Here is a 144,179-nt window from a genome sequence, read left to right as displayed (position 1 = left end):
GCTGCCACAAAACCTCAATTTGTAAAAAATGCAGTATCTGTGAAGCACAGTAAAGTACAGTAAAAAGAGGTCTGCCTGTATGTGAATTGCTGAAGATGACACGGAGCAGCAGCAAAGCAGAAAAAAAAAAAAAAACCCACAGGCAGCATCGTGACCTTGGTGGATTTTGCAAGTCCTATAAGTCCTGCTAAGTTATTTGAACTTCACCCGATGTTAGAGGCAGTAGTATGATAGCTAAGTTTTATGGGTTCTTTTTGAAACATTACATTTATATTGTTGACAGACGTTTTCAGGGAAATATATTTATTTAAAAATATAAGCTATGGACACTGAAGCTGACACATTCTAACCAAGCGGTATGAAATTTATACCCAGCTGGATTAGCAGCCCATCCAAACCAATTCTGCTCCTCAGTGTGTATTGACACAGGTGTTTTATGTATAGTGTCTAATTTTATGTACACAACAGCACTGAAATGTAAGTGTGTTATGTCAGCTTTTACCGCATAACAAAACTACCCCAAAACTAGTGGCTTAAAAAAAAAAAAACCACTTACTTAGCTCACTGTTCTGCAGGTAGATAATTTGGGCTGGGCTCATCTGGGAGATTCTTCTAGCCTCAACTGGGTTTGAGGCAGGAAAGACAGGGCCAGGTCCAAGGACAGCTTCCTCATGCATAGGCATCAGGCAGAAGGCAAAGCCACCTCCTTGGTTTGTACTTAATGAGGCCGTGATGCATGGAGGATGCATGGAGGAATAGCATCAAAAACAGAAACGATGTAGCACTGAGCAAGAAGCTCTGACCTTGAAAACCCTGGAACGTGAACAAGTAAAAATGCACAGGCTGCTGACACATTTAAGTTCCCTAAATATGAACCTTCAAGTTGCGAACTTTCAAAGATGTGAACGTGCATCTGGTTCCAGCAAGGAACCAGAACCTGTGTCATCAATGTCAGGCGTGAGTGAAATTGCAGCTGGCCCTCTGTCTCCTTTCACTGATGATCCTTTAGCTCTACCATCTTCCACCTCCTCTCCCTCCTCCAGTCAGTAACCCTTCTTGCCTGTTCACTCGATGCCAGCCCGTGTGCCAGCTGTTGTACTGGACTACTGTAAGATTAAAAATGTTCTCTTCAATTTTTGTGTTTGTTTTTTATGTATTATTTGTGTGAAAAGTATTATAAACCTATTACAGTACCGTCCTATATGGCCACCTGTGTTAGTTGGGTACCTAGGCTAACCATGTTGGACTTACGAACAAACTGGTACAAATGCACTCCCAGAATGGAACTTGCTTTGTATGTAGGCGACTTACTGTAATTGGCTGAAAGACAAAGCAGCTCACCTCAGCCTCCTTATTCTTGTGGTCAAGGAGACTTCCCAGCCTGACACCCATGCAGAGGAGGTCTCAAGCTGTCTTCTAGTAACCTTGGCCACATTGTCATATCATTATAATATCATCAGCATTGAGGTTTTGACACCCCCCCCACCCATGGGTTTCACTTAGGGGCTCACAGGAAAGATTCAAAATGCTGCCCGCCCCCGTTGCACACTCCTCACTAGCAAGGATGCCCACGCTCTTCTTCTCCAAGTGTGTAACTCTTGCTTCTTCCCTCAGTAAACTGCTTCTCTGTGTGCTCTCCCACATGTACTGTGCTTCTAATAAATGCTGTGCCTGCTTTATAATCTCTGTCTCTTTGTGGAATTCTTTCTTCAAAGAAGTCAAGGACCAAGGTCCTCTCGCTGCAGAAATCAGGCTCACTTATGCCTCTGTACTCAGTGGCTGGGTAGACCGAAGGCTGGCTCATCTAGAACGGCCTCCACCTGAGTGGCTTATTTCTACTCCATATATCTCTCATCCTCCAGTAGGATATCTTCTATTTTCTCAAGTGGCAGCTGAGCTGACTTCCATGAAGGAGCAGAAGCGTACAAGCCTTCGCGAACCTAGACTTGGAACTGGCACCCACCATTCTCTTGGCCACAGCAAATTAAAAGGCCCAACCGGAGTCAGAGGGATGGGAAATAGATACCAGTTCTTGATCCGAGGACACGCAAAGCATACTGCAAGGGGTGAGATTCGGGGAGAGGAGGACTGTGATCACTTGTTAATCTACCACAGTTATTATCTCCTTTTTATATAACGAAATCAAGCTTCAGAACAGTTAAGTAACTTTTCTGTAGTCGCATAGCCAGGAAATGACAGAGCTGCCAGGCTCCAGTTCCAAACTTTTCCACAACAAGATGTGGGTCGTCATTTTAAGGAGCTTAACAGTATTTCCTGCTGTCGAAACCATTATTCCCTCCTTCTGTAATGTTATGGAATCAACAACTGGAAGAGAAAAGAGCAGGAAGTTTACGTGCAGTAAATATTTCTGAAATGATTTCAAATGTGACAGATTATTTCCTGAGACCTAAACAGAAAAGAATTTCACTTCCTTTGGCAACATCGGGAGCTAAGAATTGTCCCCAAAAATATTCCACTTAGCCCCACATTTCCTCATCCTTTAGAAAAAGAGGAACATAAAAACCCAAGCAAAAAAAAAAAAAAAAAACCCAAGCAGTCTATTTACCAAGAGCTGTTTGGGATACAGGAGCACGTGTCCACGGGCGCGGCTACAATGTTTGTGAGTGGCTACAGCGTCAGGAGAGAAGGAGGGGGAAAGAAGCCTTCTCTCTGTAACTATGCTACCCATTCCTGAGGAGCAATCTAAAGATTCAGCCAAGAGAACACATGGAAAATCTCCCCATGTTTAGGAATGATGGATCGTTGCCAAAACAAGACAATCTGGGATTGAGCTCAACAAATAGACATTTGGAGTTGAATGCCAGCAGGGGAGCCCACTGTTTCTGAGACCCCAACAATGGGACAGGGAAAGGCAGAGCAATTAGAGACTGAATTATTGAATTCAATTGAATTCCACCTAATGCCCTGTAGCCACCCAGGCCAGTGCAGGAAGTGGGCGGGACCGGAAGTCTGGAAAGGTACAACATATATATGGACAAAGGGAGGAAGCGCCTGTGGAGAAGTGGAAATCGTTAGAGCCAGGAGCTTTTGTCTATAAAGTTGTTTACGTGTGAGAATTAGAGTTATTTACTGTTGCACCCCCAAATCTGAATGAGCCAGTCCTTCTTAACCAAAATCAGTGGAATGGCATAGTGATCCCCAAACTTGCCCGATCATGGGACTTGCCTGAGAGTTTGTGCAGGATACACGGTCGGTCCTGGGCCGCTGCCTGGAGCTTCTGATTCTGTAGTAGGTCAGGGTGGGTCCAAGAGTCTGTGTTCTTACAAAGAGCTCCAGATGATTTTGATGTTCAGGCAAGTGACGACTAAACTAGGGTGCGCTGTGCAGTTTCCCAACCCTTCTCGAGAGGGGAGCATTTTTCCTGGCAGAAAACGATATGCTCAGGGGCTCTGGGCCCCTGGCTTGGGTAATTAGGATCTTAGCACTTCTCTAAGAGGCGGGATTAGCCAAATCTGAAGTTACCATAGGGCACAGTCTCTGTCCTCTAGGACTGGAGCAGGACGCTAGAGGACCCCTGCTCCAGCCAAAGTCTGCCCTTTGGTTGCTGCACTGTCACAGTCTGAAGGCTTCCAGGGGAGGAGCTGGGGCAGCAGGATAAGGCAGGAGGCCTTGGGACATATAGGGTCTTTGTTAATTGTCACCTTATGAGGAAGAAGTTCTGCATTCAACACAGCTGTACCGGGGCATCTGGCTGGGTAACAGCACTACCTGACATGCATTCCCTTGGGAGTTTTTGAGGCTATGGAAAGAGTTTGGCATTTGGATTCCCATGTAGGCACCAACATGTACTAACTACGAGACGCTGGCCTCAGCTTTCTCATCTGCTAAGGGAGGATGATGATGGGTCGCCCTCATCAGGTTGTCTTGAGTATCAAACACACAGTGGAGGCCCTGCCTGGCACTTTTGTCAGGTCTAAACCTTTGGACAGGTGCTGGTTTCTCTCTCCCAGTCATGAAATTTCAGAATGTCTCAGGTGCCTCTGTTTAAATGTTGTTTGGCATTTTGAAATATTCTGAGAGCACACACATCCACAGTCCCGTACCTGCAACGCCCAAGTCCCAAAGCCCTGAATTCCCAAAGACGTCCCATATTTTGTGGGACAATCTGACCTGCTCGAGCTCCTTTCCCAAATCCTGACATGAGTCTCTTCATGGTTTATTTATCATCATCATACGGCTGGCTCCAGAAATACAATCGTTTCATTTTAGGGGGTTTCTCAAGCTCCCCTAAAGGTGTTACACAATGTATGTTTTACGTACAGTGTTTTCTTTCGAAAAATCTGGAAAGTCCTGAGTTCTGGAATCATCTGATCCCTGGGTAAGCTGTACTGATTTACAACACTTATGACACCAAATGTGTGGGTTTTCTTCCCCACACCAACCAATTCTCCACCTCTCTAGATACCAACTGGGTGTCCTACGATTCAGTTCCATTCTGACGCCAGTGACTCAGAATCAGCCTCAGATCCACAGTTTAAGAGCACGGTCCCACAGGACTGCCCCCACTTCAGATACCAGTCACAAGTTACCTACACTTTTGTCCATCTTGGCTACAAAATCGAGGGGTTCCAATAACTTCCCCTCCCTTCGAGGTTTGACAGTTCGTTAAAACAGCTCACAAAACTTCAGAAAATACTTTACTTACTATTACTTGTTTATTATAAACGATATTATAAAGGGTACAAATGAACACCCACATGAAGATGTATGTAGGGCAAGGTCTAAAAGGACCCTGGGCACAGGAGTTTCTGTCCCCATGGAGTTTGGGGTACACCACCCTCCCAGCATGCAGATGAGCTCCCCAACTCAGAAGCTCCCCTCCTCGGTCCATCATTTAAAGGTTTTATGGGGATTCCATTTTGTTGGCATGATTCATAAAATCATTGGCCATGGGTGACTGAATTCAGTTCCCAGACACTGTCCTACCAGGAGGTCCAGGAGGCTGAAAGATCCAACCCTCTAATCACATGGTTAGTTTCTCTGGCAACCAGCCCCATGCTGCAGCTACAAAGTGTCCACCAAGGGTCACCTCCTTAGCATAAAGTCTGGTAAGGTTATGGATAACAAAAGACACTCCTATCACTCAGGAAATTACAAAGGTTTTAGAAGCTTAGTGTCAGGAACCAGAGTTAAAGACCAACTGTCTGTTTCCTATTCTGTCACACAGAAGTTTCAGAGAAGGAACCGTTGAGTCTGTCCTCTCCCAACTAAAGTCCTAAAGGTCACAGAATTGTTAGCCTTAAAGAAGGTGTCTGAGATCACTTGCACTCCTGTCAGAAATCTCTTCTACTACATTCCCTATAGATATCTTCTAATTTCTGCTTGGAATCTTCCAGAACCAGAGACCTTGTGTACGGCCCCGGGCGTCCCCGGGAGTCCCGACCAGCAGGACAAATCCTTGTGAGTCCGAGGAGGAACCTGTGGGGGTTGAAAAAAGGGGGAAGGGCAGGAGACGCGAAAGAATGGAGGCAAGACAAAATCCTGATCAAGCCTCAAACTTTTATTGCTGCGGTAGCTGTATTTATACACTGCAGAGAAAGGGGGGCGGGATTCAGAATGAGGGAAGTACTTGGCTAATCATCATTGGTGCTGCGTGCGCGGGCTTTCATTTTAGGCGCGAACTTCTATCTCATAAATCAGGAAGAGAAGCAGGGTGTCGGCCATCTTCTAATGGCGAAAACTTCTTGGCTCCCAACAAGACCTCACTATTTAAGTCCTGGAAACTCATTCCAGTGTGAATCACTTCTTCTCTTCAAAGGACTTCTGGAATCTCCACCAAATCTGTCTCCTTTGTCCCCGCTCAATGGTCCTTATTCTGTCATCTGGAGCCCAAAGGATCCAGCAACCTCTCTTCAGTCACGGCCAACTCTCAGGACTGGCTACATAATTTATAGTATCTAGTGCAAAATGAAAATGTGAGAACTTATTCCAACCCCCATCCCCCCCCCAAAAAAAAACAGCAGAAAAGTGCCTTTGTAACATACTGAAATACAAAGCTTTTCCTTTCAGTCTCGGTTTGTTATGGTGGTTTTTACTTGCTGTTTAAAGTTTTTCTAAGTAAAGAAAAATTAAAATGTTAGATTATTGACATGAGTTTTGTTCAGTGTGTTTTTGTGAGAGGAGGTGAGCTCGAGTCTTTCTACTCTGCCATCTTGTCTCCTCCACCTACACTGTGCATTTCCAGTCTTAAATGCAAGAACATTGAACTCATACGTGGAATCATTGAAAAGCCACAATTCATATTTTATAGCTTGTAGGTACATATGTACTTCTCTCTTTACCAGAACAGGTGAAACACTACACAAAATTAACTCAACTGTTTTCACTTCATTTCTTTTTTTTTTTTCCTCTGGAGATTCCCTTTATTTATTTATTTTATTAATAGATTAATTATTTAGAACAGCTTTTAGGTTTACAAAATATTGAGCAGAAAGTACAGAGAGTTCCCATAAAACTCCTCTCCCTTCCCCAGTGTTTCCTATCATTAACATCTTACATTATGTGGTATATCTGTTACTCAGTCCAAGCTCATACTGCTTGCCAATTAATAGGCAACAGTCCAATAGATTGAGAGACGAGTTGTTGGGCAAGGAATAGCGAATTTATTCAGAAAGGCAGCAGACCAAAAAGAAGGTGGACTCGTGTCCCAGAGAACCATCTTGCCTGAGTTAGAATTCAGGCTTCTTACTAAAAGGGAAGGGAGTAAAGTCAAACACTTCCTGGTTCTGGTCAGCCTCTGGAAGGGACGTGTTAATTTCTTCCTTCCTGCAGTCATTCACAGGTGGGCCTGGTTGGGACGTTTCCCATGAGCTAAACAAAGGTATTTTTTTTTTAACATCTTTATTGGAGTATAATTGCTTTACAGTGGTGTGTTAAACAAAGGTATTTTAGCTTTACTCATTACCTGGGAGATAGGGTGCTCAGAGAGGGCCATTATGCATAACTTAAGTTTATAGGCAAAATCCCTTTAGTGATTAACTTGTAATATAGTACAAAGGTTCTTCCCTATCTCATATCTGTTAGAACTGATTAGCCAATATTGATACATTGCTATTAACTAAAGTTCATAGTTTACATTAGGGATCGATTCACTTTATTTCTCGACATGCACACGTTCTACCTACACTCTTGACTTTGAGCTCACTGATGGGTAAGGAAGGACTGAAAGGAAAAGGAACTATGAGGTACCCTATCTTTCCCTTTTCTTATATCATTGTTTTCACCTTAACTGACTGTCTAGTACAGGGGAATAACATGAATACGAGAGGATACAATAGGGTTCCCTGGGTCCTCTTTCTTACAACACCATCACCCTACATTCTGCTTCTGAAGCAAGTTCTGATTAGAAAGGAACGTGTGACCTCTTGGGGGTGTCAGAGCACCCTCTTGTCCAGTTGTAGCTGTAACACGCTCACCTTGTACTCACTTTGAGTCTCTCTGAACTCGTGCTTATCATGGTTCGTGAGTGTAAGAACACTATGTGTGAACAGGGTGCAAGGAACAGGGAGCTGGTACCTGACAACTGGGTTTGCCTCTTGGTGGGTGTTGAGTCAAAAGACACAGTGAAGACAAAGCATGGGAGGAAGAAGGATTTATTACTTGCAGCAAGTAAAGAGAGCACTGGGGATCTTTCCCAAAGCAGTGCCCCCTGAGCAACAAAACTGGGGAAGTTTGTTTTTGTTTTTATAAATTTATTTATTCATTTATTTAGTTTTGGCTGTGTTGGGTCTTCATTGCCGCATGTAGGCTTTTTCTAGTTGTAACGAGCGGGGCCTACTCTTTGTCGTGGTGTGCGGGCTCTAGGGGCGCACTTTTCAGTAGTTGTGGCACGCGGGCTCAGTAGTTGTGGCTCGCGGGCTCTAGAGCGCAGGCTCAGTAGTTGTGGTGCACGGGCTTAGTTACTCCGTGGCATGTGGGATCTTCCTGGACCAGGGCTCGAACCCGTGTCCCCCGCATTGGCAGGTGGATTCTTAACCACTGCGCCACCAGGGAAGTCCCGGGAAGTTTTAAGCTCAGGGAACATGCATGTTCAGGAAGGGGTTTGGGTGGTCGACAGAGTCCAAGCTGTAGTTGATTGAAGTGAGGTTCAGAAAAGGTCAACCTTATCCTCCTTTAGGTTCCATTTGATCTGGTGGTTGAGGTTTCAGGCTAATCTTTACCATTGAAACAGAATGCGGAGTCTTTACAACTGATATAGTATCTTTCTATAGTTACACCTCTTGCCTGATAACAGTTGTTTCTTTCTGCATTCTTTTGTTCCCTTAAGATCATTAATTACTGAGATCTGTTCAAGGGTAAGCACTGTGGCCAGGCTCAGATCACGAAATGGCTTAGGTGAAAAATGGCTTCTCTTCTGTCAGGAAAGCCATGCCTGGTTCTCTTTCTCCCGGGACCCCCATCCTATCTGACTACAGACACACTTACTGTGTGTATCTCCTTTACTCACGCACTCCAGGGTCCCATCAGACTTCACTTACAGAGCACAAGTTCAAATATAAAACTATTAAGAAGTTCAAGACAGCCACCACAAAGCATTAAACCAGCGTGAGGTCATTTCTAGTGCAGGGCCCTATGGGACTGCACAGGTCACTCCCCGCAATGAGGCTGTCAATTATATCTTGATTTTTTTTTTGATTTTTTTTTTTAATGGAGTACTGACACATGCTGCAACATGGATGAACCTTGAAAACATAATGCTAGGTAAAGTCAAACACAAAAGGTCAAATATTATAGAATTCCATTTACAGAAAATAGCTGGAAAATTTACATAGACACAGAACGCATACTAAAGGTTGCCAAGGGCTGGGGGGGCGGGGAGGAATGCGGAAGAGCTCCTCAATGGGTACAGGATTTTCTTCTGAGGTGGTGAAAATGTTTTGGAGCTAGGTAGGGATAATGGTTGCACAACAGGGTGACGGTACTAAATGCCACCATATTGTACACTTTCAAATGGGTGATTTTATATTACTGTGAATTTCACCTTAATTTCAAAAAAGAAGAAATATTGCAGGATCTCTTCATGACAGAACAAAACCTCTGCAGCTAATTCAAGCCACTCTGCTGGAACTAGTCACGGCCCTCCGGGCCCCTCCTCTCCCCTCCCCCAAATCTGATTCACGGACTCCCGAGTCCACAGCACCTCCCTTAATGACCAGCTCCAGAGGTCTAATTGTCCCTCTGCCTTCCCTTTCCCCAGTTCCATCCCGGGATGTCATCCTCCTTCCTGGAAGACGCCCTTCCCTCAGTGAGTAAAACACCTATTTTGGGAACGAGCCCGGAGCGCAGGAAAACAACCACCAAATAGGGAGACATTCTCCCACGGAGGCATTCAATTCGCCAGAGGTGGAAGTTGGAACCACTGCCCTGGAGCCCCAGCTTTGAGGAAACGACACGTCAAAGGTTGGCAGGGCTGCTGTCCAGGTTTCCTGGGGCCTGCGGAGGGCCTCAGAAGTCCGTGTCCCTGTCTTTGTCTCCCAGAAAAGACCTGGATGAGCGGAATTAATCACACTCTGGCTCGGTTTCTAAAGGAGGAAACTCATCAACAAACTGATTCTCAACCAGTTTTTCTGGAGAACTGTGGGTGGAGAAAAGGTTAATTTCAACCCCTCCTTGGAATGCAGATGGTAGGCTGGATGGCGGGGAAGGACGGGTGGAGGGACAGGGAATTTATGGGGGGAGGGGCTGAGCCGGAATTGAACAGCTAACTCACTGGGTGACCTTGAGCAAAACCCTTCACGTCAAATTTAATTTGAGGGCTTTGCCTTAAACAGAGAAAATGAAGGAAATTAGTAGGTCCCAGAGCAGATGAGTGTGCAGTCAATAGATGCAGTCACGCATCAGTGCTGATGCTGAAACTGATGTGGTCCTTGGGAAGGGTAACATGCTGTGACCTGGGTGTCCCTGAAAGGCGTCAGGGGTCAATGTAGTTGCAAAATATAACACCAATGAGCAATTAAAGTTGATTTCAAGACGAGGTAGTGAAAAGAACGCTGGAATCCAGTAGATCTGGGTTTGAATTACTGGTTGATCACTTACCAGTTATGTGGCCTTTCTTTTTCTTTCTTTTTTTTTTTAATTTCTAATTTTTAAAATATCTTTAAAATTTTTATTTTATATTGGAGTATAGTTGATTTACAGTGCTGTGTTAGTTTCAGGTGTACAGCAAAGTGATTCAGTTATACATATACATGTATCTATTCTTTGTCGAATTCTTTAACCATTTAGGTTATTACAGAATATTGAGCAGAGTTCCCTGTGCTATACAGTAGGTCCTTGTTGGTTGGCCTTACTTTCTCTATCTATAAAATAGGATATATGTATCACACGTGTATCACATATATATCACATATATATGTATCACACACACACAATACTTACAAGAGTTGTTGTAGGGCTTCCCTGGTGCCGCAGTGGTTGAGAGTCCGCCCGCCGATGCAGGGGACACAGGTTCGTGCCCCGGTCCGGGAAGATCCCACATGCCGCGGAGTGGCTGGGCCTGTGAGCCATGGCCGCTGAGCCTGCGCGTCTGGAGCCTGTGCTCCGCAACGGGAGAGGCCACAACAGTGAGAGGCCTGCGTACTGCAAAAAAAAAAAGAGTTGTTGTAGGGATAAGAAATCATGACTGTAACATGCCTAGAACACAGTAGGTTGTCAATAAATAGTGGCTGTTATTTCTCTGGCTCAGCCCTCCACCCACTGTCAACGTGAGTTTTTCCTAGAGGCCAATCATGTGTCAGACATCTGGAGGGGGCACCCCTCTCTGAACCTCCAGTATGTCAGAGTGTAGGATGGACAAAATTAAGGCACCTCCTCTGGCACTCCCTTCTCCATATATCAGGAGCCAGAAAACATATCATTAATTCTTTCCCAAGACTGTATACAAAGGAAACGACTGGGGGGAAATGGAAAGATCATGTATATCAGTGTTTCTCATAATGTTATTTATAATACACAACAAAAATGTTTACTATAAGACCCGAGAAACATGACTCGTTGTTACCATGGAATACTAACATTTTAAATGACCAATGTGGTATCTATGTAGAAAGATGAAAATGTGTAAATGAAACCATGTCAACTTTTAAGAAATTGGCCACAAATTGCATACAGACCAGGATAATAAATAAGATAGTAATTATTCAGCTTAGAGCCAGCATGGAAGGGACTGTAGAAATGCAAACAGTTGACATGATGGGGGAATGGCCTTATGGGTGCAATGTTTTTTGATGCTGTAAGCCTAGTTAATAACAAATATTCTTTTTACTTCTCTTTTTAAATGATACAGTTGAACTGACGATTTCTGAGACTTCTCTCTCTAGCATCTATGGTTGTATATCTATATTTCAACTTATGTTTTCCCCATCCATAAAATTACATAGACGTTTTCTAGTGAGAAATCTTTAGACTTATCTGTGTTAGTTATCTATTGCTAGATAACAAATTACCCCCAAGTTTAACAGCTTAAAATAACAAATATTTATTGTCTCACATAGTTTCGGAGAGTCAGAAGCTACAGGAGGCTTAGCTGGGTGGTTCTGACTCAAGGTCTCTCATGAGGCTGCAATCAGGTCATTAGCCGGGGCCTTAGTCATCGGAAGCCTCGACTGGGCTGGAGAAGCCATTTCCAAGCTCCCGTGTTGTTGGAGAAATGCATCAGCACCCCACTACATGGGCCTCGACACAGGGCTGCTCACAGCATGGCAGCTGGCTGCCCTCGAGGTGAAAGACTCAAGAGAGAGAGAGGGCCCCAGGCCAAGACCACGGGCTTCTACAACCTAATCTCGGAAGTGACCTACCATCACTTCTGCCACTTTACAACCTAATCCCGGAGGTGACCTACCATCACTTCTGCCACTTTACAACCTAATCCCGGAAGTGACCTACCATCACTTCTGCCACTTTACAACCTAATCCCGGAAGTGACCTACCATCACTTCTGCCACTTTACAACCTAATCCCGGAAGTGACCTAGCATCACTTCTGCCACTTTACAACCTAATCCCGGAAGTGACCTACCATCACTTCTGTCACTTGCTATTGGTCACACAGGATAACTGACTCAGTGTGGGAGAGAACCACACAAAGGTATGAACCCCAGTGGGGGGGCTCACTGAGGGCCATGTTGAGGGCTGGGTCTCACATCATACAACAAAGTCATGCTCTGTCTTGCACACTCTGGCAGTCTGTCTACACCTCCTGTGCACTGCTGGCCTATCGGACATCACATTACCAGCACACTGGACCTTGCAGGTACCCAAGAAATTCTTACCAACTAAGTGAATAAATGCTTTTCTGCATTCATTAAAGGCAAGCAAGAATTATAGAGAGTGTGTACAAAGTACCTGGCTCACCAGATGTGTTACCAAACTCAGGTTCGGCTGCTCACTGCTGAAGAGCCCATAATTCGAGAGGCAGGTGTCAGTAGAAAGGAAAGGTGCTTTAATCAGGAAAGTTGGCAATCTGGGGAGAAGGTGGACTCGTGTCCAGAGACCAAATCTGAAGATTCTCTTCAGCCATGACAGTTTTTTTTTTTTTTTTTTTATGCAGTACGCAGGCCTCTCACTGTTGTGGCCTCTCCCGCTGTGGAGCACAGGCTCCGGACGCGCAGGCTCAGCGGCCATGGCTCACGGGCCCAGCCGCTCCACGGCATGTGGGATCTTCCCGGACCGGGGCACGAACCCGTGTCCCCTGCATGGGCAGGCGGACTCTCAACCACTGCGCCACCAGAGAAGCCCCAGCCATGACAGTTTTTTTTTTTTTTTTTGCGGTACGCGGGCCTTTCACTGCCGTGGCCTCTCCCGTTGCGGAGCACAGGCTCCGGACGCGCAGGCTCAGCGGCCATGGCCCACGGGCCCAGCCGCTCCGCGGCATGTGGGATCCTCCCGGACCGGGGCACGAACCCGCGTCCCCCGCATCGGCAGGCGGACCCCCAACCACTGCGCCACCAGGGAAGCCCTTCTCCGTGACAGTTTTTAAAGGTGAAAAAGGGGGAAGAATCCCAGTGAATCATCAAGGAAGGAGGTTAGACTTTATATCTTTCTCCATTGTGTGCAGACTGTCTGACTCTTTCTTCAGATGTTATCTTGCCTGTGTGATCTGCCTTCAGGATTGCTAAGGGGGCTCTTGGAGATAGAAACCTAGTCATTTTTTTTTAACTGCTTAATTCTTCATTCTTACTTCTTTTTATGTAGGAAAAGAATCAACAGGTTAAAACAAGGCATGGTGTGTATTCAGGAGAGCATAAATCAGGAGTTAGGGTAAATTGCCTAGTGATCTCATTCCTATAATTAGGTTCTTTCAAGGTTAGACGGGAATAGAAAGGGGCAAAAGAGCTGCCTTCAGATGCACCCCCTGAAGAGACAGATACCACTGCCATCTCCTCTTCATACAAATGAAATTGAAGCTCAAAGTACCTAAGGATACAAGCTGATAGGTAGCAGAGCTTGGGTCCAAACCCGGGCAGACCTGTCTGACTCATAAGCCCATACTCTTCCCACGATTTGATACTGCATTTACAAACAACAGTAATCTCTCTTTCAGGCCAGGGTTACAATTCGTTTTTAGTTGGCTCAGGGGTCTCCCTCTTTCCTACATGCCTTCCCACTACCCTTACCTGTTGCCAGTGATGTGCTGATAAATGCTTAACAGCCATCTCTGTGGGAAAAAAAAGAGGTCCTGCTTTGTAGCAATTGCTGATTGCCATGGTGTAAATATTCCCACCATGGCCACTTTCAAGCCGCCCACCTGACATTATCAAACGCGGAGTTGGGAAGAGAGGCATAACCAGCGTTGTGAGCCAGGGCAAGCCATCTCCAGCACACTGCTCCCCCTCTCCAAGTATATGAAGCTTCCAGAAAGAACATAGAATGGTCCCCAACCCCATTTTGGACCTCTTAAATGTTTCCGCCTTTCTAGTTTTTCCTACTGTGCCTCTCCCTATGTGAGCCACCTGGTCTACAGGTGCGCACAAGGCTTTTGGAGCCTGTTGAAACTCAACTCGAGGACCGTCTGGTTTTTTCCTTGAGGAAAAACCCTGAATCTTTTTGCATCTTGAGTTTTCATTTTTTTCCTGGCACTTTTTTTCCCCCCTCTAGATTTCACAAAAAGAATTTCTCTCAAGAAATTCTCAAAAGGCTACGGAGGCTATTGATTTCAAAATAAAGCCTCATGGAAGCCCTTTGACATTCTAATTTAGGAAACCATGCACTGTCTGGTGTTCTCAACGTCTGAAATCTCTGTTGGAAGGAAGTCCTCTATGGAACCTTGCAATAAGTCAGCTTCCTGAAAGATACTTCCCTCGCAACTGAACTTGGTTTTTCTGCTCCTTCCAGACAGCGCAGTCCACTCAGGCTCCCTACTGCCTTAAAGAGGAACGCCATTGTTCCCCTTCTCTGAGTTTTTGTGTAAAACTCTCAGAGATGGGAAGTGAGTACCAACAGAGTAAGCATCCCAGGGCACCCAGAAGCAGTGTTTTGGAAACTGAACAAATGTAGCCCAAAGCATCATAGTCTAGACTTTGACAGACTTGGGGGAATTGGCCAGGCCAACAGGGAGGAGACTGGACAGTCCAGCAGAGAAAGGCAGATGTCTGGGAATGGGTGGAACAGACAGAAGGCCCAGAAGGAAAAGCTAGGGTGGGCGGCCCATGTCCTTAACCAGAGCCCAGTTGGCCTCCTTGTTGTTTTAAAATGTACCCAGGATTTTGTTTTAATCAGGTATGGTAAGACAACAGCCTTGAAAGAAGAGTTTATTACTTACAAGAGGAAGGGGCATGTCCTGCCATGTAGGGTCACGGGGGGAAGCCCCAGGGGCAGTCAGGAGGCAGAAGGAGTGAGGGGAAAGCACTGGAAGCCACCTTGATGCCCATCAATAGGGATTTATTACATAAATTGTGGACCATGCAAACAATGGAACGTTATGCAGCATGAATAGATGAGGGAATGTGATCAAACGAAATGATATTTGTACTTCGTTATTGAGTGCAAAGAGCAGGTGACAGGATCTAAAATTTCATACAATCCCATTTAAAATTTTTTAATTATTTAATAACATTCTGTAGGGATCAGAGTTTTATAATTATTCTTGATATGAATTTCATTGTCAAAGTAATCTTGCTGGTTAGAGCATCTCATCATCATGATTAAGGCATTAGACCTTTTCTACTTCTTAAACCCTAACCAGTCCTGAGACCACACGCTGAATGTTCTTCTTTCTCAGCTACTACTGGATCCTTCTCGGGTCTTCTGTAACCAGGACAATGGTCTAAAAGTAAACCTGGAAAGTGAGGGCTGGGAAGGGAAATTCTGTGGGTTGTCAACTTGTTTCCACTTAATCACTGGTCAAAAATGAACACACACACACACACACACACACACACACACACACCCCTCGATCCCTGGCTGGAAAGGGAGATTTCTGCCACACGTGCCATCAGGGGCTCTGGTTGCCCCTGGTCCCCAGGGCTGATGGGCCCCCCTAGTGGCAGCAGTGGCTACGGGTGGGCTAGGGAGCCCTCACTGCTCAGTAGCTCAGTCCTCCCTGCCAGGCCAGGCAGCCACCTGTTATGTTGGAGACTAGGGGATTCTGGATTGGGGTGGACCTCATAGAGGGGGTCCTCACCTCCTCCTAGGTAATTTGATGCACCTAAAGGCTCAGCCCCTAGGAATTGGACTCAAAGGGGCTCTGGAGCCAGCGAGCCAACCTCAGGGGCCACTGCGTCACTGGTCTGGTCTGAGGAATAGAGTTTGCAGGACTGTAGGTGGACTAATCCCACAGCTAGAATCAGAGGAGCTCAGAGAAGGGCAAGTTCACACAGCCTGGGGCCTGGCAGGCTGGGGGGATGGTAGGGTGGAGGGGGAGGGACATGAGTTTGGCATTAAAAATTCACCTGTTTTCAGCCAAAAGTAAATAAAGGACCCCAAGACCTTAAAAGTTTAGTTTTCACATCCCCCTCACACTATCCATCCTTTACTTCTCACCATCTGGGACAGCTTGGTCAAGCACCATTGCCTCTGCAAGCCTCCATTTCTTCAACTGTAGAATGGGGATGATAATGTCTATTTCCAAGATTATCAAGAGAATTAAACAAGATCCAAAGAAATTATATATATAAATGATCTATATATATAACCAGTCCTGAGCACTAAGTGTAACCGTCAAGAAGTTTAAAACGTGATTCTCATGTAGAATGAAAAAATATATAGAATGAACACGTGAAATGTTCAACTCATTAATGAGGTAACCACTAAAGTAATAGAACAGATTCAAGGAGCATTTGAGGGACTGTATAATTTAAATCTATAAATATATATAAGTTTATATAGATAAATATTTAAGTTAGAATAAGAATAAAATTGCTGGACTAGATACAAAACTGATCCATGTCAATAAAGGCATAATCTTTGGAGTTATCTTTTCTACTGAACCAAAAAATTGGCATTTCTGCCAGACAGAAATCTACAAACCTGTGTGTAACTTCACAAACGGTACATGCGCTAGTCAAGTCGAAGACAGGTATGCTCTTCTTGGGCGAGCCTATTAATCGAGGCCCCAGGAGGATGTTGAAAAGACCTGCCGAACCCCACAACTTACCTTACTTTCAAGTGTGGGGTAATTTTTCTGAAGAGTGCAGAGCAAGTTCCTACAACTGTGGAGTCTCTTCCCCCACTGACCCTGGATTCTCACTGCTCCTGGGCTCTGTCCAGGCGAGAACCGCTTCCCTAAGCTGTTTCATGCCTGATGCTTCCAAAGCATTAGTTATTCTTTGCCTCATTTCATCCCACGACAACTCTGGGAAGCTGGTGTTGCAAATTCCATTTTCAAATTGGAAAACTGAGGCGCAGGGACCTGATGGCTCCGGCTCCTGCTAGAAGCAGAGTTTTCTTGCCTTCCATGGAAAATGGTCCAGGAAGCCACGGTCACTGGGGCAGAGCTGGAGCTCTAATGTCCTCCCAGAAGATGCTGCAACGTCAGCCAGCCCACCCCCTCCCCAGCTGCAGGTACCACTGGATCCTTGGCACCACAGGGCGCAGCTGTGGCTGGGTTTGGGGAGCTCCAGGGGGCCTCCCCTGGTTTCTCTAGGAGAGTCTAGAGCAATGGTCTTCAAACAGGGCCACACATGCCCGTCGGGGCACAGGAAGACTCACCAAAAGGATATTGAGACGCGCGTCATTTATGGGAATGAACCTCCAGCTCCTCCATTTCCAGCTGACTCTTACTTAAAGCCCATCTGCCCCAGAGCCCAGCCTGCAGTCCAAGAGGCAGGCAGCTTCCTCCTCTCTCCTCCAGCCTTCTCCCACCTCACCGAGGGCAGGCAGACCTCTCACCCCTTTCCTGTGGTGAATTCCTTGTGTCAATGAAAAATTGTCGCCTGCCGTATCCGTGAACAAAGATGTCGCCATCAAGCCATCTCTTTACAGCCACCCCCCACGGCGAGCCCTGAGGAAACTCAGGATGGAAACAGGATGCCCACCACCTAGCAGTCAGCCACTGCAGCCACTCTCCAACGGTGCACCCTGACTAGAGACTTGGGATGAGAAAGCACAGGACGCTGGCCCCAGAGAGCTGGGGTACATTTCAAAGGAATGCTTTCAATGAGCCCAGACTCTTGCAACTTCCCATACAAAGAAAAGCGCTAAATTCCTTAACTTGAGATGTCTGGTTTTCTTTAATTAACAGTCATCTTTTGATGTTCTGACTGCCTGGTCTTTGCGGCAGAAACTCCTACATATCCTGGCTCCCCGCTGACCTCTTCAGAGCAGTCCCTCAGAGCTATCTGAGAGGCTGTGTCCCGGGCTCATGTCCTCAATTTTGTCTGCCAAGTGAAGCATAATGCTCAACTTTTAGGTTGTGCTTTTTTTTTTTCAGTCAACACTTGGGGTGTGAAAGACCTCAGAATGCGAAACAAAGGGACAGTTAGAAATACCCACGTCTAAATACCCTTTGTGTTAGTCAGAGGGTTTCCATTCTTCCAACTAAATTGAAGATGGACCTAACTGTTCTGATAGAGTATTAAAAATCATTTTTGATGAGAGATAATTATGGGAATTTTGGCACACAACTTGGAAAACAATCTGTTAAAAACCAAAAATTCAACCAAGTAAATTGGCTCTATTTGGCTTTATTCAGTGATTCACAGATCAGGGAACATCCTACCTAGCAACCGGAGAGGTGTTTCAGGAGCTGTACAAAATGGAGGGTTTGCATAGAAGATGGACGGGGCAAAGAAGTTATTAACAAAAGAAAAGATTGTCTCAGACCTGGTCACTTTCTTTTGGGGGAAGGGTGAGGGTCTACCATGCAGATTACCTCTTCTTCCGTTGGGAGATAGAGAGGGCTCCTGTGACAGATAACTTCATCAGAGCTGACCAGAAAATTCTGGACTGGCCAATTAAGACTACCTTCTAGAAGAAGGTTGAAACTGCAATTAGGTCAGGTATTAAATCCAGGTTTGGTATTGAAACTGAGCAGACCCTATGGGGCTCCTGGGCACAAAAGCCTTGCTGTGTCCCCCATCTCTTGACCTTCCCTGAGTTCCAAAGGGCAGGTTCATACAGTTGCTAGTCAGGGAAGGGAGGTTATGCGGAGACAACGCAGGAGCAGTCAGGAAACAATAATGCAGCCTTGGGGCAGGCCCTGGTCCTGCCTCAGGGGATACATATAACAGTATCTTTGAGCTCATCTACAGAACTAAAACCCCCAGCAAATGGAAGATTTTAACTACTTGATAAAGCATTCTTCATTTCTGGAGAACCAGAGAAGCTCATCAGGAGACCATGTGAGGCCAGATTAAAGGAGTGCAGGCCCTGCACACACCCTGATCCTTATCAGCAACTCCACCCTTGAACCATTGCTATAAAACTCCTCACCAAATCCCCCTGGGTTGGGACATACCGTTTTGAGGGATATGAGCCCACTGTGTCTCCCTTTGCCTGCAAAGCAATAAAGCTATTCTTTTCTACTTCACCCACAACTTTGTCTCCAAGATTTGCTTTGGCACTGGTGCATAGAGGTTGAGTTTTCAGCATCAGTATCATGGGCTTTAGAACAAGTGGCCATTTGGGGCCTGTGGCTTTTCTCTTTAACAAATCGAAGAATTGGGTAAAGTCTGAAGCAAACCCTCTCCTATTCCCACCTACTTGTTTATGTGAGAAAGCCTTCTCAGAACTTACATCTATAAAAGTGGAAGATAGAAATAGAACTGATGCTGGCCCCTGCTGCATTCTTGTAGTAATAAACACTCGTGAGCATGAACTAACAGAGAGAGAAATCTCTATACATCTCTATACATGGAGATGCATTTCCAATAACATTTTACTTTTTTGTTTAATAACTAACGTAATTTGCCAAAATGTTCTGTTCCTGAATCAATTGTGAACTGGTGATAGTCATAATGGTAACTCAGAAGGCTTTCTCTAGCACTTAATGCCCATGCTCAGAGAGAATTACGGTCACCTGCACCCTTATCACCAGAGACAGGAAACTTGGAGCTGAGAAGCCGGTATAAACAAACCTTGTTACCTCTTTCATTGACTCCCCCAAGACTAAACTCTGTTTAGATTTATCACTAATTAAGCAGGCAAAGCCTAAGATTCTTTGTCTTGTCAGTTCCTCACACATTTATTGTTTCTTTGTCTAAAAAAGTATAAAAGCTTTGGCCACTTCTTAGGTACCATTTCTGTGAGACCTCCATGTGCACAAATTAAAATGTATTTCTTTTTCTCCTGTTAATCTGTCTGTGGTCAGTTTTATTATTAGTCCAGCCACAAGAACTCAAGGGAGGTAATGGGGAAAATTTCCCCTTCCCAACAACCAGCAAAAAAGTTTGAAGACATCTGCCCTGGGTAGTGGTTCTCAACCATGGCTAGATATCAAAATCACTTGGGAAGCTTAGGAAAAATCCCTCTGCCTGGGCTTCCACCCAGTGGTACTTGATGACTAGCTTTTACTGGCCTATGACAGCTGGTTATTAAATTTTCACAAGTGTTGCAGGACATAATCAAACATTAAGCTATATAAGCTTATAATTAAGTAAATTACATTTTTTAATGGTAGAAAATACTCAAAAGCCATGATTTCCTAATTACTTTACTACATTTTACTATTACCTATGTTTCTGAGGCCCTTCGGTCTATTTTATCATTGCCATGGAAATTCTATACAATGAGGCATTGCTGGACGGACACCTCCTTCCAGCTCTGCACGTAGTGATATCACATCAGTGGTTCGAAATTGGCCACAGGAGAATCTACACCATAGGAATCAGCAAGTACTACAAATCAGTGCTTGATTTGTTTTTACACTGAACTCCTACACTCAAGATATTGATGGAGAAAATGTAAATAGTGCAGATTAAACTACAAAAAGTACCATTTTTTGTAGCTGTCATATTATGAATTGTACCCAAAAAAGGGGAGAAAATATTCTTCCAGTATTCAAAAACCATCATCCAATCCAGCAGAAGTTGCTTGTGTCACACTTTTTGGTTGGTTCACTTTCATCGTACTTATTATTTTTTAAAATTTAATTAATTTATTTATTTAATTTTGGCTGTGTTGGGTCTTCGTCTCTGTGCGAGGGCTTTCTCTAGTTGCGGCGAGCGGGAGCCACTCTTCATCGCCGTGCGCGGGCCTCTCACTATCGCGGCCTCTCCTGTTGTGGAGCACAGCCTCCAGACGTGCAGGCTCAGTAGTTGTGGCTCACGGGCCCAGTTGCTCCGCGGCATGTGGGATCTTCCCAGACCAGGGCTCGAACCCATGTCCCCTGCATTGGCAGGCGGACTCTCAACCACTGCGCCACCAGGGAAGCCCCTCATCGTACTTATTAATGTTATTGAATGAATTGGGTGTTGCTGCTCACCACCTACAAAATCAGTACTCACAAATGTTGGTAGCAAAGGAAAGGTGCCTTTAATCAGAATGCTGGCAATCTGGGGAGATGATGGATCAACCACCTCTGAAGAATCTGCTCGGCCATGAAAGTTTTTAAGGGGAAAAAGGGAAGCAATCTCAGTTAATCATTGAGATGAGGGGTCAGAGTAGTTGCCACCCCCCACTGCGTGCAGGCGTACGTGCGGGCTTGTTGACTTGTGATCTCTCTTTAGATGCTGTCTTGTTCACACAGTCCGTTCGTGAGATTACTGAAGGGGAAGCTAGGAAAGATATCTGGTCCTCAGTTAATTACTTATTCTTCATTTCTACTTCTTTGATCTATGGAAAGAACTGAAAAGTTAGGCAAAGTATTGTGTGGGTAAAAGAATGGAAAGGTGTGCTTGGGCTGGAGACGAGTAGAGCATGGGGTTGCCTGGTTTAAGGTTAAGACAGAAGCGTGCCTCCTGCAGAGAACTCTTTCCTGCCAGAAGCTGTTTTACATTAACATAAATGAAAATATAAACCAACGTTCATGGGAAAACTATACTCCTTTGTCATTCGCAAACCAGAGGTTGACTCTGGTTTGGCAAGATCTTTCTGTAAGAATCAACTGTTAGTATGGAATTTACAAGAAGGAGTGTTGCATATTTTAAATTATTTGTAAGTTGTGTCCTAAACAACTTGCATATTTTAAATTATTTGTAAATTGTGTCCTAAACACCTTTTTACCTTTTATTATACATAAAGTATGCTTATTATTACTTATAATAAGCATACTTTATGTATAAATATGCATACTTTTTTGAGAGATGATGGTTCAATATTTATCAGCACACCACCACTCAAGCCCCATTCCTCGTTATTATTGCTCAGCCTGGGCATTGGCTTTTTCAAAAATCTACCAGCTGAGACTAGCATGCAGAAGGGTTGATACCCATTCTCCTAGCAGAAGGTGGAAAGGAGAGGAGACTGCTGGCACCTGGCCCAAGGTAAGCCTCCCACCTCTGAGAGGTGGAGCTCAGGGCCCGAGCACTTTGGAGTGAGAGAGGATAGCAGGCTTTAGGGACAGTCCCCACCCATTAGAGAAGTCTGGCCTGTGGCCTGTGCCACGTCCATTATTCTGTGAGTAGAATTCTTCCTCTAGCACAGTTTATCATAAGATCTTTCCCCCAGAATGGGAGCTTCTTAAGGACGAGGACTGTGTCTTATTTATCCCTAGAAGGCCTGGCGTGTGTTTGATGCCTGCTGGATATTTGACAAATGAATTAATAAATTATCTTAAGATACAATTATTCCAAGCATCCAACAATAATATTTTAGGGAAATAAACTATGGGACAATCATTCAATGAAATACTCTGCAACCATTAAAAATGATGGTGGAGGAAACTCTTTGATAACGTAAGAAAATACTCATAATATCTTGTAAGTGCAAGGAAAACACTACGAAATAACATACAAATTACAAGCAATTTTGTTTAAAAAAAAAACCATACAAAATATATTTCATAGCTTGACAGGGCGTCTACCAACTCCTGGCCTGTGTCCGATTCATTCTGGGGAAACAAGTATTTCATGACTCTGTTTGGATTTCTACTGAAGACTCATTCTCCAAGGGAAGAACTTGTTTAGTTCATGTTTATTTTTAGAGCCATGATGCAGACAAAAAGGGGGCATATTACGCAGGGATTTGGAGCAATGTTTTGCTACTGTGGTGTAACAGAGTTCTCCCCAAAGATTAACCCACACCCTGCAGTACATTTAGGTAGGACATCTTGCCAGTTTAGACATGACATCGACACGGTGGATCAGAACAAAAAGAACTATGATTCTATTACAGAATGAATTAAGACTCATTTGTGATTAATCTTTAAATATTTTAATCTATGGATTTTTAAAATTTAATTCTTAAGATATTCATAACATTGACCACTCATGGCTAGAAGGTTGAGAGGCACAGTGATCATTTTCCACAGGCTAGGGAGATTGAAGGAAGAGGTAAAACACACCTTGAAAAAATCACGGAAACTAAGTGAAATTCCTCCTGGATAAATGTGGAACCACTGGTTGGGTTTGAAAAGGGAGGACAGCTACTTAATATGCTTAGCAACCCTTTGGAACTCAAATAGACTTTACCAAATATATCATTCACCATTGTTTAAGGCCTGCAGCTGTCCTGGACATCGCAGAACAAACACTTCTGTGTGCCAAGAATGGGAAAACACATGCCAGCCCGTTCCCCCTGGACCAATACATTAATGGGTGGTGTGTGAGATTGGCCTTGGACCATCCCTCGGTCCCTTCCCTGCCCATCACCTAGTGTGTGGAGGAGGGAAGTGTTTAACAAGCAGGGCAGTGCCAGCTTCCAAAACAGGGTTAACAACTCCCAGGTGACCCCACCCTGCATCCTGTAGCTACAACCACAGGAACTCAACAAGGGCAAAATGCCAACAAGAATTCCAAAATACAAGTCAGAAGTACGTCTGACCTCACGTTTCCCCTGGCATGCTGCAGCTCAGGCAAACACATTCAACAAATCTGCAAAAATGTTTCTCTGATAGAATGCTTACCCTTCTGGCTGAGTCCAGAAATTGTGTGTCCTTTCCAAATATTGAGATAGAAATGTGTTTTCATGTTTCAGTTTTAGGGTCTGCTTCATCTCATTTTGCATTTTAGAAAGACATTTGCTGAGTGCTTACTAGGGTCTAGGGGTACAATAGATGTTTGAGATACAGAAAACAAAACAACATTTCCTTCTTCTAGGAGGTTATAGTTCAGTAGAGGAGACAGGTGAAAAGAACCTGTAATTCGCGACAGAATCAACCAAGTAATCAACATCATCGTCACCCTATCATCAACATACCTCACATAAGTTGAGCGCCTGTTACATGTTAGTGCTGCAGTACTTTACAGGTATAACCTCATTTAATCCTACAACAACTTATGAGGAAGTTCCAATTATTCACTTTACAGATGAGAAAAACAGAGGCTTAGAAATGTTAGGTGATTGGGCCAGCATCTTAAAGCAAACATGTGGCAGACCCAGGACAAAAACTTGAGTCTGTATCCAAGCCTCTGTTTACTTCCATTACTTTACACTAAAATAGGATATGAGCAAACTCCCCTGGGGCAGGGGAAGCAACTCTGAGAAGAAAATCAAGGAAGGCTTTATGGAGGAGGAGGCATTGAAGCAGGGCTTTGACTGATGAGCTCAATTCCAAAAGGTGAGGAAGAAGGGACAGGGCATCCTCCACTGAAGGAGCTGCCGGAACAAGTGCCCAAGGGCTGGAGTCTGGAGGCCCTACAGGAGAAACTCCAAAGTTTGGCCAGAAGAAATCAACTCTACTTAACTGCTGACGGCCACTTTACTGGTCTTCAAAGAGGCCTCTCCTGTATCCACTCACCTGTTCTGCAACCTGTATCACTTGTATAAAGAAAATCTCAAATTCCTCTTCAGAAACTGGAGAGTAGCCCATGTTCTATGGGATATCATGGTGTTACATTGCTTCCTTTTCACTGCCTATTTCAGCTTGGCAAATAACCAGAAACCAAAGGTTGACACACACCATGAGCATGTTTTTACCTGTTGAAAACTACCAGTTGCTAAGTGATGCTCTTAAGCTGCTCTTATAGTGAGGTGCTTTCAAAGGGCCAACACAACTGAAGCTCCCGGGTTGGCTGAGGTGCGGCTTGTCACGCCCCAGGGAAGCCTGAGAGCGTAAGTTCTGCTCTCTGACACTCGCCATGCTCCTCCGCATGTTCATTCATGCACAGGACCCTTCATGAACACCCTGATCACGCTGCAAGGTGAAAGGTGAGGCTGGAGAAGCAAGCAGGGATGGAGCCTGGAGGGCCTGGAAAGCCATGCTATTGGGTGTGGCCTAGCTGCACACTCTGGGCACCCTTTGCCAGTTTTTGAATAGAAGGATATTGTGACGTAAAGCATGTTTTGGGAAGGGAACTCTGGCTGTAATCTAAAAACGGCGAAAAATCTGTTACCAAACTTAGGTCTTTTGCTCGCCACTCGAAAATCAATACTCGAGAGGCAGGTTTTGGTAGAAAAGAAAACACTGCTTTTAATCAGAAAGCCGGGAGAAGCTGGACTCCGTTTCCCTGAAAACCGACTCCCAAGATTCTGTTCGGCCATGAAAGTTTTAAAAGGAAAAGGGGAAGTAATTTCGTTGAGATGGAGATGAGACTCATAGCCATCCCTCCACTGTGTGCAGACTCATCGACTTCTTTGGATGCTATCTTGTTTACACAGATAGTTCACACTGTTTGTTCATGAGATTACTGAAGAGGAAGCTAGGGAAGAGATCTGGTCATCTGTTAATTACTCGCTCTTCATTTCTACTTCTTTGATCTATGGAAAAAACCAACAGGTTAGGCAAGGTACTGTGTGATCAAAAGATTTGAAAAGGGGCTTCCCAGGTGGCGCAGTGGTTGAGAATCCGCCTGCCGATGCAGGCGACACTGGTTCGTGCCCCGGTCCGGGAAGATCCCACATGCCGCGGAGCAGCTGGGCCCGTGAGCCATGGCCGCTGAGCCTGCACGTCCGGAGCCTGTGCTCCGCAAGGGGAGAGGTCACAACAGTGAGAGGCCCGCATACCGCAAAAAAAAAAAAAAAAAAAAAAAGATTTGAAAGGTGTAAACAACAAGGTCCTACTGTAGAGCACAGGGAACTATATTCAGTATCCTGTGATAAACCATAACGGAAAAGAATATGAGAAAGAATGTATGTATATGTATAACTGAGTCACTTTGCCGTACAGCAGTAATTAACACGATATTGTAATTCAACTATACTTCAATAAAAAATAAACTTAAAAAAGAAGAAAAGAAAAAAAAAGATTTGAAAGGTGTGTTAGGGCCCAAGATGAGTAGAGCATAGAGGCACGTGGTTTAAAAGTTAGTTACAGCGTAGCTTTACTTAAATTGTCAAGAAAAGGGGTTTCCTGCAAAGAGCTGCTTACAATATCCTTCCCTCAACAGCTGATAAACAAAACAAAAAGACAACCCTCAGAATGGGAGAAAATATTTGCAAATGAAGCAACTGACAAAGGATTAATCTCCAAAATATACAAGCAGCTCATGCAGCTCAATATCACAAAAACAAACACCCAATCCAGAAATGGACAGAAGACCTAAACAGACATTTCTCCAAAGAAGACTTACAGATGGGCAACAAATACATGAAAAGATGCTCAACATCACTAGTCATTAGAGAAATGCAAATCAAAACCACAGTGAGGTATCGCCTCACACCCGCCAGAATGGCCATCATCAAAAAATCTACAAACAATAAATGCTGGAGAGGGTGTGGAGAAAAGGGAACCCTCCTGCACTGTTGGTGGGAATGTAAATTGATACAGCCACTATGGAGAATAGTAAGGAGGCTCCTTAAAAAATTACAAATAGAACTACCATATGACCCAGCAATCCCACTACTGGGCATATACCCTGAGAAAACCATAATTCAAAAAGATACGTGTACCACAGTGTTCATTGCATCACTATTTACAATAGCCAGGACGTGGAAGCATCCTACGTGTTGATTGACAGATGAATGGATAAAGCAGATGTGGCACATATATACAATGGAATATTACTCAGCCATAAAAAGAAACAAAACTGAGTTATTTGTAGTGAGGTGGATGGACCTAGAATCTGCCATACAGAGTGAAGTAAGTCAGAAAGAGAAAAACAAATACCGTATGCTAACACATATATATGGAATCTAAAAAACAAAAACAACCAAACAACAACAACAACAAAATGGTCATGAAGAACCTAGGGGCAAGACAGGAATAAAGATGCAGACCTACTAGAGAATGGACTTGAGGATATGGGGGTGGGGAAAAGTAAGCTGGGACAAAGTGAGAGAGTGGCATGGACATATATACACTACCAAACGTAAAATAGATAGCTAGTGGGAAGCAGCTGCATAGCACAGGGAGATCAGCTCAGTGGTTTGTGACCACCTAGAAGGGTGGGATAGGGAGGGTGGGAGGGAGGGAGATGCAAGAGGGAAGAGATATGGGGACATATGTATATGTATAACTGATTCACTTTGTTATAAAGTGGAAACTAACACACCACTGTAAAGCAATTATACTCCAATAAAGATGTTAAAAAATAAAAATAAATAAACTATTAATATCAAGGATGAAAGAAGGGTTATTCTGCAGAAATAATCAGCCAGCATAACCCTATAGCCACAACTTGACAAAGACATTACATAAAAAAGAAATTACAGATTAAATACACCTCATGAATATAAACATGAAAAATCTTAACAAAATACTATCATACAAAATCCAGTACTAAATAAAAGGAATAATGCATCGTGACTAAATGGGTTTCATTGCAGGAACGCAAACTTGGCTGATGCTTTGAGAAGCAAACAATGTAAGTTGTCATATTAAGACAAAGAGGGAAAGGGCTCCCCTGGTGGCACAGTGGTCGAGAGTCCGCCTGCCGATGCAGGGGACACAGGTTCGTGCCCCGGTCCGGGAAGATCCCACATGCCGCAGATCGGCTGGGCCCGTGAGCCATGGCCGCTGAGCCTGCGCGTCCGGAGCCTGTGCTCCGCAACGGGAGAGGCCACAACGGTGAGAGACCCGCGTACCGCAAAAAAAAAAAAAAAAAAAAGACAAAGAGGGAAAACACGTGATAATTTTTATAGATACAAAAAATTACATTTGCGAAAATTCAACACTCATTTATAATAAAAGTCTTGGAAAAACAGAAATTGAAGGAAAGGGCATTTATGGAAAAGCTACAGCTAGAATTATACTTAATGATGAAGTATGTAATGCTTTTCCCTTAATACCAGGAACAAGGCAAGGATACATGCTCTCATCACTTCTATGCAATATTGTACTAGGTTTTAGCCAGGAAATAGATAACAAAAATCAAAGCCATAAAGGTAGGAAATGAAGGCATAAAACTCTTGCAGGTGACATAATTGTTTACATATAAAATGCTTTAAAAGCTACAAAATAACTATTAAATTAATAAGTGAATTTTGCAAGGTCATAAAATACTAGGTTAATATATAAAAATCAATCATATTTATATGTTAGCAGCAAACAATTTGAAATTTAAATTTTAAATAGCAATGGCATTTACAATATCAAAAACTGTTAAATACCTGGGAATAAATGTGAAAAATATATGCAGGACCTATATACTGATAACTGGAAAACAATGTTGAGAGAAATAAAAGATATAAATAAACAGAGAGCTATACTATGTTCATGGATTCAAGACTGAATGTTTTATAGATGTCAATTCCCTTTTAATTGATGTATGGATTTAATGCAATCCCAATCAAATTAACTACTAGCAGTCTTTTTTTTTTTAATTCCAGAAATTGACAGTATACTTCTGAAATTTGGATGGAAAGATAAGAACCTAGAATATACAAAGCAATTCTAAAAAGAAACAAAAAGGTTGAAGGACTTAACACTTTCTAACTTCAGACCTTGAGACTAACCATAAAGTTACATTTATCAAGACAATATGGTACTGACATAAAGATCAACAAATAGATCAGTGGAACAGAATAAAGAGCCCAGAAAAAAATTCTCGCTTAGGTAGGTTATTTGATTTTTTATAAGGTGCCAAAGCAAACCAATGGGGAAAGAAAAGTCTTTTCAGTACATTGTAGAACATATAATGACATGGGGTAAACATGAACCGAGATCATTAAGCAAAATTAATTTAGGATGAATCGTATGCCTAAACATAAAGGCTGAAATAAAAATTCTAAAAACAAATATAGGAAAATATCTTCATGGTGTGCGGAAGGGAAAAGTTTCCTACATGGGACAGAGAAAGCAATAAGCACTAAAAATTTTTTGAAAAGTTAGACTTGACCAAAATCAAAGCCATCTGCTGGTCAAAAGGTATTATATTTTAGAAAATGAATAAGTAAGCCAAAGACTGGGAGAAAATACCTATGAAACGTATATCTGAAGAACAGCTCGTATCCAGGACATATTTTTTAACTCCTGCACCTCAATTACGAAAAGACAAACAACACAATAAAAATTGAGCAAAAGGTTTAAAGAGACATTTCACAAAACAAGATATACAAACAGCAATAAGCACATGACAAAGTCTTCAACGTTATTAGTCCCGAGGAAAATGAGATGAAAACCACAGTGAGACACCACTTCATACCACCTGAGAAGCTAAAAGCTTAAAAATCTAATAATGGCGAATGTTGGTGAGCAGATAGAACACCTGAAACTCTCATCTTCTTATAGAGCTTACACTTATACTTTATACACTCATACGGTATAAACTACCACTGTATACACTCATACAGTTTCTTATAAAGTTCAACTTCTATGGAATGACCAAGAATTCTGCCCCTAGATATTTACCCAAGGAAAAGAATGAAAGTATATGCCCACAAAAACTCCTATACAAGAATATTTACAGTAGGTTTATTTAAAATATCCCCACATTGGAAACAAATCAAATGTCTCTCAACAGGTGAGTGGATAAATAGTTTAATATTCTAACAAGGGAATGCAGCACAGCAATAGAAAATGACACCAATACAGACAACAATGTGTGCAATTCTCATAGACGTTATACTGAACAAAAGAAGCCACGCACAAAAGACCACATGGGATTCCTTTTATAAGAAGTTGTGAACAGGCCAAACAATTGTGTTCTGTGGTGATATAAATCCAAACAGTGGTCGCCTTTGGGAAGCAGAGATTGACTAGCAGGGGCCATGAGGGAATTTTCTGTGGAAATGGACATATGTATTTTCTTGATTGGGAGTTGGTTCCATGGGCATTAACATTTGTCAAAACCCATCACACTGGACATTTAAGATCTGCACACTTCACTGTCTAAGTTTTATCTAAATTCAAAAAGAACTGCATACATAGTGTGCCTAAACAATATAAAAATAAAACAATAAATTTGAATATAGAATATAAGAACTGAATGGTAAAAATAGGGGGAGAAAAGAAGTATGAAAAAAAGAGCTTCTGGAAGAGGGTGTGGAGAAAAGGGAACCCTCCTACGATATTGGTGGGAATATAAATTGGCGCAGCTACTGTGGAGAACATTACAGAGGTTTCTTAAAAAATTAAAAATAGAGTTACCATATGATCCAGCAATTCCATTCCTGGGCATATAGCCAGAAAAGATGAAAACTCTAGTTCAAAAAGATACATGCACCCCAATGTTCATAGCAGCACTATTTACAAGCCAAGATATGAAAGCAACCTAAATGTCCATCAGCAGACGAATGGATAAAGAAGATGTGGTATATATATACAATGGAATATTACTCAGCCATAAAAAGAATGAAATAATACCATTTGCATAGATGGACCTAGAGATTATCATGATAAGTAAGTCAGACAGAGAAAGATAAATATCGTAGGATATCACTGTCAGGTGGAAACTAATAAAAATGATACAAACGAACTTATTTACAAAATGAAAACAGACTCACAGACATAGAAAATTTATGTTTGCCAAAGGGGAAAGGGGAGAGGAGGAGGGATAAATTAGGAGTTTGGGATTAATAGATATACACTATATATATATATAATAGATAAACAACAACAAGGACCTACTGTATAGTACAGGAAACCATATTCAATATCTTGTAGTAACTATAATGGAAAAGAATCTATATATATATGTATAACAGAATCACTTTACTGTATACTTGACTCTAACACACATTGTAAAAAAAAAAAGACAGAGCTTCTTCCAGCAGTGGGCCCAGGCCAGAGGGCATGGCTTGGGGAATAGAAAGAGAAGTCTGCTCACCCCTTTGACTAGACCCCCTTGGGCAGGGCACCATCTGTACCACTCCACAAAGCAGCCCCATAAGTAGAAGGATACGGATGCAATATTAGCATATTAAGCTCCCAGTTCCCAGCTGGCTAGAGTTGTGTAGGGATGTGGAGACCCAGACTTTTTATGACTGTGCCACAAACTCCTACTGTGACCCTATCGTCTCTAAATAAGAGCCCTTGTGCGTGTGGGAGGGGTGTGGCTGGGGGAAGACTGGCGTGAGATTCTGGGTCATTGACTCATGGCTTTGGGGGGAATGTGGTATTGACGCCCAAGAATCGTCCCTTTTGACCAGCACCCCAAGTGACCGTAATGCAAGTTCTACAAGAATTTGACTTGCAGACCCCCCAGTTACCACTTTCCCCCGCTTCCAGTATTCTGTGATTTCACCCTCTGTTAAGCTTAAATGAGTATCTTTGCAAGGGGTCCACATGCAGATGAGAATGCAACCCTGGCTGTGGGCCTAATGTGCATTTGGAGAGATCCCCCTAGACTAATCTCCCATCCAGAGTAATGGTAGCAGAGGCGTGATTACATTAACATCGGGAAGGCAGCTGCAAAACTTATCACTTTAGGGGCTTGGGCTTCCTGGATTGTAACTGCCACTGGCCCAGGATGTGGTGTCAGATTAGCTGAGAGCTATGTGACAGGTTCATTAGCTGGAAAACCTCCCCAGCCCCCAAAATCAATTGCACGAGGCATGGAACCTGGAAACAAGGGAAGCCGCGCTCCCGCAGCCCCTTACAACTGGTTCCCCGAGGAGACCCTGACTGGCAATTACAGGTTGTATTTGCATGTAGGTTGCATTTCATACAGTACAGGTTGTATTTCTGCAGTGAGGAAATCAGGAGCTTGATGGGAAAAATAACCTCTACCCCTGTTTACTGAAACGTCTCTGTCCCACATACCACTGCGGTGCTGTCCCAATCATCCAATCTCCTGGGGTGGTATGGAGGCTAGAACAAATAATTCGATTTTTGAAATCTGGAGTTGTTATGAAATCACTGAAGTCCCAAACCGAGGAGTGAAATGAAGGGTAGTGTTGAGAAAGGAGCAGCCTGTCTCCTCTCCAGCAGGAGGGATATAGGCGACAGGGGCGACGCTGATTGCCTGGTTTGGGGCCAGCCGGCTTCTGCTGGGGTTTGACATGGGACCTCACTCAAGAAGGGCTGAGTCGGAGCCCTTGCAGGTATAAAGCACAGCGAAGAATGAGGATGAGCTGAGTCAGGAGGGCTCAAGGAGGGGCTTGTGGTGGGCCTGAGGGGGACTCCCCAGATCCATCCACAGCTGTGATGAATCTAGCCCATCAGTCCACAGCACTGCTCCCCTCAGCCCCTACCCCCGTGCCTATTATCTGTCCAGGGGCGGCCATGTGTCCTAAGTTGCCCTGATCAGACTGAAGGGAAAGATTCAGAAGGTTGGTTAAAAGGTCTCCCTGTCTGAAAGGAAAGCAGGTCCTAAGACTCGGACCTTCCCAACCCTATAAGACTACCAGCAAGAGAGAAATGACAGCTGGTTCAGGACTCCTGCCAGCCTCTAGAGAAATCCTGGACTATGCAGCTCTGACACATTAACACCCTGCACAGATCGAGACACTCGTGGTCTCCCAGATTCTCATCAAGCCATTGGACTTCTCTTCCATAAACGTGTTCTCAACACAGCCATGATGTGACGGAGCCGCGTGTAAATAGGGGTTTCAATCAAAGATATGCACAGGGTATTAAACATGTACCAAAGGAAGAGTTAACTTGAATACAAGGTCAAAATCAGCAACAAGTTCTACCTGCTTTCCTTTCTTACCGAAGTTTGCCCGCCAGGGCACCGAGGGTTGTCACTTGCCTTGAGTTGGAAAGCGGTTTGCATTCACAACTGTAAATTTATTCATTCTTTTAATTTATGTAAGGTTTTTGGACGCAATTCTCAATTCTTTAAGAGATGACAACAGATTTTGGTTTTCTACTGTCGTGTGAGAACATCAGGCCCCAGCAATGTGTCATTGTGAGGAAATAAAAGTGCTGCAGTAAACTGAAAAGAAAAAAAAAAAAAAAGGGTTTCCCTGTCTTCTCCTGGTGGGTGTAAGGAAGCACATTGCCCTGTTGTCACCGGCCACCGTATTGCAATCAGGCCACGGACCAGCTTCAGGGTGACTGAGTAAAGAGACTGGAGAGAATCTGGGTCCCTGACGAGAGCATCAAACATTGATAGAACTTTGCCTGAAGCCCACTCTGCCTAGACGTGAGACATACATTTCCTCATCGTTTAAGCCTCTTTGCCTCAGATATCTTTTATTTGCTGTCCAGAGCCTCCTGACTGGTACAGCATCCCCTAGAAGGGGTTGGACACAGAAACTGACCAGGAGCTTAGCAGAGAATTGTAATTGGTGAAGCAGGCCCAGGTATAGGAGCCTATCATTCTTGTCTCAAACTTCCGTGACATGTCTTCGTTCATGGCATTTTTTTCTACAAAGATATACTTGATTTGCATATTAAGTATTAGGAATAGTCTTTAATTCCACCAAGAAAAAGTTTCTCTCCTGTGTTTTATGAAACCCCAAACCTTCTCAGTCTATCCTTTATTTCCCACTTTAAAAAAAGAAAAATTTGTTGAAATGTAGTTGATTTACAATGTTGTGTTAGTTTCAGATGTACAGCAAAGAGATTCAGTCATACATATATATATATATATATATATATATATATGTTCTTTTTTTACATTGTCTTCCATTATAGGTTATTACAAGATATTAAATAAGAGTTTGGGATTAAAATATACACACTACTATATATAAAATAGATAACCGACAAGGACCTACTTTTTAGCATAGGGAACTATAGTCAATATTTCCCATTTTTGAAAGAAGTACATAGAGAGGTGAGAAATATCTCACTCTTCTTGTTAAGAAAAAAAATCAGCGTAAGTGCAGTGGTAAATGACTACTGTCATATGGCCTCCATGTGAAGGCTAAAGTGGAGAGCAGTGGAGGCTGGGATTAAAGAGAGCATCCTACCCCACCTAAAGGGCTTCAGCAGAGGGTGACATGCAGGAATGCGAGCCCAGGATCACCTAATCTTCTGACTCTTCAAAAGAAGCTGTAAACGTTATTTACAATGGCCAAGACATGGAAGTGTCCATCAACAGATGAATGGATAAAGAAGCCATGGTGTGTATCTATATACAACGGAACACTACTCAGCCTTAAAATAGAACGAAATTTTGCCATTTGCAGCAACATAGATGGACTTGGAGAGCCTTATGCGGAGTGAAATAAGTCAGATAAAGATAAATACTATCTGATATTGCTTATATGTGGAATCTACAAAATACAGCAAACTAGTGAATATAATAAAAAAGAAGCAGATTCACAGATATAGAGAACAAACTAGTGGTTACCAGTGGAGAAGGGGAGGGGGCAACATAGGAGTGGGAGGGAGGTGGGAGGTACAAACTACTCGGTATAAGATAGACTCAAGGATGCATTGTACACCATGGGGAATATAGCCAATACTTTGTAATAACTGTAAATGGAAAGTAGCCTTTAAAACTTGTATAAAAATTTTTTAAAAGAAGCTGAAAATAATTTTTTAAAAGAAGCTGAAAATTTGTATGTGAAGTCTCCACTGAAAAAAAAAGAAAGAAAAAAAGCAGACCAGCACTGTATGGGCCAAACAGAATACATCTGTGGCTGTTTATGCCTGGCCAAGGCTCAGCCTGGCAGATCCCAAGCATGAGATGAGTGGGCCCTGCATCTCCAAGTAAACCACCAGCTATGTACAAAGCTGTGTCATCACAGTATTATTTATGACACTGAAAATGTGGAAACAAGCTAATTTCTAATAACAAGGATCAGCTAAATAAACTATGGCAAATCTACCTGATGGAAGATTATGCAACTGTTCAAAAAAGACACTTATAAGAAGTAACTTGAGAGAAGCACTTATGATATAATGTTAAGTGGGGGAAAACAGGGTCCACACACTTGTATATATAACATGATTACAACTCTGGCAAAGAATACAGAACAGAACAGTGCATTAGAAATTAATTCTAAAAGCAAGTGAACCAAATATTGTCAGGCATTGTTTCTGGGCGGAGAGAGTATTACCCACTCTTCTTCTCCTTAGACCTGGTCTACACTTGTGTCTGCCCTCCGGAGTCCTTCTCTCTCTCTTCCCGAGGCATCTCCACCTGGACCTGGTCCACACTCCGCCCTCCTCAACTTCCCTCCCACAGGCCTCCCCACGTCTCTCCGGTTCCTCTGCTGAGCATCTAGAATCCACCAGTTCACTCACCTCTCCCTGCCACCCACCCTGGTTTAAGTCGGCAGGCCTAAAGCAATATCTTCATACTTGGTCTCTCAGATTCCATTCTTGTCCCCTAAAATCCATCTTCCACAGAGCAGTCACACTGACCCCTTTAGAGGTTCTAGTAGATCAGGTCACCACCCGTTTAAATCTGCTCCCCCAGTTCCCTAGTGATTTCTCAGTGGTGCCGGTACAGGTTCAGTAGCTAGGTGATATCAGGGCCTTTGTTTCTGTGAGGGTCTTGGTCTTTTCCTCATGGTCACAAAAAAGCTGCCTCGTCCAGGCAGGAAAGACTTGGGATCTGTTCTTTTCATCTTCCAGTAATCTCGGTGCCCTGAGTCATGCCCCAGGGGCACCTCTGCGATTCACACAAGCCCAGTGGGTGGCAGGGCCACTGTCACTGGATCATCCAGCTCCCTGATGACGTTGAGCTCCTACTAGGTGCCAGCCACTTTGCCAAGCACTTGACATTAGCAAGATTCTAGAGATGGCCCCAGATTCCCATCCCCTGGTTATTCAATCAACACTAACCCAGGTACTTCTGTGAAGGGACTTTGCAGAGGTTATCTGGTGGGGACCTGACCCAATCGGGTGAGCCTTTAATAGCAGAGAGTTTTCTCCAGTTGGAGGCAAAAGAAGAAGTCAGAGATGTTAGAAGCCCAAGAAGGATTCTACGCGCCTCTGCTCTTTAGCGATGAAGGGGGTACTTGCTGAGGGATGTGGTGGCCTCTAGAAGCCAAGAATGGCCCCTGACCATAGCACGCAAGGACGTGGGGACCTTGGTCCTGCGGCTGCAGGGAACTGGCTTCAGCCAACAACAAGAATGAGTTTGGGGGCAGATCCTTCCCTGGAGCCTCCAGATAAGAACCTGGCCTGGCTGACACCTTGATTCTGGCCTTATGAGAACAGAAGCAGAGAGCCCAGTGGGCCTGCCTGGACTTCTGTCAGGACCGTGAGATAACAAGCAAGTTTTGTTTTAAGCCACTTTTGGGGTAATTTCTTATGCGGCAATAAAAAACTAATGCACTCATTTAATCATTAGTCCTTAATCCACCAGCCCTGCTGGGTGGGCATTCTCATCTTCTGTTTACAGGTGAGGCTCCAGGATGTTTTTAACATGCAAAGGTCACCCAGAGGCCCCAGGACTGCAGGCTGAGGCTCTAACACCCGGTCTCACCAGCTGCATCTTTGAAGCATTCGTCGTGGGCTGGCCCCGGGGCTGGACGCTGGGGACACAGAGGTGACCCAGCGAAGCCTTTGCCCCTCAGGAGCCTATGGGTTTGTGGAGATTTCCTAGTGAGATGGGAATAAGGAAAGAATTAGCTGAAGAGGCTCCTTGAACTCAGTCACAGCCCTCACAGCGCAGCCTGAGCCAACATCCTCGGTTTCAGAGCTGAAAGGGGAGTTGGCAGGAAAGCCAGATTGCTGCCCACCTCTCCTGACCCCTGCTGTTCCCTTTCTCCATTCAGACAGCAATCATGGGCCCTTTTGTCCCTTCGGAAACACGAAAGGAAGGAGGACCAATTGCCACGTTGCTGATTCCTGCTCTTCCAATCACCACCCCACCCTTGGGGAAAAGCAGAAGGGACAGTGCATCCTCAAAGCCGGAGGGACAGCGAGAAGGGAGGGCGGAGGTGACAGCCAGGCACCTGCTTCCCTTTCTCTCTCTATCAGCCCCTCTTCTCTGCTCATGGCCACACCCAGAGGCCAGGACAACTGGGGGGCAGGCAGGGGTTCATACCATGAGTGACAAGGGTTAGAGACAAATTGATTCCTTTCTCTGCCCCTGTGAGAACCCAAGGGCAGACTCCCAGGGTGACAGAAGTCTTGAGAGCTTCCAAGCTCCTTTCCGGCCCCAGTTGTGAGCAACTGCCTGTCATAAGGATGCTGGGAGGAGATGAAAGCCCAAACCCCGGGCTTCTCCAGAAATGGCCTCTGACCATACATTTTTTTCCACACCACCTCTTGCCACAATATTATGCTCAAAACCCCTGACCACAGCGGCAGCACAGACAAATCTCTTCGCACCCTGGATGCCTGTCGGGGGGCAGGGCAAGGAAAATCAGAAAGCACGAACTTGGAACAAATGCTCTCGTGGTCCATGATGGAAAGTGGAAGGCTGGCCAGTCACTTCTTTCCCAGGTCGGTACAGAGCGAGGACAGGTGCTGGCACGGCCCTGCACCCAGGAAAGGGTGGGGGGGGACACACCAGTTCTTCACAGCCTGAGGGGCAGAACAAAGACCCAGGGGAGACTGGTTGGAGTTTGCTAGGAACACAGGGATCCCCAGCGTGAGGACTATTTGCAAATGTCTTGCTACTAAAGGGGAAAGACCCTGCTCTGTGAGAGGTGCTCTTGTCCTGCTGAGTACGGGTGGGTTTGGACGGGTAACTGTAGGCTGCCGAGAGCTGGGCTGCTCTGGGGACAATGAAAACATGGGATTCGGGGACCGGCAGGGAGGTGGGTAAGCAGAAGGAGTGGATGCGCCGAGCTGTGGCAGGCTGGGGCTTAGGGCGGTGCAGCGGGGAGGGCGCCAAGGTGAGGATGGTGGAAGGGCTCCCAGGTGGTCTGTCTGCCATGCACTCCCTGTGCCTTCTCCCAGACCTTCAGAGCATCTTCATTGCATGCTCACTCATGCTCACTTCTTGTTGGCTCTATATCATTTGTTTAGTTTGCAGAATCAAAGAGCTGGGGTCCCAGTCAGGTTCCACGCACACAGGAGGGATGTGGGGCAGGGAGATGAGCCATGAACTGAATTCCGTGGAATCGGGGGCTTGGGGCCAGAGGTGTCCATGGGAACTTAAATCCCCAAGAAATATTGGGAAAAGTTGGATTTCCCCAGGGTGAGAATTGGGGGCTCCGGTGGACCTGGTGTAGATGGTATGAATCAGAGAAATCTCTACTGACCTGAGGTCTTTCAACCATTCATTCCCACGTGCCTTCCCATCCCCCCACCATACCACACACCCCCACCCCCACACAGTGCCTGATGAGTGTCCCCTCCGTGTGCCCACTCAACCCTTATACCTACTCCAGCCCATGGTGGCACCCATCACACTCTATTGTCATCACCTGTTTACTTCCTTCCACCCTCTCTGGACTCTAGGCTCCTCAAGCCCAGAGACCGAGTTTACGTGTCTCAGATCCCCCAGAACTTAGCTCAAAGCTCAGTCAAGGCCGGTGCTGGATGGAGAGAACAGGATGGACCTTTCTGGAATCTGACATTGCACCAGGCTCTGAGAGTGCAAGTCGAATAAGACCTGCCACCTGTCCCCAGAGTTCTCAGAGTCTTAATGAAGCGGGCGTCCTGGGGGCAGTGAGGTCCCCATCTCGGGAGGTATCGAGACACAGCTGAACACCAGCTTGGCAGAGAACTGGGCAGGCACTCGAGCTCCAATGGGCAGTGCCCTCGATGCCGTCAATGCCCCTTCTGGCCGTTGAACCTTCTGACTCCCTGAGGTCAGGGTCCGGCAAGATATTGGCTCCCAGGTGTTTGCTGCCCACATTCTTCCAGTTTCCAGTGAGCCGTCTGTGTGTGGAGGGGGTGAAGGAGAGCTGAGTCACCATTTGGAGTGCCTGAATAAAAGTCCCCTCCCTTCTTAACAACCATTATAAACACATTACGGGTCAGCTGTGTTTGTTTGCTCCTTGGAGTTCTTATGGCCGCACGAAATTTAGTAACAAGAATGAGCCCACAAACATCAGACCACCCCGTATTTAGTCATCTCTGTGTCTGGTGTGTACGTCACCCACAATGTACTCGTGCTGGATGAGAAGAGGAGTGCAGTCAGGAGCCCCCACCCGGCTGGCTCACCCCTCCGGAGCCCTCCGGCCTCACCACCGGTTCGGGGGCGTCCTCATCCCTTGGGAAGCTGAGGGGCCTTTGGGCTGGGACACAAAGGAGGCCACAGTTCTCAGTGCCCTTCTTGTACTAACTTCTCTACTTTGAATCCCCAGCAAGGCTGGCTTCCTCTTTCCTGACACTCCAAAAGCAACTCCATAAGTTACTGGGAACCCAAAGCAGGTATCAGATGCTTTACATGATGGATCTGTTGTTTCTGGTCTTCTTGATAAATTAGACTTTAAAATCCCATTTCACAGATGGGTAACTCGAGGCTGAGCAGGCTAAAGGATTTCCCACTTGGCCTCCGGCCAGTCTGACTCTGGATGGCAGGCTCTTTTCCTGCCACGCTGATCCTTCCAAACCTGTTCTCAATCTCAGCTAATGGCATCAATCTCCACCTGTTCTTCAAATTTCCAAAGTCATTTCTAACATTGCCTTCATCCCCACTGTATCTCCTGAGATTGGCTTGAGCTGTATGTGTCATAATTCAAACGACAGTGGCTTAACTAAGAAGGTGTCTGTTTGTATAGTGTAACATGACATCTCGGGGCAGGCAGTCTGGGGCTGGGGCACCTGCTTAAGGAAGTCATCTGGAACCCAGATCCCTTGTAGCCTTCTGCTCTACCATCTTTACCTGGAAGCTCTCATCCTCATGGTCACAAAAATGCTACTCTACCTCCAAGCATTGCAGCTACATTCCAGGCAGGACATGTCAAGGCAAAGATGATGCAGGGCAAAGGCTCATGTCAACTGAGCTTGTTCCTTTTTATGTGGGAAACAATAGCTTTGTCTGATAGACTTCTGTTTATGTCGCTTTGGCACAACTGGGTTACACAACTAGTTGCCTTGCACCTCCCACTGCCAGACACCTGGGAAGGCGAGCAATCACAAGGCACATTGCTGCCCTGAACAAAACTGAGCTTCTGTTGGCAAGAAAGAAGAGAATGGATATTGGATAAGCCATCAATTCCCTACTACACAGCTCCCACATTTAACCAGCCCCTCCATCGCATCTGGTCTAACGTCTCAGTTTCATCAAATCCACCTCCCTCCCCCTTGCCAAGATTTCTACCCAGTTCAGACCCACAGTAACCTCCTCTAACTGTGCTGTCTGCCAACCTCACCTCCTCTCCTGTCCCCTCTGCGCGCTGCCACCCAGCAATCTTTCTAAAGCACAGAACACATTGCCTCTCTGCCCTCAAACCTCTAATTCCTCTCCATTGCTTAGAAAAGGAAGTCTGGATTCCTCAAGCTGACACGAAGGGCCCTTTACAATCCAGCCCCATCCCATTTCTTCCCTTATCTCCTAAATTCCCGATGGTCCAGCCACTCGCTTTCCTACTCCCCACACCGAAGATCTACTCCCACATCATGCTCATGCCATGCCCCCATCTTGGATGACTTTCTTCCTGCATGTTATACCTCTTAGAAATGCTCCTTTATTTTTTTAAAGTTCATTTTATTGAAGTATGGTTGATTTACAATATTGTGTAACATAGTTCCCTGTGTTATACACTAGGACCTTGTTGTTTATCCATTCTGTATATAATGGTTTGCATCTCCCAATCCATCCCTCTTCCATTCCCCCTCCCCCTTGGCGACCACAAGTCTGTTCTCTATGTCTGTGAGTCTATTTCTGTTTCCTAGATAGAGTTCATTTGTGTCATATTTTCGATTCCATGTGTAAGCAATATCATATGGTATTTGTCTTTCTCTCTTTGACTTACTTCATTTAGTATGATCATCTCTAGGTCCATCCATGTTGCTGCGAATGGCGTTATGGAAATGCTCCTTCAACTCTCACCATCTTTCCTGTGACCACTTGCTGATCACCCCAGTTGGAAGCAACCTCTCCATCCTCAATGTTCCTCTCAGATAACATTTCATAGTTTGGCTTGACATCCATCTGGCTGTTGCAGAGTCTCTTGGGTGGCTTGTGGCTGCCCAGCGCCCATCTCTCTACTTCCAGTAATAACCTCTTGGGGATCCATTCTTCCCCATCCTGTTTCACAGGGTCCTGGCATTCTGGTGATATCCTATGGGCCTTGGTTAAGCATCTCCTGAAGCTAGACATACTCCTGGATTGTTCAGCTATGTCAGACTCTGAAATTCCTTCTCACTTGAGTCTGTTTCTGTTGGGTTTTCTATTACCTATGCTCGAAAGAGACTTTCCACAAAGTGTGTGTCTGTCCCTGGCTGGTTGGAATCCTTTGACAGGGAAGGTCTATAGTTTGTTCCACTTTGTTCCCCTGGCCTGGCACAGAGCTCCATCCCACAGGGAGGGGAAGGGAGGGAACTAAGATGCTGCTGACATATGGGCGGCCCATGCCGCTTCATCCTGGAGCCTCAGGTCACTGCCTGCTTCATGTCACCTCGATTCTGCTGAACTGCACTAGCCACACGGGTCCTTAGCTTCTCCCTGACCCTTGGAATCTCCTTAGTAAGGGACACTCAATAACGTGTGAAATGAAGTCTCCTGCCAGCATCTCTGGTTCTGAGCCCTGCTCTATTCAGGCTAGCAGTGCCTGGCAGGTACATAGAAGACATTTAATAAATGTTAGCTGTTTTATTGGGTAAGCTGGCATGAAAAGCACCTGCCCCATCAGTGCCCGGAAGATATCTGCTATGTTAGCTCCACTACGGTGTCAGCAGGGAATATTGGCCAACTTTACCTTTGATTACGGCGCATAGATCTGGTGAGCCTCCAACCCAAGCCACCACCATCTCTGCCCTGCATTGTTGCAAAACACTCAAAACTGTTCTTGGTCATTCACCCTTGCCCCCTCATCTATGATTAACACTGCAGCCAGAGCCATCTGTTGAGAGGTTAAGTTAGATCTGTCTCTCCTCAGCTCAGAACGCTCCAGGGGTCCCCTCCCATCCCACCTAGAATAAAAGACAAAGCGAGTAGCTTCCCTGGCCTCACTGCCCTCCAAGACCCTCCATCTCCTCGCCCTTGGCTGTCCCGGCTCACTCTGATGTGCTCAGTCCCTCCCTGTGTGCTCTGGGCATCCTAGGCCCTGCCCATCCTGAGGCCTCACACTGCCCTTCCTTCTGCGAAGCTGCTCCCCCAGGGACCTGGACGTCTTGTTCCCTCCTGTCCTTCGGGGACCTCCTCAAATGTCACCTCGTCTAAAGCGGCACTTGCCCCATCCCACCAGGACTCCGCATCGCCCCGTCATATGTCCCGCCCTCGATGCTGACACCTGGCAGGGTGCCCGGTCATCTGCTCACTGACTCAGTGCCCAGTTCACAATGGAAAGGTGGCCCTATCCCCAGAGCAAGCACTTTCTTCAGAGCTGGAACTCCACACCGACAGCCATACATGGGATTTCCAGGGATGCAGGACGCAGAGGATGTGGCTTTTGTCCTCCAGAAAAGGGTCAGAGGACCCCTCACCAAAGGTCCATTTGGTGAAAGCTTTCTGTAGCCTCTTCCCACTTCACCTCTGAGAAGCCAGGACAGAGGGAAGCAACAACGTGTATTGGGCACCTATTACGTGTCAAGTCAAATGCTATGATTTAACTGGAAGGTTAACTTTTATTTTATTTTAAAATATCAAAAAGTCTCAGCTGCCTGAGCTGACCACTGTGCATCAATATTTGAAATATCAAACCATCCATCCACTTTGATAGGATGCCCAGCTCTGTGGGTGTCTTAAGCCCAAGCTTCATCTGCCCTTTGGCCAATCCTAGAGTGACTGAGCCCATCCTACAGATAATAAAACTGAGGCTCAAAGAAGTTCAAAATCTTGCTCGGTGATTCAGCCACGGTCCAATCTCCATCCAACCCCAGATGAAGTGTCTCCCGTGCCTTCCTACATGCCTGTCCCCATCTCACTTCTGCCCCTGCCCCTCAGAGAGCCCTATCCAGGGCAGAGGGCCTAGCCCGGGGAGCCTGAGATCCAACCCCAGGTACAGATGGGCCGCGACTGTGAGGCAGGTCTGCTGGGTTCCTGCCCAGGTCTTCAACCAACCAGCCCCATTTTGCTCCCTGCTGAGCTGCACACACACTACAGGTGGAGGTCCATAAGGTCCAAGAGTGTTCAGTTCGTTGAACCCAGTGGCTCTATCTGATGGACGGCCACGGACTAGGTGGCCAGTGCCTCCCAGGTGCTAATGTCCCCCTTCTGAAATGTTGTTGGGTGGGGTCCTGAGTGTGCAGCTGGGTGGGTGTTTTTAGCCTCAGATGGGTGCAAGAGACTGGGTTTTACAGGGTGCGTGGCCCCCTCCTCTTCTGTGGCCCTGAAGGAAATCACCTTGGCAGAGCTGAGAGACCTCTGGCAACCGCCCCCCGCCCCACGCCATGCTTTGTCAGCCTCTGTGTCCCCGTCCTTCGGTGTCCTGGGCCAGCCCCACCACAAGCAAGGTGTGGCCTGCCCCATCATGCCTGCCCACCCCCGCAGGCACACCTGTGGCACGCCTGCCACCAACCCTTGAACGTGGCTTATTCCTCTAGTCCCACAGGGCTGGTCATCGCTCTGGGCACCTGCAGGTCTGAATCTTGAGCAGCTAGGATGAGCAGACATCTTCATACACACAAGGCCACAGGCCATGGGCGATACAAGTGGAACCCGGCCCTCAAGGAGCTCACGTTCTTGCGGGGCCACGTGGTAACATGTAAGTGGACATGTAAGTGAGATGATGTCAGGAACTGAGGAAGCCTGTGAAGGAGATAAGCCTGTGATGGAGGCTGGTGGAGGGGTGCCAGGGCGGCCCCCCGAAGAGGCGACCTTTGAGTTCTGAGCGATGAGAAGGCAACACCAAGATCTCAGGCAAAATATGGAAGCGGCCTAAGTGTCCATCAGCAGATGATCAATGACGAAGATGTGGTACATATATATTGATACAATGGAATATTACTTAGCCAAAAAAAAGAACGAAATGTTGCCATTTGCAACAACATGGATGGACTTGGAGGGCATTATGCTAAGTGAAATAAGTCAGACAGAGAAAGACAAATACTGTATGCCCTCACTTATATGTGGAATCTAAAAATACAACAAACTATATAACAAAAAAGGAAGCAAACTCACAGATACAGAGAACAAACTAGTGGTTACCAGTGCGGGAGGAGGGCATTATAGGGGCAGGGAAGCAGAAGGCACAAACTATTGGGTGTAAGACAGGCTTAGGATGTATTGTACAACACGGAGAATACAGCCAATATTTTGTAATAACTGTAAGTAGAAAGTAACCTTTTAAAATTGTATAAACGTTTTTTTAAAAAATCTTTTGAAAAAGATCTCAGGCAAAACATTCGAAACTGAAGGATGAGTGAAATGATCCTGAGAGGCCTGGAGAGCATCACAGGATGAGGGGCAGAAAGCAGGGCTGCGCGGCTGGTGGCTGGAGCTTAGAGGGATGGGGTGAAGCAGGCAGAGGCGTGAGACCAGCACGAGCAGGGGTGCCGCCCCCATAAAGAACCTGGCCTCCATCTGAAGGGGGACGGGAGGCCACCGCAGGGGCATTAGACTGGGCATGACGCGATCTGACGGCAGCAACCCCCAATGGCAATATCTGGCCTTAATGAGATCACTCAGCTCCTGGGGAAAGTGAAGGAGGGAGGCCATCAGGAGCTCTCTGGGGGCCACGTGAGAGCTGGCGGTGACCTGGGCTCAGCTGGAGGAATGAGGGGCTGAGGCGGGGGTGGAGCTCCCAGGAAAAACTAACTGGCAGTTTGGAAGAAGGGTCTGAGGAAAAGAGGGGAATCAAGGGCAACCTCTGGGTTTCTGACGTAGCCACAACGCAACCAGTGATGCAATTTCCTGTCTTGGGGAAGATTCAAGAAGAGGCAGACTGCAAAGTAGGGGTGAGAGCCAACTGTTCAATCTCGTCCTGTTAGGTTAGAGGGGTCTGTTACTCATGTGGGTGGAGAGGGTCCATTGGCATGGAGAGAGGAAGAGTCTGGAGACATCTGGGATGGAGACGGGGACTTTGGAGTCAGCATACGATGACTGGAGGAGCCATGGGCTGCGTGCACTCGGCTGTGGAGTATGGGCAGAGAGCGGAGGAAGGCTGAGGGCTGGCCCTGGGGCACTCTGGCACTGGGGGGGGGGGGGGGCGTGGCAGTGGTTGGTAAGGAGGAAGATGCAGCAGAAAGGTATCAGCCTGCAAGGTGGGAGCCTAGGGAGGGGAGAGTCTCAGGAGGACGAGGTGGCCAGTTACATCAAATGACAGCAGGAGGTTGAGGGAGAGGAGGACAGAGGACTGAGCTTTGGCACGATGGAAGGCGTTGGTTACCTAGAGCCATCTCATGGGGATTCGTGAGCACGAGAGCCGGCTTAGAAAGGTTGGAGGAGAAGATGAGAAAGTGGAGATAACAAATCAAGACCACACTTCATGGAAGCAACCTAAGTGTCCATCGACAGATGAATGCATGAAGGAGATGTGGTACCTATATACAATGGAATACTACTCTACCCAACCATAAAAAAGAATGAAAAATGCCATTTGCAGCAACGTTGGTGGACCTAGAGATTATCATACTAAATGAAGTCACACAAAGACAAATGCCATATGATATCACTTATATGTGGAATCTAAACAATGATACAAATGAACTTATTTGCAAGACGGAAACAGACTCACAGACTTAGAAAACAAACTTATGGTTACCAAAGGGGAAAGGTGGGGAGGGATAAATTAGGAGTTTGGAATTCACATATAAACAATACTATATATAAAATAGATAATCAACAAGGAACTACTGTATAGCACAGGGAACTCTACTCAATATTCTGTAATAACGTAAATGGGAAAAGAATTTGACAAAGAATAGATACATGTATATGTATAGCTGAATCACTTTGCTGTACAACAGAAAATAACACAACATGGTAAATCAACTATACACCAACGTAAAATAAAAATTAAGAAAAAAAATGACACAAATGCACTTATCTACGAAAAAGAAACAGACTAACAGACATAAATAACAGACTTGTGGTTGCCAAGGGGGTGTGGGAGAGATGGAGTGGGAGTTTGGGATTAGCAGATGCAAGCTAGTATATATAGAATGGATAAACAACAAGGTCCTACTGTATAGCACAGGGAACTATATTCAATATCCTGTGATAAACCATAATGGAAAAGAGTATATATATGTACATATATATGTATAACTGAATCACTTTGCTGCACAGCAAAAATTAACACAACACTGTAAATGAACTATACTTCAATAAAATAAAGTTTTAAAAATAGACAAATCTTTGTGGTGCTGGGAAGGAAGCAGAAGGATGGGGTGGTGTGTGGAGGCGCAGGTGCCGTCAGAGGCGTTTCAAAGGCTGCCCTTAGGACATATTTGGGCTGCCCATCAGAAAGGATGTCATTGGTGATGGGGAAAAGAGAAAGGTTAATTACAGAAGGGAAGACCTTGAGAGGGTGAGAGGGAAAGAAATACTGAGCCTAGTGATGGAAACAGACATATCTTCCATTACGGAGCATGTGGAGAGCGGTGCTGAGAGGCTGTGACTTGGTGATGGGATGTCTCCATCCAAATAGGTTGACTGTCTTTATAAAATAGGAGACAAGGTCATCAGCCAAGAGGAAGGGAAGAAAGCAAGGTGGAAGATGTAGAGAGGGAAGAAGTGGTAAACTAGGAAAATGGAGGTGGAATCTCTAGGAAAGTAGAGGTGGATTTACTGAATGTGTTCATTGCCTCTAGAGATCTGTGCTTTTAAATCTGACACATAAACATCCAGCTCCATTGCCTCATTTTTCCTGGCTATAATCAACTTATAGGCACAGGCGGAGGCTTGAGCAGAGAGTTGGAAAAGAGAAGTTTTGGAAGGAAGTGAATTGGAAGAATAGGAGTTGGTGGTCAGAAAGTGGGAAGCTTCAAATCAAGATTGAGACCTAGAGGGACTTCCCTGGTGGCGCAGTGGTTAATAGTCTGCCTGCCAATGCAGGGGACACAGGTTCGATCCCTGGTTCAGGAAGATTCCACATGCCTCGGAGCAACTAAGCCCGTGCGCCGCAACTACTGAGCCTGCGCTCTAGAGCCTGTGTGCCACAACTACTGAAGCCCACATGCCTAGAGCCTGTGCTCCGCAACAAGAGAAGCCACCGCAATGAGAAGCACATGCGCCGCAAAGGAGACTAGCCCCCCACTCGCCGCAACTAGAGGAAGCCCACGCACAACAACGAAGACCCAATGCAGCCAAAAATAAATAAAAAAAAAAAAAAAAAAAAAAAAAGATTGTGACGTAGAAAAACTTATGGTTACCAGAGGGGAAAGCGGGGTGTGGGGAGGGATAAATTGGGAGATTGGGGTTGATATATACACACTACTATATATAAAGTAGATAACTAGGGCTTCCCTGGTGGCGCAGTGGTTGAGAGTCCGCCTGCCGATGCAGGCGACACGGGTTCGTGCCCCGGTCCGGGAAGATCCCACATGCCGCGGAGCAGCTGGACCCGTGAGCCATGGCTGCTGAGCCTGCGCATCCGGAGCCTGTGCTCCGCAACGGGAGAGGCCACGGCAGTGAGGGGCCCGTGTACGGCAAATAATAATTTAAAAAAAGTAGATAACTAATAAGGACCTACTGTACAGCACAGGGAACTCTTCTGAATACTCTGTAATGGGAAATATAATACTCTACATGGGAAAAGAATCTAAAAAAGAGTGGATCTATGTATATGTATAACTGATTCACTTTGCTATACAACAGAAAATAACACAACATTGTAAATCAACTATACTCCAAAAATATTTTTAAAAATGATTGCCAATGGATGGCTGAGCTGGGTGGCCGAAGAGATCACTGGCTGTCCTTTTTTTAAAAAATTATTTATTTATTTATTTAGGGCTGTGTTGGGTCTTCATTTCTGTGTGAGGGCTTTCTCTAGTTGTGGCAGGTGGGGGCCACTCTTCATCGCAGTGCGCGGGCCTCTCACTATCGCGGCCTCTCTTGTTGCGGAGCACAGGCTCCAGACGCGCAGGCTCAGTAGTTGTGGCTCACGGGCTTAGTTGCTCTGCGGCATGTGGGATCCTCCCAGACCAGGGCTCGAACCCGTGTCCCCTGCATTAGCAGGCAGATTCTCAACCACTGCGCCACCAGGGAAGCCCTGGCTGTCCTTTGAGATCAGGCGGTTGTTTGGGGTTGGATGATGCTGTGACTGCTACTCAGGTTCCAGGAGGCCATGCTCCCGGCTCTCTGCAGATCTCAGCCAACGGCAGACGAGGCGGCGGGCACAGAGGGGGCTCCCTGGAGATGCAATGAGCTCTGTGGTACTGTTAATACTCCAGAGCTCCCCGTGGGATTAGGCAAAAAGCTGGTCTCCAGCAGAGTCTACTTTATTGCTTAGCTTTTCCACCTGCCCTAACCTCACTCCCCTTGGTCAGACTCCTCAAAAAATCATTTGAACAAGAATCCGTCTTCCAGGACAGAAGGATGTGCACATGCCAAGAACGGTGAAGGGCATGGTGATGGAGGAAGAGTAGTGAGTCAGTACTAACATTACTGGTGACTAAGGGAGGTGATGGGAAAGTCAACAAAAGAGAGACAGGAGAAGGGGCAAGGGTCATGAAGATGGACAATGCACTTCAAAGGAGCTGGGGGCTTTGAAGAGGGGGGAGACAGCTTGGCAGTGGAGTGAAGAGCAGCGGCGTTGACTACTATTCCCAGATCCTGAGATTGTGGAAAAAATATCAGCCTCTGGAGAAGACTGCAAGGGAAGCAGAGTCCCGGATAGCCTGGGTTTGAATTAGTACAAGGTGAAATTAGCAGAACTCAGGATTGACTCTGAGCTCCGGAGGGCTCAGAGGGAGGGGTGGATGGGAGGGGCGGGTGGGAGATGGGGTCAGATTAGGAATGTTCAAAGCATCTGTCGGAAGCGGGTGGTCCTGGGTGGTCCAGGAGGCTCAGGTTCTGCCAGAGGCCGAGAGGATGGGGTGTTTAAAGCTTGGGAGGATTGGTCCTGGGACTCAGAGCTCGAACTGATAGGACCCCAGGATGCTGGACACAGCCAAGGGAGCTGCACGAATCTGAATGGAAAGAGCAAACTTCTCAGGCTTTCTCCAGGTTCATGGAAAACTAATTAAACGGACATACACACAGAACCTAAGGGTCATCTGGGCCTCCTTGCCTCTCAGGGATTTGGAGACATTTCATCCAAACTCCTAATTTAGGGCCTCTGAGTCTCCGGAGGGTCCTTCCCCTCCACACCCCAACCTGCCACCCACAAAGTGATTTTCGAGACTTCTCCAAGACCTGCTTCCTCGAGCTTTTGTCTCCAGCTCTGCACTTCTGCATCCTGGATGCTGGCTTGATACTGAGCTCAGGGTCCTGCTCGTGAAGCCCAAGGATGCCTCTGGGGCCACGTTTTGTGAGTTTAGCGATCGAAGGCATGCGTGGCCTAGGGGTTCATCTCCCTCTGCCCGGGTTCGGGCTCTTCCCTTCCTCTCTCAATCTCACCTCCTTCTTCTCAACACCTACACACATCAGACTCACCAGCATCCTCTGCCCGGTCGCAAGCAGGATGTTTCTGCCCTCACACAGGGCCCTGAAGGCTCTGCTTCTATCCCAAACAGGCTTAGCCCTGGAGTTTCTTTCTAAGACATAAAATGCTCTCATTGAAAGGAATTTGAGGTGCACGGTTTTTCTCCCTCTGCCCGAGCCGCGTGGTGTGGTGGTTATAGGGACACATTGAAAGGAATTTGGGGTGCACGGTGTTTCTCCCTCTGCCCGAGCCGCGTGGTGTGCTGGTTAGGGACACAGGCTCTGGAGTCACGCACAGCCAGAGGCGGAAGCTCTCTGAGCTTCAGTTTCCTTCCCCAGGAAATGAGGGCAATCATAGCGGAGTAACATTTTTCCAGCACTTTCCTTGTTCCTGGCACTAGGCTAAGCATTTGACACCCATCTTATTTAATCCCAACATCATCCTTGTGAACTAGGAACTACCCCATTTTCCGAAGGAGAAAACTAAGGTTCGGTGATTTTAAGTAACTTGCCCACCATCGAAGGACTTGTAGTTGTCTGAGCTGGGATTCCGTGCAGGGTCTTTTATACTTTGAAGACCGTGCTCTTAAGCCACCTGCAGTGATACAAAGTCAGGAATACTGGGTCCCCCCACTGGCTTGTCCTCTAACATGATCCTCCTACCTGTGGGGTTTCAGTTTTCCCACCTGTAAAGTGGAAGGTCCCTTCGGCTACATTGCCACCGAATCTTTGAAAATGACAACCGTGGATTTGAAAGAGCACAGTTGCCTGCAAATTCAAAATTCCCTTCTTGCCAGGATCTGTCCCAAGTTTCCAAAATGGCTCTGAGGATAAAAATTACATAATGCCTTAAATCTGCCTTGAAGGAAGGATTACAAGGCAATGAGTAAGGAAAGCATCAACAGTTCTTCTGGGAGGTCCCTCAATTTTCCCAAATATGGTTTACTTTTTCCAAGTTCTGTATTTTATCCCCAAAGGGCTTCCTTCCCCCATGGAATCATGGTGCTAGAAATCAGCTCAGAGACCCCTGACCTTCACAATGGGGAGGCGGGGAGCAGGGATCCCTTGGTCCCAGGTGTCTTCACATACGTGAGCATCCTGTTTTTACAGATGGGAAGCTGAGGCCCTGAGAGGGTCAGGGCAGAGTCTTCAGGTCCAGAGCATCCCTTCTGTGGTCTCCCCGAGAGTCTCAGGGAGCCGCCATGCAGGGCACTGGAGGCTGGCACTCCTGACCCTGGTCAGCGCGTGGCCATTCTCGCCTCTGCTTTCCCAGGATTTCTCAGACAACACCGGGGGCTGAGGGGGCTACTGCCCAGTGACCAGGGCCTGGGCCCCACCTGGCTTTAACCTGAGCAACTTTGTCCATGTAAGATTTTGTTCAAAAAAATTCTCCACTGCTTACAGAAAAAAAAAAGTTTGGAAATACAGCTATCTTTTCCACGTTCTTTTTTTTTTTTTTCCTCGCATCTAAATTGGTTTCAGCGAAAACGTAAGGCTCTCTGCCATCAAGAATGCAGAGAAGTGGGTAATAAAGGCAGCTCTGCATTGGGGCAGGGATCTGGTCAGACAGAGAAGAAGTGAGTGAGTGAGTGAGCGTGTGTATGTATGGGTTTGGGGTGTGTGTGTGCGTGCACCATGGCCAATCACAGAAAGTCCAGGCGGACAGGGCTGGTACAGGACATCCTGACCCACTCCTAAGAGTGGGTGGCAGACATGGCCTTGTTTATGCTCCCCAGATTCTAGATACACAAACAATAAATCCCAACAATATGTTTGCCTGCAGACTTTGTGGCCAGCTTCAAAGTCGCACATAAGGACTCACAGGGCTCTAGGCTCAGCTGCGCAGGGAGGAAAGCACAGAGGGAACGTTCTGCCACCAAGCCATCTGATGGCTAAGAAATGCTCTAGAAAGAGCCCTGGCTTGGGCATGGGTCTGGTCTCAGATCAGACTTTTATCCCCGGACTCCTGGGATGCCCTGGGCTTCAGCTCCATGTTCACCCGGCCGCAACCCGTATTCACAGCAGTGAGCTCTGCAATCTAGGTTGATGGCCCAAGATCCCTGCTTCTGGGCCCCCCAGTGCCAACAGGAAACTGACCAAACCCCAAGGTGCAGCATGCAGGCTTCCGTATGATCTGGGGCCCACCTGTCAGGCAATCACTAAACCCACCCGTGACTTTATTCCTGTATTTATCAATTGCTTGAATGCCGGCTCAACTGATGGCTCCTGGGTCTATGTCCCTTCTGTGCCATCCAGAGCCTCACCAGGACCTGGTGGAAAGCGGGTGGGAGCTCACTGAGCGAATAAACGAAACGACAAATGAAATATGCAAGAGGACTTTGAAAGCTATAAGGAGGTGGAATCACAGATGTAAGAAATTACTACCGCTAGTAAGAATCCTATTGTCACATGCAACTGTTTTGTTCTAATGATATGCTTTATGGAAATAGAACATTTAAGAAAAATTAATCAACTACTTTTAAAAAGTAATCACAATTATTTTCTTATGGTAAAAAATATAAAGAAAAGTTTATAGTCCAAGCAATGAAATATAACCCAGATATAACCCAATGATACTTTGGTGTATCTTTTTCCAGTCTGTTTTCTGTATGTGGACTTGTGTGTGTGTGTGTGTGTGTGTGTGTGTGTGTGTGTGTGTGTGTGTAAATATGTAATATAAGTGGGATCAAATTGCATACTTTTTATTTCCTGCCATTTTCAGTTAACATGTTACGATGAACACTTTGCTGTGTTTTGACATCTAAGCTCAGGTTCCCTGGCACCCCACTTCCTAGCCCAGTGACTGTGGGTGATTCGTTTCACCTCACTTGAGTCCTTGTTTGCTCATGTCTAAAATAATCTTACTGGGGCAGATACTGCTAGTGTTCACCGATATCAATTTTCACCTCTTTGCAGACATATTGCTAAACTCTGTTTCCCAGCCTCCTTTGCAGCTGGATGAGACCACGTGACCATATTGTGGCCAGCGGGATGTGGGAGGAAATGATGTATGCCACTTGCATGCCTAGCTCATAGGGTCTCCCACAAATAAGCCTTTTCTCTTTCTTTTTACTCTCCAGGCCCCAGGCCCCCATACTGACTGGATGAACCAAGGAGATCATGAAACAACTAGTTGGTGGACCCACAAGACAAAACAGGTCTGGGTCCCCAAGTCAGAGCTTGCAAAAGGACCCAACTGGCCTGTGATGTGAACATGAAATAAACTTCCTTTGCTTAAGCCACTGAGGCATCAGGATTGACTTGTTTCTGCAGCCTAGACTAATGTGATAGCTACCTACCTCATAAGGCAGGCTATGCTTTTAAATAAAATATTGAGGGCTTCCCTGGTGGCGCACTGGTTAAGAATCCACCTGCCAATGCAGGGGACATGTGTTGGAGCCCTGGTCTGGGAAGATCCCACATGTTGCAGAGCAACTAAGTCCGTGCACCACAACTACTGAGCCTGCACACCACAACTACTGAGCCCTCATGCCACAACTACTGAGCCCGTGTGCCTAGAGCTCGTGCTCCACAACAAGAGAAGTCATGACAATGAGCAGCCCGCGCACCACAACGAAGAGTAGCCTCCACTCACCGCAACCAGAGAAAGCCCATGCGCAGCAACGAAGACCCAACTCAGCCAAAAGAAGAAAAGAAAAACCAAATGAATGAATTTAGAAAAAAAAAATTCTAAAAAAAAATTGAAATCAAGCTCATAAAAAGCACTCCACAGACATGAACCTTTAAAAATGAAAGAATAATAAATAAATGAACAGGCCACTGATTAAATAATATCCAGTGATTGGATAATATACACCCTAAGTGTGTTGGATTTCAGAGAAGTGAGAAATGACGGTGGACAGGAGTAAGCAGTAGAAGGAGGCGTTGAATGGAATCTGGTAGGATGTGTAGGAATTGGGTCCAGGAGAGGAATTGGAAGGGGCTTCTGGGAAGAAGACAATTCATTCAAATTGTGTGTGTGTGTCAATAACCCAGGAGGTGGGAAACGCAATGAGGGACATTCTGTATCAGTATAGTACTTGGAAGATGGGAAGGACCAGGAATTGGGCCATGCTCAGCTACCAGGGCTGGCCACCAGAGGACTGGAAAGGTTTTCTGTGGCCTTTCCATCCTGTTCACTTTCTATTCCGGACCCCAGGACTGTCCTGGAAGGAGCTCCACCCCTCAGTATTGGTAGACATGGTCTTAGTTTCCTGAAGTCCCCCAAAATCCATAGAGTAGGTACGTGGGAGGACTGACGTATGCCACAAGAGATGTGGAGGAGAAGGGTATTAAAAATAATCTGAATTCCAATTCCCCCATGTTATAGACGATAAAACTGAAGGTCCAGGAGGATCCATAGCTCAGGTTTGCGCACATGACACAGTAGCTTAGTGTCCGAGGCAAAACACAAATGTAAACCAGGTGATGCATTTTCCTTTATAAGCTTCCACCAGCCTCCCAGCCCACCTGGAATAAAACCAACTCCTGACTGTGATCTACAAAGCCCTATAAGATCCAGTCCCTCCCACCACCCTTTCTGGTATTGAGGAAAAACCTGGCTGGTTTTCATCAATACATCCGGTGCACGGCTGGACATTTCCCAGCCCCACTTCCTCGCGTCCGGGAAAGATCAGGGATCTGAGTTCTGACCAGTGAAATGCGAGCAGGAGGCAACGATGCCCCTTCCGAGCCTCTTCCTGAAAACCACCACACAGGTCCCCATCACCTCTCTCTTCCCTTGGGTACTGGCTGGATGCATGCATGTATCCCATGGAAGGCTCCCAGGCACTAGGCACTGGGGGAAGACAGAGTCACGTGACATCAGGAGCTTGGGTTCCTCAAAGACTGAAGGAGAGAGAATCCCCTACACCCACATAGAGCTAAGAAGTGAGCTAGAATCAGCCCTTCATTGCATCGCCAAGCCTCTGAGCTCTGGGAGTCATTTGTTATTGCAGCTAGTGTTAACCTACCCTGGCTAACGCAAGCCTCCTCTTCCTTCACATTCTGCTGGCTACGCATCACCTGCTGTGGCACCCACCCTCGTACACTGTACTCTCACTGTGCTGACCTTCTGTATGGTTTTCGTTGTGACCCAGGTTTTCTCCTGTCTCTGGTCTGTTCACTTGCTGTCCCCCTTGCCTGCAAAGCTCCCCTCCCTGACCTCATCTTTGCTCCCTTCTCACCATCCAATGCTGAGCTTCAATGTCATCTTCTTGGAGAGATTTTTCCTGATCACTACTAGTTCCCTGTAGTCACACCCTATTTCTCACTCTTCCATTACACTCTTATGATCAGTTACTATCTAGAATTATCTTGTCTATCCATCTGTTTGCTTATTTCGTTTTAATCTCCTCCCTCTAGAATATAAATTTCATGAGGTCAGGGACCTGGCCTGTTTGTTTCACTGCAATATCCCCAGCACTTAGAGCATACTAAGTGCTTAAAAAATATTTGTAAATGAATGAGTAGTGAATGGATGTGTGCACAAACATTAGTCCCCTGACATCCAGGATAAACCCATTCGGTCACACCCCATGATTCACTCCGTTGCCAAACGTTTCAGAGCAGAGGGCTTTTCCCATCAATTGACCTGAGAACAGTGGGCCTGGTCTGAGGTTCAAGGTCGGTTTGTCTATTTAGCCAGTTAAAGAAGGGCCCAGATATCTCGGTAGCCTCCCCTGAGCAGAGAGGTTTACAGCCCTTGGCTCTGAAGGCCCCACAGCTGCTGGCACCTGCTGGGTTTGTCACATGGGTCTGTAAGAAGTCAGAAGTATTTTTCCATTTTGCTGGAAAGAGCCTCTTGGCAATCTGTGGGAGGTTGGAGATTGCAGCAGAAAAGCCCAGAATGGCCCCTTGAGATTATTTACAGCCAAAACTTCCTCAGCTCTGCCAGGACCCAGGGAGACCGTCCTCCCAGCATTTTCTCCAGGGAGAGCCAGCTGTCTCTGCCTTCACTCAGGAAAACAAACAGTGCAGGGCGAGCTGGCCTGGTCCTACCCACCTGGCAGATGAGCAAACCGAGGCCCTGGGAGTTAGGAAGGCTTCACTAACATGCAGAGAAACCATGCAATGTCCTCACTCGTCTGACTTCCAGATTTCCCTCAGTAAAACAGAGCAGACCCATTCCACCCTCCACCCCACCCATGAGACAGATACTAACAGAATCAGCCCTTCCCTACAGAAGAGGAAACTGAGGCACCATCAGTTTAGCAATGTGCCCCCAGGAGGTCCAGAACTCGGGTTCAGACCTGACAGTTGGTGCTCATGATCACTTTGCTGCCCACAGTTTGATCCTGGTCTTCCTGGAGCCTACCTCCCAGGACCTTAGGGATAAAACGGTGTGAGGGGTACGGTGGGGGGGCTGGGAGCTGTAGGCATCTCTGCCATCACGAGTGACCTTAGAAGAGGAGGAGACAGTCCCGAGGGGAAGAGGAGAAATCTGGATTAGTCAGGGTTCTCCAGAGAAGCAAAACCAATAGAATATATATATAGAGAGAGATCTATTTTAAGGAATTGGCTTACCCAATTATGGAGGCTGGCGATGCAAAACCTACAGCCCTGTCCTGGGTCTCCAACCTGCTGGCCTACCCTGTTGATTTTGGACTTGCCGGCTTCTGTAATCACATGAATCAATTCCTTAAAATAAATCTTTTTCTCTGTGTATATGCAGCCCATTGTTTCCATTTCTCTGGAGAACCTGAAACCAAGCAGGACCCTCTGGGGCTCCTGGGCGAGGAAGCCTTCCTGTCCCCCATTTCTTGTTTGCAGGGAACAGACTCCAGCTTCCATGGCCTCTCCTGAGTTCCAAAGGGCAAATTCAAACAGCTGCTACTGGGGGAAGGGAGGGGATGCAGAGACCAGGGAGGAGCAGCCAGGAAGCCACCTGAGGCCAGATTAAAGGGACCAAAGACGCTCATCGAGATTAGGAGACCACCTGAGATGAGATTAAAAGAGCGCAGGCCCTGCGCACACCCTAATGTGCTCAGCGACCCCACCCTTGAACTGTTGCTATAAAACTCCTCACCAATTCCTCCGGGGTCGGGACACATAGGTTTTGAGGGACATGAGCCTGCTGTGCCCACCTTTGCCTGGCAAAGCAAGAAAGCTATTCTTTTCTACTTCACCCAAAACTCTGTCTCCAAGATTCCATTTGGCACCGGGGCCCAGAGGCTGGCTGAGCTTTCGGCATCAAACACACCGTAACACACACACACACACTCATACACGCTGAACCCCCGAGTGGCTTCCCTTGACCCCAGGACGAAGTCCAAACTCCTTTCCATGGCTTTCGAGGTCTTTCTCCCCCTCTCCATTTTTCTACCCCCAGACTCAGCTCTCTCACGGCCCCTGCCACACTCACCAAGCTCTGGCCAAGCTCGTCTTCTCTCAATTCCTCACAAAATGCCTTCTTCAGCTCTACCAACAAGCCACACTCTCCAAGCCCCAGGGCCTTTGCACATGTTGCTCCCACCACCTGGGTAACGTATCCCGCCCGGCTTCCCAGCTAACCTTCCTTCTTCTGGCAGGAGCTTAAGTGCCGCTTCCACGGGAGCAATTCCCTGTCAAGTGGCACCGAAATGGCTAATCAATCATTTGTGAAATCACATATTTAATATCTGTCTTCCCCGAAAGTCTAGGTCCACCAGCAAGGAAACGTCAGAGCCTGCTTTGCTCTCACAGGGTCCCCAATGCCAGTGACTGGGCACATCAGAGGTTGACATACAATTTAAAAGGCTGAATAGGGACTTCCCTGGTGGCACAGTGGTTAAGAATCCATGCTCTCAATGCAGGAGGCCTGGGTTCGATCCCTGGTCAGGAAACTAGATCCCACATGCATGCCGCAACTAAAAGTTCACATGCCATAACTAAAGAGCCCGCCTGCCGCAACTAAGACCCGGTGCAAACAAATAAATAAATAAATATTTAAAAATAAATAAATAAGAAATCAAAGACTGAATATATGAATATCTATTATAATCCAGATTGTATTTCCGGTTGGCTACAACAATAATCATGTTTTCTCATCCATGGTCACATACTGTTTGCCTGGGTGACAAAACACACTCAAAAATGTCTCCATTATTGCCCCATCTGTGATCATACACTGATTAATTAAAGCATGCGGCAACAAGTGAAGATACCTTTCACCCGTACAGCTGATTCTCTCTGCCCCAGCCTCTCCCTGCTTTCCCTTCCCACCCATGTCATCCAGCTGAGCAATCCTATCTCAGCTTCACTCTTTTCTTTCTAGTGGGACAGCCTCATGGCAAATTCAGATTCAAGATCCTCTGTGTAAGCCAGGGCAAGTTACTGAAGCTCTCTGGCCAGGTCCCTCCTCTGCAAAATGAGAAGCTGAATCAGAGAACCGTGGAGGCCCCTCAGCCCTGACTCTGTGTACCCCACGGTCGTCGATTTTCTTTTGCATCTCGGCCCGACTGCTGTTTCTTGCTGCCAAGACTTCCTGTGCCTGGGAGCAAAATCTGCCCCTCACTTTCCACTCCAATAACCCTTAGGCCACAGGTAGTGCTACACCAACCATTCCAGCCACGAGGTAAAATCGGGACCACAAACAGAAAACAGGACTTCCTTCTTCTGTCCAATACCTGTCATTGCAGAAGCTGCGTCAGCTCTCCTCAGTGGGTCTTACACACTCACACACACATACTCACACACACTCACACATACTCGTACACAGTCATATCATGTTTCCTTTATTTCAGGAAGGGTTTTCAGTTATTAGCAGCAGAAACCAGTTCTGGTACCTGTAGGGAGGAGACAGGGAGGATGACGAGGGTGAGGCAGAAAAATGGGAAAAAGCTCCCAGCATCACACAAGTTGGACAGCCAGGTCTTGAGAAGGACACGGAGAAACATCCAGGACCAGGAACTGGCACGGGGTTTCTTCCGAGTTCTGCAAGCAGGACAGATCGACCCACCACCACTTCCTTATTTTTGTTACTGAATTATAGCCTACATATAAAAGATTATGTTCATTCACAGTACATGTAAATCAAACCAGCAGGCTCTATGCCTTAAAATTATACGGTAATGTAAGTCAATTATTTCTCAATAAAACTGGGGAAAAATTATGTTCATAATATATCAGTATGGAGTCAAGAATATAGTAATGGGTGGGAGGGATAAATTAGGAATTTGGGATTAACAGATACCCATTACTACATATAGATAAACAACAAGAACCTACTGTATACCACAGGGACCTATACTCAATATCTTGTACTACAAAACTACAGTAATCAAGACAGGATGATGCTGGCACAAAAACAGAAATATAGGTCAATGGTACAGGATAGAAAGCCCAGAGATAAACCCTATGGTCACCTAATCTATGACAAAGGAGGCAAGAATGTACAATGGAGACAAGATGGTCTTTTCAATAAATGGTGCTGGGAAAACTGGACAACCACATGTAAAAGAATGAAATTAGAATGCTACCTACCACCACACACAAAAATAAACTCAAAATGGATTAAAGACCTAAATGTAAGACCAGACACTATAAAACTCTTAGAGGAAAACATAGGAAAAACACCCTTTAACATAAATCACAGCAAGATCTTTTTTGACCCACCTCCTAGAGTAATGAAGATAAAAACAAAAATAAGCGAATGGGACCCAATTAAACTTAAAAGCTTTTGCACAGTAAAGGAAACCATTAACAAGATGAAAAGAAAACCCACAGAATGGCAGAAAATATTTGCAAATGAAGCAACACACAAAGGATTAATCTCCAAAATATACAAACAACTCATGAAGCTCAGTATCAAAAAAACAAACAACCCAATCAAAAAATGGACGGAAGACCCAAATAGACATTTCAGCAAAGAAGACATACAGGTGGCCAAGAGGCACAGGAAAGATGCTCAACACCACTAATCATTAGAGAAATGCAAGTCAAGATGACAATGAGGTTTCACCTCACACCAGTCAGAAGGGGCATCATCAGAAAATCTAGAAACAATAAATGCTGGAGAGGGTGTGGAGAAAAGGGAACCCTCCTGTACTGCTGGTGGGAAAGTAAATTGATACAGCCACTGTGGAGAACAGTAAGGAGGCTCCTTAAAAAACTAAAAATAGAATTACCATATGACCCAGCAATCCCACTACTGGGCATATACCCTGAGAAAACCATAATTCAAAAAGACGCATGCACCCCAACGTTCATTGCAGCACTATTTACAATAGCCGGGACATGGAAGCAACCTAAATGTTCATCGAAAGATGAATGGATAATGAAGATGTGGTACATATATACAATGGAATATTACTCAGCCATAAAAAGGAATGAAACTGGGTCCTTTGTAGAGATGTGGATGGACCTAGTGTCTGTCATACAGATTGAAGTAAGTCAGAAAGAAAAAAACAAATATCGTATATTAACGCATATATGTGGAATCTAGAAAAATGGTACAGGTGAACCTAGCTGCAGGGCAGGAATAGAAAGGCAGACGTAGAGAACGGACATGTGGGCACAGAGTGGGGAAGGGGAGGGTGGGACGAACTGGGAAATTAAGTTTGACATAAATACACTACCATGTGTAAAATAGATAGCTAGTGGGAACCTGCTGTACAGCACAGGCAACTCAGCTCGGTGCTCTGGGATGGCCCACTTGGGTGGGATACGGTGGGGAGGGAGGTCCAAGAGAGAGGGGATGTGTGTATACATGTGGTTGATTCACTTGGCCATGTGGCAGAAACTAACACAACATGGTAAAGCAATTATACTCCAATAAAAAAAAAATCTTGTAATAGCCTATAACGGCAAAAAATCTGAAAAAGAATATATATATGAATCACTTTGCAGTACACCTGAAACTAATACAACATCGTAAATCAACTATACTTAAATTAAAAAAAAAAAAGAACAAGGACATAGTAATAAACTGGCCTCCCATGTACCCACCACCAGGTTAAGGAACAGAACGTCACCAACAGGCTAGAAGTCCTCATGTGCCCTTTTGGGCCACAGAGCCCTGACCCTGGTCCAGCCTCACATCCATCCTCTCAGAGGTCAAGTTACTGGACAAGAGCCTCTGATCGGCCCAACACAAACCCACCACTTGATTTAAAGTCTCCATGAAACTGATGCAGTGGGGACCAAGGGGACCTACGAGTGAAGGGGCTGTTTTCAGAAGACGTGGGCCTGAGTGGTGGGCAGGCAAAGCCAGTCTGTCCCTGGGAGGGTTTGCCCCACAGGTTGCCTCCTTCTCCTGTGTTTGAGGAGGTTTCTTTTGGCTTTGACTCACCTTCCTTGCACCTCCTCTCTGATTTAGGCATGTGTCCACAGGGTTGATCCAGAAAGGTATCTGAGTGACAGCAGGCTGTGCTCAGAAGCGCTTCTCTCCCTATCTTGGTCGTTTCTGCCTTGAACCCAGCAAGAACAGATTTTTCCCTTGGAATGAGTATTTTCCCAAGAATCTCCTGAGTCCTTCATACAAAGAGGCCACTTATGGGACTAGCCTACAGCTGGAATCCTGAGCTCGCCATCTCAATAAAGAGGGCAGAGATGGGGACAGAATCAGAGCAATAGCTTCTTCTGTTATCCCATGTGACGGAGATGGCTAGCTGTCCACCCGGACCTATTCCCCTTATTTCTTAGTAATGAACGTGTATAGCTGGACACAAGCTGCCTGGTTAGGCTGTATTCCCCAGGCTGTCATGGGCGTGATATATGCTATTTGGAGGTCTAGAATTTAAGCCACAGGGAGTGCTTCTACCACATTCTATTTCCTTTCCTGTAAGAGGGAACCCAGACCTGGCAGTGACCCAGCTCCAACCATGCAATTGACTTTATGAGCTAGGGAATAATGGAGTAAGAAATGGTAGGAACCTGGGTCCCTGAATGACCCCATGGAGTACAGCCTCCCCAGATAGCTCACTTCAGAACTGTTACGTGAGCGCAAGACGTAGATGTCTATGCCTGTAGCCACTCTTGGGAGATGAGGGGCTCTTTGCCGCGACAGCTCTGTACTCATTCCACTAATACTCCCACCAATCCAAAAGGACATTTATCTCAGGATCCAGAAGAGAAAATCCCTGGTGAGTGTGGTGTGGAACCAGGAAAAGCTTCTTCATCAACAGGTCTCAGCCCAAGTCACTTGCCACGTGCTATAGAAGCTCGGGCTTTAGGTAAAAACAACGTCACCCCAGGAGACACTCCTATAAAGTGCGCATGAATCGTAAATGGACTAACACATTTGCCTATTACTTCCCAGCCAGGATTAGGGGATCTGAGGGAGTGATACACAGGACTGACGAGATCTGGGGGGCAGGAGGGTAAGGGCAGATCCCCGAGACTGCATTACAGCATGATGAAGGTTGAGAAGTGTGAGCCTTAGGAATGGATAAAGAAGATGTGGTACATATATACCATGGAATATTACTCAGCCATAAAAAAGAACAAAATAAGGTCGTTTGCAGCAACATGGATGGACCTAGAGATTGTCATACTGAGTGAAGTAAGTCAGACAGAGAAGGACAAATATCATATGATATCACTTACATGTGGAATCTTAAAAAAGGGTACAAATGAACTTATTTACAAAAGAGAAATAGACTCACAGATGTAGAAAACAAACTTATGGTTACCAGGGGGTAAGCGGGGGGAAGGATAAATTGGGAGATTGGGATTGACTTATACACACTACTATATATAAAATAGATAACTAATAAGAACCTACTGTATAGCACAGGGAACTCTACTCAATACTCTGTAATGACCTATATGGGAAAAGAATCTTAAAAAGAGTGGGTATATGTATATGTATAACTGATTCACTTTGCTGTACACCTGAAACTAACACAACATTGTAAATCAACTATACTCCAATAAAAATTTAAAAAAAAAAAAAAAAAGAAGGGTGAGCCTTGATGCTGCTGCAGGGGATACAAAAAGGTAACCTGTAAGAACAGTGAGAGGAAAATGAGAAGCAAAAGAAAAGGACACAGAAGGAGAGAGTGACAAGCACAGACAGAAAACAAATGTGAACTCAACTTGAAAGGAACATCTCAGATTCAAAGACAGAGAAAGAGAGAGCACAGGAGGATAAGCATGGAGAAGCTGGCGGGAGGGATCACGTTTCACCACATCAGAGCCTCGGGTCCCCATCTGCATCCTGGTATCTCAAGTTTCATCATCACTAAGATGAAAACCATCTGGCCGTCCGCACGCTACCCTCCAACTCAGTGTTTTTCCAGCTGCCCTGCCACGTGGGGGGTTTCATGAGTGCGTGAGTCAGAGGCGAGACATCAGCAGGGCCTCAATCATCTCTCCTGCAGGTCTCTCCTTCAGATGGGAAGCTGGGCTCGGAGACTGTGGCCCGGTGGGGAGCCCTTGCCACCTGCGGGGCATTCAAACTCAACAAAATGCTTCCACAGCACAGTGTATTCAATCTTCACAGCCCGCTGATACAGCCTGGGTGAGATGGGAAAACGGCTCAGAGCAGGGATGGCATGTGCCTAAGCTCCTCCAGCCCCGCCCAGGGCCCGGCCACCAGCAAGATGCCAGCCCCACCGTGCCATCCCTCTCACCCAGCTGTGGAGATGGTGGAGGCCTCAGACCTCGTCACCAACAGCCAGCCCCTCTTCCTGCTGCCAACCTGTGGGCCGAGGGATCTGTGTTTGTCCAGCTTAATGGGCAGGGTAGGAGGAGCCAGGTGGGCAAGCTGCTCTGGTGGCTTCAACGCCTGACCTACTGGGACCACCCAGCAGCCAGCCTTGCTGGAGAAGCTTGGCTCACTTTAGCCCCATGAAAGGAGAAGGCAGAAGTGTGCCCCATTACCCTCCATCTCCCTGGATCACCATATTAACTCCCTTGAATTTTCCTGCATCCCTTGGCTGGTGGCCCCTTCCGTCTTCAAAACCAGCAATGGTGGTAGAGTTTTTCTCGCTTTACATCCTTCTGACATGGACTCTTCTGCCCCCTCCTTCCACATCTAAGGACCAATAGGATTACACTGGGGCCGGGTAATCCAGGATAATCTCTTTATTTTAAGGTCAGTTGATCGGCAACCTTAATTCCATCTACAAGTTAATTCCCCCTTGCCACATGACATAACAGGACGCGGACATCATTGAGGGAGCCATTATTCTGTCTACCACATCACCCTTTGGGGATATGGGCCCAGCTGTTGGAGAACCCGTAGGTTTGGCACGCCTCAAGTTCCACAACAGTCAAGCGAGGGCCTTCTCTCTTTCTCTCCTAGGATCAGGAAAGGGGAGGTGAGAGGGCTGAACGGATGGCTTCCTAACATCAGATCCGTTGGGAGGCAAAATGGGTTTCGTGAGCCTGAGGAGGGCATCTGACCCAGAGGTTCATGGACAGATTGGCCCCAGGCTTGTAGGGCACCTGCGAAGGGTTGGGACCACTTGTACCCATTGCATGCAGGCTTGAGAATTTGGACTTGAGTTTCAGAAAAACCAGCTATTGGCTATTGGCAGACCTACAGAGAGAAGGGACACACAGATGCCGCAAGGCACCAAGAGCCGTGAGACAGGCGCTGGGAGCAGGAGGCTCTGCTTCTCTCGCACAGAGAGTGGCGGAGCCACGGTGATGGCACGGTGATGGGGAGGGTGGGGCTTGTGTCCTGGGCGCCCTCACAGCCTCAGCCCTGCGCCAGCTGTGGCTCCGCTAACCGGCCCTTCTAGGCTGACCCCCTCCAGCCTCTGGATCCACCCTTGACCCTCTCTTCCTGCCCTGGGGCTTCTCGGATCTATAGGACGGGCTGCCTGGGCGACGCCACTCCACACTCCCGGAAGCACCATGCAACAGCGTGGGGGGATAGACTTCTGGGAAGATGGCAGAAGAGTCAGACGCGGAGATCACCTTCCTCCCCACAGATACACCAGAAATACATCTACGCGTGGAACAGCTCCTACAGAACACCTACTGAAAGCTGGCAGAAGACCTCAGACCTCCCAAAAGGCAAGAAACCCCCCACGTACCTGGGTAGGGCAAAAGAAAAAAGAATAAACAGAGACGGAAGGATAGGGACGGGTCCTGCATCAGCGGGAGGGAGCTGTGAAGGAGGAAAAGTGTCCACACACTAAAAGCCCCTTCGCGGGCGGAGACTGTGGGTGTCAGAGGGGTAAGCTTCGGAGCCGCGGAGGAGAGCGCAGCAACAGGGGTGCGGAGGGCAAAGCGGAGAGATTCCAGCGCAGAGGATCGGGGCCGACCGGCACTCACCAGCCCGAGGCTTGTCTGCTCACACGCTGGGGCGGGTGGGGCTGGGAGCTGAGGCTCGGGCTTCAGTCGGAGCAGGGAGAGGCCTGGGGTTGGCGGCGTGAACACAGCCTGCAGGGCTTTAGTGGGCCGCGGCTAGCCGGGAGGGAGTCCGGGGAAAAGTCTGGACCTGCCAAAGAGGCAAGAGACTTCTTCTTCCCTCTTTGTTTCCTGGTGCGCGAGGAGAGGGGATTAAGAACGCTGCTTAAGGGAGCTCCAGAGACGGGCAGGAGCCACGGCTAAAAGTGCGGACCCCAGAGACAGGCATGAGACGCTAAGGCCGCTGCTGCCGCCACCAAGAAGCCTGTGTGCGAACACAGGTCACTATCCACACCCTCTTCCGGGGAGCCTGTGCAGCCCGCCACTGCCAGGGTCCCGGGATCCAGGGACAACTCCCCCGGGAGAACGCACGGCGCGCCTCAGGCTGGTGCAATGTCACGCCGGCCTCTGCCGCCGCAGGCCCGCCCCGCACTCCGTGCCCCTCCCTCCCCCTGGCCTGAGTGAGCCAGAGCCCCCGAATCAGCGGCTCCTTTAACCCCGTCCTGTCTGAGCAAAGAACAGACGCCCTCCGGCGACCTGCACGCACAGGCGGGGCCAAATCCAAAGCTGAGCCCCTGGGAGCTGTGAGAACAAAGAAGAGAAAGGGAAATCTCTCCCAGCAGCCTCAGGAGCAGCGGATTAAAGCTCCACAATCAATTTGATGTGCCCTGCATCTGTGGAATACATGAATAGACAACGAATCATCCCAAATTTAGGAGCCGTGTGGATGAAAGGCTCTTGGTGCTGCAGCCAGGAGTTAGTGCTGTGCCTCTGAGGTGGGAGAGCCAACTTCAGGACATTGGTCCACAAGAGGCCTCCCAGCTGCACATAATATCAAACGGCAAAAATCTCCCAGAGATCTCCATCTCAACGCCAGCACCCAGCTTCACTCAACGACCAGCAAGCTACAGTGCTGGACATCCTATGCCAAACAACTAGCAAGACAGGAACACAACCCCACCCATTAGCAGAGAGGCTGCCCAAAATCATGATAAGTCTACAGACACCCCAAAACACACCACCAGACGTGGACCTGCCCACCAGAAAGACAAGATCCAGCCTCATCCACCAGAACACAGGCACTAGTACCCCCCACCAGGAAGCCTACACAACCCACTGAACCAACCTTAGCCACTGGGGACAGACACAAAAAACAACAGGAACTACAAACCTGCAGCCTGTGAAAAGAAGACCCCAAACACAGTAAGATAAGCAAAATGAAAAGACAGAAAAACACACAGCAGATGAAGGAGCAAGATAAAAATGCACCAGACCTAACAAATGAAGAGGAAATAGGCAGTCTACCTGAAAAAGAATTCAGAATAATGATAGTAAAGATGATCCAAAATCTTGGAAATAGGATAGAGAAAATGCAAGAAACGTTTAACAAGGACCTAGAAGAACTAAAGATGAAACAAACAATGATGAACAACACAATAAATGAAATGAAAAATACTCTAGATGGGATCAATAGCAGAATAACTGAGGCAGAAGAATGGATAAGTGACCTGGAAGATAAAATAGTGGAAATAACTAATGCAGAGCAGAATAAAGAAAAAAGAATGAAAAGAACTGAGGTCTCAGAGACCTCTGGCACAACATTAAACGCACCAACATTCGAATTATAGGGGTTCCAGAAGAAGAAGAGAAAAAGAAAGGGACTGAGAAAATATTGGAAGAGATTATAGTTGAAAACTTCCCTAATATGGGAAAGGAAATAGTTAATCAAGTCCAGGAAGCACAGAGAGTCCCATACAGGACAAATCCAAGGAGAAATACGCCAAGACACATATTAATCAAACTGTCAAAAATTAAATACAAAGAAAGCATATTAAAAGCAGCAAGAGAAAGACAACAAATAACACACAAGGGAATCCCCATAAGGTTAACAGCTGATCTTCCAGCAGAAACTCTGCAAGCCAGAAGGGAGTGGCAGGACATATTTCAAGTGTTGAAGGAGAAAAACCTGCAACCAAGATTACTCTACCCAGCAAGGATCTCATTCAGATTTGATGGAGAAATTAAAACCTTTACAGACAAGCAAAAGCTGAGAGAGTTCAACACCACCAAACCAGCTCTACAACAACTGCTAAAGGAACTTCTCTAGGAAAGAAACACAGAAGAAGGAAAAGACCTACAATAACGAACCCAAAACAATTAAGAAAATGGGAATGGGAACACACATATCGATAATTACCTTAAATGTAAATGGACTAAATGCTCCCACCAAAAGACACAGATTGGCTGAATGGATACAAAAACAATATGCATATATGTGCTGTCTACAAGAGACCCACTTCAGACCTAGAGACACATACAGACTGAAAGTAAGGGGATGGAAAAAGGTATTTCATGCAAATGGAAACCAAAAGAAAGCTGGAGTAGCAATTCTTATATCAGACAAAATAGACTTTAAAATAAAGACTATTAGAAGAGACAAAGAAGGACACTACATAATGATCAAGGGATCGATCCAAGAAGAAGATATAACAATTGTAAATATTTATGCACCCAACATAGGAGCACCTCAATGCATAAGGCAAAAACTAACAGCCATAAAAGGGGAAATTGACAGTAGCACATTCATAGTAGGGGACTTTGACACCCCACTTTCACCAATGGACAGATCATCCAAAATGAAAATAAATAAGGAAACACAAGCTTTAAATGATACATTAAACAAGATGGACTTAATTGATATTTATAGGACATTCCATCCAAAAACAACAGAATACACATTTTTCTCAAGTGCTCATGGAACATTCTCCAGGATAGATCATATCTTGGGTCACAAATCAAACCTTGGTAAATTTAAGAAAATTGAAATTGTATCAAGTATCTTTTCTGACCACAACGCTATGAGACTAGATATCAATTACAGGAAAAGATCTGTAAAAAATACAAACACATGGAGGCTAAACAATACACTACTTAATAACAAAGTGATCACTGAAGAAATCAAAAAATACCTAGAAACAAATGACAATGGAGACACGATGACTCAAAATCGATGGGATGCAGCAAAAGCAGTTCTAAGAGGGAAGTTTATAGCAATACAATCCTACCTTAAGAAACAGGAAACATCTCGAATAAACAATCTAACCTTGCACCTAAAGCAATTAGAAAAAGAAGAACAAAAAAACCCCAAAATTAGCAGAAGGAAAGAAATCATAAAAATCAGATCAGAAATAAATGAAAAAGAAATGAAGGAAACGATAGCAAAGATCAATAAAACTAAAAGCTGGTTCTTTGAAAGGATAAACAAAATTGATAAACCATTAGCCAGACTCATCAAGAAAAAAAGGGAGAAGACTCAAATCAATAGAATTAGAAATGAAAAAGGAGAAGTAAGAATTGACACTGCAGAAATACAAAAGATCATGCGAGATTACTACAGGCAACTCTATGCCAATAAAATGGACAACCTGGAAGAAATGGACAATTTCTTAGAAATGCACAACCTGCAAAGACTGAATCAGGAAGAAATAGAAAATACGAACAGACCAATCACAAGCACTGAAATTGAAACTGTGATTAAAAATCTTCCAACAAGCAAAAGCCCAGGACCAGATGGCTTCACAGGCGAATTCTATCAAACATTTAGAGAAGAGCTATCACCTATCCTTCTCAAACTCTTCCAAAATATAGCAGAGGGAGGAACACTCCCCAACTCATTCTACGAGGCCACCATCACCCTGATACCAAAACCAGACAAGGATGTCACAAAGAAAGAAACCTACAGACCAATATCACTGATGAACATAGATGCAAAAATCGTCAACAAAATACTAGCAAATAGAATCCAACAGCACATTAAACGGATTATACACCATGATCAAGTGGGGTTTATTCCAGGAATGCAAGGATTCTTCAATATACGCAAATCAATCAACGTGATACACCATATTAACAAATTGAAGGAGAAAAACCATATGATCATCTCAATAGATGCAGAGAAAGCTTTTGACAAAATTCAACACCCATTTATGATAAAAACCCTCCAGAAAGTAGGCATAGAGGGAACTTTCCTCAACATAATAAAGGCCATATATGACAAACCCACAGCCAACATCGTCCTCAATGGTGAAAAACTGAAAGCATTTCCACTAAGATCAGGAACAAGACAAGGTTGCCCACTCTCACCACTCTTATTCAACATAGTTTTGGAAGTTTAGCCACAGCAATCAGAGAAGAAAAGGAGATAAAAGGAATCCAACTCGGAAAAGAAGTAAAGCTGTCACTCTTTGCAGATGACATGATACTATACATAGAGAATCCTAAAGATGCTACCAGAAAACTACTAGAGCTAATCTATGAATTTGGTAAAGTAGCAGGATACAAAATTAATGCACAGAAATCTCTGGCATTCCTATACACTAAGGATGAAAAATCTGAACGTGAAATCAAGAAAACACTCTCATTTACCACTGCAACAAAAAGAATAAAATATCTAAGAATAAACCTACCTAAGGAGACAAAAGACCTGTATGCAGAAAATTATAAGACACTGATGAAAGAAATTAAAGATGATACAAATAGATGGAGAGATATACCATGTTCTTGGATTGGAAGAATCAACATTGTGAAAATGACTCTACTACCCAAAGCAATCTACAGATTCAATGCGATCCCTATCAAACTACCACTGGCATTTTTCACAGAACTAGAACAAAAAATTTCACAATTTGTATGGAAACACAAAAGACCCCGAATAGCCAAAGCAATCTTGAAAATGAAAAACGGAGCTGGAGGAATCAGGCTTCCTGACTTCAGACTATACTACAAAGCTACAGTAATCAAGACAGTATGGTACTGGCACAATAACAGAAATATAGATCAATGGAACAGGATAGAAAGCCCAGAGATAAACCCATGCACATATGGTCACCTTATCTTTGATAAAGGAGGCAGGAATGTACAGTGAAGAAAGGACAGCCTCTTCAATAAGTGGTGCTGGGAAAACTGGACAGGTACATGTAAAAGTATGAGATTAGATCACTCCCTAACACCATACACAAAAGTAAGCTCAAAATGGATTAAAGACCTAAATGTAAGGCCAGAAAATATCAAACTCTTAGAGGAAAACATAGGCAGGACACTCTATGAAATAAATCACAGCAAGGTCCTTTTTGACCCACCTCCCAGAGAAATGGAAATAAAAACAAAAATAAACAAGTGGGACCTAAGGAAACTTAAAAGCTTTTGCACAGCAAAGGAAACCATAAAGAAGACCAAAAGACAGCCCTCAGAATGGGAGAAAATATTTGCAAATGAAGCAACTGACAAAGGATTAATCTCCAAAATTTATAAGCAGCTCATGCAGCTCAATAACAAAAAAACAAACAACCCAATCCAAAAATGGGCAGAAGACCTAAATAGACATTTCTCCAAAGAAGATATACAGACTGCCAACAAACACATGAAAGAATGCTCAACATCACTAATCATTAGAGAAATGCAAATCAAAACTACAATGAGATATCATCTCACACCAGTCAGAATGGCCATCATCAAAAAATCTAGAAACAATAAATGCTGGAGAGGGTGTGGAGAAAAGGGAACCCTCTTACACTGTTGGTGGGAATGTAAATTGATACAGCCACTGTGGAGAACAGTATAGAGGTTCCTTAAAAAACTACAAATAGAACTACCATATGACCCAGCAATCCCACTACTGGGCATATACCCTGAGAAAACCATAATTCAAAAAGAGTCATGTACCAAAATGTTCATTGCAGCTCTATTTACAATAGCCCAGAGATGGAAACAACCTAAGTGTCCATCATCAGATGAATGGATAAAGAAGATGTGGCACATATATACAATGGAATATTACTCAGCCATAAAAAGAGACGAAATTGAGCTATTTGTAATGAGGTGGATAGACCTAGAGTCTGTCATACAGAGTGAAGTAAATCAGAAAGAGAGAGACAAATACCGTATGCTAACACATATATATGGAATTTAAGAAAAAAAAATGTCATGAAAAGCCTAGCGGTGAAACAGGAACAAAGACACAGACTTACTAGAGAATGGACTTGAGGCTATGGGGAGGGGGAAGGGTAAACTGTGACAAAGCGAGAGAGAGGCATGGACATATATACACTACCAAACGTAAGGTAGATAGCTAGTGGGAAGCAGCCGCATAGCACAGGGAGATCAGCTCGGTGCTTTGTGACCACCTAGAGGGGTGGGATAGGGAGGGTGGGAGGGAGAGAGACGCAAGCGGGAAGAGATATGGGAACATATGTATATATATAACTGATTCATTTTGTTGTGAAGCTGAAACTAACATACCATTGTAAAGCAATTATACTCCAATAAAGATGTTAAAATGGAAAAAAAAAAAAAAGCGTGGGGGAACCAGTGCTTCACTGAGAAACCCTCCCCGAGTTGGGGAAATGCCTCTCTCTCTTGTCCCGGGGCAGGCATTTCTGAGACACAGGGCAACCCACCTTAGAAGGTCCTCGAGGTGACAGGGCCCGGCACCCACAGCAGTGGCCAATTCAGGAAAGCATCCTTGCATCGCCTCCCCGCCTTCCTAGCATCCCAGCCACCAGCTCCTCCTCTGATCCACGTGGTCACCTCCCAGACAGCGTCCCGCCCAGAAGCCTGTGTCTCAGTCTTCCGTGGATGCATAGCCCACTAAGTCCTTACACAAGCCCGTCAGCTCGGTGCTGTCTTCCGTCTGCATCTGACGGATGAGGAAGCCCAGCCAGGGCAAGATAAGGGCCTCAGTTGAGATTCACAGCAGATCCAGAGTGTGGAGCAGGCAGCCCCTCTCCCAGGCTGCACGCCCACCACTCGGGGTCCACAACCAGCCTTCGCGGCGCTGCAGGGGACCGGGTGCCAGCACCCGGAGCTCAGAAGGGTTTGCTGAGACAGACCCCGGGCCAGAGAGCCGGGGGTCAGGTGAACCGCACCCTGGGTTCACATCCCCTGGGCTGATGGGGTGGATGCCCAGTGTCTCTGAAGCTCTGCAGCACAGACATCTGATCTCAGCACCTCTGTACCTGAGGGTGGAGTCGAGAAATCCACACATACCTGAGGGGCTGTTGCTTAACCACGTGGAGCCTCCACCTGCAATTTAAGATTTTAATTTCTGAGCCGAGAATGGACCACCTTGTGTGTGTGTGTGTGTGTGTGTGTGTGGTGTCAGTGTATGTGTGTTGGTGGGATGTGTGTGCAGTGTGTACTTGGGTTTGTGTGGCTTGGGTGTTCACGCACGCGTGCGTGTTAGAGACTCTTTTTGAGGTACAGTTGATTTACAGTATTATGTAAGTTTCAGGGGTACAACATAGATTCACAATCTTTAAAGGTTATACTCCATTTAGAGTTATTATAACATGTTGGCTATATTCCCTGTGCGGTACAATATATCCTTATAGCTTATCTATTTTATACATAGCGGTTTATACCTCTTAATCCCCTACACCATCTTGCCCTTCCCTCTGGAGGCTACTTTAGATCGTGCAGTCCGGCGAGCCTCCTGGAGAGTTGACCCTTGAGCCTGAATGAGCAGAAGACCTGACCACGGAACAGGGGACAATTTGAACGGGCCGCCCCCAAGGCCACAGCTCTGGCACGTGGTGACAGCGTCAACCCCACCTGTTACTTGGGGTCACTCCTGGTGAAAACACATGAGGGGTGTAGACAGAGGTGGGCAGAGGGCAAACAGAGGAATGAACCGCCGAGTCCTCTGAGCCACACGGAATGAAAAGTCCTGGCCGAGCTTCCAAAGGAGCCGAGAGGAACCCTGTGCTCCACATGGAGCCTTTCTGCCAAGCTCGTCATTGTTCCGGACCCCCTCGTATGGAGGCCCTGCCAGTGCATCATGGCTCCCAGCCTTCCTCTCTTTTCTTTCTTTTTTTTAAAAATAAATTTATTTATTTTTCATTTTAGGCTGTGTTGGGTCTTCGTTGCTGCACACGGGCTTTCTCTAGTTGTGGTGAGCGGGGGCTAGTCTTTGTTGTGGTGCGCAGGCTTCTCATTGTGGTGGCTTCTCTTTGTCGGAGCACGGGCTCTAGGCGTGCAGGCTTCAGTAGTTGTGGCTCGTGGGCTCTAGAGCGCAGGCTCAGTAGTTGCGGTGCACGGGCTTAGTTGCTCCGCGGCATGTGGGATCTTCCCGAACCAGGGCTGGAAACCATGTCCCCTGCATTGGCAGGCGGATTCTTACCCACTGTGCCACCAGGGAAGTCCCTTTCTTTTTTTTTTTTTTTAATTGTCTCCCAGTACTTATTTTAATTCCTTACTCTCAATGATCATGGTAGGTTTTTTGTTAGTTCCCCAATCAGTTATCTACCGGGGGCTACTACAGAGAAAAGTGATCTTATAATAGCAGACTTTAGTCCTGAGAACCCTCTATTATTAGGAAGAGAAGATTAGTAAGTTTTAGAATTGCCTTTTGAAAATGGTACTGTGATTGCAATGTTGCTTTTAAAAACAGATCAGATCTCCACACACAAAATAGAATGCTTGGTGGTGCAAGATTGGTGCAGATGTCAAGAACATGGCTGATTCTGGAATCAGACTTTAAAATACAATATAAACAAGAGCCAGGTGAAACACCACCAAGGTATTAATTCTTTCCTTCCGTGGTTGTTCTTCGAATCACTGCGAGGTCAGGCAGGCATCCTCTCCTGAGGGAGTGCCCCAAAGGCAGCCTGCTGTAGGGGTTATACTGACTTGAAGGTGACAACTTGGTTTTACGTCCATCCTGGGCATTAGCCAATTTTGCTGGGCAAGACACATTTCTGGGCTTTAGCGTTCCCATTTTTACCTTGAAGTTGTTGACTCTATCAGTGATTCTCAAGTTGAAGCCAAGCAGCATTAGCATTACCTGAGAATTTGTTAGAAGCCCCGCTTCCCAGGCCCCAGCTCGCACCTACTAAATTAGAAATTCTGGGGCTGGGCTTCAGCAATATGTGGGTTTTTTTCCTCCAGTTTTATTGAGATGTAAGTGGCAAACAGCCCTGTATAAGTTTAAGGTGTACAGCATGGTCATATTTTTGAATTTTTTTTAAACTTCTTATTTTATATTGGAGTATAGCCGATTAACAATGCTGTGATCGTTTCAGGAGCACAGCAAAGCGACTCAGCCCTACACATACATGTATGCATTCTCCCCCAGACTCCCCTCCCATCCAGGCTGCCACATAACACTGAGCAGAGTTCCCTGTGCTATACAGTAGGTCCTTGTTGGTTATCCATCTTAAATATAGCTGTGTGTACATGTCGATCCCAAACTCCCTGACTATCCCTTCTCCTCACCCTTCCCCTTTAACTGTAAGTTCATTCTCTAAATCTGTGAGTCTGTTTTGTAAATAAGTTCATTTGTATCATTTCTTTTTAGATTCCGCATATAAGCGACATCATACAGTATTTCTCTTTCTCTATCTGACTTACTTCACTCTACAGCATAGTGATTTGACTTACCTCCACCATGAAATGACGACGCCGATAGATTTAGCGTTCCTCCCCTTTCTCAGAGAGCCCTGATTGCCTAGGGACCTTCCTTTGTGATCTGCCCTTCCCCACCTGCAGCTCATATTTCCTTCTCACGATGGAGCACTGGGAGGTCAGATTTTATCTTACACAGCAAACCTCCCCTCCCCAAATGTTTGTTTAAGTCTCTTACCTGCTGGCCTGTGAGTTCGATGTCACCTATCAGAGTGTAAAACAAAGCAAGGCTGTTGATACAGCCCGATATTGGTGGACGGGTTAAAAATCCATTCATGAAAGCATTTGTTTATTCATCCACCATTTCTCCAGTGTCCACCACACTGGTGAGGCTGATGTGTAAGAGATGAGGCCACTGCCCCCAGGACTCCATGGGAAAAAAGACATGTATGCAAATAACCCTGGAGCACCTGCTGGGTTCCAGGTGCCCAGGGAAGGGAAATAATCGCTCTCAACCGACAGGTCAAGGCAGGGAGGCCTGGGTGCTGTGGTGCTCGTGGCACGGCTACAAGCCCCTGCAGCCGGAGCTTCCAGGGCAGGGACTCAGGGGCATGTATGGTTAAGCTGAGGACGCTGCAAGATGAAGGGAATGGGAAATGATGGGGAGAGTTCCAGGGCTGGCTGAGTACATATTCAGCCAGGATGTCCTGGTTATTAAAATAGTGACCTTCTTCCATATGCATTAATAAATAGATATTTTCCCACATGCCCACCGCTAACACTCTGGTCAACCCATAAGGATTGAATTGTGTCCCCTAGAAAAATCTTTGAAGCCCTAACCCCAATCCCTACGAATGTGACTTTATTTGGAAATAGGTTCTTTACAGATGATCAAGTTAAGAGGAGGTCATTGGGGTGGGTCCCTAAGCCAATATGACCGTGTCCTTATACAGAGGAGAAATTTGGACACAGACGTGCACGTCAGGAGAGCACCACGTGAAGATTGGAGTTAAGCTGTCACAGCCAAGAAGCTGGGAGTGAGGCCTGCCGACACCCTTAGAGGGAGCACAGTCCTGCCGACACCTTGACCTCAGACTTCCAGCCCCCAAAAATGCAAGACAATAAATACCTGCTGTTTAAGTCACTCACTTTGCTGTACTTTGGTACAGCGGCCCCAGGAGCTAATGCCTTCTCGCGATCCAGACGTTAAAGGGTAACTCCTCGTAGAGCAGGAGGCCTCTGGGACCCTGTTATTGCATATTGCCATCGTTCGATATTTTTAGTATCACCCTTGGAGAAAAGCAAATGTAAAAATATTGAGTGCATGCTCTTTCTGGGACTGAAAGGAAGCTTGAGTGGAGAGCAGAGGGGCGTAGGGGGAGGTTGACAAGTCTAGGAACAGTGAGAAACGGTGAGGGTTTTAAGTGACAGGTGCGGATGTATGTTCTTGGAGGGGCCCTTGGGCTACTGGGTGGAGACTGGGTGGGGGAGGGGCAAATGTGTCCCTGAAGACGGTACCCAGGCTGGAGAGGATGGTGGTAATGAGAACAGGAGGAACCCTCATCCAGTGATTCTGGTTTTCCCTGTGAAGTAGCAGGAGGGTCATTTGCTTGGAGGAAGAGGAAATTTTGGAATTTGAAGGAAAAGAGAAGGACCAGTAGATGAGAAACGATGGGCGATTCTAGGCGCTGTTCGGGGTCCGGCTGGGGTTGGCAATTCTCAGTCGACAGTGGCATCAGGGCTGTATGAGCTTAGTAGAGAGGGGATGGGGGGCAGTGAGGGACAGGGGTACAGGGAGGGACAACGGGCAATGTCACAGTGTGGTGAAAGTCATGCACGTCCTGTGGGAAGAAGGGAGGTCATAGAAAGTAAAATGCCAATTTTGGTTAAAAGTGGCACATTCACCATTAATGGGTCTCCTCCGTCTCCCCAAAACCCCTTTAAAATATTAAGAGAGGTATCACCAAAAAATGGTAATACTCTATAAGAACATAAACGCAGGAGAAGCTGCACTCGCAGCTGAGAGAGTCACGACATTGTTAGTGGAGTGAAAGCAGAAGAGGGATCTGGAAGAAAGGAGATGGTTTCCGTCTAAGGGCACGAAGAAGGAGAGTCCATGTAAACACACCACTTGACCACAGAACCCACAGGGGATCGGCGTCTGAGGCACCAGGTACCACTAAAGGAGGGTGTTGGATTCCAGACTAAAAGGGGAGTGGAGATTGGATGAAAGTTTCTCTACAAAATGTTTGGGTTCCCGGTCCCCTGTCCGACACCTGCATCAGCTTCTTCCTTCCCATGCCACCTCCAGCCCTAGGACATGAGGTTTATCCTCTGGAAAAATCAGATGGAAAGGCGTAAAGGTGAGGCATGAAGCTTAACAGCCTAGGGAGCTGTAACCATCAGCACGTTGAGCTCTGGCACCCACAGACCTGTCCCTGGGAAGCCAGGGGATCGGTAGGCTCTTCTCTGGGAAGCTGAGTGGCTGCAGAGGAAACACTGCAGCACTGACATTTGGAGGTTCCCCGACAGCATTCCCTGCTTGCATGGTTGTTCCTCCATGAGGTGCGCTTGGCACCGAGGCCAGCCCAGGTATGCAGAACCTTGGACAGCTCACTCTTCAAAAGAAACAGACAGCTAAGGGAACTGGCCCTTTGAGGAAACCCTCTAAGCTAAAAGCAAAGAAGAAAAGAGACCAAGGATAAGCAGTGCAGAAAATAGAAGAAATTTTTAAAAGTATAATTTATATGTTCATAAGGATGAAATAGTGCACCCATTAAAGAAGAACAGGATGCTATAAAAAAAAAAGAGCAACAAGAATAAGCAGAGAGGGGCTTCCCTGGTGGTGCAGCGGTTGAGAGTCTGCCTGCCGATGCAGGGGACACGGGTTCGTGCCCCGGTCTGGGAGGATCCCACATGCCGTGGAGCGGCTAGGCCCGTGAGCCATGGCCGCTGAGCCTGCACGTCCGGACCCTGTGCTCCGCAACGGGAGAGGCCACAACAGTGAGAGGCCCGCGTACCGCAAAAAAAAAAAAAAAAAAAAAGAAGAAGCAGAGATCTTATACATCTACCCAGAAACAACATTTCATATCAGAGACAAAGTAACATGAAAACTGATGCTCGATGTAACCAAATATTTTATATTACCATATTGGGAGTGATGGGGGGAGCAGAGCGAGAGGAATATATATAGTCATGCACACAGATGGGGAGATGTGCAGTAGAATGTCAGGCTGAGTGCACAGAGCAGCACAAGCAAAGGCCCAGAGGCATGGCGATATGAGACACGGGTTGGCCTAAGCATGGAAGGTCCATAGGGCACTGCTGTGAGCATGTTTATTCCCGTTGGTCTCCCTCCGTCTCGGAATACCTTTGCTGAGTTTGGGGGATCCCCCACCCAATGAGTTTTGGAGGATAGCAAATGCTTTCCCAGTCTCTCTTGCAACTGGGGTGCAGGCATGTGGCCACGAGTCCCAATCAGACGTTCCCAAATGGCCTTTGAATCAGAAGCTAGTGAGGACCTGGAAACGCATCCCAGGAGGGTGGCGGCAGCTGCCCCACAGCTCCCTGATGCACCAGCGTCCAGTGCCAGGGCCTGGGCGCATCAGCAGTGGCAGCAACAGTGTCTACACAGGCGAAGCTGCTCCAAGGTGGCTTTGGGACACCATTCCTGGCTGGACAGCCTCCAAGCCCAGCCTCTAGTGTCCCCACTCCCACGCCCACCGCCAGGCTTGGGCCACCTACTCATGGCCTTGGGTGCACAGACCTGCGCCAAAGACCAGCCTTCTATTGTAGGTCTTCAAGTGCTCTGTGCGCACAGGGGAGGGGGGAGAAGGCATCTGCTTAATCAATCAGCAACTGTTTATCACACATTTCCCTTGGGCCAGGCGCTGTGTCCATCTCAATAATTTGACAAAATTCACTTCGGCTTCCATTAGGTTGCTAAAACAAACAAACAAACAACTCAAATAAACCCTGAAATTAAAAACGTAGCCCTCAGGAAAGGAAAAGGTCACCTCCTCACTCTGAATCACTCAGGTCTGGGAAGAGAACAGAGCTCGGTTCCCAGAAGGGCAGTCGGTCACCGCCCACACCGTCTCTGCAGCTTGGGGGGCCCTGGCCTATTTCTGGCATCACCTCCACGCCCTCAGTGTTTGAGACAGAGAGGTGTTTGGAAGGTGGTGCCTATTTATGGGGCAGAAACAACAGGACGGACTTGCTCATGTTCCCCTGACATCGTCAGGGCTGGTTCCTCCCCGGGCCCCAGGCCACCCCTCCCCTACGTCTCCTACGCAACTGCTTTTGTGACCCACCCTAGAAACACAGGGACCCTCAAGGATGGGCTGGCTGACTAAAACATCCTCTCTGGACCCGTTTCCCTGCGGGGCACTGAGGGACCCCCCAGCTCTGAGGTGCCCATTCCGCCCTGCCTTCTCCTGTGGACCCTCCGGGATCCAGACTCCCTCTCTGCCCACCTGAGGACACATCCTCTTGCCCATCTCCTGCCTTTCTCTGAGGGCGCTGTGGTGTCCTGCGGTATCTTCAGGTCATGCTCTCCTTGGGCAGGTCACTTCCCCTTCTGTTGATTATTCTAGTGTCACTCACCCCACAGGGCTGGGAGGAAGAGGCAACATGAGGACATGGGTGGGGGAGTCCTCTCCCACCTCTGAAGTGCACGGTGGGGATGGGTGGCTGTTAATCTTGACCGTGGGAACACAGGGGCTAGCCTTACCAGCTCTGGGAGCCCTGGGCTGGCACAAGGGACAGAGCTGGCCTCAGTGAGTGTTTGATAGACGGATGAATAGATGGACAGATGAGTGAGAATTCTGGGGACGCACAAGGCACAGTGGAAAAGGTACAGATTAAGAGTCAGACACAGACCGGGTTCACTGCCATCAGCAGCCGCCCTTCATCTGTTCAATGAGTGTTTTCTGAACACCTAGGACCTGCCTGCCTGTGGATTGGCGGGCAGTGTAGACACGGCTCTGCCCTTATGGAGCTGTGAGTTCACGGCAGACAAAGGAGACACACGAGCACACACATACAACTTTGCACCTTGTGGGTGTTCCGTAGAAGGGCCCCAGGTGGGAAGGAGGGCACCTTCTTAGCCAGGCTGGCAGAGAAGACCCGCCCCCCCCCAAGAAGGAACCACTAAGGCTGTGACTTGGGGAGGAGAGCAGTTGGCCCTGGGAGAAGAGGGAGGAACATTCCTGGGGGAGGAGTGGGCGATGCTAATGTCCTGTGGCAGGGTATGCACTGAGTGAGCAAGAGGCCTGGACCTGCATTTTACTTTAGATGCACCGGAGACTGATTTTACCTTCTTTAAAATCCCTCTGGATAGAAAACAGATCAGCACTTGCCAGAGAGCTGGGCACTGGGGAGGGTTGACAGCAAAGGAGCCTGCAGGCAATGTGCAGGGTGATTGAATTGTTCTGCGGGACACGAGGGTGTGGATACACGATTCTGCCTTTGTCAAATCTCACAGAACCAACCGGACACCACAAAGAGGGAACGTGACTCTGTGCAATTTTTTTTAAGTTTTCTATTAAAAAATAAAAGAGATCCCTCTGGCAACTGTGAAAGGGAAGGGTGGGAGGGGCAGGAGAGGAAGTGGGAAACTGGCCAGGGCTAACGGCAGTGGCCTGAGTGAGAGTGGCTGGGTCTGGGCTAGTGGTGGCTCAGGTTGTTGACCTCTGGGAGCCTGTCTCCTCACTGGGGACATGGTTCCCATCTAGAAGCTGACTGTGTGGGTTGGAGATGTCACCTGAAACCTGCCTGGAGGGGCCTGTCTAGAGCAAGGTGCTGGGCACGTGGGAGCCTGGCTGATTGTGTTTTCCAGAAGGTGGATGGGACTCACCAGCCAGGGCAGGGGGTGAAGGCTGGGAGCTGCCTGGGGCTGCGTTAGGAAAACAGACTTGAAGGTGAGCCAAAGGGAAATTACTCAAGAGTGAAGGGCATCCGGCTGGAGGCCCCCAGGCAGAGGAATGTGGCCCACAATGCTGTGTACTAAGTTTCTCTCTCCCAGGGAGAGTTGGGGCGAATTCAGAATCTGAATGCAGTGCCAGCCTGGGCAGAGAGGGAAGGGGAGCAGAGTGCTCCAGGGAACGGCTGGCCCTCGGGGGCCACGTCCACTGGGAAGCAGAGGCTCCCGTCTGCAGGCTACAGTGCAGAGGAGGCCTGGATTCCTGCTCCAGCTCGGCCACCCTCTAGCTGGGGGACCTTGGGCAGGTTACTCAACATTTCTTCTTAGTTGTAAGACTGATGCGTAGCACATGGGAATGCACCTCTCTGAACTGAAAATACACGAAACAAATGGATGAAGTGAAATGGAAGCTGATGGTGATGGTGATCAACGGTTAGTGCACTGAGTCAGTAGATACTCGAATTGTTACTGAACGCAAGTTCATGTGCCCGATGTACAGGGAGGCCAAACAAATCGAAATGTCAGAGTCTGGAGCAGAGGAAGGTTTATCGCAGGGTCAAACAAGGAGAACAGGTGGCGCATGCCCCCCAAAACCCCAAACTACCTGAAAAGTTTCAGCAAAGCATCTTTTTTTTTTTGAGAGCAGCAATTTACAGCTCTTTATTTTTTTATTTTTTTGCGGTACGCGGGCCTCTCACCGCTGTGGCCTCTCCCTTCGCAGAGCACAGGCTCTGGACGCGCAGGCCCAGCGGCCATGGCTCACGGGCCCAGCCGCTCCGCGGCATGTGAGATCCTCCCAGACTGGGGCACGAACCCGTGTCCCCTGCATCGTCAGGCGGACTCTCAACCACTGTGCCACCAGGGAAGTCCTATTTTTTATTTAATTAAAAAAAAGTTTTATTTTATATTGAAGTACAATTGATTAACAATGTTGTGTTAGTTTCAGGTGTACGGCAAAGTGATTCAGTTATCCATATCTATTCTTTCAAATTCTTTTCCCTTTTAGGTTATTTCATAATATTGAGCAGAGTTCCCTGTGCTATACAGTATCATAGGGGCAGAGCATTTTTAAAGGCCAGGCGAGGGCGGGGCACCCCAGGGTCAGCTTGTCCACAGTTCTCTGATTGGCTGATGGTGAGATAACAGAGCAGTATCACAGGGAATTAACCTTATCAATCCTTAGGCGCCAGAAGGTCTGGGGGCTGCATGCTTGTGATTATCCAAGTTAATTTCTTCCTTTTGGTGGTGGTGTTAGCATCTGAAAAACTCAGGAAATGTGCATCAGATGCTATTACCCAGGTACTTCAGAGAGGAGCTACAGCAGAGGATATCAGGGAGGGGTCTGTCTGGGAAAGGCCCCGTAGGGTTCTGCTCGCTCCAGAATGCCCCCCAGGGCAGTGTCCTTCTCCGCAACCCTCCAGCAGCATCAGTGCTCTAGGTGTTTGAACCTATGAGTGGGGAACAGCAAGGGGTAGGGGCGCTTCCTGATGCGGCTGCTGTGAAGACAGTCTGGCTCTTCCTCCAAAAGTGAAGCACAGAGTTACCACGTGGCCCAGCTGGGTACATCCCCAAAAGACTGAAAACAGGAACCCAGACAAACACTTCCACGTGAGTGCTCCTGGCAACGTTATTCACAGTGGTTGAAAGGGAGAAACAGCCCCGAAGTCCATCCATGGGGGAAGGGACAAGCAGATGTGGTCCAGCCATAGGACGGAGCATTGCTGAGCCACAAACAGGAATGAAGGGCCGCTATGTGCCGCCATGTGGCTGAGTCTCAAAAACATGACACTGCGTGTAAGAAGCCAGGCCCCAAAGGCCACATGTCATAGGATTCCGTTTCTATGAAATACCCAGAATAGGGAGGTCCGAGGGCGCCACTCACCAGAGTAAATCCCCTCCCGGAGCTTCAGTCTCCTGATGAGGGGGTGGGAAGGGGAAAGGAGGGGCCTCAGCACCGAGCCTAGTGGGCACCGGACCTGGGGTCCCAGGTTCCACGGGAGGCACGAGGACCCTGCAGGTAGAGCCGGCTCCCTGGGGACCCTGGCTCAGCGGTCAGTCCCTGGAGAAGAGGGGCAAGGGATGCCGGGAATCAGCCTGGGCTCCTTACTCTTAGGATTTCCCAAACTCGGCAGCCCCCCAGCCTGCTGCCCGGGCAGGAAGTGAGGAATCACCTCTGGGCGTAAGAGCAGCGGCAGCCCCAGGGCTGAGGACAGAGGTAGGAAGCAGTGTGGCCAGGCCGACCGGCAACCGAGGCCTCCTTCCCACCAACCTGCCGGCCCAGCAGGACGAGGCCCCCATCCACCTCCCAGGGCAGCAGGGAGACAGACAGACAGACGGAGGAAAGATTAGCCTCCCTGTGCCCTTCGCCCCCACCTCCTTCCTCAAGTTCCTCTCTGATCGCAGCTCTGAAGGTCTTTGCACCAGAAATAGCAAGGATTTCACTCATGCCCTAAATCTGGGGACAGGGTGTGGGAAAGTCCAGTCGGACAGAAATTGTGAGGAAAACAACCCATATCAAGGGGTTAAGTAAAAGCAGAAGAGTTTGCTCTCTCCATGTTTCCACCGTTCTGGAAAGAACAAAATGCATATGCGCGTATAAACTGCAGAATAGAAATGGTGCTATCTCCGTGATTTCACACGTGAGTTAAACGCACAGATATTTGCACTTCAAGCTGAGTGATATAAAGGTGAATGGTAAAATACATGTTAATAAATGAAAATGTTAATTCTCCTTTACTCAGAAGGACGGTAATCAGCTAGTAACTTATCACTGGGGAATGGACAGCCCGGGGGTCGGAGCTGGGGACTGAGAGCCAGCTGTGCCCAGGACGAAGCTTCCTGCAGGGCTATGGGGGCCTCTGGGGGGTCGGGGCGAGAACAGAGGCAGAACGGAGGGGGCTGCACGTTGGCTGGGACTTGCTCTGCAGGGCCCGTGGACGTGGGCATCAGTGTCAACCAGTCCACACTGTAGGCGTTGTGCGTGTTTCGCTCTGAACCAAAATCCGTGCTCACCCAGTTTCTCAGGATTGGTCTGCCTGCGGTGTGCCGGCCGGCTGCCGAGTGACAGAGAACGGGGGCTGCTTTCTGGTCAAGACCACAGAGTTCTGGACAAAAGCACAGCCCACTTCTGGAGCTGGATGGAGAAGGGCCTTCCCGGGGAGGGGACTGAGGGCCTCAGCCTCACACACAGACATTTGGAGAGGAAGTTCTGGAACAGTGGGATGGAGGGACAGACATACATAAACAAACACGTGTGCATACACGTGCACACGTAGCTTGCTTTCCTGCTGTTCTGTTTTATGGGCTCTTTTCTCCACCCCAGCGAGGTTGGATCTGGGGGCTTTTGCCTGTAGACGGACCTGTGTCTTCATTCCACCGGCAGGAGTTCACAGGGGCCCTGCTATGTGCTGGATGATAACAGACGGGATAATAAATAAATAAATAAGACAGGAGTCCCTGCCTCATGGGATTCACGTCCAGGGGGCATGGAGGAAAACTCAGCACTGTGAAGGGAAGCGGCCAGCGCGCTGAGTGCAGGCGAGGGGCAGCCTCCACCAGGCACATCAGGAAAAGGCCCGTGAGCGGCCCCTAAAAGAAGGGCGGGAGTTTCCAAAGGAAGGCGCTCCAAGCAGAGATCGCTGCACGTGCAAAGGCGTGGAGTCAGCTGCCATCCGCCACACGTGGGAGACCTAGATGACTGCGCGTTGCTAAGGCTTAGGTTCGGACTTGAGCTGGAGAGGCCAGGGGTCGGTTCTCACCAAGCCACAGAGGGGCCCTGGCTTCGTGTGGAGGCCATCAGGGTTACATGCAGGAGGAACTTGGTGCCTCCTCTAGTTGTCCCTGAAGACCCCCGGGCTGGCTGGAGCCGGAGTCCTGGCAGGGCTGAGCCCCCTTGTGACCCCAGCCAAGTGGATAAGTGGAAAGGGGTAGAATAAGTCAGGGGTGTCAGATTTCGCAGGAAGGGTTTAGCTAAATTTTCTCACAGCAAAAATGAAATACAGATATGTGCCGATCCAGATATAAATGAGTGGGTTGTTACTGAGTTTGTGAGAAATTCCTTTCGAAATGGTTCCCTGGCCTCAGTGGTGGGCTCCTTCCAGACATGGGTGCATTGATTCGTTCACTTCTGCCTCACAATGCACAGACTACCTATGCGGATGTCTGATAAATCGGCGGATGGATGGATGGATGGATGGACGGATGGGTGGATGGGAGAGCGGGTGGGTGGATGGGTGAATGGGTAGATACAAGTGTAGGTGAATGGAAGAGTGGGGGATTATTTTACAAGATTTAAAGATTCTTTTGTTGGAGAGACATGACACAACGGCACTCAGATAGATGAAAGGCAGAACTTTTTGTTAATTACTTCCCCAAAGGAGAGAAGTCTTCCAGGCAGGGCCGCACAGGGGCTGCACCTGGGGACAGAGTAACAGCAAGCAGGTTAGAGCTTATGTACGGGGAGAGCTTATGTACAGCAAGCAAGATGGGCTAGGCAGCTGTCTCAGGCTTCCTATGGATCGGCTAATTTGAATAATTTTGTAAGTTCCAGGGTATAGGGGCTGTCCATATTTGTTTGGTACCTGGCCCCCGTGTGATTAGGGCAGGTGCATAGTGTGAAAGCCCGAGAAGGGAAGTGATGGGAGTGTGAACTTAGCTGTTTAAGAAGAATTGACCAACCGCCAGCCAGAATTTCAAAACTGGGTCGATAGCATCCCCCCCACCCCCACCCCCACAAAAAAACTGTATTACAGTGGTGGATGGAGAAGTGTGTGGAGGGACGATGCCTTTTGGAGCTCTCTCTGTCAATAGTATTTACAGAAGCATCAGCACTGGATTCAGATCTTTGAAGATTTTTCATCTCGTAGAAGTAGAACCCTAGACTATGGGAGCTGGAAGGGACCTCACAAGGTCTCTCTCTCTCTCTGATGTCTGAGGGACTCAAGATGCTTTGGCTCATAGAAGATCCTTTTAGTAATTTGACGAAGACTATAGATCCTCTATCCTGGAAAAAGCATAGAGCACAGTCCATGTTATAGGGCTGGTGGACACCAGGCAGCCTGTCCACAGAGCACTGCTCCCATCTAGGAAGTCAGAAACCTCAGATCAAGGAGTCCCAGCACTGTAGAACCAGTCACTGTGCAGAGGAGTCACTGAGACACCAGGTCAGGGAAAGGACCACATTCAAATTTATGCAACCAGTTCACAGGCAAGTCAGGCCTAGATCCCAGGCCTCCCCATTAACCCTTCTGGGACTCAGTTTCCCCGTATCTCTGATAATGGAGTTGGACTCAGTCGCTGGTTTGAGGACTTGGTTCAGAGAAGTTACAGGGGAAGGGGAGACGGCAGGTGGAGTCATGACCCTCCCGTTTATTCCCCCAGTCCCACCGGACCCACATCATCAGCTCTCTTTTGAAGGAAAGGCTTTAAGACTTTTTCCAAAAATGTTCGAAGGCCCCCATACTTCGCAGCTTCTAAGCTTCTGGGAGTGTTAAGTGCTGTGGATTGTCAGTTAGTCTCCAGAGTGAAGCTAAGAAAGCCAACCAGTGTTGAAGTGTGAGGAAACCACAGGCAAACACCCCCAAAGAAATGGCGGAGTCTCAGAGGCACAGACCCGGAAGTGTCACCAGAAAACACGACAGGGAAATGTGTTCTGTCTCTGAAGACATTTCCGAGTTTCTGCTGCCATCATCCCTTTGGAAGTATACATGGCATAAAAAAAATCAGAACTCCCCTGCCTCCCTGGCCACCCTTGCTTCTACCTTCTGTGTAAATGCCCACTGTTTTACACCTGAACTCAGACACAAAACAACCACACAGGGAAAAGAAATAATGATAAGCAATACATGTGCTATTAGACAAATGGATTCACTTGGGGAGTGTGTCAGCTACCTACCTCAATACCAGAAAGAAGAAAACTAGTATTTTAAGGGTCACCTGCTATGCATCCAATATTCACACCAAATTTTCATTTAGTTGAGAAAAGGGATGGGAAAGTGGTTAAGAACAGAGTTTGGAGCCAGCCTGCCTGGGCTCCTGGGAGGATTAGCTGAGTTAACGCATTTACGGGCTTTAAAAAAGCGCCTGCCACAGTAAAAGTTATATACACGTCAGGACTGTTGCTAATCCTCACCACTCCCCTCTCTGAGATTTTTCACCGTCAGCTACATTTCAGAGTTCAGAGATGTTAAGTCACCTGCCCGAGGTTTTTTTGCCAGGAAAGCGGCAGCACGGAGACTGAAATCCAGGCTGACTTGGAGCCCAGAACGCGTTTGCCAATCCGAGCCTCTAAAGGGCAGGCTGTCTACACAAGAGAACATTCCATGGACTAACCTGGAAATCACCCATGCGGCTGGCCCAGCCCCCCAGACACAGAGGGCAGCAGGAGCCCTGGGCAGATGCAGTTACCCTCTGTAGGGGGGATCTGTATGTCTGGGATCTGGAAGCTGCAGCCAGCCTGGCTGGGGCCGGCGCTGGGCAGGAGCCGGAGCTCTGGTCTAGGCTGGAGGTGGAGGGAGGAAGTGCCCAGCATGGTGATGACATCACAGCCCAGCCCTTGAAAGATGATCTGTTCCCACTGCCACTCCAGCTCAGCTCCGGAGGCTCCTCAGAGGACTGGGGCCCTCGGGCAGCCCCGCTGGACCAGGGAGCTACGAAGTGCCCGCGTTTGTGCTCCGGACAAGGTGGGTGCCGGGCAGGGGCTGGTCCAGCCGCCTCACCTTCTCGGGGAAGGACAGGCAGACCGAACACAGAGGGAGGGCGGGCAGATGGGTGACATGGGGACTGATTCCCAGGCTGGGTGAGAAGTTTTCCTCAGGTCCTAGGGAGTTTGGGATAGTTCCCTTCCTTCCCTACAGGTAACAAGAAGGACTCCCAGCAAGAGAAATGTTCTTGTTTGTTCTAGGTTTGTCTTCTCCCTGAATGGAGGAGACAGACAGGCAGGTGTGTATTTATGTCATTTAGTGACCTGACTTTTGGGTGGATTCCTGCACTAAAGCGGAGAGGGTGGTAAAGCAGGGAAGGTGTGGGGTTTAGACTCAAGAATCTGGCTTTTCACTCATAGCCCTACCGCTCATTGGCCCTATGTGACCCTGGACAAGTTACTTAACCTCTCTGATTTCAAAATCAGAGTAGGGATCATGTCTGTCCATTCACAGCTGGCTCGCCTGCACTGAGAACCGTGCCTACCATAAAGTGGGCACAGGTCAGTATTTGCTGAATGACTGAATGGTAGATGGGTGGGTGGATGGCTGGATGGGTAGATGGCTGGATGGATAGCTGGATGGATGGATGGATGGGTGGATGGATGGGATGAATAAATGAATACTGGTCACTTGGCAGGCACTAAAAGCACACAGAGCATGTTGCTAAGTGAAAGAAGCCAATCTGAAAAGGTTACATACTGTAGGATTCCTATTATATGACATTCTGGGAAAGGCAGAACTATGGAGACAGTGAAAAACATCAGTGGTTGCCAAAGTTGGGGGGAGGGAGGAATGAACGCACAGAGCACAGAAGATTTTTAGGGCAGTGAAACTACTCTGCATGAAGCTGTAATGGCGGATACATGTCATTATACATTTGTCCAAACCCATGGAATGTACAACATCAAGAGTGAACCCTAACGTAAACCATGGACTTTGGCGATATGATATGTCAGTGTAGGTTCATTGATTGTAAGAACACAGCACTCTGATGCAGGATGTTGATAAGTGGGGAAGATTGTGCACATGTGGGGTAGGAGGCATATGGGAACTCTCTGTACTTTCTGCACAATTTTTCTGTGAACCTGAAACTGCTTTAAAAATACAGTCTAATTTTTTTTAAAAGCACACAGTGCAGGACTGTGTGTTGAGGATTCAGAAGGCACTTAGGGAATCCCAGAGCCATGAATCAGATGATCAGAACTTCCTAAGACTCGATACTAAGACTGAGTACGTCACTTCCAACACCCACCCGGCCCAGGAATCCCCTGACTTCTTTGTGCACATGCTTCCAGGAACGGGGAGGTCACTATTGTACAAGGCAGCCTGCTCCATCTCGAGAGGGTTGTACTGTTAAAAAGTCCTTCCTGGGCTTCCCTGGAGGCGCAGTGGTTGAGAGTCCGCCTGCCGATGCAGGGGACACGGGTTCGTGCCCTGGTCCGGGAAGATCCCACATGCCGCGGAGCGGCTGGGCCCGTGAGCCATGGCCGCTGAGCCTGCGCGTCCGGAGCCTGTGCTCCGCAACGGGAGAGGTCACAGCAGTGAGAGGCCCGTGTATCGCAAAAAAAAAAAAAAAAAAGTCCTTCCTTAGACTGAAGCTAAATCCCTCTCCCACTGAGCATTGGGCCACTTTCTATCTCTTGGAGTGGGACTGTATAATTCTCATCCCATGGGTCCTGCCTGAGCAAAACTTCCACAGCTCTTCAATCAAAATATACTTTCCAGAACAAACCCAAGAAGTAAAGTATTCCTTTGACTCTGGAATCTGCAGGGTTCTACAGGTTAGAAAAATGTGAACCCCCTCCAAAAAAAATCATCGCAGCACAAAGCAGGGTGGAACAATTTGAAGGCTCTGCGTTCAAATTCCGACTGTCTACTGCTGGAGAGGCTCCTGAGCCTCAGTTTTCTCATCTGTACGTTGGGGGTAGTCATTCCTATTTCTGAGGAGCATGGAGAGGTTTATCTCGGATGGTGCTAGGGCAGTGCAAACAGGGCCAGGCTTACTGCAGGTGCCCACTTAGCAGGCGGACGGCAGCAGGGACCTAGGACTACCAGAGGTGTTGTCTGCCCTGCAGTGGGGTCACTACAGCTTGGGGGTTCCCAGGGAACAGGGAGCCCCAGCATGCCCGCACTCATATTCCTAGGCAGCACACCTGTGGGTGGCAACAGCTGGAGCCCTGTAACTTTTCCCACTTCAGGTTTCCAGCCCACACTCCCCAGCGCCTCTAGGCCCCTCTGATTTCTCTGGCCAGTGGAGCTCTGGGAAGGCGGGCGCAGAGAACTGGCTTCCAGACCCCGATCCAAACTCGCTAGCTGGCTGAGCCTGCTCAGCGAGGTCGCTTTGCTTCTCTGAGCCTCACGAGGTCAGCAGCGCCTGTGCCAGACACCTCGTGGGGTGTCGGTAAACTGTAGAGTGCCAGGCACTTGGGCAAGCCCAGCGCTTCTGTGGCTGTTACTGTGCTGATGTGTACCTGTGACATCGTGTTCCCTCTTCTTTCTTTTGGGTCCCCAAGTGACCATATTCCAAGGGGGTGTGGCCTGACCGGGAAGACCAGCCATGGACACACACTGCCTTTGCAAATGCCTTTCTCGGGGGAGCAAATTTGAAAGGAACTCAGGCCCTGTCCCTGCCCTAGACCCCAAAGTCACCATCCCCAGATGCCTCCTCTTAATCTCCATGGCCGAAATTCAGGGCCCCCAAACCCTGGTACCCAGGGCTCTATCACCGCCCCCTCCCACGTCATTTCAGGAACCGACAGACTCACTCTCCCTGAGAACTCGGGGCCTCAGACAGCTCCCAGCCTAGCTCCACTGCAGGTGGATTTGGGCCTCAGGAAGCACCAAGCTGTGTCCTGCCTCTCCCACCCAAACGAAAGCCCCTCCAGGGAAAAGACAATCCAACCCAGCGCGAGGCACCTACTGTGAATACCTACACAGCAGGGGTGACACCCCGAGGGCAGTAGGGAGGCTCTCTGGTCCTTCCAGAGCCTCTGAGATTGCACCTTCCAGCCAAATGGGAAAGTAATCCCATCAAATAATGCAAGAAAAGGAAAGACAAGTTATAGGGAAAATTAGCTGATCAGTTAAACCAGTTCAATTCTAAACTATGGCCGACAAATTGGTTGTATTGTGATTGTGAAGCTTTGTAACTGTTTAGGCAGGATACCTAAAATAGACATAAAAATGAGGAAATAATCTGGAACAAAAAGTTCTTATTATTCCAGCTAAATCTGCAAAGTGAGAAGAGAAAAAGAAGGGAGGAGGAAAAGTGTGCTAAAGATTTTTTTAAATTGAAGTGTAGTTGATTTACACTAAAGATTTTATCTTAGCTGGAAGAACAGCTATTTTTCTACTCTTGATGCTAATAGATGGATACAAGTTTTAATATGTTTGTTAAAAATTTAAAGATAACCACTAGAAGAATTGAAGAGTGTATATATATATATATATATAATTATAGTATGTTATATTTGTAACATAATTATTATAAATTATGATAAATTAGCTTATGTTGTATTCAACAAAGGAAATACATTCTAAGGAATATTTATAGAAATTGATTATGTTCTAGGCCCTAAAGAAATCCTTAATATAGTCCCAGATATAAAACTCTTACTGGCTGCATTACTTGACCATACTGTAGAAATTAATATGAAATATAGAAACTAAACATCACAGATCACTTGTAAATTTTAGGAAATGCTCTTCCTCAGAACTCTCCCATCAGAGATCGTCAAAACTGAAATTACAGATATCTGAGACAAGATCAGTTACAAGAACACTGTTAATCAAATTTATGGGGTACAGACAAAGCCAGACTCATAGTTGAACTCATGTTAATAATAATAATTATGATGATGATGATTGTATTATTGTTTATAGAGATTGCAAGTAAATGCATAAAATGTTCAGTTCAAGAAGCTGGATGGACAAAAAAAGTAGAAGAAAGAACAAAAGAAAGAAAGAAAAAGAAGTAGAAGAAAGAATAATGATGACAAAACAAAATGATTAATTAGAAAGGAAACAAACGTTAATATCAGTATTCCATCTAAGGAAAAACCAAAGGCTGGCTCTTTGAAAATAGCGAAGGGGGAGGAAATATTAGGAAGTGATCTGTGCCATGCGGAGAATTAGGATAAGTTGCTGAGACAGGAAGTGATAAGCAGACACTTTGCGGTCAAGAGTGGCCTGCAGCACAGGTGGGGCCCAGCATCCCAGCCTTTCCAGGCTGTGGGAAGGACAATCTGCCTGGTTGGGGGTCTCTGTTGGCCCCATGAAGGCCTTCTTTCCACACTGGCCTCCTGCTCCCTGGGAGGGTCCCATGTCCCTGAAGGTAGGAGAGCAGAGCTCAAAGCCCTGCCCCCCGCTGGGCCTGGGATCCCATCATCTCTGCTTCAACCTTTTATACCTGAGTCCCAGTCAGAGCCCACGAACCAACAGGCTCACAGATGTGCTAAGTATTTAGGCACCAGCATTTCTTAAAAGAGTCAATAGTTTTAAAATGGGATATTTCACATGAAAATTCAGCTTCCCAGCTTCTCTAGGAATGCAGACGGCTGTGGCAAGGCTGAAAATTAATGCCCCACCTGGCCACACACAGCTCTTTAGGTCAGACCTTGGCCGTCGGAGTGCCCACCCCTCCCCCAGCGCCAGCATCTGCTCTCACCTCCAGCACCCCACTTTAATGGGCCTGTGGGCATTCGAATTTGAGGCCCTGCTTGACACGTTGAGAGGTGCAGACTGGTGAAGGCCACTGAGGCAGAGCTGAGCTGGTTACGACTGGGAGAAATAACTTTCCGAGCAGATTTACAAGGGCAGCCTCTCCCCCAAACAGACCCACGTAAGGGAGGGCAAAGACAGCCCCTCCCCACGCCAGCCTCTGAGGGCTGAGCTCTAAAATGGGCCTGCGATGGTGCCGCAGAGTGCCTTAGACATGGAGCATTTCCCAGGCCTAAAGCAGGAACACCCAGCCGTGGAGTTGAGACCTTATTGGAGGGCTTGACTCTTCCAAACAGAGAGGGGAAAAAGCCGGTGTGAAACTGAGGAAAATCTGAACTACCCAGGATCCTAAGCACACAATGCTCTCCAATGCCTCTGAGCCTTCGTTCATGCTGTTCCCGTGCCTCTGATGCTTTTCCACACCTTCCTCAAGCTTCTTCTCCTACTCAGCCTTTGAGATGAAGGGGTCCCTCCTTCCTGGAAGCCTTCTACACCCCTTCCCAGAAGCTAGGTCCCTCCTTGGTGCCCCGCAAGTGCCTTTGGCCCCTCAGGGACAGCACTAGCCATGCTGTGTTGGCATCATCTGTGTGTTTGCCTCTCCTGCAGCCTGTGAGCCCCCTCAAAGGCCAGGGCCTCATCTTACCCCTCCTGGCCGTTAGGGCCTGTACCCTGGTAGGCTCAGCAGGCCTCCTGGGAGGTCGGACTCTGCAGTGACAACAGGATGGGCATCTGGCCATCAGACGCCAGGGCCGGTGATCAGTGACATTCCCTGAGTGTGGCCTCTGGCCTCCTGGAGGGAGCAGGGATTCCGAGGAGGTCTCTGTGTCCCTGCAGACTAACAGTCGGGTGGCAGGTTTCCAGGCTTCCTTTCCATGGGTCTTGCCATGCCCCCATGTCCTAAAGGCTCTGGGGCACAGGTGAGGCTTCTGAGCCCACCAGCTCTGAGCCCGGGTGCCTTCCCCAAGGGAATGGGCTCCGACCCCATGGGACCCATGGCAGCCACTGGTAGGCCTGCACCACTCTGCAAAGTCCCTTCTTCTGGACCCTGAGTGCCAGCTTCTCCGAAGGTGGCCTCCAGCCAGTTCCAGTCCCTGGGCAGAGGCCGTGGTGGAGGACACCGGCCTCATTGTCCAACAGCCCAGCATTCTGATCGAGGCTTGGCCAACGGCTTGCTGAGTAACACACGGCAGGTCGCCGACCGGCCTGAGCCCCTCCCTTCCCACCTGCATCAGGGAATCAAGACCACCGTGCACAGCCTTTGCGCAGCCGACACGGCAGGACTGTGTGTGAAAGTGGCCACGCCGCGCAGGGCCCGCTCATTCCCTCCTCTCTGAACCACTCGGGAGAGACTCTCTGGGCTCCCAGCTCAGAGGCTTCTGCCCACGAGGAGTGCGGAGCCTGTGGGAGAGACAGGCGAGGGCCTGGGAGACTCGGACTCAGCACCCTGCTCCTGTGACCCCAGGGCCCAGCCCAGAGGACCCGGGACAGTCCCGCCCTCTGCTTGTCCTGGGCCTCCTGAATCCAGAGCCAGATGGCAGGATCTCCACCTTCCCCTTCCTGGGCCTCTGCGTGCCAGCCTGCCACGCACACTCACACGTCACACACTCACACATCTCACACACACACACACACACCCCGCACGCTCACACACACACACACATATAAACACACACACAACACAGACAACACAGACACATACACACATGTACACACACGTGCACACAAATACGCCACATCACGCACACAGAGCTCACACACACATCACACACACATACACCGCACACCACACGCTCACACACACATACACATACACACATGTACACACAAATACGCCACACCACTCACACACAGAGCTCACACACACACACGTACACACACAAATATACATAAATAAATACACCACACACACACTACACTGCACACACATACACACATGTACACACACAGACACACACCACTACCTCTCTGCTGCCTGCATGTCCCCATAACCATCTTGTGACACCTATGCTCTCTGAATTGTCATTGTGGGCAGGGTTCAAATTCTCTCCCAGGAGGGTCCTAGACCTTTAAAGCGGAGGGCGGGTGTAAATGGGGGAGGACATGCGGTGGGACAGACCAGGCGGGAGCCCACCCAGGGCCCCAAGAGTGTATATCTCAGCCCTACCCCGGGCACCCCCGCCCTCAGAACTCTGCTAAAGCTGCTGAGGGGGGATGCTTCCCCCCAGGCGCGGACGCAACGCTCTCTAGAGGTGACAGAGCTGGTCGGAGGCGGCGCTAGGATCGGGACCTGGTCTGGTTCCCCCACGAGGACGCCGTGGCTCCCTGGATGGGAAAAGATGTCAAGATGGGCATCAGGAGGTGCGCTCAGGCCGGCGGCGGCGAGGAGACCAGCCCTGCCACTGCGGGGGAGAGAGCAGGTGGGGAAGCGAAAGAGGGGCCAGGGCTGGAGATGCCGGGGGGACCCCGGGCCTTCCCACTCTGGGGCAACATCCCGAAGCCCCAGCTGGGCGCTGACTTCCCCGACTGGGCCGCCTTGCCTGTCCCCAGCGGTGTACACGTGTGCTTACTGCAAAAATAAATCACAGCCACGGGGACTTTCAAGTGGCCTGGGGAATTTCTTCCAAGAGCGTGTGTGGACCGTGGTGGCCGTGGCTGAGGGGGTGGAGGTGGGCCCCCCGGGGCGGTCACCGCACAGAACACGCCTGGATCTGGGGTGCCGTGGAGGCGACGGTTACTCCGAGGCAGAAAAGGGAGCCGAGGGCTAATGAGATCCTGACTGCCAGGGCTGATCCCGCTGGGTCCTCACCACAACCCGCAGGCAGGAGACAGTCTCTAGTCCTGCAAGTGGGGGGACCCAGGCCCAGAGAGGCGGCCACTGGCTCAGTCACACTGGTGGTAAATGTCAGAGCTGGCATCTAGATGCCTGTAGAGTGATGCTACCTCCCAGCCTTTTTCTTTTTGCTGCAGGTTTGCCTCAAGGGCCAGCACTGGCCTGACTGAGGATGACCTGAGAGGGTGGTGAGGGCGGGCAGCCGTAGAACCCAGAGGCGGGGCAACGGGGGGAAAGCGGCGGGCAACACACAAAGGAAGGAAAGTCAGGCTTTCCCACGGCAGCAAATACACCAGATCCAACAGAGGAGTGTCTCCAGACTCAGGAGAGAAGCAGGCTGTGACAGTGCATGGTCTTCCCTGAGTGAAGGCGGCAGAAACGTGCTGAATGTGAAAGGGCTCAGAGAACATGCCATCCTTGCAACCAGCGTGAAAAAAATCCCTCAAAGACGAAACCCAGGTGACAGAGACATGAGTCAAAATGAAGAACAGAGGTTGGGGAAGGATTTTTGGTTCATGGGGACCCCAAATGTGAAACATCAGGCTGAATCCTGTGACAAGAAATGGCTTTTGAGTCCAGCAGGAAATCCCACCTTCCCAGAGTCTCCCTCGGCAGCTCCCCACCTGGGTGCTCTTTCCTGGGTCCTTAGAAGCCCGCTGACTCCACCTGCTTGATACTGACCAGGGTTCTTGGCCTTCCCCAAGCCATAGAAATTGACTAGAGGCCAGACAAGAAATTCAGGCAAGACTTATTGGGGCCCCTGCTGCAGCGGGTGGGAGGGGGTGGGTGAAAACAAGTAACAGTTTCCCTCGCTTGCCCCTCCCCCGCCCCGAGGAGGGGCGAGCTTGTTCCTTATATGGGGTGAGGGTAGGGGTGTGTCCAGGGATCCAGCCAGAGGGGTGGCTTAGGTGTTTTGCCCACCCCTCTGGTGGTGTTGAGTGCGGGGGGCGGGGGGGGGGGCATGTGTAGTACACTGCTTTTGCTCTCGACACCCTGTTTTTCCTCCCAGCTCTTCAGAAGTGGCAGTTGGGGTTTTTTTGGTCTTTTTGTCTGTAATTTGCCCCAGCTGCACATGCGCACAGTTTTATTTTTAGTCCCTTATAATTTCTTTGCAATTTGTCGCTGGAGGAGACGTTTGTCCAGGTGCAGGCACTGCAGCACTGCAGCAAAGGGTCCCAGGTCCCAGCCTGTCTCATGCTCAGGACCGGTGGTTGGGTAAGACAGGAAATCACTGAAGAAACAACTCATAAATCCACTCAACATTTCATTTTATATGAAAACACGATTACGCATCGATTTACTGGTTTTTAGTAAGCAAGGCCTTTTCATTGAACACGGGCTGGCTGATTGCCTTTCTCGCACAAGCTAGCCCATCATTCATTCTCTATTTTGAAAAAAATAGGAGCGAGCACTTGGCTTATTTAAATAGTTTCATTCCAAAAGCAATCAAGGTTCTTCGTAGAAAATGTGAAGGCTACTACAAAGAATAAAGAAAACACAAAAGCAACACAGGATCCCACTGGTCAAAGGCAACCACCACGAGTAATCATTTGGTATTTTGCCTTCCAGATTTTTTCCGCTGTGCTATACATATGATTTAGTGCCCAGCTTTTTTTTCCCACCTGGCCTGATATCAGAAGTGTTCTCTCTCTTTTGGTGAACTCTCTGGAGCGTCATTTTTCACGTATAATATTTAATATTTCACGTATAATATTTAATATTTAATATTTTTCACGTATAATATTTAATATTTAATTGCGGACACTGGTCCGCAAAGTTTTGGTTGTTTCTTATTTCCCTAATCGGAGGACAGGAGGCTTTCCCTGTCCTTTTGATTGTTTTCAGAAATACCAAGCAAAAAGTAAAGGGTATTTTTTTAGGTTCTTGATTTGCTTCATTGAATTATTCCAAAATTGAATGTTCTGGAGACAGGTTTGAGAGCCAGTCAACCTTCTGTGCCTGACCCTATTCGGAGAAGAACATCGAGGCTGTCGTCTGCCTGCCTTGCCCCTCAGTGTGTGACTGGCCCATTAAACATTTGCAAACCAGATTGTTTTAATGTGGTCTGGGCTCCAAGGGTTCCTGAGGAAGCAGGTCCAGGCAGCCAGGGGCTGGAGGCAGTGGACCTGGCATCTCACCAGATGCAAACTCCTACCAAGAGTGATGCCTCACTGAGTGCCTACGAGTGACCAGTCCCGTTCCACCGATAAGGAAACTGAGGCTCTGAGAGGTTCAGGGACTTGGCGGTGAGCAGAGGCACAGACCTGTTGCCCCTGTGTCCCCTGGGCAGGCTTCCAACTGGATGTGTGGGAAGGTGAGCTGCTTGGGTGTGGCCTCCGTCTGGCACAGTCTCCCCGTAGGCCGGGGACGTCATCTTCCAGGCTACAGTGGGGAGACCCACCCCAGCAGCAGAATGAACAGATTTAGAAAGCTGCTAGTCACAGACTGTCACAGTAGGAAAGACCTTACAAAATAATCTGTGTAATCACCCCCCTGCTTGCCCTACAGATGAGGAAACTGAGGCCCAGAGAGGGAAAGCCACCTGCTCAAAGGCACATGCTGAGTCAGCGGTCCAGGGTAGGTCTAATAATAGTAATACTAACGATAGCAAAAGCAACTCTGATGGCAGCTACCGTGGGGGAACCCCAGCTCCGTGCCAGCCCCGGGGCTCAGCCCCAGACAACACGGAGGGGGACACGCTACTACCATCCCCGCCTTACAGATGAGGACACCAAGGTGCAGAGGGAAGTGGGGAGCTGGGGGTCAAGCCAGGTCTAACTGTCAGCGCCCAGCCTTCCCACTGCCTGGCCCCAGGCCGACATTGGGGAGCCCTGAGCAGACAGCCCCATAGTTGGGGGACGGGGGTCAGGAGGGGCTCATGAGCGCGGTCTGCCTGATACACTCGACCACAATCAACTTGGCTATTCTTTGGTCCTTGTCGTCTCTCTGGTGGCTCTGGGAGTTGTCACCTGCGTCCCCACCTAGGAGTCTGTGACCTTGGATACATCAGTTTGCTGAGCCTCTGTTGCCTTGCCTATAAAATAGGCGTCACATCCCCTGGCGGGACAATTATGTGAGGATCAGGGAAAGAACCGCTGATCAGGGTGCAAACCTCCGTCATAAACTGTAAAGTGCAGTGCACACTGCCACTGAGTAACCGGCATCGTGGGGTTGTGTGCAGAGGGGTAGGGTCGGGACACTCATGCACGACTAGGGAGAGGCCACCTGCCTCTTAGAGCTTTAGTTTCCTCACGGTTAATATAGGGTTGGACTAAGAAGAATCTCTAAATGGCGAGATTCTTCCAGCTCAAAAATTCCACGGCCCGAACACACCTGGGGTACTTGGCAGTTTACAAAGCACTTTTGTATCTGCAACCCCTGAGTTCGAATCCTACCCCATTCCCACCCACTTAATAGCCAATGACCTTGGCCAAGGCCCTTTCCCTAAACTTGGACAAGCCCCTTGCTGGAGTCAGAGCCTGTTTTGTTGTTTATTTAGATGCGGGCAAGGCTGCGAGCCCCGCCTTTCTTACAGGACTGAGGGAGGCGCTTCTGTTTCCGCATCTGTAAAATGGGGCTAGCAATGCCTGTCTAGAGTTGTTGTAAGAATTGAGTGAGTTGATGTTTGTTACGTGCTCTGAACAGAACTGGCATGTGGAAGATGCTATATGCGTTGCTGTCAACATCATCATCATCATTATTCATCCTTTCCAGAATACTTCCTGAGGCACCTGCCCTCGGCCAGGCCCAGCGCTAGGAGATGGGGATACAGTGGAGGGAAGACTGAGACATTTATTGCAGTCAGAGCACTCCCAGCCTGGTGGGGAGAGAACCAATTAAACAAGCTATTTACATAAATGTGCTGAGAGCCATGAGAGCACAGAAGCTAAGGGCCTCTGTGCAGAGACACTCAGAGCCCAGGAAGGCCTCCCAGAGGAGGTGATGTTAAGCTAGATCTGAAGGATGACCAGGAGTTGGACGGGCTCCTGCCCTGTGCAGCGGGGGGCGGGGGGGGGGGGTGGGCAGGGAGGCAAGGTCCTGAGACACGGTTGCTGGGGCTCTGGGCAGGGCAAGGCGGGAATCAACTGTCACATTGTCAGGAATTTCATGAGCTCAGCTGGGCTTGAAATCAGCCACGGTGGGAATATTTACAACACGGAAATTTGCAGATGCTACCAGTTAGGGCTTTTCCCCCCAACGAGGTCCAGTTGGTAACATGTGCCGGCACACCACTGCCTCTTCCTCCACTCGGTCGGCCTGAAGAAGCCCACCCTTGCCCAGAGGTCCCCAAGGGCGCACGCAGGGCAGCAGGAGCTCCTTCCTGTGACCGCTGGTCCTGGGCTAGTCCGAGGGAACACCAGAGTGTTTATGGAAAAAACGTTTACCAGGCGTCCACCCGTGCCAGGGGCTCAACGGTGGTGAAGGAGTCATGAATGCGGCTCTCGGGGACGAGCTTTCCACGCCAGGACAGATAGTCCCAGGGTGCTGTACATCAACTACAAAAGGCAGAAACGAAGGAAAAAGGAAGCTGACAGACCTTTGCTTCTCAAGAGAAGCAGAGGCTTGGGGATGAGAGAAACCGTTAAGGTCTTTCTGTCTGCCTTCTGAGGAGTTGGGGATCACCTGAGACCCTGCAGGTGGAGGTACCAACCCCAGACCCAGAGGGCTTCCCTCCACTCTTCTGCCCTCCCTCTCTCCACCCTTTTCAAGGCTACTGATGCTTCACCTTCTCTGGAATCCATTCCCCTTCTATTTCCTCCTCCTATACCTCCCCCTCCCTCTCTCTCACCCTCCCCCCATCCTCCCTCCCTCCATCTCCTCCTACCTGCATCTCCCCCTCCCTCCATCCCCCCTCCCACATCCCCTCTCCCTGGATCTCCCCTTCCCTCCCTCTCCCCCTCCCTCTCTCTCACACTCTCTCCATCCCCCACTCCCTCCAGCTCCCTCTCCCTCCATCCTCCCTCCCTCCATCTCCTCCTACCTGCATCTCCCCCTCCCTCCATCCCCCCTCCATCTCAGGCACCATCTCCTCTCCCACCTGGCTGCCACAGCCTCTGACTCCCTGCGTCCAGATTTAGCCAGACCCCTCATCGCAGCCAAAGCGATGATGCCAGTCACCCAGCAACAGCGTCATGCTTTGGCTGTGTCAGGCGTCCTAGCAGAGAAGCCAAGGAAACAGAGCTGTACATGAGCGCTGCACAGTTGAGATCACCTGGTGCTCTTGGGCAGGGTCCAAATCTTCCCCAGGAATCCTCCCGTGCTCCCACCCTTGGGCATACTCCCGGTCACCTGGGAGACACCTGAGGGCAGGTGCCAGCTCTCGTTTACCACTGTCCTCACACCACAGAGACAGTGTCGTGAGGTTCCAGTGTCAAATCCCAGCTCCACCAGTTACTAGCTGTGTGACTCTAGACCAGTCACTTCACCTGTCTATGCCTCTGTTTTCTCATCTGTAAAATGGGGATAATGATAGTACCTCCATTTAAGATAGGTGTGGATCACCTGAATTAATTCATGGGAAGCACTTAGACTGCTGCTTGGCAATCAGAGTGAGACAACTGGAAACTGGAATAGTTGCCTGGATAGTTGATGCTGCTAAGGATTTATTGTTGATTTCTTTTAGATGGAATAAGGGGTATGCGATTATGCTTTTTGAAAAAAAGAGTCCTTATCTTTTAGAGATGCACCCTGAAAGATGTACAGGTTAATGACAGGCATGTGAGATTTGCTTCAAATCATACAGAAGAGCTGGGGTGGGGTTTGGTATGGAAGAAACAAGATTGACCGTGACTTGACAATTATTGAAGCTGGGTGGTAGGTACGTGGAGTTTCATGATGCTAGTCTATCTACTTGTGTGCATATTCAAAACTTCCATAATACTAAGCTAAAAAACAAAATCAAAAATCAAATCTGGGGGTCTGGCCTAGACCACCTGGGCTTAAAATCCCAGCTCCACCATGCAGGCTGTGCCTCGGTTTGCCCATCTGTAAAATAGGGATGATAATAATAATAGTTCCTACATGCAGAGGTCACTCTATAATGTACTTAGAAACATGCAAACAAAGTGGCAGGCACTTTACACATTGCTGCCAGTCTTCACAACACCCTTTTCAGGGGAAGCTATGCCCATTTTACCAAGAGGCTACGTCGGCTGCCCCAGGTCGTCCAGCCAGACAAAAACAAAGACACATCCCAGGCTTGTGTAGCTCTTGCGTCCAGGCAGGATGTGAGTGGCGGAGCTGGGGACATGGGCCCAACGTTTCCCTTCCTCTCTACTTCTCTGTTCTTGGGGAATTCCAAGCTCTGCAGATCAACTCTAAGAAATATGTACCTCTCCCACTCTTTTCTAAAAAACGTATCATACTGACAGAGCCCAGAGCTCTGGAATTCTGAAGGTTGACTCCCTGGATTCCAAGGAGATCAGCCTCCCTCAGTGGAATTGGGCAGAGGGTAGCAGTCATGTGGCTAGGGCAAGGCTGGGTTTTTTTTGGAAGTATAGTTGATTTACAATGCTGTGTTAATTTCTGCTGTACAGCAAAGTGATGCAGTTATACATATATTTCCATTCTTTTTCACATTCTTTTCTATTTATCACAGGATATGGAATATAGTTCCCTGACTATTCAGTAAGACCTTGTTGTTTATCCATTCTATATATACTAGCTTGCATCGGCTAATCCCAAACTTCCACTCCATCTCCCACCCCCCTCCCCCTTGGCAACCATAAGTCTGTTCTCTATGTCTGTGAGTCTGTTTCTGTTTCATAGATAAGTTCATTTGTATCATATTTTACATTCCATATATAAGCAATATCATATGGTATTTGTTTTTCTTTTTCTGACTTACTTAACTTACTGTGATAATCTCTAGGTCCATCCACGTTGCTGCAAATGGCAACATTGCCTCTGCTTGCATGCTTCTTAGAATGGGGAGCTCACTGCTTCCCCACAGCAGCTCATTTTCCCTCTAGGGACATGGTTCTACAAAGGTCTCCAGAACCACCTAGTACAATCTCTCATTCTCTCAATGAGGAAATGAAGTCCCAGCGTTGTCAAAGCATTTGTCCAAGATCACATGTGGCACTCAGTGATGGAGGCATGACTAGAACCCAGGGCTCTGATGCCCAGAGGCTTGCACCCTTCCATTTCTTTGCTATAGAGTCTCGGACAAGGGAGAGATCTCTGCTGGCTGAGAGGTCAAGGAAGGCTTCTCAAAGGAGGTGACATTTGAGATGGTCCTTGAAGGATGGCACTAGGTTGTGTCTTGATGTCCAAATTCTTTTTGTCCTGCCCACCATGCCTGTACCCTTCCCATGATATCTTACACTGAGCATGGCAAACACATGGGGAATAGAAGTTTGTTGACTGAATGAATGAATGAATGAATGGGCAGGAAGGCCACTCCCGGGAATTGAACAGGTACCAGTCCCTTAGGAGCCAAGTGCATCTTGTGGGGACCCTGTGCAGGAAGGGATAAAACTCCACCTGCCTCAAATATGGTGTTCACCACTCCTTTTGCACGCATCTTAGGCAGGACCCAAATCCCTTCATGCCACGAAGGAGTCTTTTCTCTGTGGTTGGCTCAGAGGTTCCATGGTGTTTTCCTCCCCCATGTTTTATAAACTGGGCTGGATGGGAAGACAGGTCATGGCACACACTTGCATGTGGCCAAAGCCCCAGGTCAGCCACCCTCTCCTCCCGCCCCAGCAGGGCCAGGGCCACCCCCGGGGCCACCAGGACATTCAAGGAGCTGGAGTGTCTACGGGGAAATGAGCATCTTCAGCTCACCAAGTCCGAGCCGTTCCTGAGCAAAGGCTTTTCTGGAAAACACACTCCCGCTGGACCCTGAATGGTTTCTCCTTTACCCTTTTGCAAAGATTTCTATTTCTTCCCATTATAAATTATTTACATGCTTGTAACAGAAACCCCAGAACATACAGGAAAGTGGGAAGAGAACATCATTCTTTCAAAACATTTTTAATTGGAGTATAACTGATTTACAATATTGTGCTAGTTTCTGGTGTACAACAAAGTGATTCAGTTATATATATATATACGTATTTCCTTTTCCAGATTATTTTCTGTTATAGTTTATTATAAGATATTGAATATCTGTGCTATACAACAGGACCTTGTTTATCTATTTTATATATGGTAGTGTGTATCTGTTAATCCCCAACTCCTAATTTATCCCTCTCCCACTTCCCCTTTGGTAACTATGAGTTTGTTTTCTATGTCTGTGAATCTGTTTCTGTTTTGTAAATAAGTTCATTTGTATAATTTTTTAGATTCCACATAAAGGTGATATCATATGATATTTGTCTTTCTCTGACTTAATATGATAATCTCTAGGTCCGTCCATTTTGCTGCAAATGGCATTAGTTCATTCTTTTTGATGGCTAACATTCCATTGTATATATACACCACATCTTTATCCATTCCTCTGTCAATGAACATTTAGGCTGCTTCCATGTCTTGGCTTGTAAATAGTGCTGCTATGAACGTTGGGGCACATGTATCTTTTTGGATTAGAATTTTCTCCAGATATATGCCCAGAAGTGGGATTGCTGGTTCATATGGTAACTCTATTTTTAGTTTTTTAAGGAACCTCCATACCGTCGTCCATAGTGGCTGCACCAACTTACATTCCCACCAACGGTGTAGGAGGGTTCCCTTTTCTCCACATCTTCTCCAGCGTGTATTATGTGTAGTCTTTTTGATGACGGTCATTCCGACTGTGTGAGGTGATACCTCATTGTAGTTTTGATTTGCATTTCTCTAATGATTAGTGATGTCGAGCATCTTTTCATGTGCTTATTGGCCGTCTGTAGGTCTTCTTTAGAGAAATGTCTATTTAGGTCTTCTGCCCATTTTTGGATTGAGTTGTTTGGTTTTTGTTATTGAGTTGTATGAGCTCTTTGTACACTTTGGAGATTAAGCCCTGTCGGTCACATCGTTTTGCACATATTTTCTCCCAGAAAGACATCTTTCTAATCACATAAAGGCAGCAGCTCGTAATGTTTTGGCGTGTGCCCTCACCATTCCTTTGCATGGGCTGTGGGTATGAGTTTGGGGTTTTGAACATGTTCACAATCAGACATTAGCACACAGCCCTGTCTCTACATGGGATGGGAGCAGCTGTAGGATGATAAAAACAAAAACAACAAAAAAAACACAAAACAAACAAACAAAAAAAACACAGGGGGCTTAGATACCGTAATTCCAGGACCTGGGTTCAAGGTCGAGCTCTGCCACTAACTGGCTGTGTGTCCTGGGATAATGTCCACCATCTCTGGGCCTCCGTGCCCACTTATATAACAGGGGCCTGATGAAGCAGTGTCCAAGAGCCCTTCCCACCCTAATATTCCAGGATCCTGTCATGTTAACCCAGGAGGGGTTTCCGGAGCAGGAGAAGGAAGGAGGAATATGCTGGGTATAGGAACCCATGCTTCCATTAAGACGGCCACTTGGGCTCTGTCCCCAGTGGCCCCAGACCTGTGAGTGTGTCCCAACCCCTGGTCACCTCTGGCCTGGAAGAGACCCCTAAAAGGCCACTCCAGGAGGAGACAGGCCAGGCCGTGGCTCTTTCTGCAGGCTGGCATTTACTCGCTGTGTGGCTTTAGGCATCTCCTCACCTCTCTGAGCCTCAGTTTCCCCCTTTGTCATGAGGGGTTGGAGGTAGACTGAACATTTTCTTTTTAAGTAGAACTTTTTTTCCAATAAAATTGTTTGCATAAACCTAATACAGAGCAGAGAGGAAGGAAACTCTGACATGCATAGAGCATTTAAAGTGTGTCAGGCATTGTTCTAAGCACTTAATATTCATTAACCTTCCTATCCTCACAGCAACCCCACAAAGTGGGTGCTCTTAGCTTCCCATTTGACAGATGAAGAAGCTGAGACCCTGAGGGGTTGGGCTGCTCGTCCAAGGTTATACACAGCTAGTAAGTGTTGGGATTGGGATTCTGAGCTGGTTGTATCTCAGTCATGAAACCCCAGGTCCCTTGTCTTTCCAACCCCTTAGGGACATCTCAGGGCACCCAACCCATGCTCTTACACACACACACACACACACACACACACACACACACACACTGTGTCTTGCCCTCTGCAGTTCCAGTCAAGGTCCAAACCACAAGTGACTGGCGAGGTTGAGACACTGAGGTTTCCTGCCTCCAAAACCCGCATTACCAAAAGGTCCCAGGGACCGAGTCCCACGAACTGCCAATTTCTAGCCCTGTGCGAATCCCCCTGCCACCTCCACATGGCCAGCTGAGCCCTCGTCTGAGCTGCCCGCCTGCAGCTGCCTGCACAACACTTCTTCCCTTGAGGAATGAAGTCACAGTGCCCCCTCCAGCCCAGGGACAGCCAAGCCTGCAAGCCCACTTAATCCCTCAACTATTCCGAGGGTGGGGGGCCTCGCACCTGGACCTTCGACGACGGGGAGGGGCTTTCTGAGGCCTCGGGGTTTGGAGTCAGGCAGACCTGGGTTTGAATCCTGGCCCTGCCTCTGGCTAGCTTTGTGAACTTGAACTATCTCAGGTTACCTAGCTAAACCTCTGCCTTCGTGTCTGGTATATGGGAATAATGATGTATCAACCACACAGTACAGTCTTGAGGATGTAGCAGGAAGGGCACACAGTAAGTTCTTCCATTTCCCTTCGCCTCTACCCTGCAGATGTGTCTGCTGGGGAGAAAAAGAAAAGTAGGGATCGTCCTGCCCTCTATCAGGTCAGCCAATGATCATTTATTGAGCACCTAATAGGCGTCGGGCACGGAACAGAGAAAAGAAGAAGCAACATAAGCACCTCTGATAGACCTGCCCTAAATGAATGTCACGGAGAAGGAGGGGGGAAGAGAAGGAAGCGAACTCTACTGCTCAAGGGCGTTCGGCAGAGAAGAGCCAGTGGGAGAAATGTATTAACAGCTTCATTGCAAGGAGCTGGATTACTTAATTGCAGGGCTGGCTAGGCAGGTCCAGAATCCATAGATAAGGTGGTCAGGAGAGGCAGGCCAGTACTCTTGGATATGCACTAAGGCTGCTGTCCCCAAGTGGAATTTCTTCTTCTGGGAAACCTCAGTTCCGCTCTTAAGGCCTTTCAACTGATTAAGCCAGGCCCACCCAGATACTGGAGGATAATCTCCCTTAATTAAAGTCTGATGAGGGACTTCAATAACATCTGCAAAGCCTTTACAGCGACACCTAGACCAGTATTAGATTGAATAACTGGGGGCTGTAGCCTAGACACGTTGACACATAACACCGGCCATCGTAGGGCACTTAAGGAGGAGGTTCCATGGAAGGATTGGGGACTCAGCTGGTGCACCTTCAGGCAGAGGGCCGAGAAGGGCACTCAGGCAGGAGGGGCAGTTCCAGCAGAGGCAGGGGTGGTGGGAACCTAGGAAATATCCTTGGGATGATCCCGATGGAGCCCCATGGAAATACCTTACGTACGAAGGGATCGGAATCGAGGAACGGGTTCATAAACCACAATATACCAATACGATGCATTCCTTTAAAGGCATCCTTATGACAACAATGGGACAACATGGAAAAATCCCCTTGATGCGATATTCTACGTAAAGCCACAGGAGATGCAAAGCCTGTTGAGTGTGGATATAAAAAGAGCTGTTTGGGGATAGAACTCTGAGAGATTCTAGCATTTTTAAAAAATATTTATTTATTTATTTAGCTGCATGGGGTCTTAGTTGCAGCAGGCAGGCTCCTTCGTTGTGGTATGCAAACTCTTAGTTGCAGCATATGGGACCTAGTTCCCTGACCCGGGATCGAACCCAGGACCCCTGCGCTGGGAGCGTGGAGTCTTATCCACTGTGCCACCAGGGAAGTCCCAAGATGCTAGTATTTTTAAATGCTCTTTACTGTGGTCATATATCTTTTAAGACAAAAAGGGAGATGTTATTTTTTTTTTAAGGGGAAGGATTGGTATTAGGATATCAGATAAAGTTGCTCATTTCGTTAAAACTACAGAACGCAAGGTGAGGGAAACAGGATGTGCTGAACAGAATAAGCGAACAGTAAGAAACGAGAAACAGATGAAGCCCAGCAGGAGCCCGGGGTGTGTGAGGGGGAACAGTCAGGGAGGCACACCCCGTCCTCCCGCTGCAGAAAGCAGGTGGGGAGAGGGGCTCCGCTTCTCAAGGCTCCCCCCCGCCGCTTCCCGCCACCCCACCTCCGCTCCCGTAAGTGTTTCCAAAACGTTCCAGGCCCACAAAGTGTCCAAACGCAAGAAGGGCCCACGTGGGTGCCTAAGGTTGAATGGATCTTCTGATTCAGCTCTTTAGGTGTTCCTGGAACCTAGGTTGAATTCCCAGAACCCCATCCTTCCCCGACAGACAGCTCGGACCTTTTCTCAGGGAAAAGGAGAAAAAGCCCCTTGGAAACTGAACTCAGGCCACACTTCTCCCTACAGACAGCATCCGTACTCAGTGATCACATAAAGGCAGATTTTAGAGGAAAACATTTATTCCGGGGAGAAGTCCAGGGAAGGGCTCTGAGCTGAGATTCGGGAGACCTTGGTTCTTTGTAGCTCTGGCCTTGACTCCAATTTGCTGGGTGGTCTGAGAGATTTTACTTATTTATGGAGTAAATGTTTTCCAAGAGACTGGGATGTGCAAAACACAGCAGCAGGCACGGCGGAGGGTGGAAAGACGAGCAAGGCAGGTGTAGAGTAGAGGCGGGAGGCTGCATGGGTCCATCCCCCCCGCCCCACCCCCGCTCCCACCCCCAGCTGTGTCGATGAGGACTCCGAGGCGCAGGGAGCTAAAGGGACTCCCTCAAATAACACCCAGAACTGCACACCTGATCGCCACCACCCTCAGCGCCGATGTGCCCGCCACACCACGCCCGCGCCCTCCCCCCAACAGTCCCTTAAACAGGTTCTCTGACATCTGAGTTTATAATCCCAAGATATATTAGTCAGCCTCCAGTAGGAAAGAGAGGGCACATTCAAACCAGCTAATACTGGTTAGCGGAAGAGAATTTTAACAGAGGGTCTATTTTCTGCCTGTAGACAGTGCGTGGGGACACTGCCAGGGCCTCAGAGCTAGAGCAGCAGAGGTCTCGGCAGACGACCCACTCGTCCCTCCCTCCCTCCCTCCGGGCCTGAGGCCTGAGTGGCAAGAGGAGGTGGCATCTATCAGCATCACTGGACAGCGAGTTGGAAAGGGCCCCGATAGGAGCTGTGAATCGGGCCAGGCCCAGCCAGCCCCTGGAGGCCCCCAAAGGAGGGAGCTGGGAGCCGGCATCCCATCCTCATTCTCCTCCTTCCCTCGGCCTCCTGCTGGTGCCCCCATGGGCCAAAACCCATGGGAAGCCAGATGGCAGCCATCTCATCCCCAGGGAGTGGTCCCCGCACTCCCGGGACAGGGCTGGGGAGAAGCAGGGGGTGAAGGATGCTCCCACACGTGGAGCAGATGCAGAGAATCTAGAGTCGCCTCAGACTCCTACCTTCTCCCTGGTCCTCAAACTGCCTGCTCTCTGCACATCTGAAAGAGAAAAGCCCTCAGCTTTGTTTTGAACGGGAGAGCAATGCTGACAGTCATTAGCAAACAATTAGGGTCCAGTTGGGCTGATCCTGCCAGATCTGGGGACACCTGGCCGTGCAGACCCATAACAGAGGGCAGTGAGGGAGGGCTGCCACCCCCGCAGGGTGACCGAGTTGGGAGACCCTGGGTTAGCTATGCGGCTGTCTTGGTGGAAATGGTGACCTCAGCAGGCAGGCTGAGGTCCCTCGGCTGGACAGAGAGCCCCTTGGGGCAGGGGAAGCTCGGCTTCACTCTTCCCCACCTAATCTCCAGCACCAGAAAAACACTGAATAATTGCTGTTGAGGAATGAATGATCTGAATACATGACCTCTGACCCCTAGTTGAATTTTCTTTCCCTGGGCCCAGCTGGGCCCCTCAGAAAAGCATTCTACCAGGTCTTTCTTCCCTTCTCCTAACCCCCCTCCTCGAAAAATCAAAAGGACTTGCTGTGCATTGCGTCTGTTGCAAGTTCTAAATCCTGACCTCAGCTCAGCTTGGGGGTTTGGGGAAACCTTTTCTGGGCGTTAACTGAAGATCTTTGGCTTTATTTCCTGCTTACCAACCCAGTCTTTTATTTTATTTTTCCTAATGTGTTCAAATTTCCAGAATTGTCTGCTAACTGATCTCCACCTCCCACAACTGCATTGGGAGAGCTGGGCTTCTGGAAGCCGGGTGCGCAGGGTCTGCACAGACTCCTCTAGCGGAGAAGCTGCTGAAACCTAGGGCAGGGCAGATCCGTGGCTAAACACACGCACACACGCACACACACACACGTGCATGCGCCCAGCTTTTCACACCCTTCCCAGACAGCCAGAGGTCACGTGGGTTACTGGTCCGAGCTCCAGGTCTGGCACCAGAAGGGTTGAAGTCCCACCTCCACCTCTTACCAGCAACGGCACTTGGATAAGTCACCCCACCTCTCTGCACTTCGTTTCTTCCTCTGCAAGGCAAGCGTACAGCCAATGCCTACCTCCCTGGATGAGAATGCAGTTGAACTTGAAGGGGGCGAGGGAGGTTGCATCAGCGCAAGCCCCACGGGGCAGAAAGGCCGTCACTTTTCCCCGGGGCTCAGGTGAGGACCCGGCTCAGAACTTGAGAGCACGTCGCAGCACTGACCAGAGCTGTGGATTGGAAACACTCCTCTGTATTTGTCTGTTAGGCTCGAAGGCCCCAGAGATCCTGTGTCTAATTCATCTCCATTGCATCAGGGCGAGCCTGTCCTCCAGCCCAGCCCCCTCCCCTGAGCTCCAGACCCACGTGCAAGTCTCTACGCACGTCAAACCTTACAGGTTCAAGTCTAAACACATGATCCTGTCTCTCCAAGTTAGCCCTTCCCGTTCATCCCCTTCATAGGAGATAGCAGCACCGGGACGGGGGTGGCAGCATCCTTGATCCCTTCCTTACCCTCATTTCCAACCTCTCCATGTCCCAATTTTGCTCCAGACATGTCAGTGTTCCTCCCTAAACACCTCTGGAATCGATCCTCTACAGTCTCCATCATCCTGTGCCTAGAAAAACAGGCAGCAACTGCCCCTGGCTCCCCCACAATCCAGCCACCAGGGCCTAACACACATCCGCACCCAGCGTCTTCCTGCCCCAGGGCCTTTGCACCTGCTGCTCCTTCTGTCCAGACATCCTCCACCACCATCCTTTCACCCAGCTTACTCCTGCTCACCCTCGGGTCTCATAATAAATATCCACTCAGCCCCTGCCTGTAGCTGGATTAGACCCCTACCTTCCATGCTGTCACGGGACCTTGCATTTTATTTCATAGGATTTATGTCAGTTTTCGGTAACTTAGTGATTGGGTCATGTCTGGCTTCTCCATGAGACCATAAGCCCCCGGAGGACAGACGCTGTGCCTGTTCTCACATTACGTCCTGGCACCCAGTGTGTGATGGACGCTTAATAAATATTTGTTAAGCGAAGGCCTCCATTTCTCTCCCCTAGTGGAGAATGCGTGTGTTTTATGGTCCCTGGTCCCACCACCTAACTGTCTTTTCTCCTCCAGTCAGCCTGGGCAGCCCGTTACTCACGTCCCCCTCTGAGTCCAAGTGTTCTCTGCCTGGAAGAGATCAATGATCCAATCTGTTCATGAGGACGCCGTGCCCACCACTGCGTCTTTCAGCTGAGTCAAAGGGATTCCTCGATTTACTATTTATGGGGCAGAGGGGAGGGGACAAGCCGGAGAACACCTGGGAGAGCACGCCCTTCCTCTCCGGGACAACACGTGAAGCACCAGGCAATGTTAAACCCAAAGACAAAAGTTCTCAAGGGCTGGGGAGGCTGGCGTTCCAATCCCCAAAGGCCTGTCGGGGGCGGAGGGCATGGATTGTTCTGTTTGAGGGAGGGGTGTGCAGGAGGAGGAGCACACATTACACAGGTGGTCACGTGTGAATGGCCCCAGGTGAACGAGAAAAGAAAGATTGAAATTCTGAAGTCAACACAAGGAATCAGACAGAGATGTGGCATGTCTCCAATGGAGACGGGACGTCTCAACACAAGGCTGACCTCTGGGGAAGGTCTGAACACTCTAAAGAGAGAATGTGGGGGGAATTGATCCCGAGTGGAAGCAGAGGAAAGGGAGAGTCAGTCCTGAGGGGGGCAGTGTTAGGAAGACAAAGGGGGAGCTGGGCCCAGCTGGGCCTCTAGGTCCTGTGTCAGGTGTGACCTGCTATGGACATGACCAGATGGCCATCTCAGCTGGGGCCATAGAACACGAGCCCTATAGCTCCCAGTCAAGCACTCCCCAGGCCACCTTCTAACGATCCTGTGGCTTCTCAGAGCAGGTATGGGCCAGGTGCCATCCTGTTGGCTAGGGGCTACCTTGTGGGGGAAATTAACAAGCAGCATGTGGTGTGACACTTGAGTGTCTAGAGAACTGGACCATGAGAGACAGCAGCGCCCCAGGTGTGGGGCACTAAGTAAACAAGTTTTTTGTGCCTGCAGAAATCGGGCCAAAGCCTGGACCAAGGGGACCACGTAGGGGAGGTCTTACTTTCAGAGGCTCTGCAGAGAAGCCTGCAAGTTTCCATGGGTCAGAAATTTAGGGTCCAGTGGGGATGGCTTGTCTCTCTTCTGTGATGTCTGGGGCCTCAGCTGGAAGACTCACAGGCCGAGGGAACAGAATCTAACCGAAGGCTTCACTGGGGCCGGAGGCTCCATGACCAAGGTGGCAGGTCGGTTCCTCTCCATGGAGCCCCTCCATGTGGCCGCTTGAGTGTCCTCACAACATGGCGGCTAGCCTCCCCCTGAGTAAGCAACCCAAGAGGCCAAGGAGGGAGCTGCAGAGCCTCTTATGCCTTAGTCTTGGATGTCACACACTGTCACTGCCACCACGGGTGGGAAGCAAGTCACTAAGTCTGGCCACATTCACTGGAAGAGGAATTAGACTCCACCCTTTGAAAGGAGGAGTATCGAAGAATTTGTGGACATATTAAAACCACCCTCCACTAGGAGGGCCTTTCTAGAGCGTATTTCCAATAGGGACAAAGCCTCACTTTCTCAGCACCCATTGAAGACTGTCCTTATCCCCTTATTCAACCCCATCACTTGCCACTTCCCACCTCCCCATCCAACATCTAGTCCACCTGCCAGGACACACCAGCGGCTTCCCCACTTCTGTGCCTCTGCTCAAGCTGCTGCTTCTGCCTGATCTGCCCTCGTCCTTCTTGGCCCCTGCTGACATGCTCTTCATCCTCTGAGACCCAGCTCCAGAGTTACCTCCAACCTCCTCCCCCGACATCTGTGTCCCTTGCCCCTCCTCCCACCCCTCGGCGCTCATCGCGCACACTGGGTGGCAGGTGTTGGGAGCTCGGGCAGGGCAGGAGACGTGTGGGGTTCCCCTCCGGGTCCCTAGAGCCAAGGTGGAGCTCAGCACAGAGGAGAAGCTCAAGAAGCATTTAAAGATAAATTGCATCAATGAATGAGTTCATCACAGTCTCCAGTCTGGCCCCTCAAAGCCAGCCAGCTGCTCCAGGACGTTTTCTGGGAAATCCCAGAGATGATCAGCAGATTCTTTCCCATGATCTATTGCTCAGCTCCTCCCCCACGAGCCTACCCAACAATCAATTGCCCAGGAAGAGCCCCTCCACCTCCACCTTCCTTCATCCACCCCACGGAGCACTAGGAAAGTGCCCAATTAGTCCTGCCCTTTGCATTGTGCTTTTAGTTTTTCAATGTGTCTTCATACCTACTCTTTGATTTAAACCTTGCAAGAGCCATGCAAGGCAAGCCAGGGAGAGAGCAAGACTCTACGACAATAAGGTGGAAGCTCAGAAAGGTCAAGCAATTTACCCAAGACAGCACAGCTAGGGTTGGAGCCAACGTCTATTGAAACCCCATGCCTCTTTGCTGAAGTCGGAGAGGAACTCCCAGAAAGTGAACTGCCCCCTGGGCTGAGTCTCACTGCTGGCCTGAGTCTCAGAGTGAAAGAGGAGCCAGTGGGTTAATGATGGAATCACCAATATAAGAGCAAGAATCTGCCAGCAGTGGTGCTGGAGTTTGACATTGGTTATTTTAATAAGTTCACAAAAAACAGGTAATTATTCATGTTTATTGAATCAAGTACAGTGCTTGGGGCTTTCTGCACCTTGTCTCAGGTCCCCACCACAACCCTGAGAAGATTTTGTTATTCCCATTTTACAAGGTAGAACATTAAGGTTCAGAGAGGTTAATTAACTTACGCAAGGTCACACAGCTAATGAATGAGCCAGGACTGAACCCAGAGGACTGTCTGGCTCCAAAGCCCCTTCCCCTCCCTTTTCATCAAGCAACCTCTGCTCATCATCAATGCTACGCTGATGGAAGGTATGGAAGCATGATGCTGCCCTCTGCCAGAAGGAGACAGGGAGTGGGCAGATGGACTGTGGTCTCCGAGCCAGGTTGGAATCTCCCTGTCTGACATGATATCACTTTTCTCTTCTAATAAATTGCTCACCCATGGCCAGGCCACAAGAGGCTGAAAGAGACCAGCGCCCTTGTGGGGGTGGGGGCCTGTGATAAGGAAGGAATATGCTGTGTATCCTCCCATCATGGAAGCTTCGAGGAGGTCCAGGGTCTAACGCTCACACTTGTTAGTCTGGGTGACGGATGCTGGTCAAGTACACATCCCAGTGGAGCCTGGAGGCGAAGAACAAGAGCTCCCAGTTTAAGTCCAAGGAGCAGAGACGCCTTTCTAAGCCCCTGGGGACACAGGTGTGCCTGAACCGCCTCTGAACACCGCACAGAAAGGGTCTGGGTTTCACCCCTGACTTTGCCTTCTGGAAGCATCCCCCTCTCCTTCTGCACCAGTTGTTTCTCCTTCCTCTTGTGACCTTGAGGTGTAACTGCCTCTTTTCCACTTTCTTGCAGCGCCAAAATGTTCAACGTCACCTTGCAAGCCCTTGAACCTGCTCTCAACGGGACCCCTCCCCAGAGCAGCAGCTGCGTCCACTCCGACTGGTGGAGCTCGCTGAACACCATCCAGCCCCCCTTCCTCTGGGTCCTCTTCATACTGGCAGCTCTCGAGAACGCCTTCGTCCTCAGCGTCTTCTGCCTGCACAGGAGCAGCTGCACGGTGGCGGAGGTCTACCTGGGCAATCTGGCCGCGGCCGACCTGCTCTTGGCCTGCGGGCTGCCCTTCTGGGCCATCACCATCGCCAACAACTTCGACTGGCTCTTTGGGGAAGTCCTCTGCCGCGTGGTGAACACCGTGCTCTACATGAATCTCTACAGCAGCATCTGCTTCCTCATGCTGGTGAGCATTGACCGCTACCTGGCCCTGGTGAAGACCATGTCCATGGGCCGGATGCGCGGGGTGCGCTGGGCCAGACTCTACAGCCTGGTGATCTGGGGCTGCTCACTCTTCCTGAGCTTGCCCATGCTGGTCTTCCGGACCATGCGGGAGTACGGGGCCGAGGGCCACAACGTCACCGCCTGCATCATCATCTACCCGTCCCGCAGCTGGGAGGTCTTCACCAACAGCCTCCTGAACTCCGTGGGCTTCCTGCTGCCCCTGAGCGTCATCACCTTCTGCACCGTGCACATCATACGCGTGCTGCGCAACAACGAGATGCAGAAGTTCAAGGAGATCCAGACGGAGAGGAAAGCCACTGTGCTGGTCCTGGCCGTGCTGCTACTGTTCGTCGTCTGCTGGCTGCCCTTCCAGCTCAGCACCTTCCTGGACACGCTGCAGCGCCTCGGCATCCTCTCCAGCTGCTGGGACGAGCACGTGGTCGACGTCTTCACGCAGATCGCGTCCTACGTGGCCTATAGCAACAGCTGCCTCAACCCGCTGGTGTACGTGATCGTGGGCAAGAGCTTCCGCAAGAAGTCGCGGGAGGTGTACGGGCGGCTGTGCCGGCAAGGGTGCTGCGGGGCAGAGCCCAGCCAGACGGAGGCCTCCATGGGCACACTGCGGACCTCCATCTAGTGGAACGCCAGATTCACAAACTGTCGTAGTGGGTGGGAAGCAGCCAGTGAGCAGATGTCACCAGGGCTACTAACGCGGGTGACGATTATTGGACAGTGATTCTCAGGATGTGACCCAGGAGGAATGGAAGGAATCCCAAGTGTGACCTTGGACAGTGAGCCGGTGTCTCCAGTAAATTCCTTCCCGGCTCCAGTTGCAGATAACAAGGCTGTGAGGTTGGAGTGATCTGGTACACAGCCAGGGGCTCCAGAAACACAAGAGTATTATTGTTCTTATTTGCTGCCACCCCTAGACCAGTCTGCTGCTTCCCAGGAGTGGAGGGAGCCTGGGGGTAGGGACAGGAGTGACCGAGCTTCCCTCCCATGTGGTGTCCCACCTTGCCCCAGCACGACAGCTCAGATCTCCAGAAATGCCACCCAGCTTTGGTGCAGCTGCTGAGTGCCCACGCGGGGCTCAGCTGAAGTTCTGCCTTGGGTTTCTTTAATCCACTCAGCTAGGACTTTGGAGGATGATTTCTCAGGTCAATGAAGGTTAAACTCTGAGACATCCATGGTGTGAATCCGGAGACCAGGATTCTTTCATTCCCCTCATGGAAAGACAAGTGGTCTGTGCCAAAGAAGAACCCAATCAGCACTTATCCAGCAGTTGCTGTATACACAGCCTTGAGCACTGTGGGTAAGAGAAGAAAAAGAAAGTACAGCCTCGGTCTTGAAGGAACTTGCAGACTCATGTGGGGATAAGTCAGCACCTGAAGCCAAGGTCAAGCAAGGCACTGTGGGCGGGGCAGGGCAGAGGGGTGAGGAGAGCCCGCCCCAGCTCAGCCTATAACTGGTTGCACGGGGCTGTGTCCCTGTCTCGGTTTCCTCCTCTGTAACACGAGGCTGTTGGGGGATTAAAGGAGCTAACAGGCATAAAAGTACTTTGACAAATGAAAGGTGCTATATAAATGTGAGGCATTATTACGCCCACAGAACAGGAATAAATTTATTATAAGGAGAAAGACACAGGTTCAGCAAAAGGTCCGTAGAGGAGGATCGGTAGCTAATGGTGGGGTGTAAAGCACCCATCAGTGTCTGACACATACTAGGTGCTCGATATGTTAGCTCCCTTCCACCACCTGTCCTTCCCATCAACGTGCACACACACACACACACACACACACACACACACACGCGCGCGCGCGCGCGCGCGCGCACACAAGCATCTTCAGTGGAGGTGGCAGAACGCCCTCCCCAACCCGTAGATCAGAAGCAACTGCAGAGGGGTCCGCGGCTCTGCCTCCTGTGGGCGGGGCAGGGGCGGGTCGTTGTGCCGAAGGGCGGGGTGGGCAGTGATGGACGGGGCGGAAAGCCGGTACCAGGTGTCAGGCAGGATGAAGCTGGACCAGCATCCTTGGCCAGAGACTTAAGACACAGCCTTAGCCCCAAGCCCGAGGTCCTCCAGGCGGAATTCGTTTCTTCTTTTTCTACACGTTTTATAATCTGCCTTCTGTGGCCGGCCCACGTGGAGATAACGGAGAACGCACCACCCAGGCGCCAACATCAAGCCCTCAGAGCCAAGGCAGCGAGGCACGCTCCGTAGCAATGGAGTTCCGGACGCGTAATGCAGGCAGCGCCCTGGAAGCGCTCACTCGATCAGTAAACGGGTGATTTGTTAGCGGGCCGTCTCTGGAGAGCAGAGAACCTGTGGGACCAGGAGGATTTAGATGGCAAAGAGCCCATAAATACTGCCCAATCCAGCTCTGGATTTTAAAAGAAAAAGAGTCACAGAAGATTTCTTCCCCATCCCAGCCTTTGTTTTCTGCTACGCATACCCCTCTGCCCAAATAAACATACACACTTCTAGCTGGAGAAAGAGAACAGAAGAAATAAGAAATAGGAACCATTTCGCATTAGAACGAAGTAGGAACCATTTAGTATTAGAATGAAGTTAAACCATGTGCATATTGTGAGTGGGGTAACACACAAGGAGGCTGGGCTTTGGAATGTGTACCACTCATTCATCAGTGGGTGTGTATGGTCTGAAGGTCTCCTATGAGCAGAGCCGCATCACAGCCCTGGGCCCCTAATGGTCATTTAGGGTCGACCCGTGGGCTAAGGAGCAATCGGTCTGTGGGAAGGGAGCTGCCCCGTGGGCTGTGTTGGTACCATGATACAGAATATCTGTCCTGTGAAAGGTCCAAAGAGCTACTACATTGTAAAGAGGGAGCATTTCACAAACAAGGAGAAATGAATGAACGGCGTAAACGTGTTTTTTCCAGCGTAATAAAGGGATGAGGCATTTTTGCGTAGTTCTTTCATTTGTTACAACTCCCGAAAACCTGTGTCTTGTCACAGACACTGCCGTGGCGGTTAGAAGTCTTTGGCCTGGGGGTTCCATTTATTTCCACTCAACCTAATTTAGGGCTTCTGTCCTATAAATCAGTGGTGTCCAAGCTATAGTAATTGCATATCCATATAAGTAAAAAAATTTTGATTATACATACCCAATACGTACACTTATTTACATGTATTAAAAGGTACACTCTAAAATATACTCAAGTACAATCTAAGAAATTTCAACAGCGTTTGAATATTTTCTCCCATCCCATATTCCTACATTGGTGACTCATTACCAAGTACCCATCAGGTGTGCATGAGGTCCCATGAGGCCTTAGAATCATAAGGATGACTGTAATTCAATCATCCGTGCATGTGATATATATCTATTAGGTGCCTTCCATTTGACAAGGTCTAGATCAAACAATTGTCTAACTACTGCTTGCATACTACCAGTGACGGGGAACTCATTACCCACTCCATTTTGAGGTTCCTTCATTATTCATGCATTCATTCACTCATTCATTTTAAAAAAACTTGCTTTCTGTGTCTACAGAAATGACACTGCTCTGTCTCCGCACCCATCAATCCATGCTAGAAACCTGGGGCTCATGGTAAAGAGAAATAACCCTCTCTGTTATTCCTTACACCTAGTGAATCAGCACCTCTTTTACATTCCACCTAAGTGTTTCCTGGATCTATCTGCTTCTTTCTATGTCTAACCATCATCTCTTATTGGTCTCCCCATCTCTGATATTAACTACCACCATCTCCCAATTCATATTCTCCACTATGCAGCCAATGACGTCTTTTAAGAAGGCAAAGACAATGATAGGGAAGCTATACATGTAAAGAACATGTAAAGAACAGTGTTTAAGAGCAAAGGCTTTGGGATCAGGCAGACCTGGATTCCAGTTCTGTTTCTGGCTCAGACTCATTTGCTGTGTGGTCTTGGGCATCTCAGTTATCCTTTCTGAGTCTACATTTCCTCATCTGTAAAATGATGATAGTAATGGCATCCACATCATAGAACTGTTAGCAGAATTAGTGTATGAAAGTGTTTAGCTTGGTACAGAGTTGGCAGTCAACATGATGAGCTGCCATGATGGTGATGATGTTGGTGATGGTGATGATGATGGTGATGATGATGGTGATGATGTTGGTGATGATGGTGTTGATGATGGTGATGATGATGGTGATGATGTTGGTGATGGTGATGATGATGGTGATGATGACGGCTGTGATGGTTATGATGGTGGTGGTGAAGGTGATGGCTGTAATGAAGATGATGGTGAGGGTGATGATGGCCCTCTCTAACAGGAAGCCTTTCAGTAGTGTCCCACCACTCTTGGGATAAAGCTCCACTTCCATAAGGTGGCTCGCAAGACCCTTCACGAGCTGGCCCCTGCCTTGTCTCTTTCCCTCTCTCCAGTTCCTGGCTCATTCTCTACCCTCCAGCCGCATTGGACCCAGGTGCCTGGTAGATATTCAGTTCTCTGTCCAGTGCCCACACTTCCCATCCAGCCTGCACCCCACCAAGGCCTTGAGCTTGAAGAAAGTTGCCCACAAGTGCACAAGGGAGCTAACTCATCCGAGGGACTTCGCTCACGGATGGGGCATGACTCAGGGAAGTCTGCAATCTGGAGGAGTCTGAGCGGGGTCTCAGCAGGTGTAAACAGGCTGGAAGGCCTCCCTCTCAGCTCCCTCCCACCCCAGCCAGGCAGCACGAGCGGGCCTCAACTCCTGACCCTCCTTGGCCCCAGCGAGCTGGTGAGATGGGGAGAAGCCCAGAGGGGCCTGTGGTGGCCTCAGAACCAAGCGCTGGGCCCAGCTCCTGAGTCTGTCCTGGCCAGAGCGGGTGAGGGCCCAGTGCAGGAGTGCCAACTGCCCACCAGGTGCCCCAACGGGAGCTAGTGCTGGTGATGCAGGCTCCCGCTGCCGATGAGGCAGCCGCTGATGAGTCAAAGGTGCAGTCTCCACCTGTGACCCGCACAGCACACGCCATATCTCCTCGTTACTCAACCCCCGGGCCCGCTGCAGAGCCCCACACAGCCCTGACCTCTGAGCAAAGCCCCTGAGAATGTTGGCGTCAGGGTTGAGCAAGGAGGACACAATTTGGCAATAGCCGTGGCTGAAAGTTTAATGGTTTGTTCGTGGGGTTTTTTTGGCTGAGGTCAAAGGGGCTCCATGAAAATATCTCTCACTCTGCTGAGCTCTACTTTATTTATTTTCTTTTCCTTTATGGTTAATTACAGGATATTGACTATAGTTCCCTGTGCTATACAATAGGACCTTGTTGTTTATCCATTGCTGAGCTCTTTTTGGAATTGACCCTCACGACCACTCAGGTAGGGAGGTGCCTGTATCATTGCCAGTTCGGGATGTGGGAACTTAGGCCCAGAGAGGGAAATAACCTGCTAAGGCCATGCGGTTCTGCAGGAACGTGGTCAGAAGCCCACCTGCTTTCTGTGTGTTTGTGCCTTAACAGGGGGATGCAAATTGCCACAGAAGCAGCTCCCAAGGTGCCTTCTTGCAGGAAGAGCATCCGGCCTCAGCTTGGGCTGTTTCTGCCCCGATAGGCAGACTTTGCACCTTCTGGGGCTTGTGAGTTCTTGCTTCCTGAAGAACCGTCTCCAGTGGCGGGGGGCTGACACCTTCCAGTGAGATCTTTACTAGAGCGGCTTTATTGAGATAGGAGTTCTGTGCCTTGCCCCTTCCAGTGGCTTTTAGTGTATTCACAGGGTTGTGCAACCATCACTGCCCCCTAATTCCAGAACACCTTCATCCTTCCACATCCATTAGCAGTCATTTCCTCCTTATAGCCTCTGGGATCCACTCATTTTCTCTCTGTCTCTAGGTCTGCCTATTCTGACCATTTCATAGAGATGGAATCACACAATATGTGTCTTTTGTGTCTGGCGTCTTTCACCTGACCCACACGGAGATATAATATTGAATTGGAGGGGAAGAACCATGGAGTCCAGGCCTTGAGTCCCTGCCATGCCACCTACTCACCGTCTGATCTTTACAAACCACTTGACTCATTTCCCCCACACCGGCCTTTGGCCTCAGTTTCCTCATCTGTGAAATGGGCAGATAATACAATAAGTATACCTGAGTCGCACAGAGCTAATGACTCTGGAAAGGGGGCTTTGTAAACTGTAAAGGGTGGCACCAGCGTGGCAGGGACTGCCCTGGACTTGGAGCCAGGTGCCTGGTTCACAGCCCTACCGCTTTCTGGCTGTGGGAATTTGGACGAGATCAGTTAACATCTCTGAGTTTCTGGGTGGCAGGGGTGTTGCCTATAAAGTGAGGATCCAGGCCTTGTGAAGATTAAGTGAGATAAAGGTGTTCTCATGGGTTGAATAGTGTCCCCTCCCTCCCCCAATTCACATCCACTTGGAACTTCAGAATATGACCTCATTTGGGAATAGGATCTTTGCAGAAGTAATTAAGATGAGGTCATACTGGATAAAGATGGGCCCTAAATCCAGTGACTGGGATCCTGATAAGAAGAGAAGAGGATGCACACAGACACAGAGACAAGGCCATAAGGAGATGGAGGCAGAGATTGTAGTGACGCTTCTACAAGCTGAGGGATGCCCAGGATTGCCGCCCAAAGCCAGGCAGAGATCAGACTCCCCCTCAGAGCCTCCAGGAGGAACCAGCCCTGCAGACACCTTGCTTTTGAACTTCTGGCCTCCTGCACCGTGAGAGAATAAATTTCTGTTCCTTTAAGCCACCCTGTCTGTGGTACTTCGATCCGGCCGCTCTAGGAGACGAATACAGATGTTGTAACAATTCTGAGTGTGTGCTCACCCACAAGGTGCCCGTCACAGTCCCAACACTCACTCCTTCCCCCAGCAATGGAGGAGGGAACCAGACACTTTCTTCACGCCTCCTGGGGTTTAGAGATGCTACTTGGTGATAGAAGGTGTCCTAAGAAAGAATGGGATACACCATCTTACAGAATTTTAGAGATTTCTTCACAGGGAAGATACTGAGGCCTCTCTCAAGGTAACATAGCGTGTTGGGGGCTGCCCAGGCCCCCAGAGTGTGTGCACCACAGGCCTCGACACACCATCTCTACCGACCCGGGGCTGGGGCTGCCCTGTTTCTCTCCTTCCCCCTAAGGCAGGCCAATTCCAGGAGTCTCAGACCAGTTTAAGAAGAGGCCACAGGGCCCAGCTCCCAGCTTCCTGACAGCTTCACCGCCAAGCCCACCTTGGTGGGACATTGTTTATAAACAATCCTGAAAAATGGCCCAAGATGGAGCTCTGAGGCTCCTCTGGACGCCCCCCTCCACGCTGAGTCACCGCACGGCCCACTCAGGGCAGTCAAGTATGCCTGCCTATTCCCCTCCCCAGTCCTGGCCAAGGCAGAGGACAGCTTACGTAACCCTGCTGTGCTCACACCACCGCCGCCTTGTGCAACGACCAAGTGATGAAACCTCCTGCTGGCTGCTGACCAAGGGCCTGCTCCATCGCCATCTCACCTGATCCCCAAACTCGGAGAAGAGGCCCACTTCACAGATTAAGAGACTGGGTCTCCTTGGGGGGCTGGGGGAGAGATAAATTAGGAGTTTGGGATTACATATACACACTACTGTATATAAAATAGATTAAAAAACAAGGACCTACTGTATAGCACAAGGGACTATATTCAGTATTTTGTAATAACCTCTAAGGGAACAGAATCTGAAAAAGAATAGACATATTTATGTGTATAACTGAATCACTTTGCCGTACACCTGAATCTAACACAACATTGTAATTTAACTATACTTCAATTTTTAAAAGCGGTTTTAAATATCCAGAAAAAAAAATAATGAAGAGACCGAGGCCCCAGGAGATGGTATAAAAAATGGCCCAATGTCACCCAGCTCAACCGTGATGGAGCTGGGATTAAACCCCTGTGACGTGGTTCCTCGGCCAGACCTGCCCACCCTGACTTCCGCAACAGACCTCAAGGACCAGGGTCTTGCTTTGGAATCAGATTCTTTCACAAAGGACCAGTCCCCTTGAGGAAGACGAAGCAGTGAGACCGCTGACAGCTGGACAGCTGAATGGCCTTCTGGGCTAGTCCGACCCCTCCCCCTCGGTCTCCAGCGGGAAGAAGAGAACCTCTCATTTGGCAACCCCTCCCCACTCCATTAGTTGCCCAAATTCTTTCTCTTCCACTCAGTCCTGACCTCGTTTTCTTCTAGAGCTGCAGGGCTCCCCTTCCAATGTTTAAGCTCTTTTGATGCCATTATTTCCTTCTGCAGAGTTTCCGAAAGTTTTCAAAAAACAAAAACAAAAACAACAACAGAAGAGTCTGGCTCCTGATTGCTCAAAAGAGTCTGAGAGGGCGTCCCTGGTGGCGCAGTGGTTGAAAGTCCGCCTGCCGATGCAGAGGACACGGGTTCGTGCCCCGGTCCGGGAAGATCCCACATGCCGCGGAGCGGCTGGGCCCGTGAGCCACGGCTGCTGAGCCTGCGCGTCTGGAGCCTGTGCTCCGCAACGGGAGAGGCCACAACAGTGAGAAGCCCGCGTACCGCAAAAAAAAAAAAAAAGTCTGAGAAATGAAACTACTACATCTTTCTTGTGGGGCTGCATAGATGCATATTAAAGGCCCTGGGAAGACCTGCAGGCAAGAGGTCAGTCACTCTGCTTTGTCTAATGCAAGGCTTTGTCTAACCCATGGGCTCCCGGACTTGATGGGCACAGAACCTGGTCTTCACTGCCTACTCCTTCCTACTCTGCTTGCCCAGTGTCTCCTTCTCCACGTGAAGTTGAAAGGTTGGAATTCCTCAGGCTTCAATCCTAAGCCCTCTTCTCATCTCTCTACATGGCCCACCTAACTAATCCCAGCCAGGATCATGACTCCAAATATCATCTGTGATGCTTAGTCTTATGTGTCAACGTGCCTGGGCTCCAGCACCCAGTTATTTAATCAAACACAAATCTAGGTGCTGCTGTGAAGGAATTCTGTGGATGTGGTAAACATCTCCAATCGATGGACTTTAAGTAAAAGAGATCATCCTCGATCACGTGGGTGGGCCTCCTCTAAGCAGTGGGAAGGCTTAGGAGCCCAAACTGTGGTTTCTTGAAAAAGAATAAATTCTGCCCCAAGACTGGAGCTTCAGCTCCTGCTTGAGTTTCCAGCCTGCTGACCTGACCTACAGATTTTGGACTTGTCAACCCCTACAATGATGTGAGCCAATTCCTTGAAATAAATCCATAGATAGATAGAGAGATAGATAGATGATAGATAGATAGATAGATAGATATGATAGGTAGATGATAGATATGATAGATGATAGATAGACAGATGATAGATAGGTAGGTGATAGATAGATAGATGGGTGATAGATAGATGATAGATAGATAGATAGATAGATAGATAGATAGATGATAGGTGATAGACAGACAGATGGGTGACAGATGATAGATAGATAGATAGACAGTTAGATGATAGATAGCTAGCTAGATAGATGATAGATGATAGATAGATACATAGACAGATGGATGATAGATGATAGATAGATAGATAGAAAAATAGATAGATGATAGATAGATGATAGATGATAGATAGATACATAGACAGATGGATGATAGATAGAAAAATAGATAGATGATAGATAGATAGGTAGATGATAGATAGATACATAGACAGATGGATGATAGATAAATAGAAAAATAGATAGATGATAGATAGATGATAGATTGATAGATAGATGATAGATAGATAGATGATAGATAGATGATAGATAGATACATAGACAGATGGATGATAGATGATAGATAGATAGATAGATGATAGATGATAGATAGATGATAGATAGATAGATAGATAGATGATAGATAGATACATAGACAGATGGATGATAGACAGATGATAGATAGATAGACAGATGGATGATAGATAGATCTTATTTGTTCTGCTTCTCTGGAGAGCCCTGACTGATACACATCTATGCCAACAACTCTCTTCTGAAAAATCTTCTCTGATCCAAATGCCTACTGGAAAGCCATTTAGGTATTTCACATGCATCTCCAACTTAAGTCCCAAACCAGCCTTTTTGATTCTCTTTTTAAGAGACATATTCCTCCCTTCATCTCCCCCATCTCGGTTAATGGTACCACCCAGTTACTCCTAGAAAAATCTTTGACGCTTCCCTCTGCCCCATGCACCACGAGGCACTCCCGGCCCTACCTCCAAACAGCATCTCAGACCCATCCCCATCTCTGGCTCCTCTTCCAGCCTTGAACCCTTCCAGCCCATCCGCCACACAAGAGCTAGGCTGACCATTCTAGATGGTTAGAACACTTTGGTGGTTTCCTATTTCTGGTCGATGTGCTATCTGGACGCTCCTTAGGGAATGAGGGACCTGCTACCCCAGCTGCCAGGGAAGCTGCCGGCAGGTAGTGCTTACCTTAAGCGCTGCTTCTTCCAGGGCATCCTGCATCCAGTGACTGAGAGAAGGTAGGAAGCCCAGCCATCTTGCCCCAACTCAGACAGCTTTGAAGGGTCATCCCATCCAGGAATTTTCACAGGTCTTCGGAGGCTTCTCTTAAGACTACGCTGCAGCTCCGTTCTCCCTTTGCCCCAAATCCTTCCTTCCTTTTACTCTCACAGGTCCTGATCCCTTGGACCTCCTGCACCCTGCAATGCCACTGGACCTGGGAAGCTCCAAACTCCATCAGCCGCTGTCCCAGGCTCCGTCTGGTCTGGCCCTGCCCAGCGTCCACCTCCGCTCCAGCCCTTCCACCTTCTGTGTTCGCTTCTTCAGTTCCTCAGGCAGAGGGAGCTGTCACAGCCTCAGGGCCCTTGTTTATGCTGTTCCCTCTGCCCTCACTCAGCTCCTCTGGCTCTGCAATTGGTTTCTCCTGTTGCTCCCAGTTTTCCCTCTGCCTCCCTGACCTCCCTCGGTACAAGTCCTCACACCCTCTCCATTTTGTGGAACACTGCATCCTGAGCTGTTTCTTCATAGAACGCACCACAATTACAATCACAGGTGGTTTTCTCTGTTTGCTTGTCTGTCAAGGGTGACCCTGAGTCTTACAGGAAAGGTAAAAGTTATCTTCCGCATTCAGTTCCCCTGTACCCAGAGTCTGCAGCTCAAAGAAGCGTCCCCCATCATGGGGGCCAACATGATCTATGTTAAAGACAAAGGCTCACAGCATCAATTCCATCTCCATTAAATACACCATATGAGAACTACTGGTTTCAAAGGAAGAGGAATTTTACTTCATGGTCCCATTTTTTGTGGTACATGTGGGCCAGTTAGGCATCTAGGCTGACTAGAAAATGGGTACTTTCTCCTAGATTACACAGAGAAAAGTCATAAAAGTGGGAAAACTACATCAATCTATAAACATTCATCTTACCCTGTGAACATCTGTATAAAGTGATATTGACAGGTTCCATGCATATGTATGACCTTCAGAACTGCTCTCAAAGTAGGGCATGATCTCAGATAAAGAAACCGAGGGTCAGAGCATTCCCAGGGTTGTGTGGGTTACCCAGCTCCCTTCCAGGAGCATTGCAGGTGGACAGCCTCCCCCTCTGTACCCACTCTCTCAGATCTGAAACTGTTTAATTCCTTTCCTGCACCAAACCAAGAGCCTTCGGGGGCACACCTGCACAGGGCCTGCCCCAGGGTAGGAGCTATGTGATTTCACATAAAGAAAGACTAAATGGGGCGGGCTAGGGGAATGGCTAGAACCTGGGCTTTCTGACTGCAAGTTCCAAGTGAGTGTTCCACAAACACATCTGTGCACATGTGTGTTTATGGTATGCATGCGGGTCCTTCCATCTACAATATTTTTCTCAGCTTGCCTGACTTCCAAACTCCTATTCGTCTCTCAAAACCCCACTCAAATATCCTTCCACCATGAAACTTTCCCAACTCTGCCTTGAGCAGAATTAAATCCTTTCAGTCTTGACACTCAGACAGAAGCTTGGCACTTCATTGCCACTTTGCATTCCACAAAGTATAGTCACTGGATGTCTGCCTGTCTTTGTGCTCAGCCAGACCAAGAGCTGCTCAAGGGGACAGCATTCACCTTTGTCCCTCCAGTGCCCACACAGGACCTGGCACCCACAAGGGGTTTGGGACATGCATGTTGATACAGAGACAAGCTGTTGATATTCTTGTATATAAATAAATAGAGTTATGAAGTCATTCAGCAAATATTTATTAAGCATGTGAGCCCTGTTGTAGGAGCTGGGAACATGACTCTAATCAAAAGAGATAAACCCTTTGCCCGGTGCAGCTCACATTCTGCTGGGAGAGACAGGAAGTAAAAGATAAACGGACGAACATATCCAGGTGATGATAACGGCTGTAACAAACAGTGAAGCTGGGCAGGCGGAGGGAAGGCTATTTCAGGGGAGGGCTCTCTGATAAGGGGGGGGATGTGTGGGAACCAGAAGGACCTGAGGGAGTGAGCGTGCAGGTCCCTATGGGAAGGGCGCTCCAGGCAGAGAGAATGGCCAGTGCAAAGGCCCTGAGGTAGGAGACAGCACGGCTTGTTCAAAAGAGAGCGAGGAGGCCAGGGAACAGGTGGAAAGAGTGAAAGGGGTGTTCAGAAATGCATCAGGGGGTGGGGCGCTGTGGCCTTGAGGGCCACTGTCCAATCTTAGTGTCCTCCTGGGCCCGAGACAGGACATGCCATGGTCTGACTTGGGCTGTAGAACACCGAGGAACATAGCTGACCATCCTCTGGCAGACCCCTTCTGAGTGCTGCCCCTGGGGGCATTTCCTGAGTGCCAGCATGTGCCAAGCTCCAGGCTGTGTTAGCTCATGGGATCCTCCCAGCTTCCCTAAGAGGAGGTTTCTAGTGAGCCCACTACCCAGCTGAGAAAACCTGATCTCCCAGAGCAAGACCAACGTGGGGATGGAGAGTTTTCTGTGGACTTTCTTAAACTTTCGTGGTCCATGGAACCCCTGTCCCAGCGGAGTTTTCTCTGCAGAGTGACAGGCCCCAAGAACCCTTAGCTTCTAAACGGCCATGAACTCAGGCCAGGGCAGTGCCTGCACCGCCTGAATGCCCAGGACACACTCAAGTTGGCAGCTGTCTCCCTGTTGATTTCTGGGTCTTTGCGTTTTGTTAAACTTACACGGAGGAGTTTATTTTTATCTCCCTGGCATCATGACCCGTTACTCCAGCCCTGCCCCGCCCTGCCCCCTTCGTGCTGCAGCTGTGCGGTGCTCTTCTGCCGTGGCCTTTGCCACACAGGGCTGCAGGTGTCTGCTTGCTCACCTGCTAGATCCACCCGAGCGTGAGTGGCCCAGCACAGATGCTGAGACGTCCTCTCTGCCCCCCGCCCCCAGTTCGCCCCTGGCCCCATGGAGCTGCTCCCCACGTGTTCGCAGAACAGGAAGAAAAACGTTCAGACCTGCGCTTACAAAGCAGCAGAGCTTACAATGGGATTTGAATGATGCATGCACGTGAAGCAGAAAGAGAGGATTGGGAGGGTGATTTCTAGCGAACGCTCACAGGTCGGTGAGTCCAGATGCATTAGGCCCATGGGACTTCCCTCTCAGCCAGAATGGAAGAACCAGGTAGAGGTGGCTCTGGGTGATACAGCAGGACTGCCAAGGAGTCTGTGAATTCCAGGGGGGTTGAAGTGACAAAATCCAAGTCCCTCGGGAATATTCATCTAGCCCAAGGATAAACTGAAGGGGAAAAAATCAGAAAGCAAGGAGATGGGTTTGGGGTTCTTTGTTGCAGGCTTATTTGCTGCATGAGTGTCTAAAACCAAGATGGGAAGGAAGGCTTGGGCAGAGGGGAAGAGCACTAGCTAGACGGAAACGAAAACGCTGCCTTTCATCCTGGTGGGAAGTCGCCCCGCGGTCATTTTCTTTCCTTAACTGCAGTGGAGGTTGTAAGAGAGATGCCAGCTATTTTAAGGGCTGAGTAGGACCCTCGCCCACACCCCCGCGCAAGAGGCTAGTCATATAGATATCATTCGTAGAGTTGCGCTGGATGAAATATACCAGAGTCTTTGACCTTGAAGAAGCTGCTGGATGTGACTAGAAAGGAGAAGAGACCAAGTGACTCCAGGGCTTAGCGGCTGGAGAGCCGGAAAGTGATCCTGAATGCCAGAGCGGGGACATAACCTCTTTGTCCCCAAGTTCCTACAACTCCGGCGCATCCTTTCCTTGAATCTGCATCGAGCATAGTCCGAGCCCAACCGTACCTGCCTGGGGTCCCGCTGCGTTAACACTGAGGGCGATTTCAGGGAGGGTCGGTCTGTCCCGCCCAGCTGGCCAGGCTGTCCTCTGTTTCTGGGTCTTCCACCAGCCACCTCTTCGTGCCTTATAACGGTCTCTGTTGTAAATCATTTTAAATTAGTTAAAATAATCATTTTAAATCTGTTAAAATAATTTTTAACACATTAAAAAACAGCTTTAGGCGGCTTCCCTGGTGGCGCAGTGGTTGAGAGTCCGCCTGCCGATGCAGGGGACACAGGTTCGTGCCCCGGTCCGGGAGGATCCCACATGCCGCGGAGCGCCTGGGCCCGTGAGCCATGGCCGCTGAGCCTGCGCGTCCGGAGCCTGTGCTCCGCAACGGGAGAGGCCACAGCAGTGAGAGGCCTGTGTACCGCAAAAAAAAAAAAAAGAATCAGTTTTATTAACTAACGTATATTAAGCTCACATACTTAGTGAACAAAGCATTTCACAGTCCGCTGTACGATCCTCAATCAGAATACAGATTTCACGGGAACTCGGAGGCATTCTTCTTCTGGTATAATGATCGGAGAATTGTGATTTCTATGGTTCACAAAACGGGGCCTAATTATTTAGTAAACGTGGATGAACATTACTTTTACTACCTCTTAGGGATGGGTTACTATACTTTTCTTGGGTATCTATGAAGATGTCTTCATTTCAGCCATGTCAACTAATATTTGTGACTTCTATCTATTGCTTTTATGAATACCTATGCCCACGTCCCCACAAGGGTCCCAGTGCCCAGGGGACTTCCACCCAGAACAGCTCACACCAGGCCTTTGCCATGTCACTCTCAGCCTCCTCCCATCTTCTCCACGTTCCAGGGATCTGTGGTCCCTTCCTACACGTGGGGTTCCCTCACCCTGCCCTCAGACCCCAGAATTCAGGCTCCCACACCCCACAGCCCCAGAGGCAGAAGGAGACCCTCTCCTCCCTGCACCAAGGCCCACTTCCCTTTTCCCATCCCAGAAAGCAACAGTGGAAGCAACCATTTTCTTCAGAGAACTTTCCATTCCACCACAGGGTGGGGCTCCCCAAGGCCTCAGCAGGGCTGTCACAGTGCCACTTACTCAGCCCTCACTAGTGGCATGTGACATACTGACAGTCCTGGCCACGTGGCCCTGCCACGCACAGGCCACTTCTCACAGTCTGTCCTCCACGTGAGGCAAAGCCAAGGTCAGGCCTGTGTACCCCACCTCCCGGCAGGGCTGGAGTCATGATATCCTGTGGGTAAACCTGTGTTGGAGCCGGCAGACATCTCCTGAGAGCAGATACTTCTCAGAAACAATCCTGTGTAAACTCACATCAAAGGGAGAAAAGCCAACCACCTTCTGCAAAGGCGGGTCTGGCTGGTGAGACTCTGATCTACGTTACTAATTAGGAAGGACTGACGACCGGGATTTGGAGACATTTCTCCAGTTAAAATCTACCCCAAAATGATGGCAGGCACTCACCTAACATCTGCATGACTAAAAAGTCCCCGATCTCTCCTGATACAAAGGGCCCTTCCCCAGAGATAAATTCCAGCTTCCTCCCTAAAATACACATCTGATCCTTGGGGTGTCCTTTTTTTTTTTTCAACCTGCTTCCACAATTTTAAGATGTTCAGCAATGGGAGAAAACTGCTAGGAAATTCAAAAGTGCAGTTTATCTCCAGTGAGGTGTTAGTAATAGAAAAGGGAAACACGGTGAGGAGGCCAGATTCTGAGGTCAAAGGGGACATTTTCTGCTCCAGACACGGCAGGCTCAAGGTGACATCAAGAAGTACAAGCAGAGCGTCCAAGAGGCAGGACTAGGGTGTAGGGAGGACTGAGGCCTGAGATCTGGGAGTCACTTTCCAGAAGCTGGAATCAAGCCCTGGTGTGGCAGCATTCTCCTGCACTTAGGGAGGGAGATTAGAACATCTTCATTTTTAAGGGCTAAGATAGAAAGTAGGCGGCATCCGGTCAAAGGCTCTTGAGGTCTGACTCTCAAAAAGGCCAGAAATGTCAGACTGTCCGAACACGAGGCCCTGAGTGGTCCAACTTGATATCCGCAGACTTACATCAAAAACAGACTTCAGAACTGCCGGGGAAGATGATGGAAAAGTGCATCTGACCTTACTCAGCTCTGCCTATTGCATGAGTCAAGCTCTTTGTGGCTCACTGTTTGTTTAATGGGGTCCACAGTGATGGATTCTTGGTGATGTACCCTTCGTGACCCAAATTCAAAAGTGGACATTCAAGTCAGCTCCCACAAAAGCTGCTGCAGAGCCCCAAGCGTTCAGGTCCCCAGTGCGAATGGGTAGAATCATCACTCAGGCTTGTGGGGACTCAGCGACGCCCAAATGTGTTTTAAGGGCATGTTGGTCACCATATCATTCTTGGGCAGGACCGCGGGACCTTCCCAGATGTTACGAAATTAAAGATGGAGATGGTAGTTGAGTAATCACTTTTCAGCCCTAAAGTGCAAAGTTGTTTTTCTTTCAAAATTCCAGCTTGTCTCCTCTGTCTGAAAGACTCATTTTTTCAGCAGTCCAGCCGATGACATCACTGGAGTAGGAGTTATGTAATTTAAGGCCACCACACTTCCACAGGGCTTCCCAGAACAGAAGATACCTCCAGAGGCCACTCTCACCATCAGAAAGCCCAGCTGAAGTTGTGACCTCTTTCACTTTGGGTAAGTAAACGACCATCTTTTTTTCCTCTCTTATCAGAGTAAAATATAAGAGAAGATTCATATCTCAGGGGAAAAAATTTTCCTTTTACAACTAATATTGGCAGAGTTTTCAGTTTTCTGTTTCAGCTGTCTGTTCTGTTGTTTCTGTTGTTGTAATCCTGAATCCATTGAAGAGACTGTGTTCCATGCCTACTTTGGGTTTTAGATGCTTTTCCAGAAGAGGAGGAGGAAGGATGTTTGAAACAGGAGAGTACATCCGGCAGCTCTTTACCTCAAGGTCGCATGAAACATGGAGAAGCTGAATACAGTCATCAGAGCTCCGTGTGGACTCTGACCAGTCACAGTCTACAAATTCCAATTTATAAAAATCAAATTGGTCTCCCCAGGATCGCTTACAAAATTTCATAATGCCAATAACTGGTTGGGTTATTTGTGGATTGAAAACAGTATCTTATGATGTGATTGGGTTGACATCCTTTAATATCTATGTCTGTATTTCAAATGCCTTTATCATCACCTCACTGTTGAAGTTGGAATTAATTTGAAGAAGGCTAATTTGTTGAAGAAGTAGCACGCACCAGTGTTCTAATGTGCAGAACTCAGAAAGTATCACATAGAAATTACAGAATCGATCATGTCTAGTAGACTTGCCCAATGTCACTCTTGACTTTTTCAGGTAAGATCAAATATGACTGATCATATCAATATCTGCTGGGTTTTGACCACGTACTATGTGCCAGGCAAATATCAGAGCTAAGACTCGGAACCAACAAAGGAAGCTTTCTCCTCTCTGGCCAACTTTACGTAAACACAGGCAGCAGCTGGTAAAGACGACCTCCTGAAAATAGGCTCGGCTTGAGCAAACACGTGCCGTGGCCACGGACCCAGCCGGGTCCCATGGGATGGCGGGCAGTGTCTGCTGAACCAATCAGATTCGAGCTGAAGTAAGAGGTTTCTGCTGGTGGCATAGGTGACAGTTCCTGGTTTCCTGGGCAGGGTGAAGCCTTGACCCGTGTATTACTGTCCAGTTGCTGTTGTAACAAATTAGCACAAAGCTAGCGGTTTCAAACAACACAAGTGTGTTATCTGATATTCCTGGAGGTCAGAGGTTCAAAATCAGCCTCACTGGGCTAAAGCCAAGGTGTTGGCTGGGGTTGTGCTCCTTCTGGAGGCTCGAAGGGAGAAGCCGTTCCTTGCTTTTTCTGGCTTCTAGAGGCTGCCTGTGCTCCTTAGCTCACGGCGCCTTCTCCATCTTCCAAGCCAATGGCATAGCATCTTCTACTCTCTTCCTGCCTTTGACCGCCCGCTACCTCCCTCTTTTACTTATAAATGAAATCACTTTCACTCGTGATGACGTCAAGCCCACCTCCATAATCCAGCATCATCTCCCCATCTCAAGATTCTTACCTCAACCCCATCTGCAAAGTCCCCTTTACCATGTAAGGGAACATATTTGCAGGTTCCAGGGACTAGGATGTGGACACCTTTGGGGACCATCATTCTGCCGACTGCACGGCTCTGGGGTACAGCCCATGTTTTTGTCTGGTGGTGCCCGGGCTGCCCCTGCCTCTTGCTGACCTGTGGTCCCTCAGGAGCACACAGGAGCCAGGCCCCCTCCACTGCCTCCCCAAGCCACCCTTTCCTGCCCAGACACCCACACTTCAGAGGGGACTCGACCCCTGTCTCACACGTTCAAGGTGACCTGGAGGAGGAAAGGGAGGGAAGCAAAGCAGACCACATCCGGGGTCTGTCTCAGCATCCACAACGAACTGCTCCCCTCCTTCCAGCTTCTCCTTAAACCTCCTGGTGGTGAAAGCTCCAAGGCTGGAGACGAACGAGAATCCCACTGCCAAGAAGCCAGGCCCTCTTGGAACTCGGCTCTCCGGAATTTTAGTTCCTTAGTTTCCTAGTGTGCTAGGTGCCAGGTAATCCCTGAACTGTTCCGCAGCTCAGGAAGAGCAGAAAAGGGGTCTCTTGGTACTTTCCAACCTCGTATTCTGACACCAGAGTAGCCCACATGAAGGAGAGGTTGCTTACACTCGGAGGGACCAGGACACATTATCATCACATTATTACTACCGTAGTCATCACCATTATTATTGTCGTGGTGGTCATCATCATCTGAGCTTCATGTTTGATGCTTTGCAGCCTACAAGGGGATTCTACAGGTATAATCTCCTTCAAGCTTCACCATGACTCTTTGTAATAACTGCCGTCATTCCCATTCTACAGACGAACAAACTGAGGCTCAGAGAAGTTATCTGACTTGCCCAGAATCACAGTTTGGTGACCCCAGGACCCAAGCCCAGGCTCCCTAACACCAGGCCCATTCTCTTTACGGTCATAGCACGCTAGGTAAAAGAGGCCTGACCCTGAGCTGGGCCTGGAAGAAGAGCCATGTATAAACAGACTGGCTCCTATCGCCGTATGAATGTAGGCAAGTCACTTCACTTCTCTTCACCTCTGTTTGCCCATCTGTACAATGGGCACAAGACAGCCATCCCTCCTCCCAGGCATGTTGTCAGGATCAGTTTACCTAAAGCCCAGCACAGCCCACAGATCACAGGTGTGGCTGACAGTGAAGGGTCGGGTCTGGCACCAGGGGCTTACTCTGCAGCCCCAGCGTCGGTGGGAGATTGGGGCTGAGACGAAGATGCTCGGGTTTTCCATGGCACATAGAGCTTCCTTAGCACGTGCAGAGAAGCACACGGGAAGGAATGGCATGAGGCCCAACGGCAGTCTTAGGAAGCAGTTCCCACATGTGTGCGTAGTACAAGGGGGCTGCCAGGGGGAGGGGGCGTGGAGGGGCCCCCAGGTAGCTGAGTGTATTGCTTTCCTGTGGCTGCCAAAGCAAATTACTACAAGACACTTAAAACTGATTATATTATGTTGATGGAGTTATCAAGTAGTTCTAATCAAAAGCTATTTTTAAAAAATATGTATATTTAATTATATATACATGTATGCATATGTACACACCCCCCCCAACTGATTGGTTATATTACATTAATGGAGCTATAAAGTAGCTCTAGTCAAAAATATTTTTTCCAGAAAAGTCTAAATGTATTCATCCATCTACATATATTAAGGCAAAAGGAAAGATTTTCTTTATGCTAATTAACTGAACATTGAAAAATAACATAAGCAAAATAATTAGTTTGGGTACATATGCAAGTGCTACAATTAGCTTCTTGGGCTTGTACCTGACTCTCATACGTCTTTGGCATTTTCCAGAGAATGTATTTTTCTCTCAATATGGTCTTATTATTTTTAATGGTTCCATATAATTGCCTGAACTTTTTTTCCTTCAAATTTTATGGTTAATAAATTTAAATTAGCACCTTCAATTGACTCTTCTCTTGGACCAGAAAATATTTAATGAAGAAAATGTTCTCTCTGCAGGTGTTGAGGTATCTGATAAACTCTGAGCAATTCTGCCAAGCAGAGGCTATTCTCAAGTCTAATTCTTTGCATATGGAATTATGTAAATATTTCAGCCCAGATATTTTCACGGGTGCTGTCTTTTTGCCTTAGTTCGAGTTCCTTCAACAAATATTTTCACCACATTAAACTCTTCAGATAAGTTGTAGCTATTTATAAGTTTTGATTGCTTTGTCAGATTTAGATGTGGCAGATCAGGGACTGTCCCAATTTCATCTCAATTTTGTACAAAATATGAACTTCTCCAATTGAAAAGATGCTTCCCACAAATTGAGACATTCCAAAGCTCATTATAAAATTCAACAATTAAATCTTGTGCACCATTTGACCACTCATCGCTCAGTTTGATCATTTTCTCCCTTGCCTTTTTAGCTATAAATTTCGATTATTTTCTGCATAAAATTTTGTTTTCAATAACTACAATCTGCTAAAAGCTGCTGCTTCAGTGCTCCACTCATCGAATACTTGTTCGAAGATTCCTCATCGATTTGGAACAAAATTCTACAAAATTTCTCAACTCTGCTGTAACAAATAGTTGAGTAACATTTTACAGCACTTAGTGTCTTCTGAAATTGATTTACGATGGGCGGCAGAGAAAGAAAATGCACGCTAGAGTTGCTTTAATTCCTCATCAAGGGAATTCCCTGGCGGTCCAGTGTGTAGGACTCTGTGCTTTAATTGCCGAGGGCATGGGTTTGATCCCTGGTTGGGGAACTTCACAAAGATTTCACAAGCCTCACGGCACGGCCAAAAAAAAATTCCTCATCAACTTCAGCACAAAAGTTCATAGCTCAGTAATTCTGAACTACAAATCTTATGTTTTAGGATTTTGTAAATCTTGTCAAATATAACCTCCATATCAATTGGTAAAATACTGAAACTCGTTTATATGCAATTACAAATTGTGTGTGCAAAGTTACACATTCATCATTGACTTCCCTGAGAGACAGAAGTTCAGGACTTAAATTGTCATTAAACGTTCTTTTTTTGCTCATTGTTGCCAGAAGGACTCATTGCAAAATTGAAAAGTATTGCCAAATAACAAAATAAATACTTCATTGTGGATTTATGCCCTGAAATCAATGACAGAAGAAGAGTGTCCTTTCTCCTCCATATGCTCTGGGTCAGAACCCTGTAAGCCACGGATATGTCATAGCCTCCTAACCCTTCATTTCCCGTGTCCTCTGCTGACCTGTCAACTGGCAGCCCAGCAGCTGATTCTCTTCTCTGCCTGCACTCTCCCTTGGTGATTTCATCCAGTCCTGTGGCTTTAAATACCAAATACCATCCATGTGATTACAACTCCCAATGATGTATCACTGTCTCAGACGTGGTCTCTCAACACCAGTGCTGTGTAGCCAACTGCCCCAGTATCCCCACCTGATGTCCGACAGACAGCTCAGCCTTCACACGTCCAGATGTGAACCCCTGATCTTCCCCGCCAAGAAACCTGCTCCACCGTCACTCTGTCGTCTCCAGTTCAGTTGACTGCAGCTTCCTATTTCCGGGGGCTCAGGCCAAACATCTAAGCATCATGCAATTCCTCTTTTGTCATAACCCATATCCGACTGGAAATCATGGTGATTCTATCTTCAGACCATACCTAGAGCCTGATCACATCTCACCGCTCCCAAGGCTGCCCCTCCCCGGCTAACAGGTTTATTCAGTATACTTATTGTCATCGCCTCTCTCCTCCCTAAGGCTAGAAGCACCTTGAGGGCAGGGGGTGTTGCTCGTTTGATTCACGGCTATGTCCCAAACACCTAGAACAGTGCCTAGCACATAGTGTGTGCTCAGTACATACCTGTCCAGTGGATGAATGAATGGAGGGACCCGTGGATTTTACCCAATGTGAATGGCACAGTGTGTGGGTTAGAGTGTCACAGCGAGAAGGTCATCACGTCCTCCGCAGATGAGGAAAGTCGGGCTCAGAGACACAAAGTGATTGCCTAAGACTGCAGAGCCGAATAGATTTTCCCGAGATCAGCTCTCTTACGCGATATCTTGTGTTGGATGCTATGAGTTTCGCCGAGTTGAAGGGAAGGACTGTTAGGCATCACTAAGGATAACGATGATGATAACAGTAGCTAACGGGTAGCAAGTGCCTACAAAGAGCCAGGAACCCTTTGAAGCACTTTGCATATATTAACTCATCCAGGTGGGAGGAGGGATTTTAGGTGTGGAGTGCCAGAAACCCCCCACCTTCCACTACTGCCCTCACCTCCTCCACCTGACTGGTCCCCGTCCCAGTGGATCAGCATCCCTGAGGGCCGGGCCTCTTCCTTGCTTCATTCCATCTTCGGTCATCGACCACTGTCTCCATGTCTGCCTCCCTCTAGATGGCGAGCACCTCCAGGGGGCTGGGCCCCGTTCCCCGGATCTCCAGCACCTGGCAGAGTGCTGGCGCAAAGTAGGTGCTTCTTCAATCACACAAGAGCACCTACTTTGTGCCAGTACTTTGTGTAATGAAACACTGCTAATAACAATGGTATGGTTGTAAGTAAGACTCGTCCTCCCTTTCCACTGAGCGCTTCCTCTAAGCCAGGCGACCAGGCCAAGCTCTCCACAGATACACTCGCCAGTCCTTGCCACAATCCCACAAGAGGGATACAATTAGGTCCAATGTTCAAAAAGGAAAATAAAAGTCAGTTGGTCTAAGTGGCCCACAACAAGTAGTTACGTCAAGATTTGAACTCGGGTTTCAAAAGCCCTGGTCCTTTCCTTTATACCCGGGGTCAGCATACTTTTCCTCTAAGGGAATAGGGGGTAAGTATTTTCAGTTTGGCAGGCCAAAGGGCCACTGTTGCAACCACTCAACTCTGCTGTTGTAACACAAAAGGTAAATGAATGGATGCGGCTGTGTGCCAATAAAACTTTATTTTCCAAAACTGGGGACACACTGGCTGGGCTGCGGGCTAGAATGGCCGCCTCCCGTGTGATGCTCTGTGATGTTCATTGCAGGTCACCGTGGATGGCCTCCTGGACCCTCCTGGAGTTCCAGTCCTCCAACCAGAGCCAGCTCCCGCCTCCAAATGCCACGTCCTGCGACAGTGCTCAGGAAGCCTGGGACCTGCTGCATAGAGTCTTACCCACATTTATCATCACCATCTGCTTCTGTGGGTTGCTGGGAAACCTCTTTGTGCTGTCCATCTTTCTCTTGGCCCGACGGCGTCTGAACGCGGCAGAAATCTACCTGGCCAACCTGGCGGCTTCCGACCTGGTGTTCATCTTGGGCTTGCCCTTCTGGGCAGAGAACATCTGGAAGGAATTCAACTGGCCTTTTGGAGCCCTCCTCTGCCGCGTGGTCAACGGTGTCATCAAGGCCAATCTCTTCATCAGCATCTTCCTGGTGGTGGCCATCAGCCAGGACCGCTACCGCGTGCTGGTGCACCCCATGGCCAGCCGGAGGCGGCGGCGACGGCGGTGGGCTCAGGCCACCTGCGTGCTCATCTGGGCCATGGGGGGCCTCCTAAGTATCCCCACGTTCCTGCTGCGCTCCGTCCAAGCTGTCCCGGAACTGAACATCTCCGCCTGTGTGTTGCTGTACCCCAGCGAGGCCTGGCCCTTTGCAAGGATGGTGGAGTTAAACGTGCTGGGGTTCCTCCTCCCACTGGTTGCAATTGTCTTCTTCAATTGTCACATCCTGGCAGCCCTGCGAGGGCGGGGGCAGGTCAGAAAGACAAGGCACGGGGGGCCCACGGATGGCAAGACCACGGCCCTGATCCTCTTGCTTGTGGCTGCCTTCCTGCTCTGCTGGACCCCCTACCACTTCTTTGCCTTCCTGGAATTCCTGCTCGAGGTGCGGGCTGTCAGAGGCTGCTTCTGGGAGAATTTCACCGACCTGGGCCTGCAATGGGCCAACTTCTTTGCTTTCATGAACAGCTGCCTGAATCCAGTGATTTATGTCTTTTTGGGCCGGCTTTTCAGGACCAAGGTCTGGGAACTTTATAAACGATGCATCCCTAGATGACTGACTCCAATATCCACGTCCCATAGAAAAGAAATCCTTCAACTTTTCTGGCAGAATTAAAACAGCGGGGAGGGACTTCCCTGGTGGCACAGTGGTTTAGAATCCTCCTGCCAATGCAGGGGACACGGGTTCGAGCCCTGGTCCGGGAAGATCCCACATGCCGCGGAGCAACTAAGCCTGTGCGCCACAACTACTGAGCCTGCGCTCTGGAGCCGGAGAGCCACAACTACTGAAGCCCGCGCACCTAGAGCCCGTGCTCCACAACAAGAGAAGCCACCGCAATGAGAAGCCCACGCACTGCAACGAAGAGTGGCCCCCGCTCGCCGCAACTAGAGAAAGCCTGCGCGCAGCAACGAAGACCCAACACAACCAAAAATAAATAAATAAAATAAATAAATTTATTTTAAAAAGTAAGCATCAGGGAGCCAAGAAGTGTGACTTCCTCATCAACTATTACTGACGTAATAAATACTACTGTAATAAGCTGAATGATGGTCCCCCAAGATCACCAGGACCTAGTCCCTGGAACCTGTAAATGTGTATAGGGTAATGGGGACTTTGCAGATGTAATTAAGCAAAGGATCTTGAGATGGAAAATTATCCTGGGTTATCTGGGTGACCCAATGTCATCACAAGGGTCTTTATAAAAAGAGGAGGCAGAAGTGTCAGAGACAGAGAAGGCTGGAGGGATACAATGAAGGGGCCACAGGCCAAGAATTGCAGGTCCCCTGTCGAGACGTGAAATGGCAAAGAAATGGATCCTCCCTGGAGCCTCCTTCTGGAACCAGCCCTGCTGACATCTTGATTTCAGCCCAGTGATGCCTGGTCTCCAGAACCAGAAGATAATAAATCTGTGTTGTTTTTAAGTCACCAAGTTTATGGTTAATTTGTCACAGCGGCAGGAAACAAGTTTCCAGTAAGCATCTCTTGTTACATTTCCACTTGCCTGTCCATCCAAAATGTTCTAAGTTAACTGCTAGGACTAGAGAGATGACCTAGCTAGAGAGCCTATCCACAAGGAGCTTGCGTAGATCGAAATAATTATAGTATAAAAAAAAAGTAAATGAGAAATCGCATGCGTGTGACACAGACCCAGTACCTGCAGCATTCAGAGGGAAAGGGGATGATCTCCTTCTAGGGTTATCAAAAAAGAGGCTGTGGACTCTACTCGGAAGATGGCGGAAGAGTAAGACGCGGAGATCACCTTCCTCCCCACACATACATGAGAAATACATCTACACGTGGAATAACTCCTACAGAACACCTACTGAATGCAGGCAGAAGACCTCAGACCTCCCGAAAGGTAAGAAACTCCCCACGTACCTGGGTACGGCCAAAGAAAAAAGAATAAACAGAGACAAAAGGATAGGGATGGGACCTGCACCAGTGGGAGGGAGCTGTGAAAGAGGAAAGGTTTCCACACACCAGGAAGCCCCTTCGCAGGCAGAGACTGTGGGTGGCGGGGGCGGGGGGGAGCTTTGGAGCCGTGGAGGAGAGCACAGCCACAGGGATGTGGAGGGCGAAGCAGAGAGATTCCCGCACAGAGGATCAGGGCCGATCGGCACTCACCAGCCCGAAAGGCTTGTCTGCTCACCCGCCGGGGCGGGCGGGGCTGGGAGCTGAGGCTCGGGCTTTGGTCGGAGTGCCGGGAGAGGACTGGGGTTGGCGACGTGAACACAGCCTGCAGGGGTTAGTGCGCCACGGCTGGCCGGGAGGAAGTCCGGGAAAAGGTCTGGACCTGCCAAAGAGGCAAGAGACTTTTTCTTGCCTCTTTGTTTCCTGGTGCGCGAGGAGAGGGGATTAAGAGCGCTGCTTAAATGAGCTCCAGAGATGGGCACGAGCCGCGGCTAACAGCGCGGACCCCAGAGACGGGCATAAGACGCTAAGGCTGCTGCTGCCGCCGCCACCAAGAAGCCTGTGTGCGACCACAGGTCAGTCTCCACACCTCCCCTCCCGGAGCCTGTGCAGCCTGCCACTGCCAGGGTCCCAGGATCCAGGGACAACTTGCCCGGGAGAACGCATGGCGCGCCTCAGGCTGGTGCAACGTCATGATGGCCTCTGTCGCCGCAGGTCCACCCCGCACTCCGTACCCCTCCCTCTCCCCGGCCTGAGTGATCCAGAGCCCCCGAAGCAGCTTCTCCTTTAACCCCGTCCTGTCTGAGCGAAGAACAGACGCCCTCAGGCGACCTACACGCAGAGGCGGGGCCAAATCCAAAGCTGAACCCTGGGAGCTGTGCGAACAAAGAAGAGAAAGAGAAATCTCTCCCAGCAGCCTCAGGAGCAGTGGATTAAATCTCCACAATCAACTTGATGTACCTGCATCTGTGGAATACATGAATAGACAACAAATCATCCCAAATTGAGGAGGTGGATTTTGAGAACAAGATATATTATTTGTTCCCCTTTTCCTCGTTTTGTGAGTGTGTATGTGTATGCTTCTGTGTGAGATTTTGTCTGTATAGCTTTGCTTTCACCATTTGTCCTAGGGTTCTATCCGTCTGTTTTTGTCTTTTACTTAAAAAATTTTTTTTTCTTAATAATTATTATTTTATTTTTAATAACTTTATTTTATTTTACCTTATTTTATTTTATCCTCTTTCTTTCTTTCTACTTTTTCTCCCTTTTATTCTGAGCCGTGTGGACGAAAGGCTCTTGGTGCTGCAGCCAGGAGTCAGTGCTGTGCCTCTGAGGTGGGAGAGCCAACTTCAGGACACTGGTCCACAAGAGACCTCCCAGCTCCACATAATATCAAATGGCGAAAATCTCCCAGAGATCTCCATCTCAACACCAACACCCAGCTTCACTCAACGACCAGCAAGCTACAGTGCTGGACACCCTATGCCAAACAACTAGCAAGACAGGAACACAACCCCACCCATTCGCAGAGAGGCTGCCTAAAATCACAATAAGTCCACAGACACCCCAAAACACACCACCAGACGTGGACCTGCCCACCAGAAAGACAAGATCCAGCCTCTTCCACCAGAACACAGGCACTAGTCCCCTCCACCAGGAAGCCTACACAACCCACTGAACCAACCTTAGCCCCTGGGGACAGACACCAAAAACAACAGGAACTACAAACCTGCAGCCTGTGAAAAGAAGACCCCAAACACAGTAGGCTAAGCAAAATGAGAATACAGAGAAATGCACAGCAGATGAAGGAGCAAGATAAAAACCCACCAGAGCTAACAAATGAAGAGGAAATAGGCAGTCTACTTGAAAAAGAATTCAGAATAATGATAGTAAAGATGATCCAAAATCTTGGAAATAGAATGGAGAAAATGCAAGAAACGTTTAACAAGGACCTAGAAGAACTAAAGATGAAACAAGCAATGATGAACAACACAATAAATGAAATTTAAAATACTCTAGATGGGATCAAAAGCAGAATAACTGAGGCAGAAGAACGGATAAGTGACCTGGAAGATAAAGTAGTCGAAATAACTACTGCAGAGCAGAATAAAGAAAAAAGAATGAAAAGAAATAAGGACAATCTCAGAGACCTCTGGCACAACATTAAACGCACCAACATTCGAATTATAGGGGTTCCGGAAGAAGAAGAGAAAAAGAAAGGGACTGAGAAAATATTGGAAGAGATTATAGTTGAAAACTTCCCTAATATGGGAAAGGAAATAGTTAATCAAGTCCAGGAAGCACAGAGAGTCCCATACAGGACAAATCCAAGGAGAAACATGCCAAGACACATATTAATCAAACTGTCAAAAATTAAATACAAAGAAAACGTGTTAAAAGCAGCAAGGGAAAAACAACAAATAACACACAAGGGAATCCCCATAGGGTTAACAGCTGATCTTTCAGCAGAAACTCTGCAAGCCAGAAGGGACTGGCAGGACATATTTAAAGTGATGAAGGAGAAAAACCTACAACCAAGATTACTCTACCCAGCAAGGATCTCATTCAGATTTGATGGAGAAATTAAAACCTTTACAGACAAGCAAAAGCGGAGGAAGTTCAGCACCACCAAACCAGCTTTACAACAAATGCTAAAGGATCTTCTCTAGGCAAGAAACACAAGAGAAGGAAAAGACCTACAATAACAAACCCAAAAAAATTAAGAAAATGGGAAAAGGAACATACATAATGGTAATTACCTTAAATGTAAATGGATTAAATGCTCCCACCAAAAGACACAGATTGGCTGAATGGATACAGAAACAAGACCCATATATCTGCTGTCTACAAGAGACCCACTTCAGACCTAGAGACACATACAGACTGAAAGTAAGGGGATGGAAAAAGATATTCCATGCAAATGGAAACCAAAAGAAAGCTGGAGTAGCAATTCTCATATCAGACAAAATAGACTTTAAGATAAAGACTATTAGAAGAGACAAAGAAGGACACTACATAATGATCAAGGGATCGATCCAAGAAAAAGATATAACAATTGTAAATACTTATGCACCCAACATAGGAGCACCTCAATACATAAGGCAAATACTAACAGCCATAAAAGGGGAAATCGACAGTAACACATTCATAGTAGGGGACTTTAACACCCCACTTTCACCAATGGACAGGTCATCCAAAATGAAAATAAATAAGGAAACACAAACTTTAAATGATACATTAAACAAGATGGACTTAATTGATATTTATAGGACATTCCATCCAAAAACAACAGAATACACATTTTTCTCAAGCACTCATGGAACATTCTCCAGGATAGATCATAACTTGGGTCACAAATCAAGCCTTGGTAAAGTTAAGAAAATTGGAATTGTATCAAGTATCTTTTCCGACCACAATGCTATGAGACTAGATATCAATTACAGGAAAAGATCTGTAAAAAATACAAACACATGGAGGCTAAACAATACACTACTTAATAACGAAGTGGTCACTGAAGAAATCAAAGAGGAAATCAAAAAATACCCAGAAAAAAATGACAATGGAGACACGACGACCCAAAACCTATGGGATGCAGCAAAAGCAGTTCTAAGAGGGAAGTTTATAGCAACACAACCCTACCTTAAGGAACAGGAAACATCTTGAATAAACAACCTAACCTTGCACCTAAAGCAATTAGAGAGAGAAGAACAAAAGAACCCCAAAGTTAGCAGAAGGAAAGAAATCATAAAGATCATATCAGAAATAAATGAAAAAGAAATGAAGGAAACGATAACAAAGATCAATAAAACTAAAAGCTGGTTCTTTGAGAAGATAAACAAAATTGATAAACCATTAGCCAGACTCATCAAGAAAAGAAGGGAGGGGCTTCCCTGGTGGCGCAGTGGTTGATAGTCCGCCTGCCGATGCAGGGGACACAGATTCGTGCCCCGGTCCGGGAGGATCCCACATGCCGCAGAGCGGCTGAGCCCGTGAGCTATGGCCGCTGAGCCTGCATGTCCAGAGCCTGTGCTCTGCAACGGGAGAGGCCACAACAGTGAGAGGCCCGCATACCACAACAACAACAAAAAAAAAAGGGAGAAGACTCAAATCAGTAGAATTAGAAATGAAAAGGAGGAGTAACAACTGACGCTGCAGAAATACAAAGGATCATGAGAGATTACTACAAGCAACTCTATGCCAATAAAATGGACAACCTGAAAGAAATGGACAAATTCTTAGAAATGCACAACCTGCCAAGACTGAATCAGGAAGAAATAGAAAATATGAACAGACCAATCACAAGCACTGAAATTGACACTGTGATTAAAAATCTTCCAACAAACCAAAGGCCAGGACCAGATGGCTTCACAGGCGAATTCTTTCAAACATTTACAGAAGAACTAACACCTATCCTTCTCAAACTCTTCCAAAATATAGCAGAGGGAGGAACACTCCCAAACTCATTCTATGAGGCCACCATCACCCTGATACCAAAACCAGACAAGAATGTCACAAAGAAAGAAACCTATAGGCCAATATCACTGATGAACATAGATGCAAAAATCCTCAACAAAATACTAGCAAACAGAATCCAACAGCACATTAAAAGGATCATACACCGTGATTAAGTGGGGTTTATTCCAGGAATGCAAGGATTCTTCAATATATGCAAATCAATCAACGTGATATACCATATTGACAAATTGAAGGAGAAAAACCATATGGTCATTTCAATAGATGCAGAGAAAGCTTTTGACAAAATTCAACACCCATTTATGATGAAAACCCTGCAGAAAGTAGGCATAGAGGTAACTTTCCTCAAAATAATAAAGGCCATATATGACAAACCCACAGCCAACATCATCCTCAATGGTGAAAAACTGAAAGCATTTCCACTAAGATCAGGAAGAAGACAAGGTTGCCCACTCTCACCACTCTTATTCAATATAGTTTTGGAAGTTTTAGCCACAGCAATCAGAGAAGAAAAGGAAATAAAAGGAATCCAAATCAGAAAAGAAGAAGTAAAGCTGTCTCTGTTTGCAGATGACATGATACTATACATAGAGAATCCTAAAGATGTTACCAGAA

The 144,179-nt window shown here is 48.0% G+C and overlaps 2 protein-coding genes and 2 long non-coding RNA genes across 5 annotated transcripts in view; 2 read left to right on the top strand and 2 right to left on the bottom strand.

Annotated features, from left to right (window-relative positions):
- Positions 1-3,728, bottom strand: part of LOC141277928 (uncharacterized) — a 5,433-nt gene extending 1,705 nt beyond the window's left edge. The window contains exons 1-2 of the long non-coding RNA XR_012329840.1: positions 3,187-3,728; positions 1-2,325 (exon numbers count right to left, since the gene is read on the bottom strand). The exon at positions 1-2,325 is cut by the window's left edge and continues 1,705 nt beyond it. This is a non-coding gene — a long non-coding RNA (uncharacterized lncRNA). The remainder of the gene's footprint in view (positions 2,326-3,186) is intronic.
- A 21,209-nt stretch (positions 3,729-24,937) lies between these two features.
- LOC141277930 (uncharacterized) lies at positions 24,938-86,385 on the bottom strand. 2 transcript variants are annotated; one of them, XR_012329842.1, is made up of 4 exons: positions 86,247-86,385; positions 75,123-75,283; positions 74,232-74,257; positions 24,938-25,250 (listed from the first exon to the last, which is right to left on the bottom strand). It is a non-coding gene; the product is annotated as an uncharacterized lncRNA (long non-coding RNA). The 2 variants fall into 2 exon arrangements; XR_012329843.1 differs by having other exon boundaries at positions 75,143-75,283.
- A 70-nt stretch (positions 86,386-86,455) lies between these two features.
- BDKRB2 (bradykinin receptor B2) lies at positions 86,456-116,406 on the top strand. Its single transcript, XM_033850658.2, is given in 5 exon segments — positions 86,456-86,596; positions 93,562-93,753; positions 96,675-96,743; positions 113,065-114,119; positions 114,122-116,406. Coding segments are annotated over 2 exon segments (1,080 nt in total). The 5' UTR covers positions 86,456-86,596; positions 93,562-93,753; positions 96,675-96,743; positions 113,065-113,071; the 3' UTR covers positions 114,154-116,406.
- On the top strand, positions 86,493-138,605 carry BDKRB1 (bradykinin receptor B1). The gene is given in 3 exon segments (XM_004332167.4): positions 86,493-86,596; positions 130,178-130,324; positions 136,727-138,605. A coding segment is annotated over 1 exon segment (1,059 nt). The 5' UTR covers positions 86,493-86,596; positions 130,178-130,324; positions 136,727-136,736; the 3' UTR covers positions 137,796-138,605.
- The last annotated feature ends 5,574 nt before the right edge of the window (positions 138,606-144,179 follow it).

The sequence above is a fragment of the Tursiops truncatus genome, chromosome 2, assembly GCF_011762595.2.
Source record: "Tursiops truncatus isolate mTurTru1 chromosome 2, mTurTru1.mat.Y, whole genome shotgun sequence".
Classification (NCBI taxonomy): Eukaryota; Metazoa; Chordata; class Mammalia; order Artiodactyla; family Delphinidae; genus Tursiops; species Tursiops truncatus.
Note: the sequence above shows the minus strand (reverse complement) of the source record. Positions and strands in the feature narration are given on the sequence as shown.